The following is a 108498-nucleotide window of genomic DNA, read 5'->3' as shown; positions in this document are numbered from 1 at the left end:
ATGCATTTTCAAATTCTGAAAAAGTTACTTCAATTTTATCTAATTTAGAAATTAATGGAAAAGCGTAATCATTTATTGGATTAATCATATTGGGAATATTTTTAGCTAAATTTGGTGCAACAGATACAAAAAACTTATTTAGCTCGTTTGCTATTTGTTTAGGTTCATGTGAAAATACGCCATCTATTTTTATAGTGTAAGGTATAGAGCACGTTTTTAATTTGTGTTTACCAGTAATATGACTTATAACTTGCCACGTACGCTTTAAACTTGATTTATGCTTTTCTAGTAAATCGCAATAATATGTTTTTTTTGCCCTTCTTCTTGGCTTTCAAATAGTTTAGTGTAACTTTTATAAACTAATTTATTTTCAGGTGTTTTTTAAAGCATTTTAAATATAGTTTTTGCTTTTTTTTTGAGGATTTCTTAAAATCTGTATTGACCCAAGGTGACTTTAAACTTTTATCGGCTTTTATTAATTGACGTTTTGGAAAATTTAAATCGTAATTTTCATAAATGGTTTGAAAGAATCTGTGATACATTATATTTGCTTCAAATGAACTGTTTACATGCTTCCAATTTATTAGAGAGAGAGCTAATCTTTAAATAATGCCATATTTTAATCATTGAAAAACGCGCTTGTAAAATGACGTCTAATTTTATCATTGAGCGCTTGTAAAACACTTTTTGTTGCTTTTTTATTATTTTTTCTCAATGTTAATGGAGAAAAAAAAAGGGGAAATAATACGAAACGTCATTTTTAATTTTATATATATATATATATATATATATATATATATATATATATATATATATATATATATATATATATATATATATATATATATATATATATATATATATAGATATATATAGATATATATATAGATATATATATGGTAATGTAGGTCCCTCTCTTACTTCTAATATTGTGCAACCATATATAAAATTTGATAATTTTTTGATAGAAAAACCCAACACTTGTATAAATAATGAAAAGATAACTAGACTTGGATTTGATAAAGCAATTATTGAACTTAAACGCAACAAGTCATATGGATATAATGGTATTTCTAGTAATGTAGCTATTTATGTTATGGACAGCAATTCCCCAACAAACTCAAATTAGCCAAAATTATTCCGATTCTCAAAAAAGGTGATTGCATTAATGTTTCTAACTACCTACCAGTATTTTCAAAAGTATTTGAGAGAGTAATTTGTTTGAGAGAGTAATTTATAATAGAGTATATAATTACTTTATCTTAAACAATTTATTATACAAAAATCAGTTTGGATCTCAAAGCAATTGCTCTACTGAACATGCTATTATTAAAATTGCTGACAAAATATATAAGTTATTTGATAGTGATGAACTGGTATTTGGAGTTTTTATTGATCTTTCCAAGGCCTTTGATACAGTTGATCACAGTATTTTACTTTCCAAACTAAAATATTACGGTATAATAGGCTCATCATTTAGGTGGATTCAAAGCTATTTGTCTAACAAAAAGCAATTTGTATTATTAAAAAATTCACGAGCCCTCGATATTACGTGTGGAGTTCCTCAGGGTTCAATCCTAGGCCATTATTGTTTTTAATATATATTAACAATATGAGTAAAGCTTCCTCCAAAAACATCTACAATTATGTATCCTGACGATACAAATTTATTTTTTAATCATCCTGATGCAAAGACTTTGTTTAAAACTAAGAATATTGAACTCGAAAATTTCAACCTCTGGGTGCGGATTCAAAACTTTTGCGTAACTCTTGCGTAGCTTAGCAAAAACTTACGGAAAAACTTACCCAAAATTTAAGGCAAATATTTCATAACTATTTGTATGAAGGAAGTAGTTATTATTACTAATTCTTTTTTTATTAAGACACACGGAACAATGTGACCAAACAGTGAATGTTTCTTTTTTAAAGACAGGGCTTAAATTTACTTACAATTATTTTTTTTTCGTTGTTGCTATTTTTAAAAATGTAGCAAAACCATATAGGGGCTATTTAAATAATGCGTGACATTCTTACATAGGTGGAGGTGTTTGAAAGTGTCTCCAAATATCAAATGGGAGAGGGGATGGGTAGCCACAGTGTGACATGACAAAATTTTTAAAATTTAAATTCTAATTACAGCGGAATAGTAAACCTTTAGCATAAAAGTACAAACCCAAAGATATATTTGTTTAAAAATAATGTCACGTCACAAATAGGGCGGGGAGAGATTGTTTAAAGTGTTACATATACAAAAAAGGGAGTCTAAAAACAGCAAAAAAGTGTTTCGTAATTTTTGAATAGCCCCATATAGCATATACGTGCAATAACTTTTAAAAGTAATAGCATATATATCATAAACATTCTTTCAATCTATTTTGAGTATCTATTAGCAAAATAATTAAGATAATTAATAATTGGATTAAAAATGGAACAAATAAGAGTTGGTTGGTTTTTTAAATGAGATATCAATTATTAACAAAATGCTACACATCTGTTATTTTATATATAAACATTACAAGCACTCATTAAGAATTAATTCGGGCATATTTATTTAAATCCAAATGGGTAATATAAATTGTATTTTCCTTGGCTTATATAAGATAATTATTCGGCTTCCTGTATGATCCCATCAGTGAATGCCCATTGATTTTATATAACCCAAACTCTAAACCTGCCGCCAACCTTTTTGTAAACATTACTGGCTAAATAAACTAGCTAAAATATACAAAAAACTAGCATTTGAAAGAACTTTGTTTTCTATTTTTAATATAGAAAGAAAAAGAAAAACAACATGAAATTAATATTTTCAGGCATTATTTTGGCGCCCATACCGATCCTATAGTACCAAAAAAGGTCTGGGTTCACCCCTGATCAGATCATGCAACTTGTCTTGCATTGCTTCAGGAAGTTAAAACAAACTACTTTAGTTTAGCAAAAATTTCACGTTCATAAAATAATGGAAGTGCTAAACTAAAGTGTTTTTTTTAACTTCTTGTTTTCATTCTTACTTCTCATACCCTAGGGTATAAGAAAAAATCATGATAATTGTTAAATTTTATTTTCAGTGGTCTTGTTTTATCATATAAATGACTTGAATCAAAAACACTTTTATTCTCAATAGAGAATGACAGTTTCATTAAACAAAGAAATTGCTTCAATAAATTCAAGAAATACATTTGATTGCATTCTAGTTTATTTGAAATTATTTATAAAAAAAATTTCTATTGTGTAAAATGTTTCCGGAACATTTTGAAAACATAAGCAAAAGGTCAACAACTTTTCCATAACATATTATTGTATTTTTCATGATATGCTATGGAAAATGTTTCATTTGTATTAATTATTAAAAGTTAAGTTTAAATTAAAACATACTTGTTTTTTGTAAGTTTTTTTTCAGTGATGTTTCAGATTAGAAATTATGGTACCATATTTGCACGAATAAAAACATGACTTTTATATTTAATGGATAGCGTAAAGTTAATTCTGTGAATCAAGTACGTGCAGTATTAAAAAGTTTGACTCTTTGACAGAGCAAGTATTGATTAAATCACAACAACAAGTATTGTAGTAGGTTTTCAAGACAAATACAGCACAATCTAATAGCTACAACCAGTGTGAACAATTTGCTGCCATCTCAAGAGTAGTAATACTATTTTCAACAGCAACAGATAATAATTCTACTGAATTGTGAAAAGCGCTATCACTCCATTTGAACTAACCGGTGGATCAAGGAACTTTTTATGGAATTTCTGCTCTTTGCAATAACAAACTACAACAATGAGATTTCATATAGAAATACAAAAAAAAGATCTACCAAAACAATTTAAACTATTACAGAATATGTTTATTATTTGCAAATAACAATATTATTTACCAAGAAATTAGGCTTTAAAAACCAATGCTCTTTTTTTTAATAATTTAAATTATCCATAGATATTAATAATATCTCCTGATAATTGAAATAATTAAAAACAGAGCATTATTATTCAAAATAATCTTAATATTGTTAATACCTTTGAACAACTGAAATTCATAGCATCATTATTCAAAGTAAGTTTAATATTTAGGTTATAATACATTTTTACTTCAACAGCCTGATTACTCAGAGATAATTTTAGCATTATTATATTTTGAAATAGTCTTGTTCACATTTATAAATAAAAGAAAAATAGATATTTGAAAAACTAATAAATTGATTACATATTTTTATGAATATTGTATCTATATTAGCACAAATATTTTCTCTCACACACAGAGAGAGTGAGAGAGAGACTCTCTCTCTCTCTTTATGCTAATTGTCCAAGTTAAAGTATATACTTCAATAATATTATTGTATATATTTTTGTATAATATAGTATAGATAGTATAGTATAAATTTGTACCATAAGTTAATATAGTATGGATACATCATATAGTTTTGATGTATTAAGTTAACTTAACTTACTTAATAAGTTATTGGCATACAACAAAACTATATGATACATCCGTACTATGGTCGCTCTTCTTGTTTTAGCTAGGCTATGAGAGAGTGAACCATCCATTATATAGATTGTGTGTTTATTTTTTTAACTTTAAATTTAAGGTGAAAACAAGTTTTATAAAACAAATTTATGTAGTGCATCTAAATTTTTGGTACAATTTTTGGTTATATACTGCTATTACATTAATAGCAGTATATTTTTAAATATTATCAGATGATTAGTTTTTGCTAAAGTTCAAATTTACGCCAAAATTAAGTCAGAAAATAGCAGACGTATATAAATAGCAGACAAAAACAGATAACCCTAGACGACCATCAAATAATACCAAATGAAAAACTTAATCATCTAGGCTTTATTTGGGATACACAAAAATCTATTTTTGCCTCACTCAACAGAACAAATATTAACAATAGGGTATCAAATTTCCAAACAATAGTGCAAACTCTGATTCAATCTGGTATCCGGTTTGTACATCCATCTTCAATTATTCAGTTATATACATCTTTAGCAGTTCCGATGCTAACGCATGGTCTGGAACTCTGTGAAAATAGAGAGTCAACAATGCAAAGACTTAATAAACTTAGAAGAAATGCAGTTAAGTCATTTTTTAATATCTCTAAGTATAGCAAAAACTATATGAACTCTCTAATTAAAGCTCGGGAGATACATACAACCAAATAAAATAAACCTATTTATCTGTCTATTAAATAATAAAGTAACTTTTGAAATCATCAATTCTCAGCTTAACTATTGTTCATTAAAATATTCATTTTTAGATGATGTAAAGGAATTATGTAAGATCCATAAAATAAAAATGAAAAACTTAATTCAGGATAAGAAGAAAGTGAAAATTATTATTTCAGAAAATATAATTCATGAAGATACTTATCAAATTTTAGTACAGGCAATTCAATGTTGGAATGCAAAGCAACAGCGAACAATTTTCAAAAATACTCTTGAAGAAAACATTATCAAGTGATATACTTTATTCTCTCTTTATATATCTTAAACTATTTTTATGTATTTTTACCTTGTAAACACATTTACAGAGGGTGTTTAATAAAATAATAATAATAATAATAATAAGACGTAACTTTTCTTGCGTAAAGTTTGCTGAGCACTTTTCAGGAAAATGTTGTGAATAACCGTTTTTTAGACTTTTAGATTCATAACAAATAAATTATCTCTAAATAAAAATAAATTGTGAAAAAAATAGCTTTACTCTTTTCAATTAAAAAAAACATACAATTATTCTTTCGTTAAAGCTGCCTAAACTGCTTGTTAATAAAAATAAAATTAAACGTGAAAAATATATTTTTGGGAGTACTTTTTGATGAAAATTTGTCTTGAAAAAGCCATATTGGTCTTCTTGAAAAAAAAGTGTCCTCGCAATAGGTGTTTTGTATAAGTCGAGACCTTTTCTCGATAGTAAATCTCGCAATATGCTTTGCTTTAGTCTTGTACATGGTCCGCTTTTGTACGCAAATATTGTATGGACTAGCACCCATAAAACAAAATTGCTAAAAATGCAAAGCCTAAAAAACAATGCATGCAAAGCAATTAATTATTTAAATAGGTTAGTAAACCCGAAATTGAGAAAGTTAACACATTTCAGAAATTAATTTTTTTCAGATATTTTCTTTATATCATTTTCTGATAAATATGATCTGAGTTCAAATACCAGGTACAGCTATCACCTAAGGAAATTTAAATCACAGCAGTCAAGTTTTCTAATTACAAACTGTGGTCCATCAATATGGAATCAAAAAGATTAAAAACGCTTTTATCATGTTTACGATGTTATTTATTTTTTTACATGATTATATAAAAAAATAGTAATATTGTTTAACCAGCAAAATAAAAGTTAACAATAATAATATTTAAAATTTAGATAAAAGTAAAAATAATTTTTATCGAATTTTTATACTTACAATTTTTATAAAAAAAAAATTTATCGAGAGTACCCGCCTGTTCATTCAAAACAAAGGATCCGTGGTTCAAACCGAACCTCTGAGTAAGTTTTGCGACATCGGTTAGGAAGGAGGCGCGAACTTCCAATTAAATGCTCATTTGCGGTGCTCTGTGATAAGACCCTGGGGACTTCTTGGAGTACCTAAATAAAATTAAAAAAATAAATAAATAAATCAATCTTATTGCATGTTTCTGATGTATATATGAAAAATCTAATTTAGAAATTTATTTATGCGTATTTCCCCATGCAATAATAGCGTATGTTTGATAACTTTGAATATACAAGATAATTTTTAGTTTTTCTTAAAAAAGTAAAAATAACTTTATAGAGAACTAAGGTAAGTTTTTTAGTTAGGTTAGGTAACTTACCTTAAAGTTTAGGTTAGGTAAGGTAAGTTTCAAACCATTTAAGAGCTGCATTTGTTATCCCGTATTTTTTTTAGTCAGATATCATAATTAATCATCTTATACGCTTTGGATAGGACTATAAAAGTTTCTTATACAAATTGCTTTTTTTTAAGGAAAAAAAAAAGTAATTTTGCTATAAACTATATTTAAAGTTGCATGTTTAGTTGAGTGTTTTGATTAAAAACGGTTTTATGAATTAGAAATTTATATAATCTATTTTAGATTATAGGTTTGTGTATCACAGTTTGCTTATTTTGGCCTTTACCCTCAAATTTAAGACCAAAAAAATGACTATATGTCCAGTAAACTAGAAACACTCAGGGTAAATTTAAAATAAAATTTAAAATCTGGTTACACTGTTTGAGAGAGAAAACTGAGCTTGAAGTTAGACAGTCTCTGCCACGTTTTTAACAAAAATAATATGCCAAGATTTTGTGACCTTCTACAAGTGCTTAAAAATATTCTAGTAGCTTGGTTTGTATGAAATCTAACCTACTTAGTAGAATTCATCAGAACTTTCTTCTAGTTTATATGATTTAGTAAAAGTTTCCAAACTTCTTCTAAAAAGGTAATCAAATGTTTTAATTAATTTACTTAATAGGACAATTAGCATTGTAGTAAAATTTTAATGTAATAAGCTTTTTGAATTTTTTATATTGATTGATTTTTGCAGTTTTGCAAGTTGCGCCAAAAAATTATTCAAAGGAATTTTAAGCAATGGCAAGTTTTAAATGGGTTACCGTTATGTTGTAAATACTTGCTTTATGCAAAAATAATATCCAGATTATCGGATATTAAATAAAAATTATACGGTTTAAAAAAAAAAAATTTTTTAATTTCGCTTTTATAAAAATTTTACAGTACAATTAAATGCCGTATATATGGTGTTACAATTTAAAAAAATTCCAATATCTGCATTATTAAAATAAGAAAAACACTCATATATATAAATATAAGCACATAAATATATACACTAACAAATGTATAGATTCGCACATATATAAACTGCTAACAGTTAAACATAAGCTAGGATCTGAAAGAAGATCACAAGAACTTGTCGTCAGAACCTTATAAAATACAAGTAAGAAAAATAAAGACAAGTACATACAATAACATACAATATGTAATAAAATAAAATATAAAATGTATAACATACAATAAAATAAAGTAAAAATGAAAATAAAAAGTAATAAAATCCAAGTTAAATAACAATTTTCAAAATATTAGAAGAATCTGAGTAATTATCAAGTAAAAAAATACATTGTTTTAGATTGAGCTTGAAAAGATAAAAAGAAGTTGGTTGATCTAAATTCCGCAGAACAATATTATTCCATAAGTGGGTCCACGATAAGCAATGCAAAATTTGCAATGCAAAAGTAAGCAATGCAAAACTTTGTGTGACAAAACGGCTCATTTAAAAAATTTATGTTTCTCATAGATAGTATTTGATGTTAGGTTTGATTTAAAAAATATTGTTAAAGGCGGTAATATGGGATAACGGGTGATGAAGTTATCGGACAAATCTTAATTTCATTATTTGAGCATAATAATTAGTTTTAGTGGTTTTATGCGTAGGCATAAACGTTCTATAAAATATAAACTTTATCATTTGAAACACAATTATTTAGAATGAGGTTAAGTGCAGCTGAACGAGAATCTTTTCGAAAGCGACTAAAAATGTTTTTTGTAAATAAACATAATATATAAAAAAAAATAATCGTAAATCATTTTGAAAAGGAAGGATTTGCTCAAAGTACAATATATGATAACCTAAAAAGACTTGAAACTTCAATCAATCGTTTTCTGATAGAAAGCACCCTAAATATAGAAAACGTGAAAAGACTCCAAAATACACTATAGAACAACAAATAAAGGCAAAGAAAAGGAGCAGGAAACTAGTTAACCAACTCTATAACACAAAATCGCTTCTAGTCATCGATGACGAAAAATACTTTTGTTTTGCAGGGGACAACATGCCTGGAAATTCCGTATATTACACAAACAGCAAAAAGACATGCCCAGAAAGTGTTCGTTTTATAGGAAAAGAGAAATTTTCAAAAAAATTATTAATGTGGATAGCCATATCTGACCGTGGTATGTCCGAGCCATTATTTTGCACTTCCAAGGCTGTAGCAATCGATTCATCAATCTATATTAATGAATGTTTAGAAAAACGACTTCTTCCATTTATTCACAAGTATCATGGAGACTTTAACTATTTATTTTGGCCAGATTTAGCAAGTTCTCATTATTCTAAAGATTCTCGAAATTGGATGGACCAATATGTCTAATACGTTGATAAAGAATCCAATCGCCCAAATGTGCCTCAAGCACGACCAATTGAAAATTTTTGGGGACATTTAGCACAGAAGGTTTACAAGGGAGATTGGCAAGCTTCAACAGAGCAAGTTTTGATTGATCGCATTAAACTAAATATTACAAGAAATTGATTCAAACTTTTTACAGTCGCATATGAAAGGCGTCAGAGAAAAATTGAGATCAATTGCAGATGGTGGTGTTTTTTCATATAAAAAATGATATATTTTTATTAAAAGATAAATGCTTTATTTAAAAAAATATAATAGTAGTTTGTTTTTTTATTTATATATAAGTTATTGACGTTTTTATTTAGTCCGATAACTTCCGCATCACCCGTTAAATTATTTCTCCATAAATATACAAAACATAAAACTTTAAATACATTGAGTTCAAATAAATTTAATAATCTCATTTCAGTAACAATAGGTTTTGTATGTGTAAAACGATCAGCATAGTTAATTGTGGGACGCATGTTTTTGACGACGATAAAGAAGTTTTGACTTTTTACAGTACAACCCCAAGCAGTGTTAGCATAATTTATGTAACTGTGAATAAAAGAGTAATAAAGTTGGCTTAAGCAATTTTTATTAAGGTAGTTACAAGCTTTGTATAGAATCCCAAAGTTTTTTGAAACTATAGTAGATACATAATTAATGTATTGATTCCAGTAGATGTTTTCATCAAGATAAACACCTAAGAATTTTGTAACGGTATTTTGTAAATTATTTTTTATTTCCTTTTTGTCTATATAAAGTTGTGGCAAGTTTGTCGGTAAAAATTGCTCTTTTGCATACAAATGGAATAGGGTAGGATGGGGTAATCTGAGCCTATTTTTACCTATTTCTGACTTTGAGTAAAAAAAAAAACAATGTTTAGGTATAGGCTTTCTGACAAAAGATGTCTTAAAATCATGATTATACATCCTACTTAACAAATTTAACACAAAACTATTACTTAAAATACTATCAATAGGATTGGGAGCCTTTATTTGGAGATGCCTATATAGACCCACATTACCCCACAGTGGGGTAATGTGGGTCTGCATAAAATGTTGGTAGTTCTGGTTTAAATTGCTGCTGCTTATGAAAAATCTGACATACATTCTATAAGCACGTACCTTTTTTATAGTATATATACAAGGTTTTAATTTAAAAAGTAGTCTTAAGATATTTTTATTGAAAAAGAAAGTGCATACATACATAGCACAACAATAAAAGTTAAAAACTCGGAGAAATAAAAGTAAAAAAATGGAGATCTAAAACAGAAATAATAATGTTTAAACCACGTGTTTTATAAAAAACAACTATTTTTTTGATCACTGCACTTTAATGGTGATACTTCAGTAGAGGGAATAGTTTTTTTTGTTTATTTTAATTTAACTTGGTTTTTTCCCTCTCTAACTTTTTGTTCCTCAAGTAACCGTTGTTTGACTCTCTCATTTGTAAGGAGTTCTCCACATTTTGCGTGTACTCTCCTCTTTTTTTGTTTTTGTTGCTCCATTATTGCTGCTGTTTCTGCAGATACATCAGGACATAAGATTTACCTTAAAGCTTCTCGCATAGCTAATCTTGGTGTTTGTAATCTTGGAGATTTAGGGCAATAACGTTCAGGTGATTGATTGAGAATGTCAACACCTGTTATTCTTCTTTCCATCTTGTCTTTACTTAATGGTGAGATACCTGTACCACGAAATCTTGCTACAGCATTTGCTGGAGAGAGTCTCTGACTCAATTGTTTTAATAATTCTGTAAAAGCTGTCTTATCAATATTTTTGTGTTGTGTTTCTCTTTCAAACTACTTTAAAATTTTTATCCACTCATTCTTTATTGGTCCGAAGACAGCCACATTTAACGGTTGTAATGCTTGTGAGCAATTTGGCGGAAAACAAACAATTTGGGATATGGTTGTCCTTGGCCGCTTATATGGTACCATATGTTAAATGACTGCCATGACCATCAAAAAGCAAGAGTATTGGTTTTTGATCTTGTTTAACAAACGGTATAAAGTGCTCGACAAACATAAACTAATAATGTATTTACTTCTATTGAATCATTTGTACCGTCTTTAAGAACAACAAAGGCTATTACAAAGGCTAATGTAAATACATTAATAAAAAAAAGGAACGAAAAAAAAAAGTTGAAAGAAAAAAATGAAAATTTTAAAGTTCAAGTAAAATACCAGTTTTCTAATAGAAAGTCTTGCTGTTGCCCTAAAAGCAAACCGTGGTGGTTCATTTTCTATCCATTTAAAACACAGATAGCCTTCTCATTTAAAAACAACAAAGTAGTAAAAAATTTATCTACAACTTAACGTGTTAAACTTTTAGCTTGAAAATGTAAGTATTTTAGGCTTACCTTATCGAAGTTTATCAACATGACTTTTCTTAAAAGAAATTATCCAAATTTTCCAGGAATTCCATTTTTAAAAGGAGTTTTCATCCTCATCCTTGTGCGAAATTGAGCAACTAAATTACAAATTTCAAGAGAATCTAATGGAAGACCAACTCTTTGACAATACTGCGCTGCAGTTACAATCATATTTTTATCACTATCACTCAGCACACTTTTTTGACCTTTGCGTTTGCTTGCATTAAATTCTTGTTGTTTTATTCTTTAGCTCAATGTTTCTTAAGAAACAGAACATTCTTTAGCAGCATGATAAATAGTCTTTTTTTCCTCACATACTGACATAATTGCTCTTTCCAAACTATCAGCATGTTACTTGTGTTTTATTTCTTTATTGTAACATCTTGGGATGTTTTAAATGCTTTCTAAAGTAATATTTATGAAAAATCTGTTAAACTTTTAGTGAAATAAATTGGCATAAATCATAACATATCACAAAAAAAAAAATATTTTAACACCAAATAGGTCTTATATAATATTTTATTTGACCTTGGTGAACGTGTTGTTTCATACAAATAAATACACATGTTTCTTATTATAAACGTCAAAGATATAAACTTCAAACATAAGAGTTTAATAGTTCTAAAGAATTATTAACACGAAAATAGTTAGGTCTGATGAAACTAATAGGTTTATAATGTTACTAACAACAACTTCGATATCTAATTACATACCATAATATTTTACATACATAGACCCACTTTACCCCACCTGATTATATTTCAAACTTTAAACAAACCATGTGCGTTAGTGTCTTGAGGGTATACTATCCTAAAAATATAGTCATTTAACTTTCAAAATAACTATTTTTCATACGCTAATGCCTTATTTGAATATATTTTCTCTGAAGTTTAAAAACGGAGAGAAAAATGACTTTGTTGATGTATCTAGCATTTTAGCTAAAAAGGTGTCGTTTCTAACAGCATAGCTAGGTTATATTATAAAATTAATTAGCCTAATATGTTATAACTAAGTGGTAAAAATTACAACTTTATACCTAAAGCCATTATCTATATAACAGATAAATATGAACTAGACCCAGATTACCCATAGACCCACATTACCCTACCCTACCCTAGAGTCCATTTGGTTTTATTAATATTTAAAGTTATCTCATTACATTTAAACCAGTTTTATATATTTTTTAATTCTTTATTCATAGATTATTCATAGGAATAGATTGGTATCATCTGCGTACATGATACTTATAAGGTTAGAAGCTTTATTCAAATCATTTATATATATCAAGAAAAGACAGGGTTAGGGCTAGGGTCAGGGTTAGAGTAGGTAAGGGTCCAAGAATTGAACCTTGAGGAACACCGCATACGATATCAAGATAACTATTTTGATAATCGTCGTTACTAATTACAAATTGTTTTCTTTTTGTTAAGTAGCTTCTAAACCATTTTAAAGCAGTACCTTTAATACCATTTAATACCATATTTATGTTTTTATAGTAAAATATAATGATTTACTGTGTCGAAAGCTTTTGATAAGTCAATGAAGATACCTAGCAAATACTGTGATTTTTCAAAAGATTTTGAGATTTCATGCACAAACTGGATAATTGCATGCTCTATTGAGTTACCTTTTTTAAAGCCGAATTGTTTTTTATATAGTAAATTATTTTTGTTAAGATGTTTGTATATTCGATTAGACATTATTCTTTCTAAAATTTTTGAAAATACCGAAAGAACAGAGATGGGACGATAGTTCCTAATATTTGATCTGTCACCCTCTTTAAAGATAGGAGTAACTTTAGCAACTTTTAATTGATCTGTGAATATTCCTTGATTAATAGAAGCTCTAAAAACTTTAAAAAGAACATGTTTTAATATATCGAAACAATCTATAATTACATTTCCATTAAATTCATTTGCTCCTGTTGCTTTGTTTCTTTTCAAAGAATTCAAAGCTACTTCAAATTCCTCAAAAGATAATTCTGTGGTTATCAGAACTTATCAGAACAAATGCAATTGTCCATAGGTACAAGAAAATCATTAAAGGAAGCCATCGTATTTGGAATCTTATTTGATAGGGAAGGACTTATCCCAATAAAAAATTTATTAAATTCATGGGATATGGCTATTGGTTCATATAAACTTATATTATCCACTTTAATCATCTGCGGTAGAAAACTTAAGCATGATTTTTGTTTACCAGTAATTTCTTTTAATAATTTGCCATGGGCGTTTCAAGTCGTTTAATAATTTGTCATAGGCGTTTCAAGTCGTTTTTACATTTATTAATTAGTTCTGAGTAGTAGTTTCTTTTTTTACGTATTTTTTCAAATAGATATTTTGTAATTTTCATATATATTTTTTCGCTACCAGGTGTTTTTGTTTTTAGATATTTAATATATAACTTCTGTTTAACTTTTGAGGAATTTTTTAATCCCTTTGTAATTCAGGGACTTTTTAAGCTTTTGTTTATTTTTATAACTTTTTTAACAATTGCAAAATTAACGTCGTAAACAGAAATGTTTTATAAAATGTTTCGTAGATGTTATTTGCATTGTCATTAAAATCAATATGATTCCAATGAAGTAAAGATAGCTGACTTTTAAATAGCTCAAGATTTTTTTGTTTAAAAATACGTTTTTTTACAACTATTGGGGTGTTAAAATTTTTTTCTAAATTTGAGCCTAAAATCAGGAATATAGGAAAATGATCGGATATATCAGTTTTTATGATACCTTTTTGAATATCTTTATCAAAATTGTCTGTTGTAATAATATTATCTATAAGGGAAGCCGAGTTTACTGTTACCCTAGTGGGGCGATTAATTAAGGGTATAGATCCTGTTTCAAAAGTTGTCATAAAAATTTTTAAATTTTTGGTCATCGTTATAAAGAAAACAATTCATATTAAAGTTCCCAATTACAAAACTTTTTTTTTTTCCTGCATCAATTGTTTTTGTGATATGTTGTAAAAACAGGTAAGCTCTCTTATCAAAACTTTATTCCGACGGTATCCTTTAATTCCGCAAACATGAAAAAGATTAATCTTTCAGTTCAAGACAACCTGCCCAAATTTAAACCCTCAGTTGATGTATACACACTCACTGTGCCTACAGATATATAAATCAGTTGATGTATGTACACCACGATGTGCATATCCCTATATATCCCAATTTGCCTTTCCCCTGAAATCCCGGTTTCGGACGTCAAGGATACTCAACGTCGGAATAGAGGTTAAAAGAGAGAAAAACGTAAAAACATGCTTAGGTTTTCGCTCGTGCCGTCAGGTGGTCGATAACAACAGCTTAGAATATTGTCTTTTGTTTTTTCAAGTAAAAGTTCAATTGTTAAAACTTCTTTATCGCCATCGGAGACGCTTAAATCATTTCTCATGTTATAAAAGATATTTTCATTAACTCCTCGGATAATCTGATTGGAAACTCAGCTGTTGCTGATCAGCAACATCCATGTCTTAGAAGTCTAGATACTTGAGTTTCAATGGCCTACTGTTCATTTTTAATAGGCTTGATTGTTTTAACAGTTAAAAAAGTACTCCAGCAAAAATATTGCAATTATGGAAGCGTTTAAAAGTTTAGTTTTTGAAAAGTTTTCATTTAACGAGTTAGCAATGAAACGCTATTTAAACTATTTAAATTTCCTTTTAGGCAATGATGAACATCATTATAATAACTATGTCACTATAACAAATTTAAAATCTCTAAACTTTTTCATAAAAAGTTATAAAAACTTTCACTTTGTTTATTTAATTACTTAGTAATTTTTCACGTCAACTGAAAATATAGGTCAAAAAATGCCATTTCTTATTAGAAACTGATCAGAAGTCTTAAAGTTGCCTGGTTCTCACAGCAAGCATTTAAGTGGTATGCTTCTATAGCTAGAGGCATGTTTTGCAATTCAGTTTTAAATACCTTTTGTTGTAGTTCTGATTGAGTTGCAAATCATTTTAAAGACTAAAAGTAATATGGTAGTTTAAAGTTAATTTGTTAACATATCCAGATATAGGTTAAATAAATGATTCATTTAATTGAAATATTAAGTAAAATACATGCACTGCGTTTATATGTAAACGTTCAAAACATGAAACATTAACCCTTTGAGCGCTCGATAAAGTTCAAACGCCGTTCAGAAAAATTCAATTAAAAAAAAAATTGGCAAAAAACATAACAAAAAAACAAACAAGAAAACAGCTATTTTTGAGCTTTATTTTTTTGTAGGTTATATAAGATTAAAAGCAGTTTAATGATTTGAATGCATAACTTTTGTGTGATAATTAGATAAACAGGCTGGACACAGTCCAACACCACATAACTGACACTGCCTACTTGTGCGCACTCGAGTTTGGTGCCCAGCTACACATTTTTTTTTTCCTGCACTAACTTTCACAAGATTGTGACCATAAAATGGATTGTTGTTTGCAGTATGTTGGGGAAGTGGGTATGAGACAATTGTACTTCTAGCCATTTCAATCTCTCTTGATGTTCGTCTTTTAGAAATTACTTTTACTGGAAAATAATCTCCGACTAAAGTTTCCACTATAGCCATCATAAAATCTATTCTTGACATTGGCTTATGTTCATTTGTATTGAGCTTATACAATAATTAGCTATTTAAAATTGCCCTACCAAATAGAGAAAAAGCAACTTTAGTTGTCCACTTTATTGTTTTACGCTCAGACAAGTATACATAGAGTTGTGCATCACCCAAATCTACACCACCCATGGTTTTATTGTAAAGGGCAACAGCATTTGGTTTCATAACTATATTTCCTCTTCTGTTACGCATTTCAGTAAAACCTGCTTTGGCAACAGTAGATAGTAATATAGGCTTTTTTTTACCATCTTGGTATGCCATACACAACAAAGAACCTTTTCTACATTGACAAACCTACTTGTTTTTTAATTTTGGTTTGATGCAGATTTCTAGTAGGACTTTCCTATTGACTCTCACTGTGCCTGTTATAGTGGTCTGATGAGCATATAGATCTAACAGTTGAGGAGAAGTATAATAATTGTCAATACTTAAGTGATGACTTTGTTGGAGGAAATTAGTTTGGTGCAAAAGACGAAAAACTAAACAATAAGTCATACCAAAGGCAATTGCTGCTACATCAGGGTCTTTTCCTCCTTTGTAATTTCAAATTGACACAAAAAACCATTGGTGCTGTCTGAAACACACCATAACTTAATCCCAAATCTAAAATGACGTTTGTTTGGCATATATTGACGCAGATGTGGTGTCTTTCCTTAGTAGCCAACCATACTCTCATCTATAAAAATGTCTCTTTGTGGATAATAATAATAAAGAAACTTGTTGTTAAAATGTTCAACTAAAAAGTGAATTTTATAAATTTTATTGAGTGATTGTTGATTTGGCACATGGATGTCTGTGAAATGAAGAAATTTAAGCAAAAGTTGAAGCCGGTCACGATTGAAGTGGGTAACAAACCAGGGAGGAGATGCACAAGGATGACTTATATCCCAGTAAAGTTTAAGGTTAGCTTTTTTGACGAGACCCATGTTAATAACGACTCCAAGGAAAGCTCTTATTTCTAAAAGATTGGTCTTTCCCTGTTTAATCCATTTATGACCTCTTGATGTTGGATGGGACCTCAAACGTTGTTGATTATTTTGAATCCATGTATCAGCATAACTATTAGTAAAATTTACTATATTTTGCAAAAATTCATGAGTAAAAAACAAGTCAAGATATTCAATAGGATTAGACTCAGGTGAAATTGAGTGCTTGGGTCCTGATTCACCAGTGAAATGAACAACATCAGGACCATGGTCATCTCCTAGAACAAATACCCAATCATCTAAATCATTACCATCAACATCGTCATCGCCATCAGAACTAAAGTTTACATAAAAATTAAAATAAAAACTCCAAATTATCATACTAGTTGATATATTTGTATTAAATAATATTGTATACAATTTTTAAATTAAAGTTATCGTGCCTTCATCAAACTGACATCGCTGGTACAACTTTCATCATCCATACAACTTTCTTCAGTCGCTCATTTTTTATGCCAAGTATATAAAGACAATATACCAAAGATAGAAAAAAATGCGCTCTATTCACACTAGTCAATTCTAGGTCGTTTAGGTTGAAAATTTGATTACTTAAAAAAATTTGATTACAAGATGTTCAGGACTATTATACAGACAATATTATGAAAAGAACAAATTATTTGGTGTACGTCCTAATGAGAAAATCAATTTTTAAAGGGGATCAGGGCAACCTTTTCCCCCGCCCCTTGCCCCCTTTTATTTATTTAAAAAAAAAATTAATCCATCTTAAAAAAAATCAAACTTCAGATACATAATCAAAAATTCAATAAAAAATATCTTGGTTTTCAAAAGATATGACTATTTAAAGAAAAACTAAAAAAAAATTAAGTTCATATTACATTAAAATATAGTGTAATATTCATGATATAAAAAAACCTAATCTGCAATATTATTGTATAACATTGTATAACATAATTTTAAATATATAATTATATTTTATGGCATAATATAAAATCATCTGTTGTATATATATATATATATATATATATATATATATATATATATATATATATATATATATATATATATATATATATATATATATATATAATTTATGTATATATATATATATATATATATATATAATATAGATAGTTATAATTTATGTAATCAATAGCAAAGAAAGAATCTAAATTCTATGACTTGAATATTCAACTATTGCCTTTCTAAGAAGCTCTGCATGGTTCTCTCTGAACTCTGAAGTCGAGAATCTGCTCAGTGTTTTCAACATATTATGATAAACAGATTCGGAACATTGCTCAGAAAATACTCCTAATGGCAGCTTAGTTCTATTTAAAAACATGACAAGATGGTGTTCAATTATATGACCTTTCCATCCCATAGAAAGATTGTGGTTGAATGTAGTCTTCACATACTCTTGGTTTTCCTAAATTAATATTTTTAAAAAATGCCACTTAATACACACAAAAATTAAAACTTTATTTTTAAATGTATGAGTTGTTTATACATAACTTTTACCTTCAACTTCCTTATATATGCTGCAATGGCATCAGCATAACCGTCATGGAGTTTCATTCCGAAACACATGTTTACTACTAAATGTAAATTTTAGTTTCATTTGTGAGAAATTGCTTTTGATTCAATAAATATTTATTTTTTAGTTATAATATACCTTTAATATATAAATACTTTGTAAAAATAAGTAAATTTAAAATTTACCTGTAGAAAAAGACTTTAACAGTTCAACAACTGGATGGTAAGAAGTAAAATTATCTAAGATAAATTTTTCCAAATTTGGCAAAAGCCTCCGTATTTTGTTTGCATTTCTACCATCTAGTCCACCTCCATTATACCCATGCCAAATAACTCCATGTTTTTTTAACCAGAGAGCAACATCAGGTTCTTTACACAAGACATTTGAAATCTCTGTTATAATCTTCATCAGTAAATGAAGTTCTGAAGGAGGGATTAAATCAAGCACATACATCTCTCCAGACTCAACCAGGAGACATGGATATATAACATTTTTGTAGAGTTGCATAGAGCTTTTTTTAAATCCACTTTCAGCAAAGTTTTTATACATGTTTTTTAGCATATTAAAGGTTCTCAGTTCTCCAAGATTTATTTTATCACCATCACAAAATAAACATGAATATTTTCCGCCATGTCCTGACAAACCCAAAACTATGTTGAGTAATTTAAGATCTGCAGCAAGGTAAAACTTTAAATCATTTAGCTTTGTTTTTTCTATAAGAATTTGAAGATTTGTGTGGCTTTCGCAAACATTTTTGGCAAAAGCCAATACTATAACTTTGTTCACTCCAGTATTCTTGGTTTCTTAGGAGTCATAATTTACTTCTCTGTTAAAAACATTCATAATAACTTTTAAAGATCCTTGGCCACTGTCTATTCCTACACAAATAATAATATTATCGATTTCTAGTCCCCTAGCAGTGCAAATATGATTAACTAGAGATATTGGATCTTTGACGTACACTAGATCTTTAATGACAGTTTAAATAGTTTTAATTTCTTTAACTTTATTATTGGATAAAAATTCCACTTTTTCCACTGAGTAATAGTTATCTAGAGCATGTGACAAAATACCTAACTTTTTTGGAAGAATTAGATTCCACACCTAATCTACCAAAATCTTTTCTTAATTCCATTGCTATTGAATCAATAGTACAGTCTGACATATTATACTTTCTTTTGATATTATAGAAAGTCTGGGTAGAGTTGGTTTTTTCCCAATCTGCAGACTTAAAGGAGTTCCTCCAGTCGACAATGTAACAGTGTTGTCTAACTCAATATTTTTAAATTGTTGAACTTCTTTCAGAGATTTGCTAAGTACTTGCTCAAATGTTTTTAAACCTAAAAATTTGTAAATATGTTTTAGGATTACATAGTTTAGGTTTAGAAAAAGTTATAATTAAGCTCTTACCTGTTGACATTAGCAGTATTTTTAGGTTCTGTACAATGTCTCTTTTACTACAGGGATGTCGAATTCCAGATCCAATTCTCTGATAACAAGTACAACAAATTTTATCTATAACCTCCTTTGGTATACCAGGTTCATTAATATACATGTTTAATACATCCTAATTAAAAAAAACTATACTTATTTAAAATATATTTATTTAAACTATTATAAAAATTATAATTTTATAAATGTTTTAAGCGTAAATAACTGAACTACATATATGACTTCTTTATAAATTACCTGAAGGTTTATAGATTTGGATTTATCTTTTGACATGATACAGAGCGGGCAATTACATGTAGACACTGTATCACCTATATTTATTTATATAAAAAAATGTTTATTCATGTTACCTATAGCTTTTATTATATTAGGTACGTGAGTAAAAAATTTCAAATTGTTTGAATACTATAATGTTATATATCATTAGAAAGAGGATTATTACAGTATTTTAAAGGTGAAAAAATTATCAAAATCGAACAATTGGTTCAAAAGTTATGACGGTTTAAGTAGCGATTTTTTCTATATATGGATTTGTTGAAGAAACTGTGGTCAAAATAATGTTTTTCTTCACTTAAATGGTCATAACTTTGCCAATTCTTATCGAAATACAAATATCTTGGTGTCAAAAGATAGGTGTAAGAGTGGGTTACAACTTTATGTTAAACTCTAACCACCGGGTGTATCGGATGGACAGAGGGGGCACCAAACCACCACCTCGCCCGTATAAAACTGGATACTTTTTTCAGAAATTTTTTTTTTTAAAAATTACATAAGCAATATAAATACACAAAAAAGTTATTAAACCACCAAAATATACGAGAGGTGAATGTTAGCAATAGAGGTGGGTGTGGTGGCGATTGGTGTATCACACCTTAGGATCAAAAACGACTTGATTTTATAAATATTTATATCTTTACTATAATGAGTAAAATTAGTACACAATATAAAATTATGTTATACAATCTTACGTATAAAAGTGGTGTTTCTATTACAAAGGGGCGTATGCCCACCACCTGCCTACCCCCCCCCCCCCCACCTCTCCACCCAACCTAAAAAAAAAAATTTTTTTTTTCAAAATTTGAACAATAAATTTAAAAAATAAATTAAAAAATTGGAAATAAATTAAAAAATAAATTCATACCAGACAACCACCAAATACGGGAGGTTAATGTAAAACTCACAGTAGATATGTTGATGATGTTTTAGTACTATAATATCAAAAAATGTTTCAATTCTTGAAATACCTGATTGAATATTTAAAGTACAACAACAAAGAAGTAAAAAACATATTCCACTAGATTAAAAGATACATTAGTGGTGCATCCATGGTCATAAGAGAGTGGAGTTTAAAAGAGGGCGTATCCAAATATGTCATAAGAAAGAGGCATTCTAATGCCCTTTCCACTTCTTACCAAAAATTATTATTTAATTGGATATATATTACAAAAAAAATTATACAACTACTAATGTGGGGCTATAAGTCAATTGGCTGTAAAAAACATGTCATCTTTCTAACCAAGTATAGCAAAAACCTACAATAAAGTCTTTCATGTGATTATTACATTAACAGAAGTAAGGACCATACAGTATAGTTAACGAGCTAGCCATTTTATTTGGTTAACAAACAAATTTTCTGTTTCAAAATAAAAAATAAATAAAATATTAAAAAATAATAATAATAATATAAAACTATTTTAAAGAAAATACAATATATTTTTGTCTTGGCTTTTAGTGAATGATTAAAATAATTAATTCCAAAAATGAAACTGTTTTAACCATTTTTAACGATAGACACCACGTGAAGGTAAGCCAGAGCCGTCTATCAAAAAATTTAACACTTGCTGTATTATTTAGGCAAGTCACAACACTTGCTGTATTATTTAGGCAAGTCACAACACTTGCTATATAATTTATGCAAGTACAACACTTGCTGTATTATTTATGCAAGTCACAACATTTGCAATACATTTTTGGCAAGTCACAACACTTGCAGTGTTATTAAATTAATTAAATTGTAACTCACCGGAAACAACATCAGCAGCAAGCTGGATCTTTTTCATGCAATAGTCAACAGCTTCATTATCAGTTTCATCATCTTTCCAATAAGAAATGGTGTAAATGAAGTCATTTTTTCTTTTATTAACTTTTTTTACTCTGCCGCGATATAAAACACTTTTGCATGTCTTTGGATCGTACCATTCATGTTGTAGTTTCTTCCCAACAATTCTATCTGACATGACATCTTCTAAATCAAATAGTTGGTCATTGGATAAGTGCTTATATGAATTAATAATCTCTTCAAAATTTAATTTAGATAGGTCACGCTCTAACTTTCTTTTTTCTTTTTCATCCATTTTTTGGCACTTGATTTTTTGTCTTTTGCAAATCTCATCTCCTACTTTGCATCGATAGAGTAGGAGATGAGATTTGCAAAAGACAAAAAAGTAGGAGATTTTAGTTAAAAAACGTCCCTTGTGTTTCTACGTGCTACATTAATTGACCATTTAACAATCTTTTCTCTTAAACTTAAATCTAGAGTGTCTAGATAGTCGACAGTCCTATTCTTTTTTGATCTAAGAACTGTATTTGATAAAGAACTGTATTTGATAACTAATAGTAAATGACTAAATACTAAATTAATTCATATAATAGGAATATAACTGACTGATCCTCTGTAAAGCAAGTTCATCTAAACAAATTAAATTAACTTTATTTTTACAAAGTAATATAAAAATTTGCATATAGTAAGTCATTTGTATATATATATATATATATATATATATATATATATATATATATATATATATATATATATATATATATATATATATATATATATATATATATATATATATATATATATATATATATATATATATATATATATATATATATATATGTAAATGTACTCTTCCTGATGATCCAGCAATGGTGAAACTTCAAGTCGAAGATAAAAGTTAGATAAGTGTTTTTTACTAATATATATATATATATATATATATATATATATATATATATATATATATATATATAATAAAAATAACTACCGAGCTATTGAAAAAAGAAAGTAACTAACTGATGTTGTTGGCTGACGCCATTTCACAACTTAGAGCATCTAAAACAGCGAAAGAAATAATAAAGTTATACATAAAGGTTTAGATAGTGGCCAAATAATAATTTAAAATTAATTTAATAAATTTATATAAAAATAACTTATTTATTAGTTATAAATTATAATCTAAAGGCTTTCCTTGTTAAATAAAGACAACGTTCAAACTTCAAATTAGATATGATTCATAACTAATTTGATTCATATATAAACTATATTATGAATATGATACAAAATACTATGTGAAACCTTTATTTTCTTTCTCCATTTTGTTTCTAAATAAAATATAAAATTTAAGTCTTATTTTATTATTTACTAAAAATCCTTTTAATAAAACAATTTTGTTTAAAATTACATATTTTTAAATCATATTTTCACTATAAAGTATCTAGGTTTATAATATCAATTTATGAAATAAGTTAAATATTGCTAATAATATTATTAATATGAATGTTATATATAAAAAAAAATATATATATATACAAATAATCAATGGACCCCTCTGTCTCCCGCGCTAACAACAGGGAAAATGTAAACTAGGTAACAAAAGTGCAGCAAGAAATAGGGTCACTGCTACATAATATTTTTCAACGAAATTTGGCAGGTGCATAGATAATTGAATAACTTAAAAATAAAAATTGAATAGTTAAAATATAGACTATATCTGGACATTAATTTCACCACAGAAGTACAACTAAAACTTTGACATCAATAAACTCGGTAATATATCAATTGAGTATAATTAAAACCAAATTAATAATAAGCTTCAACTATTCTTCTTTCTAAAAATACTCTATGTTGATAACGAATACTAAAAAGTTATTTCAAAAAGCCTTCCTCAAGCACGCTAACTTTGAAGAGACTGCGAAAATCGTGGCACAAAATTTTAGCACAAAATTCGGTTCCGTAAAACGCAATTGTCACGTACCTAATTATATGCATAAGTAAGTACAAGTATTACCTTTAAATCTTGGGAGTAATTTTATTCTCTCTGATGTGAGCAACCACCTCTCTAAAGTAACCAGTGATAAAGATTCTCCTTTTTTAGCAGAGTACAAGTAAATCTTACAGCTTGGACATAACCCAATAGGGTTGGAAAGCAGTGTCGGAGTATAGTTTGTGTTGGCATACAGTTGAATCAAAATTAGTAAAGGATTTCCAGTTACAAGTTCAGTACATTTTAAGTTCTTATCACCACAACAAACACAAATAAGTTTTCTTGAAGAGAAATGATCCCTTGGTTTGTTTAGCATGTTAACTATATTAATTATGCTAGTTTGAATGCAAATAAATAATAAATATGTTAGATTTTTAACTAAAGCATATACATACATACATATTAAATTTAGCAACACTTTGACTATTTTTACTTTATATGGTCATATCTTTTGAACGCCAAGATATTTTTTATTGAATTTTTGAATACGTATCTTAAATTTGATTTTTTTTTTAATAGTATAATTTTTTTTTTTATAAATAAAAGGGGGCAAGGGGAAGGGAAAGAGTTGCCCTGATCCCCTTTAAAAATTGACTTTCTCATTAGGACGTACACCAAATAATTTGTTCTTTTCATAATACTGTCTGTATAATAGTCCTAAACATCTTGTAATAAAAATTTTTTAAGTAATCAAATTTTCAACCTAAACGACCTAAAATTGACTAGTGTTCAATGCTATCATTTTTAATGAACGAACAGCGGTATTTTGCTGTAAAAAGTCATAGTTTCAAAGACCACTTTTAAAGCCACGATCGTGGCACTTCGCGCTCTGACGGTATAGCCACAATCGCGCTCAAAGGGTTGACTGCAAATGTCAAATGTAATAGCATATTTACTTGATTAGAAGGCTACGTTGCGTTTTTTTTAAAAGAACGCAACGCAGTCTCAGTTAATTTTAAAAAACCTTTAACTACGTTATTTACATTAATGGAAAACACAACAATATCAAGTTAAATACAACATAAGTTAATATTAACAATAACAAGTACGACATAAAGACAATATTCAGAACTTTTTATGAGATGTAAGTTATGTTTATGAGGAAAGACAACATGCTTGTCATTTTGTACCACCCTGAAAAAATTTACAAAACGATTCAAAATAGTCTTTAAACATGTTATTATAGATTAAATCTATTTGTATGAATTTCATACTAAACTTAAGTAAAAAACAAAAAACACCTTCTAACTTTCAGCTCTCAAAATAATAACTCAAGTCAAACAAGATTTATTTTTTTGTCAATATTGATAAACTTTTCGAAAGTTTAATCTTTGATATAACTAATGATAAAATTAGCAAATTTAGTTAATTTACTAATTACTTATAACTTTAGTCAGTTTTTAATTCAGCTTCGTTTACGGGTATTGACGTAATAAATTATTAAAAAAAAATTTTTTTAATAAATATAAACGCACAAGTAGTTGCTTGAAAAAAAAATTATATTGTTTCTCATTGCTTTTGATTTTTTTTTTCATCTTCACTTGAAATCGATGAATTTACGCTGTTTTTTAAAGTCGTCTTAATGAACTTGGGATATCTACCATTCAAGCTTATTTAAAGTACAATTATATATAGGATTTATTTATAAAAAACCTTTCTACTAATATATTACCAATTATCATTTTATACATAATTGATACTCTTAATAAAAAGCATCCCTATCAGTCTTTCTTAAATATTGTTTAAATTAAATCATCGCATTTAAAAATGAATTTATATAATTTGAGTACTTTGCCGAAACGTCGGAAAACTCTTCTAAATTCCAAAACATTAGCAAGCGTGACACATCATTATGCTTGGTTGCTGTAACAAAAAGAATTCAGTTAATATAAAAATTCCTCCTTGTCAAAGGAAGGGTCGCAACTCTTTTTAAATTTACTCAATTCTAAGTGTTAATATCGTCACGTAATAACAACGTTTGATCATTTGATTCAAAATCATTATCATATTCACTCAATGAAACATTTCTTTCATTGTGGTTTAGTAATACAGAAGTTTTATTAATGTTGTTTAATTTGCCATCAGGAAGAAATAATGCAGTAAGAAGAGAAAGAAATACTAAACAAGCACCAAACAAAAACGGTGGACCAGGAATATAGGGATTCTAAAAAAAAAAATTTCATTAATTACAATTTTTTCAAAAGTCTATACAAAGAATGTATAATCAATGCAAAATCAAAAAAACAAGCTAGCAACAAAATAACACTTTTTAAATAAATAACATTCTTACTGTTTTAAAGGTATCTGAAGGAGCTGTCGAATTATGTGAGATATTAGGTTTTGGTTCATCTATATTAATATTAAATATAAAAAAAATCCAACCATAAATTGCTGGCCCAATACCGTTGCATAAACCACGAATACCAGTAACTATTCCTTGAACAACACCTATATACAAATGTTCCATAAAACTATTAATTTGAAACCGTATCATAAAGTTTGTAATAAAAAAAGTAACTTAAAAAACCTTGCTTATCAGCATCTGCGTTGCATGATATTAAAGCACTAATTGCTGGGTAACTGAGACTGGACATAGCGGCCAATGTACCAGCTGCCCACATCATCCTAGAGTTATATTAAATAAAACATGAATCAGTTATGTTTAATATTCAGTTTCTTTACTGTTCTATTAGAAGTAATTGAAAAACTAAAAACTATCAAACAGAGTTGACTATCAAACTACCAGTTATGAGTTATAATATAACACAACAAAAAACAAACCAATATTGAGTTCCAAATGCATAACACAACAACTGAGTAACTTGAAAAATCAGTGATAACACTATTGTATTTTTTAGACCTAAAGACTTCATAAAAAGTGACAATACCAGCGTCTGTAAAACAAAACAAGAAATATTAATAAACAAAAAAAGGACGATACTATAAAAACAACTTATAAAATAGAAATATAAAATCAGGGCAGGAACTTAAAATAGGCACACAAAAAAAAAGAAAGTAGTATAATACATTCTACCAAAACATATAAACTAAAAATACCAAAACATATGAACTAAAAATAATTAGAAATGAAAAAGGTTATTAAATATCTCAATAACTGAAAGGTCTCTATATAATTATTATCTATATAATTATTGATTTGAAATCTTTGAACTTTTTTATATACTAAAACATCAGTAGTTAAACATCAATAACCACCAATAACCATCAGTAGTTAACCATCAATAATCACCAACAACCACCAGTACTTAACCATAAATAACCATCAGTAGTAAATAACCACAAAACAACATAGTTAATAAACACAAATAACCATCAGCAGTTAACCACCAATAACTTTCAGCAGTTAACCGTCAATAAACATCAGTAGTTAATTATTAATAACCACCAATAACCAATTTAGATTGCAAAATGTAATGCCTTATTAAAATGTAACGAAGATTTTATGAAGCTCTCAAAGAAATTTAACTAGCAACGATCCATCTTGGGCAATAATTTGGTGTTTTTGATCAAAAATGATAAAAGATTAAGGTTCATCACAAAAAAAATACTATAAAATTAATATTTAAAAAAAAAAAAAAACTTTATTGATTTTATTTGCAATCAAACTATTATTTATATTAAATAATTAAAAAAATATTTTCAAATTTAAAAACTTTGTTCAATGTTTTTTGCATAATCAAACTCAAGAAAACCTTGCTCATTTTGCAAAAAATTAAACAAACTTATCTATACTGTACTAGATAATAAGATAAAATTAGTTTTTGATTAATTTTTGTGAATATTTTGTATCAAAGAAATTTTGATACAAAATATTCACGAAAAAAAATTAAAATCAAAGAAATTTTTTTCCAAATGAAATGGAGGAAATATTAGGCCATTTGAACCCTCGAGCGCACAGTAACATGTACATTTTAATTTAATACAATTATATAGCCCATTATGCACAAAATAATATATATGCTACATGTTTATAAACAAGTTTCAAAAGATTTTTCTTCAAAAATGTTTACAAGTTTTTTCATTTTAACTATAATTTGATACAACTAGGGATGTAATAATTTTTATTTTAGTTTATTTTATGGTGTGAGCTTTCCATCATAAACTTTGTAGCAGTACTGCTGTATAAATAATTTATGTTTTAGTGGAGGAAAATGTTACAAAAATGAAACCTGACTATTTTTAAAGATGCTGAATAATGAATGAAATTAAGATGAAAAAGAAAGGTGTTGAATCCAAAGATTTTCAAAGATGCTGAATAATGAATAAAATGAAGAATAAAGAGAAAGATGCTGAATCCAAATAGAAAGAGAAAAAAATCATTTAAGTTATAAATAAAATAAATCAAAAGTAAAATATTTTGATTTATATTATTTATAAATTAAATATAAAAATAAAAATTAAATATTTCTTTATTCGATTTTAAATCTAACTTTTTTTTCTGACCATTTAAACTAGTGAACGGAAACTTTCGGCTTCGGCCGAAACCGAAATTTCTGTTTAAACAATTTTTTTACTTTTCCTGTTTCGGCCGAAATTTCGGTTCAAACCGCAACCGAAATGAACCGAAACTTTTATAAGATTTTTTTTTAAGTTTTAATTTAGAGTGGGATCATGACTGTTTCCTAACTGTAATTGTTTGTTAGTAAATTAATTTTTAATTAGAACAATTGTAGAAATTTTAATTGAAATCACATTACATAATAGTTTTAAGCTACTATTCTTAAATCATTCTTAAAATGAATTAACATTTAAGTAAAGCAACCCAAACCAATAGTTTCATCAAAAGTTTCTCAGTGCTAAATTTTACAATGGAAAATAATCGATAAAAAACTGGTTTATGGAATCATTTTACCGTGACAGCTAGTGATTTTAAATACGGAACTTGCAATACCTGCAATTTGAAAATATCTCGTGGATCGCACAATCCAAAAATCTCCTAACTGAAAAAGCAATATTCAATAATCAAGACATTTTTTCATATGAAAGAAACAGACTTTTGCCAAAAAACATGAAAAAAAAGTATTCCGCAGAGAAAATATTTCAATTATTACCTTTAATTATTGAAATGTCTTGACATATTATATTTTATCAAACTATGTTTCATGGTGATTGCTTAGATATATGTAAAATAGTTTTTTTTGCTTTAATTCGGTGATCATAAAAGGCTCAGGGATTTTAAACATTCTTTCTCAAATTTCGGCCGAAATTTCGGTTTCGGTTTTGGCTACGGCTTCACTGAACCGAAATTTCGGTACTTTCGGTTTCGGCTCAAATTTCGGTTTAGGTCGATCACTAATTTAAACTACAGGAATTAGTGAAAGCGTAGCCCATGGTAACGAACAACATCTGCTACACTTTCACTAGTTTCTGAAGTTGAAAAACCCTAACATTAAATGAAGAATAAAGTTAAATGTTTAAAAACTTTTTATTAAAACATTGCTAAATATATTTACATGACATCAAGTCATAAGTCTAAATATAGTTACATGACATCATTTGTTATGTATAAAGCCTAAAAACTTTTTTATATTAGATTTCAAGACAATTTTGAAAATTTTAAAATTCTGTCATTCATTTAACAACTGAAACTACACAAAACTAAAAAAGGTATTTTAAAAAGTATTTAGCAGTGACATTTTATCTATAACTATTAACAATTATATTAATTAGATAAATGCAGCCACATTTTTAAATCAATTTTAAATTATATCATATTATAGTTTCAACTGATTCTGGGTTATTTGACTTAAAACTAATTAAAAGACACATATTATACACCCATACACTTGATATATATATATATATATTTTTTTTATTTAACCTCCACAAGACCCAGAAGGCCACTACAGATGAGGAGGCTACTCAGTTGTGGTTATAACTCTCTCTCAACTCTATAAATCCGAAACACGAACCTTGATGAACAAGGCCGCAGCGCGGAGAAACAAGTTGAGCGCGGTACTACCAGGGACAAGGTGGGGATCGAACTCGGAACTTCTTGCTTATGAAGCAAGTGCTCTACTACTACACCACTACCGCATATATGTGTGTGTGTGTGTGTGTGTGTGTGTGTGTGTGTGTGTGTGTGTGTGTGTGTGTGTGTGTATATATATATATATATACTGCTGGTTTAGGTGAGCAGTCTTTATATCTTATACTGCTGGTTTAGGTGAGAAGTCTGATGTCATACTGAAATAACCTACTGCTAAGGGCTTCAGTACATACATCGACTGACAAATAGCCTGACTCGTATTGGAGTACTGCTACATTGACTGAGGGTTTGGCATGGGGCAGCAATCTTTTTTTTTCATTGTTCTTCATTTTTTTTCTTCTTTTTCTGAAAACTCATGTTTAATTAATGTAAAAAAAAATTTGGTAACAATTTATTACATAAATATGCTATAGTAGATATATATATCAACCCACGGAATCAGTGTTGTCATTCAGCAATACAAACGTAACTGCCGACCTGGAAGCATTTGAGGTTGGCAAAAAATTGCCGACCTTGTTCTATGTTATATAGTCAAACCTTTGATTTACATTTTTTTTTTCTAATTCCGAGGGCTGATATATATATAAATCTAATAGGTATTATAAATAATAAAGAAATGGGTAGAACTGGATTTATTGAGCTTTTGGTAACAATAAATATTTTTAAAAAAATAAAGTTAAAGAAGTGAAGTAGAAGTGAAAAAAACTGAAGTGAGCATAGTGAAGATCTTAGACTGGCTTTGACACATAACCATGGAGAGCTAAATAACATGAATATTATAAGAAGTCAGCTGAAATTTTTTGTGACTTGTTTAAGTTGTAATGAAATGTATAAATTGGGATATAAGTAAGAAACTTTATTTAAAATAAATTTTTCACAGTACTTTTTAAAACATTCCAAATATCACAGTGAGATCAGATTTAAAATCAGCTGCCTGTACTAAACAATCAAAACGAGAAGACTTTTTGTCAAGACATAAAGTCAAGAGTATAAAGTCAAGTCATCAGCAAATAGAGCCACTTTAGATGTAAGATTGTAAGAAGGATCATTAATGTAGATAAGAAACAAAACAGGACGAAAGATAGAACCTTGAGGTACCCCAGAAACTGGAAATGTAGAAAAGTGTTGACCTTTAAGGATGACTTTAATAAAGCGGTTTGAAAGAAATAATTTGATAACCTCAAAGACTTTCCCAGATACACCATTAAAAGCAAGCTTAAAGAAAAGAACAGCATGCCGAACTTTGTCAAAATCTTTAGATATGTCAAATGCAACTTATATCTTCTTGAGTACAAATTACTAACATTTTAAAAACACATGCTATTTCATTATCTTATAAAAATCTTTTAAAGTAAGCAATAATTAACTCATATATGCTTAAAAAAATCCAAGAAAGTTTATTTTTGATCCTCCAGAACAACACGTTTATAAACATTTATATTGTGACTAAGGTTTACATTTTTCTGGACTAAGCAAATAACCTTTAAAAAAAACAGTAATGTGGCATAATGACGACATATTAAACTGTGTAAATGATTTAAAACACACACATATATATATATAAAAACAGTAATGTGGTATAAAGATGACATATTAAACTGTGTAAAATATTTTAGGATTCTAAACATTTAAATATTATTTATATTATATTTTATCGAATCTGCCAAACATCTAAAAATTTACTAAGATGTGTTAGGCAAAACATAATCATTTGGTTGTATATCATTAAATACCACTTTCTAAAATTTTACCGATGGAAGTAAATCTCAGAAGCTGCCCATAAAAAAATACAAAAATAAAAACAAAGAAAATGCTGTGAAATTGAAAATGCTATGAAATTGAAAACAATATGTTGAAGCAGAGATTAGAAATTACAAGTTAAATTTTAATAAAGTAACTTCAATCAACATCTGCATTAAACTACTAAGTTGATTTCGAACACACTATGTAACTGTGTGGAAAATATCATAAATTTATACTTATTTGCACCATAGTAGATCATAGGTTTCTGTGATTTTTCAAATGTAAGATATAATTCATATATAAGTACATATTTACTGGATTTAAAAAAATAATTTTTGATCTAAGAATGCTTAAAACTTTGTTTTAAGCACTTTTAGATCAAAAGCATTCGTTTTTAGGTCAAAAGTATTTATTACATGTAGGTTCTAAAAATATATTCTGAAATATCTTTAAAAAATTAAGCCTAAAATTTTTAGAACCAACAGTGTGACAAATAACAAAAACGCAATAAAGCATAAAATACTAAGATGTTAAGTCTAATGTAGTTTAAACATGTCTCCCATGCCTCAAATAGTATAAATTCATTACATACTACAATTTTATATTGTTTGTAAAAATTTATACAAACTATTTAAAAAACTGCCCCTCTCTCCCTTGGTCCCTAGAATTATGTCTAGTATGGTCATATTATTCTTCCTCCTTCATTTTGTGTTGTTTTAAAAATGTTCCTATTTGTCATGACCCCACCCATGGTTATTTATCAACTAAAAGTACAATGGTCAACATCCATATTTTATTAACTAATATTATTTACCCATTAATTTTTTTAATTATATAATTGATAAAAAAATTATTCATACTTAGATTGTTTGACTTAAAAATTTTTAATAAATAAAACAATGTTCAATACAAAAATAATACCTGAACAATAACAGATAAAAAACCAACAATTGCAATATACACTGCCACTTCTTCGCGGTTAAATTTAATAACCTAAAATTTAAGTATGTTAATGTATAAACTTTAAAAGCACAATAATCTGGAACCATAGTTAAGTTTCTCATTTTTGCTTAGGATAGTGTAGTAGAAATACATATATATATATGTATTTCAACTGCAATAGAAATACATAATGTATTTCTAATAATATATGTATATATAATAAACTCCATTCTAAAAATAAACTCAGAGTAACCACAAGTAACCCAGCTAGTACACTTTTAAAACCAGAATATTTAAATACTAACATGCTGAAGGTAGATAAAAATTGAAGAATATTGACCGGCTTCTGGTAAATACGATAAAAATATAGTAACACACAGTAGCAACACCATAGGATCATGGCCAACTTTACGAAGTGACTAAAATTATAATTAAAATAATTAAGTAAAACACATTTTAAATTAATAAAAATATAAGCATATATTAATGAAAAGCACTAAAAGACATACACTGAAAGGATCAACTTTTTCCCATGGAATTTTTGCACCCCATGAAACCGGTCGCATTCTTTCAGGCAATGACTCAGGGACACATACCAAGATAAAAAGAACATCTAACAGAGAAATAGCTGTCGCAAGTGCAACAACAACAGAATCATTATATGTGTTACCAAGGTAAGCTCCTAGAGCTGGGCTAGTAATTAAACTTGCAGCAAATGTAGCCGAAACCTAAAAGAAATTTTAGATTTAAATAGATAATTGATATAAGTTAAATATTCAAATTGAAAATTGTTGACAAATATAGCCACAACTATGATAACTTATATTTGTCAACAGAGACACAGAATACACCTTTGTCACTACTACAGTACCTAATTATTATTATTATTATTATTCTAAAAAACAAATTTTACCACTCCATAAGCATGACTTCTTTCATCCTTTTCTGTGCAATCAGCAACATATGCAAACACAATCGAAAATGTTACAGAAAAAGCACCAGATATAGATAAACATGAAAAGAACCACCTAATATGAAAAAATTAAATTTTGTTAGACTTATCTTCTACTGAAAATTTTTATAGTTATATAGTTAATTAAGATAAAATTTTATAGTTATATATTTTTGCATTTGATCTTAATTATCTAAAAAAATTTTTTTTACTTTCAATTTGAAATTTTTATTTTATAACATTAAGTCTACCATGATGACATTTTATTAAACTTTGCTCTGCTTAAATAGTCAAATAGACAGGAGTTACAATTTTTTTTTGCAGTTAGAGGAGTTAACAGATTTTTGTTTGTTAGGTTGTTTATATAGACATATCTGTAGTTAAATATAGAAAGATTTTTATGCAATGTGACAACTTTTAGAAACTTAGGAAATGAGTTTTTATTTTCAACAACTTTGACAAGGTACCTTGCTTTACTAATTAGAATTTGACAACATTACAATTAAAATGATGTATCGAATAAATTTAATTTTATATTTAATCATTTATAACAAAACTCCTTCAGTATATTTTTGAAAAGTGACATCAATCTTGTTTATTTACTGAAAGTCACCTTAGTTATAATAAAGTGAAATGTAAGATTCTCTTGCATGGTTCAGATTTTTTTTACCTCACCTAATGACAAAGCTGATAAGTTTGCTAAGAACTTTTCATCAATCTTATCTCTTGATTCCACTAATCACATCCAAACTAATATAGCCGACAAACAGGTTGATCCATTACTTGACATTTATATCACTCCAACTTCTGTATTTAAAGTGATTTCCGGCTTAGATTCTTTTACAGCTTGTGGTCCGGAAAAAATACCCAAGCCTTTGCAGGGAGTGCGTGTGGTGGCACACCTTATTTTTCCATGCCTAAAGTAATATTTTTAAACAACTTGACCTGGTTTTTATATTGTATGTGTTTTAAGAACTTGCAGCAAAATAAAGCTATAAGAAACAAGAGAGAATAAAACAACAATACTTGAAGAAAGGAAACAAAGACTATATGAAATAGAAAATCTAAATATAATAAGCTAAAAAAAAATTGAATATTAAAAAAAATGTTGTTGAAAAATTAATATACCTAAATATTTTAATGTTTTTGTTTTCTTATTTTTAGGGTGTTTAATAATTTCTACTACCAAAATTAATACAAGTAAAGGAGAAAAGCAGATAAGAATATAATGAAAATAAAACATTTTTTAAAGTGAAAAGACATCAAAACAAATAAACCTAAGCTAAAAAATTAACAAAATTTCTCATAGTTGTAGCGTACATAGCAAATTAGCTTCTAAATTATACGGACTCATAAAAATTGTGAATAAATTGCATATCAAAACTTTCAATTGTTGTTAAATTTTTATAAAAGATGTCTTTTTTATCAACTTGTATTAAATTCTATAGCTAAAAACAACAGCCACTCTATAAAAAAGAGTAAAAAAGTTGTATAAAATTTTATAGAAATTTTTTTTTTTATAATAAATATTTATAATTTTCTTTTTTTAATTATTAAGCTTTCTAGTTTATTTAATTAAAACTTACAATTTTGTTTCCTTTTTTAAATATTGTTTTTTTTTCTCAATAGATAAATTTTTGCCGCAGATTATTGAAACCCTTTATAAGTTAAAAAATGTGTCTTAAAATTACTTTAATCGTAGACGAAGGCGTGCGACCACATGCGCTTCCGGGGTAGGCTTGCATACCTGTTATAGTCTTGAAGAAGCGATCTCCAGATTTATAAAGTGTTTATCAGATCAACATCAGATCAGTGTCAGAGTGCTTATCATAATCATTTGAATTTAAATAATTACATAAGATAATTACATGAAACTGGTTTATAAAATAGTGCATAACGTCCTCACCTTAATAAATAATTACATGAGACTGGTTTATAAGGTAGTGCATAACATCCTCACCTTAATAAATAATTACATGAGACTGGTTTATAAGGTAGTGCATAACGCCCTCAACTTAATAAACAAAAATTACTTTCTTAGATATTATATATAAATTGTTATGGAAAAATCTAAAAAAATCAAATAAAAGAACTTACCAAGGATTAAAACGCAATAATGGAATAGGTAGACAAGTACAGAATACAGTTGCTAACAAAAATGGTTTCCTTCCCCAAACATCTGATAAAGCTCCAATTAATGGAGCAGATAAAAATGATAAAAAACCCTGAAAATTATTTAAAATATAATTGAAAACATTGAAAACCATGAAACAATAAACTTTAACAAAGTAAATCCAAACCTTAATTCCCTGAATAATACCATTCATTAAAAAAATGTGATGAGGAAATGTATCTGAAAGAACCTAAAAACAGAAAAATTATTAAACTGAAACAATTGATAGTAAGAAAATTATTTCTTAACTACTTTTTATTATTGTAATGTTTTGTTATTATGGTGCTACAAGAAAACCTATTGGTCTTATCACAGAGCACTGTGGAAGAACATTTAAATGGAGGCTCACGCCCGCTTGCTAACCAATGCTGCTTATTGAGCTAATGTCGCCGGCATCCATGAAGCTCTTGGTTTACTTTAACTCTTTCTGATCATCGATATGGATTTCGATCTTTTCATTCTACAGCTGATTTGCTAACAGTAATAACTGATAGGTTTTATCATGCATTAGATAAAGGTGGAGAGGTTAAGGCCATCACTTTTGACATTTCTAAAGCTTTTGATAAAGTTTAGAATGCTGGTCTTCTCCATAAGTTTTTTTCTTATTGTCTGGAAACATCTTTAAGATTATTTAATCCTTCCTTTCCAATCGTAGTATAAAATTTGTCCTCGATGGACAGCACTCTTCTTCTTATTCTGTAACTTCAGGGGTTCCTCAAGGTTCTATCCTTGGCCCTATCCTCTTTTTAATTTACATTAACGATCTTCCAGATATTCTCACATCTAAGATGGCATTGTTTGCTGACGATACTACCATTTATTCTTGTCGTGATAAGAAACCAACACTCTCTGATTGCTTGGGGGCATTTGAGCTTGAAAAGGATTTCACTTCTGCTACAGCATGGGGCTCACAGTGGCTGGTAAACTTTATTTCAGATAAAACTCAATTTTTATCAGCCAATCGTTATCGCAATAATTTAGATCTTCCTATATTCATGAACGGTAATATACTCGATAAGTCATCTACCCTTTATCTTCTAGGATTAACTCTTACTTCTGATCTTTCTTGGAAACCATATATCAAATCCGTTGCAAAATTAACATCTGCTAAGGTTGCATCTCTTTATCTAACTCGACACTTTCTTACTCTGGATTCTCTATCTCTATAAATCTCAAATCCGGCCTTGTATGGAATACTGTTGCCATATTTAGGGCGGATCTTCTAATGATGCCCTTTCTCTTTTAGAAAAGTTGCAAAAATGCATTGTAAACATTGTTAGACATGCTCTTGCAGCCAACCTCCAAACATTATCACATTGTCATAATGTTGCTTCTCTTAACTTCTTCTCAGTAACTTCCAACTCTAATTAGTGGTTGCTTGCAGCCTTGTTGGAAGCAAAGATGTTTTAAAAAGGAATAAACCTTTTTTTAGTTTTAAAAACTTGTTATTTGATTCTAAAAATTTTGAAAAGTTTTCAAATTTGCACAAATACAACTTCAGTATAGATTTAAGAACATGTGCTTAAAAACTTGTATAAAAAAAGGCTTGCTTTGCAAAGTTCTATACTAGCAACATATATTATTGCTAGGATAGCACTTTGAACAGTAATCTTTTTGATGTTGTTAGTAAGGTGATGAACTCTAGCAACAACAAAAAAATGTTTAAAATCTCCACTCTTTAATTACTTCTAAGAATCCAAATCTTGCACGCTTATCTATTTTATTTGATTTATTGCGTAATAAATAAAATATCTGTTGTTGGTGACAATGCAAGTTAAAAACTTGCAACAGGATAACACACACTTTCTGTTTTAAGTTTACAAAGCAGATAGATAAAAAAAACAGAGCAGTTAAGAAGTAAATCTTGATCTTGATTTGATTAAAAATTAAAGATAAATGTCTTATGAATAAAGTAGATAGAAAAAGATGTTGTAAGAGGAAAATCGTCACTAATTTAAAACACTTTTTCAACTCCTTCAACTCATCGAATTAAAGTTTACTTTGGCCTCCGACCTTTAACTATCATCCTTGGATTATCTGTAAGTACTTTTTTTTAATTTTTATTTAGAAGTGTCTAAATTAATAGTTCAAATGTAATTAATTTAATATAAAAGCAATTAATACTTTAGAGTTAATAATTTTTACTTGTTTTCATTTTTCTATTTAGCATACCATTTTATCAGTACTGTCTTGCCTAAAGTTTTAATTGTTCATCAAATTCAGGAATTCTTCTTTAATTACCTCATATTAAGTTAAAAATAAAAAAATAAAAATACAGTAAAAATTATTTTAAGAAACATTTTTTTATTAAAATACAGTAACAATATAAGTAACAGAAAGTATATTTTTTTGTTTTTGTTTTTAGAAGTCAAAATGTTTTTGAGATAAGAACGATTTTTTAATTTTTTCCTTAAAGTTTAGAAAAATATTACATTTGGTACTACTTAACAAGCAAAAATTAGCTAATTAAATATTCAAGTAATATATAAAGTTAATTAAAGTTGATCTTTAGTTATTGACTAGGTAAAAAAAAAAAAATTAAAAATATTTGTCTTTTGTTAACCTAAAATAAAAATACTTGTATTTGTATTTGTAAAATGCAGATTTATTAATATTTGTATTTCAATTTACATTTGGGAATCTAGAAGTAATGTATTTGAATTTGTATTTGTATTTGATAAAATGTATATGACCTTAAACCAGTCAATTAGACAACACATTTGAAAAAAAAAGTTCTTTCGACTTCCTAACTTCTTATTTATCATTTGCATCAGCCTTTTTTTTTTTTTTTTACCTAGTTTTTTCTCATTGCTTATTTTGAAAAATAAATTTCTTATATATTTCTTTTCTTTGTTTTTTTTGTTGTTTTTTTAAATCTATTAACCTAATAATGTTAACATGATAATTTTACCTAAAAGTAAGTACCAGTTGTTTTAGTATTTCTCCATTTAATTAATTTTTTTAAATTGTTAAACTTTAAATTGTTTAAAATTAAGTTATAGAATTTTTTAGAATCAAATAACAAGTTTTTAAAACTAAAAAAAGGTTTATTCCTGTTCTTTGTGGAACTAAACAAAAAATATTAAAACAAAAAGCTCTTGAATAAAAAAAGAAGCCAAGGTGGCTTCACCATTAAAATATTGATTAATGTTTCACCGTTTATGCTTGCAAATAACAACAGCGTCTGTTTTAATATGAGTGATGAAAGCAGACAATCTTATGACCTGATATTTTAGCAATATATATTTATTTTATTTTTCTAAATTTGAAAAAGCAATTTATATTTTAACTATTTTATTAAATTCTAAAAAAGTTAAGTGCTTGGAACTAGACAAATTATGTTTAAAAACAAGTAAAATATCCCTTGTAGTGTATATAAAATGTTTTTACATCCACTAAAGTTTCTATAGAAAACAATAACATCTACCTTTTTTTCCATAAACAGAAACTTAGGTGTGTACAAGCATGAGTACTTAAAAATAGATGACATTGAAGAAAAAAAAGTATTAACCACATATTTAAATTGTAAATAGTAATACACTGAGAGTTGAAAACTTCTTTTATTTTAATGTAAGCTTGTTTACAAAAAATCATTGAAAACAAATAACACCATTGAAAAAAATAATACTTCAACCCCATGCTATCTCATGGGGTTAAGGTATTACTTTTTATAGTTAAATTGAAATTAAATGACCTAACAACAAATAATAACTATATTGAAAAAAATTTTAAAAAAATTGTATATATATATATATAAATAAATTTTTAAAAACATACTGTTATAGTTGGAGAGGTAAGCAGCCCCCAAGCAAAGAACTCCAAAAAAATAACAACAGTGGCATGATAAACGCTGGGTTTGTCAAGACAATCGCTCTTTTTAAAATTAAAATAAAAACATTAATTCAATTTCAATTAAAAAAATATATATATATAATAAATGTTTGAAATATATATATATAAACTTGATAAATTAGTAAAAAAATAATTTATATTATTAATATTATTATTGTTGATCAGTTATGAGATTTTATTGCGTAACGAAAACCCTTAACACTAATAAATGTAACTTTTACACAACTTTGATTTATATCGTTAAAAGTTAAATTGTGTCATTAGCGTATTTTAAAGTGTGTTGTAATTAAATTGATTTTAAACCGTGTTAAAAATAATTTAAACCAATTTAACAAAAAGTGTTGATAAAGTCTAAATTCTGTATTTGAAAAAGATTATATTTCCTTATAATTTTTTTTTTTAAACAAACTTATACTTAACGTTTGTTTATCATTATTTATTTATTTTAATTTTTATGCATTTAATGTAGTATTTTAAATAAAGATTATAAACAATTTATAATATATTTTACCAGTTACCATACCGTTACATATTTTACCAGTTACCAGATATTCTTAAAGGTATTTTAATAAAATTTTAATTTAAGATTAACAAGAAACAAAAAAAATTCTAATTAATTTGTGAAAACTGTAAATATAAAATTATTATTATTATTAATATTATATTTATACTTAACTAAACAACAAGATTTTTATTTAATATAACAAATTGCTTTTATATTTTTATCAGTAATTTTAAATAACTTATAATCCTAAATATATTATAAATATAAAACAAACTAATAACAATTTAAAAAGAATCTTTCAATATAAATCATACATTTTCACCTTCCTTAGGAGGTCTCCAATTTCGACCAGTTGTTTTATCAGCTGAGTACGAAATCATTTTCTTGATGGTTTTTAAACCTTTTTTAGCTCCAGACATTTTTAAAATATTCTAAAAATAAATATATACATATATATATATATATACATATATACACTTTATATGAACAAACATACAATTATTTTTTTTGACAACTTGACAAAGGTTTTTGCACATATTGAATATTTGCATTTTTTTTAAATGTGCTGAAAAAACCAAATTAATTGAAAGAGAAAATTAAAAATAAAAAAACCATAAATATAAGATAAACCAGAGAAAATAAAAGCATAAAACTAATATACTTTTCAATTTAGAAGCCTCTAAATTAATAGTTCAAACTTAATTTAATTTACAAACATTTAATTTATAGTTTAAAGCTAACAATTTTTCTTGTAATGCAACGTTGATGTAGTGCATACTCAAAGTAGTTAAGGCAAATAAAATCTAAATCGGAAATGTTTATAAAAACCTCATATTTGACAATCTATAATTTAGGTTTTAAATGAAATGAAATAAATAAAGATTTAGGTTTTAAATGGAATGAAATAAATAAAGATTTAGGTTTTAAATGAAATAAAATAAATAAAAATTTATTTTTGTTTAATAAAACTAATTGTTTTTTTTGCTTTTAAAAAAAATATCTGAAAGATTTTTTTTTGTTTTTTGTTTATACAGAACTTAAGACTATTATAAAATCTCTTTTTAAACTTTTTTAGGACTTTGCTCAGTCGGTTTGCTTCAATTTTTTTAAATAAATTAAAAAAACATCCTTAATTTGGACATGATTATAGTTCAAAAGAGTTGGAAGGTTTACAAAGTTTTTAAATTAGGGTTCATTTTCGAAAACACAACTTTCAAATAAAACATTGATAAAAAAATTTCAAAATATTATTCAAATAGCTAAAACAATTTCGAAATCTTAAATTTAATTTTGAAGTCATATTTATTTCCAAAAAAGAAAAATGAGTTTTGAAAAGTTAAATTAGTTTCGGAAAAAAAAAAAGCCATTTTGATTAGCTAAATTATTTTCGAAAAAAAAAAGGTTTTTTATTAAATGAATTTTTTTTGGAAAAAAAAACAGAGTTTTGAAAAATGGAATGTCTATTAGCGCATTCACACCTACACCTACTACACCCGACACCTACAAAGTGAAAAGTACATGCAACGTTTTACTGTTGGGAAGTAAATGCAGGGAGCTGTCTCAAATCCAACTAACTTTTAGAACTGTCTTTTTCTTTACCCTCAAAATTTATTTTAATTCTAAAATTAGTTTTTTCCTACAACAGCTAGTACACTTGGTTTAACAAAACTATGGGCTCACGTTAAATTAGAAATAGAATTTCTACTTTGAAGTAAAAAAGTAACTTATTTTTAAATGTAAAAACTTAAATTTATTTACAATATTAAATATTAAGTGAATTTTAAAAATGCATAGTGAATGTAATTGATTTTTACAAATAAAAGTAATTAACATATGTAATTAACATTAAAGTTACTTATAAATGAGAATTACTTGCCAAAGTAAGTTATAAAAAAAGTTATTTAGATGTTACTTATAAATAAATTTTATTTTTTTAACTTTAATACATCTATTATCGTTATTTTTTCATATGATTTTGTTACTGCTGGTGTAACCCTGTGATTGTTAAATGATTTAGTTTTTAAAATATTTGTTATCACTGGAAAAGCTTTATCATTACAATTTTGATATATCTAAAGAAAAACATCACAAGCATGTCCATATTTTGAATTTGTAAAATTTCTTCACAGCTTATGAAGAATTATTACAATTATTAAAAAACAAAAAAAAATTGCAAATAGAATTATAGAGAGAATTATAAAAATGTCATTATATATTCCTTTTGCAAATTAAAATTTGCAAAACGAATATATAACTTTGTTTTAAGGGGCTGTTCATATGCATAAAAAACATTCTGCCGGTAAGAGAAAAATAACAATAATTTAGCTTGATGTTGTTTGTTTCCCAGATGTATTTGACTTTTTATATCTAGAAAAGTTGACAGAACACAAACCAGGTAAAAAAGATTTCTCACCTTGCATGTGTCGGATGCATCTTAATAGTGAAATTATATAATACAGTGAACTTCCGATATCTCGAACCTCCAAGGGACCTAGAAAATAGTTCGAATTAGCAAATGTTCGAGTTATCAGGATATTCTATTACACAAACTTGTGCTGATAAGTAAAGAGTTATCAAAACAATACATTATGAATTTTTAAATGTTCTAATGTCTCTATCTAATGTAAATGAGACTGCATTGAGCTTTTGTTGAAAATCTTAACCCGTAAGACTGAAGGGCATATAGTCATACAACACTTGCAGTGCCTCGGGAATATCACTTACTTTTGGACAAACTGGATTGATTGCATTATCATCATCATTATCTTCCTCACCATTAGCATCATGTTCATTTGCTGCATTTTTAATTTCTTCTATCAACTGTTCATCTGTAAGTAAAGGTACTGTGCTAATTAAGTATTCATCTGCAAAAATAACATTTTCAGCTGTTGTAACTGGCGGGTAAAAATCAAGATTTTCTATCTGATGTTAAACCTCTTTAAAGAGGTCGTCGTCTTCATTCGAATGGGCATTTCTGCTGATCTTCGGGAAAAAAATGAGTTCAATATATTTTAGATTATAAACCATTGGGTGTGCTGGGCAGTTATCTATTTTGAACACTACTTTATTTTTTTATTTTGTAAACTTTGTATCCATTACCATCCAGGTAAGTGCTTAACTCCTTTGAAGCAGCCAGGTGATTTGATTTTCCAATTACAAACATAGAAATTTTATCACCCGCTGCACTTGCTGCACCATCCTTGTAAGACAAATTTTACTGTGCTCTCCCTCTATACACGTCTCAGATTAAAGATTTAGTAACTTATTAGGTTATTGGTGATTGAACTTGGAACCTATCGCTTATAAAGCGAGCACTCAACCACTACCGCATATATATATATATTTGGAAAATAATGCAGGCAGTTTTTGGCAATAAAAAACTTATTTTTACTGCAAGCGGAGTCAAAATGAACTTTTGAAGCAAAATAAATTTTGTGAAGAAATGAAATGTAGAAACTTACCTTCAATCTTGCAAATGAAATGTTAATAACAATATAAGACGTATAAAAAGCAGAGTTAAAACACTTATAGCATTTTTGCAATATAAATGAGGTTGATACTAAAAATTCTTACAAAACAAAACTGAAACCTATATGAAACCCACACACACACAAAAAAGGTCTCTAGTTTGCCAATTTGCTGATGTGTGATAAATATCTAAGTTCTATTTGAACCAAATGAACCTATCTAAATAAGGTCCCAATTTACCGACTGATTCATTTAATGGGGGTATGTCACCGTTATACCCTCCTCCCACACAAACTCTTCATATGCCAGCCTGTCCAATCTTTATTTTGTAGAATTTAGAAATTAAATTCTACAAAGTAAATATTGGACAGGAATGGCATGTGATCGAACACTATTGCTGACCAGGCAAATAATTTTTGTTTACAACTTCAACGTGATGTTTTAGTTGTTTAGATGATTTAAGCATCTCAGAAATGCTCTGAAAAAAGAAACGTTAAGCTTAACTTTAATTAGAAAAAAAATTAAAAAACTAAAGAATAAGCAAAACAATTTTTTTTAAAAAACATCTTCGCTTCCAACAAGGCTGCAAGCAACCATTAATTAAAGTTGGAAGTTACTGGAAGAGAAAAGATGAATATTGCAGAGCAAGATAACAATTGACGGACGACTTAAAGGATTGCAAATTATATAAAAGCAAGATGAAGGAAGCAAATTCCAAAGAACTGATGTTTGAGGAAAAAAACTAGAGGAACAGTCATTTTGTCTGGGACTTTATAAAAAATAAAATTGAGCCCTGCCTTAATAAAAAATGACGAAAAATAAAATAAAAATAACTTAACTGAAACCAAAATGAAAAAAAAATTAACTAAAATAAATAATAAATTATAACAATAAGATTATCTAAATTACATTTGGAATAAATAACTTTGAATCATTTATCTTTACTCATGTTTATATAATATAATATTATGTGAAACCCTTTTTAAATAAAGTAACATTTTACATCTAACAATTGTTTAATAAATGCGCACATTTAAAAGTTGAAAAAATATTTTTCGTAAACATTAATGCATTAATGAAAACAAAAGAAAAAATAATTAAATCGTTTATTTCAAAAGTTGATATTACTTGGTTTTTATTTAAAGACATTTATAATAAAAAATATATACTTACACAAATACAAAAATATATATATATATATATTATTCATTAACATTTTTATAAAAAGTCATTAATAGCAATGAATTACTTTATTTAAAAGCGTTTAATAATATAAAAACATAAGTAAAGATTAAAGCTATTTAATTCAAACAATTTTAAGCCAAGCTTTTTTCTTTTCAACAAAATCTTTCTACTTTTTGAATGAATTAACTTTAATGATTCTTATATAAAGTTTAATAAAGACCGTCGCTGTTTAAACTTGTAGCTTATAAAACAAAAAAATTTTTTTTAATAAATTTTACTTATAAAAAAATCTTATATAATTAAATTATATAAACAAAAATTTATACAGCACTCAATGATACTTTAATTAAAATCATTAGCTACTTTAGTGTTTTACTATCAGATGTTTACATTAGTGTTTTGTTATCAGGTGGAGAGGGAAAAATCCGGTCAACTTTAAATTGAAATTTCTCTGAATCTACAAAAGCTTTTTAAAAGGTAAAGTTGATTCTTAGTTTAATAGTATGAAATCCAAGCCAGACACAGCGAGATCTAGCAAGAAAATTCAAGGCTTCACATTCTTATATCAAAAAAGTTCTTAAAAATGCTGGAATTAAAGCACTTTAAAAATACACTAGAGAGTAGCTGAAATGGTGAAATAAAAAAAATTTGACGTTCAAAGAAGTTGGTTTAAATAATGCTGGATAAAAGTATGCATAATTGAAGACAACAAAACATATTGCAATGCGGATTTTTCACAACTTTCTGGTCAACAATTTTACTATGAAAACAAAGATAAACCTGATCTATTTAAATATATGCAACGAAAATAAATTTTGTATCCAAGTTTCTTATGTTGCAAGCAATTTGTAGCTTTGGTATGCAGGTTCACTTGTTTTATCACTAAAAAGACCTTGAGTGACTTTTGCCATTAATGAAAAAATGCAAAAAGACTTGCCATTAATAAAAAAACACAAATACTGATGTCTTTTTTGGCCAGATATTGCTGCTTCTCACTGTTCTACAGTGGTGCAAAGATAATGTGAAAATTGTTCCTAAAGATGCATATCCTCTAAATTGTCATGAGAAGACAGATTGAAGATTTTGGCCAATAGTTAAAGGAATACTTCGTAAGACAGGTGGAGTAACAAAAAATAAAAAAGACTTCAAAAAAAAAAGGACTAATGCCACCAATAAGGTGTAAAAAGAAAAAATCTGCAAAATGATAGCATCAACTATAAAATTTGATCTCTTGGCAAACAGCCTATCATGCCCCTTTTAGTTTTTTTTTTAATTTAGTTTAAAGCCCTAACTAATGTAAACACATTTAATATTAAAAAATTGAAATAAAAAGCATTTACGACTTTACAGAAATCTCAAATTAAAGTTGACTGGATTTTTCCGTGTCCACCCAATAACATAAAAACATTAGTAAAGATAAAAGTTATTTATTTTCAAAGTAATAAAATACCAATTTTTTCAGCACATTTGTTAAAAACCGAGGTTAAATTATCAAAACAAAGTATTACTTGCGTTGTCATATAAAGAATTGAAATTGCTCGCTTTCCTGGGCAAGCTTGTTGCAGCACTTTGTATTCTAATGCCTTGAAAAATTAAAATTAAAAGCAAAAGTTAGGATTCCATATACCGCAAATTATATAACATATAAAGTCTTGATTGGCATATTACATTTAGTCCACAGTGAGTCCACAGTATCTTTAGTGTTATCTTTTTAAAGTATCTAATTATTTATCTTGCAGACTAGATATTTTACGGAAATATCATTGTTTAACTAATAACCGACTGATGACAATTTCTTGAAAACTATCTTAACTACATTGAGTAGGTTGATTAATTGGGTGATTAATGAGGAGTGAATGTTATATTGGCATTGGATAGAAAGTTCAAATTCTATCAAAATTTTTTTATGCTTTTAGGGTTCAAATTAAGCATATTGTAATTGCTTTTCGCAGTTTCAAGATTTGTTTTTTTTGTTTTTTAATATTTATGCTGTTTTTTTTGTTGTTGTTTTTCTTTTCTTTTTTAATTTAGCTTTTTTTTTTGGTCGTGCTTAAAAGTATAGAATGTTTTTGTATAAGGTTTTTATTAGGGCTCATAAAGTACGCCATGCTAAATTTAACTTAAAAAATAGAAGTATGATCATTTGCTTTCTTGTGCAGATATTTTCAATCAACATAAAACACTTTTGAATTTTGATTACTTTAAATTTCTGCATGGAAGCCAATAATATCCTTCAATTTTAAAGTTAAATTTCGTATGGCGTACTTTATGACCCTATAAAAAGATTTGTTTCTATTTATCTTTATATTCATATTTTTCATATCTTATATGTTGTTAAGACTCAAACTTTTAACTAATAATTATTTGAACAAGAAATTATATATATATATATATATATATATATATATATATATATATATATATATATATATATATATATATATATATATATATATATATGAAAACCACACGAGTAAAACCACAAATGTCACATTTTTCTCATTTTGAGAAAAATGAAATTTTGTGTTTAGAGACATCAGATATCAGTTCATTGATAATCTATTCATTCTAAAGTATTTTTTTATGACATTATAGTCTAAACACAATATATAAATGCAGTCTTTTTGCTAATTACAAATAATATTTGTTCACAGTGTCCATTCGAAGTCAAGTCACTCAATTTGGACATCTGAGATTTTTCTGTTGTAAATTCAGCAGCTTGTAAACTACATTAACTTGTAACCTTTTAGAGCACTTATTTTGTTAAAAGTAGATAGTAGTAGATAATACAAATCAAATAACTCGTCAAATTTTTACAAACTTTATAAAAAGTACCCATGCAACAAATTGTTTCCAAAACCCCATTTATCTACCATACTGTCTGTAATCCATCACTTTGCATTAAAATTCTATAACCCAGACAAACACCTTGTTGTAAAAAAACCCTTAATAATAATAAATGTTATTTTTATTTTCAACAAAATATTTCTAAAAATATATAGATATACGTTTTCTAAATAGTTATTATTATTTACATTTTCTTACTCTGAGTCAGAGATTTGCTCTGGTTCTGATTCCTGGATAAGTAGGTTATCAACTGGCAACTGATCATAGAAAGACTTATTTTGTTCACTTACAAATTTTTTTAGCTTCAATAAGTCTTTGAATTTTTTGCAAGAAAGTGGCAAAGAGGCTTTGTATGTTTGTTTTGGTTTATCAGGCACTTCAAAGACATGTTTAGATCGGGTCAATATTCTCCCTCTCACTGAACCAGAACATGATCTAGACCTATGGGATGTAACACGCACAGAACTAAATATACCACTCCAGTTTTCCCAATACATAATAAAGTCAGAATTAGCCTTTGATATTTCAACTTCTCTGAGTGAACATGTCTTAAATGGACAAACAACTAAAAAGCTAGGCTTTAAAAACACTGTAACTTCAGAAACTTTTCTTGTATCAGGTTTATAATGTTGAATGGCTCTGGTTTTTTGCGAAATGCCTGGAAAACACTCCTCCAATCTTCTGGTGTTTCTGCTGGAAACTTTTGATTAATAATAGCCATATCTCTGTCACATTTCATGTGGGAATGACCTCTAATAGGAAAACGCAAAACTGTCTAGTTTTCATTTTGTCGTGCACAGGAATCGCAAAACAATTTGATATGCTTTACATTTTCAGGAAAATGACAATTAAAAAAATCATGAAGCATAGAACATACATCATCCGAGCCTTTGTTGCCTACGGTTTCATCATAGCAATGAAAATATACTTTTTGAGTAGAAAGTATGTGAATGTTGAAAGAGTAAAATGACAGTTGCCTGGAGTAGTATACACTTTGAGTTAAAATGTTTGGGCATTTCAGATTTTTTTGAAAATCAAAGCAGATTGCTGCACATTCTAAAGTTTGCTGAGCTTGTAAATGTGCAATTCATTTTCTTTGGTAAAACATTTCAGCTTTTCTCTGATGAAGTTCAAGAGATCCATACAAAGTATTTTTGTTTCTTAACAAATCATTAGCAGCAACAGAGTCAATAGGTACTTGACAATCTATTGCAGCTATTTTTTTCTTTGTTAAATCACAAAATGAGCAGGTATCCCTTCTAGGATATCCAAATGAAATGGTAAACTTTGAATTAAAATTTTTTCATAAAATTTTGACTTTAAGTACTCATTTAAGTCAAAATATTTAAGTCTTCTGGAAGGTAAAGTCTGGTAGATTTTGTTCTAGCATAATGAGAAGATCATCCTCGAAATGACTTGATATGCTGCACTATCGTATCAATGTTTTAAACAGAAAAAGCATGCTTTTTGTTTTTATGACGTCCTCTTATGTCTTTACAAGGTAGACCTAATGATTTAAAAGAAAATAATAGATAAAAATTAATTGAAAATGATTGGAAAAAAAATAATTGAAAATAATAAACATGACAACACATAGTTTGTGTCATTATAAAAAAAATTCTAAATAAAAACATCTTATTATTTTAATATATAAAGATGCTTATCTTTTGTTTTCAAGTTGTTGAAATATGATATAAGTTTTATTCTGTCATCTGTTGTAACTTCAAAACACTTCAGACTAACACACACTTCAGACTAACACTTCAGACTAACACACCACAGACTAACACACCACCACACTTCAGACTAACACACCACAAACTAACACACCACCACACTTCAGACTAACACACCACAGACTAACACACCATCAAACTTCAAACTAACAAACCACAGACTAACACACCACCACACTTCAGACTAACACACCACAGACTAACACAAAACACTTCAGACTAACACTAAACACTTCAGACTAACACTTCAGACTAACACTAATACATGGTATTCCTATAACATGACTTTTTAATCTCAGATCTCTAGTAAACTCTCTTTTTCTTCCATTGACTGTCTTTTTTTTTAGGTTTTTCTGTGGCTGATGGGTTGTTTAGAATAGCGGCCATATTTTTTTAATGATAAATGTCGGTCACATGACTTATTATTTTATTATCATTGGTTTAGTTATTAACAACTTAGACAACTTCATTTTTTACCAAGTAAACATTGGACAACAGTGGTTGTTTCTAAGTTGCCCTTTTTTTAGAATGACCATAGAACTTTATAATATAGTTTTTTTATTATGAATTTTCAATTTAAAATAGCTTGGTACTATAATATCATAAAAATATCTCAAACTCAAAATTTTCAAAAAGTGGACGTTTGTGGTTTTACCTGTGTGGTCTTCATGTAAATATATATATATATATATATATATATATATATATATATATATATATATATATATATATATATATATATATATATATATATATTTATATAAGAGTAAACATTGTACATATATAACATATATAACTCTTATATGTTGTCAGAAAGTTTTTTCCATATTTTGTTGACAAAAAGTAAAAAGTAAAACGCAAGACCAGAATTTTTTTATTTATTAATTGATAGACTGCCTGCCCCAACCCTGACAGGCTATTTGTCAGTCGATAAAGCAGCACTCCGTTGCGAGTCAGGCTATTTGTCAGTCGATGTAGCAGCACTTTGTTGCGAGTCAGGCTATAAGATAGTCGATGTAGCAACACTCTGCGCATGATTTACAGTAAAAAAAAATAAAACTAAAAACATTTTATTAAAAAAATTAAAAATAAAAACATTTTATTAAAAAAAATAAAAACATTGTTTATATTGTTAAAAACATTCAGAAAATTTTAAAAACATTCAAAATGTTTTTAAAAACATTCTGGTCAATTCATTCAAAATGTTTTTAAAAACATTCTGGTGTTTTTAAAAACTTTCTGACAACACGCCAATGTTGGACCAAAGTCAAAAGTAATTAAAAGTGACCTATGTGTTGGCGTAAGAATCACTTTTTCCCTTCCGCTCTTCCCAAATGTAACAAACTATAGAACTATATATATATATATATATATATATATAAAAATATATATATATATTATAAGTATATATGTATTATTATATATGTATATATGTATTATTATATGTGTGTATATATATATATATATATATATATATATATATATATATATATATATATATATATATATATATATATATATATATATATATACACATATAATATTTCTATAGACTATAATGATATCAAGATTAAATATTTTCTGAAAATAACCAAGTTGTTTTTAGATATTTATTTTAAAAAGAAATCTATATGAACAAGAGAATTTTAGTCTTCTAAAATTCTTTTATTCATTTAAATTTAAAATTAAAAAAAAAAGTTTGAAAAATTTAAAAGATCTTCAACGATGGCTGACAATAATAACAAATCAAAACTGAATGATTTAACAAACATTGCAGCAATGTAATACCGTGTCATAACTAGGATCATTCCTGAAAGTCAAACATAGATCTAGCTAAAGTAACAATATTTATAAGATAGTGCAAGTAAGGAAGAAAGTTTTATTTAAATGGTAAATATTTTTATTTCTTGAAAATAGTTTAAATATTAGAAATAATCTATTATATATATTTAACGAGTGACACTAGCTCTTTCGAGCAGTGCCGATTATAGTATTTGTAGAAAAGAGAAAGAGAAGCAACATTACGACAATGTGATAATGGTTGGAGGTTGGCTGCAACAGCAAGTGCAAGTATGTTTACAATGCATTTTTGCATCTAGTCTCAAAAGAGAAAGGGCATCATTAGAAGATCCGCCCCAGATATGGCAACAGTCACTACAAGAAAAAACAGTCTATACAAGGCCGGATTTGAGATTTATAGAGATAGAGAATAGAATCCAAAGTAAGAAAGCTTCAAGCTCGATAAAAAGATGCAACCTTAGCAGATGCTAATTTCGCAACTAATTTGATAAATGATTTCCTAGAAAGATCGGAAGTAAGAGTTAATCCTAGATGATGAAGGGTAGATGACTCATCGAGTACATTACCGTTCATGAATATAGGAAGATCTAAATTATTGCAATAATGATTGGCTGAAAAAATTGAATTTTATCTGTATTGAAGTTCACCAGTCACTGTGAGCCCCATGCTGCAGCAGAAGTGAGATCCTTTTCAAGCTCAAATGCCCCCTCCAAGCAATCAGAGAGTGTTGCTTTTTATCACGACCAGAATAAATGATAGTAACATCAGCAAACAATGCCACCTTAGATGTGAGAATATCTGGAAGATCGTTAATATAAATTAAAAAGATAAAATCTATCAGTTATTACTCTTAGCAAATCAGCTGTAGAACGAGAAGATCGAAATCCATATTGATGGTCAGAAAGTAAGTTATTAGATTTAAGATGAAAAATTAAGTGTTTGTTAATTAAAGATTCAAAAACCTTGCTTATGATAGGAAGAAGACTAATGGGACGGTAGTTAGACCAATCAGATCGCTCTCCAGAATTTTTGATGATAGGGATAACAGATGCCACTTTCCAGCAGGCTGGAAAACAACACTCTAATAAGCACTTGTTGAATAGTTTCGAGAGTATAGACAACATCTTTGGAGACAATAACAAGTATGTTGTCTGGACCACAAGCTATAGAAGAGTCTAAGTAGGAAATCACTTTAGATACAGAAGCTGGAGTGATACGAATGTTAAGCAATGGATCAACCTGTTTGTTGGCAATATCAGGTAGAATGCAACTAGTGGAATCAAGAGCTGATATTGATGAAAAGTTTTTAGCAAACAATTCAGCTTTGTCTTTAGGTGAGGAGACAAAGTCTGAACCAGCGATGAAAACCATGGAGGAGAGTAAGGCTTGACCTGGAATCGTCAAAAGGGAACAACAGATTCCATGCCAGCCTGAATCCACTTCTGTTCAAAATATTTTTTTCCAAAAAAAAATTTAAGCACTTACTTAAACTTATGAAAATATAATTCAACTTATTAAACCAAACTTCTTTCTCTTGCTTTATTTTATTGCAAAACAACTGGAACAAATAAAAATTGAAAGAAAACATCGCTAACTTAAAACATGCAAGGAGCCATAGCTAAGTTGTCACAAGAAAATATTATGTGTGGTCATATGCACGCGTCTCCTGAGAAGGCTTGATATATATATATATATATATATATATATATATATATATATATATATATATATATATATATATATATACATACATATATATATATATATATATATATATATATATATATATATATATATATATATATATATATATATATATATATATATACATGCATAAAAATATATAGAAATAATAATAGAACCAAATATAAGAATAAAAACTTTGCTGAGATGTTTTTATTTATTTATTATTTCTTGAATATTGAAAATATATATATATTTTAACTCATATAGTTTTAGCCATTTTTATAGGAAAAAACTATTACAACAAATTGTTTTTACAGTGATGTCATCTAATAACTATACTAGAAAAACCTGTAAAGCAGTTTAAGTAACCAACTAGAATATTATTACATTAAAAATAGGAGTATAAACAGAAATGATAGCAATATAGTGAAAGTTTATAAAGAAGACAAGTATGCCAAACTTTATTGAAAATTTTTGATATATTATGAGTAATTGACTCACCAATACCATCTAAAGCAAGAATATTTTTTTACGGCAACAAGTCAGGAGTAAAATGAGAAAAACAAAATATGCATTGATTGTCAGTGAGTTGTCAAACTCAAGAAGTGATATTAGAAGCTTGTTAATTAATGACTCACAAAATGTCTTTAAAAAAAGCAAGAAGATTGATTAAGCCATAATTAGAGAAGTCAGACACTTCACAGATCTCTAAAATATTAGAAAATAGGATGTTTCCACAAATGTTATTTTTTCAATATGCAAAATAACATTTGTAGAAATATGAAACAAGATTCAGTTAACTCATTAAATAGTTTAGAGAGTAATGATTAGAAATCTGAAGGATTTTTTTTTTGTATGTTTGAGACAGGAATGTCTAAACCACAACTTGTAAAAAGGTTTAGATAAGAAATAGCTTCAGCAACAGAGAACAGGGTGATTTTGACAAAATGGAATATACAATCTAACAATGAATTAACATGTTTCTCTTGGGTGATAGAAAGAGGTTGATCATTAGATTCAAGAGATAAACCAGAACAGTTTTTTGCAAATAGTTTTGCCTTTTACTTAAAGGAGATAATAAGATCAGCTTCATGTTTAGAGACAAAATGTATGACTTAACTTTCTTAACTGCAATTTCAAAAAAATTTTATAAGCAACTAGTACCTAGTCTTTTTGAGATATAATTTGAGATTAAGTAAACTAAAAATATGAACCATAGAAACAATGATTTCTTACAATGATAAAAAAATGTTTGTTATCAAAAGAGTTGCTCTTGTGAAGATTAAACAAATTACTTCAATTAGGGATAATAGCTGCATAAGAAAAAGAAAACTATGAAGAAGAGTGAGACTTGACTTTAAACCAAGTAATCAGTTAGTCACTACTTTTACGTTGATTCTAGGGGTGGGTTGATGTAGAAGAAATACAAGATAAATTTTGTGATCATAAAAAAAGTGTGATCATAAAATAAAATGAAATAAATAAACATAGAGAAGGATATAAGAAAATGAGCAGTGAAACAATAGTATAGACAAAAAAGTCAGCAATACTCACAAAAACATAGCAAACAAAAACAGTAAAAAAAGCCAGTATTATGCAAACAAATTATTACATAATTTTGTGCGTAATACTGCACCTACAATTATATAATAATACAACATATTCTCATTGTGAATAATTTCATATTCATATTAACTAATATAACATTATACACACTAATATAATAGTATGTACATAGTGTTCTCTTAAAACAATTTTTATGCAACAAAAAAAAAATTATACAATTTATATAATGTGTTTGTATAAAACTGACTTTATTGAGGAAATTGATTACAAAAATGGATTTTCATTTATTTTATAACTACTTTTTTTATTTTTACATTAAAATAATATTATATATTATCAACATAAATTAATAAAAGAAACTAATTAACAAATGGTTGCATAACTAATACCTTTTTCCTTAAATAACTTTTTAATAATTTTTATTTTGAATTCCTTCGAAGTAAAACATTTTTAGAAAATTAAGCGACAAATATTAACAAAGTTTCTTCGAGCACAAATTGTTTTTTTTTCGGAAGCTTTGTCGTGATTTTATTATTTTGCTGATTGTGAAAAACAAAATCTCCTATAGGCATGAAAGCGCTGCAAACGGAACAGAACTTGGTATAATTTTAATTTTTCATACATTGTTTTCATACAAATAAATTGTTAGAATAAAAGATTTATTAACAGAATAAAAAAATTTTCCTTGCAATAAATAGGGTTGTTTTTGAACAAAGGTATTGTAGATCATGCCGGTGGTATTTTAGATTACACTGATGAAAAAAGATATAAAACATGATGTAAAAAAAAAATTGATATTATAAGTAACATAAAAATGATATAAAAACATGATTTTAAAAAATACAAAATACAAACAAATTAAAAAATGAGATAGAAAAAGGAAGGCAAACATTATATGTACGATTTTATGTACATTTATTATCTTTAATCCCTATATGTCAGTCGATATAGACCAAGAGTATCCGGAAAAAAGTATTTTGTTTAAAAAAACAACAACAACAAAATTTTAAAAAATATTCGATTAAATTTAAATAAACTGTAACTTTAACTTGGACGACAATAAATATTTGTTGCGCATTTAAAAAAAGGATTTCTAAATAATTAAAAATTTTAAAGAACGGTTTAAAAATAGCGAATATTTGCTTTGATTTGAAATAAGAGTAGTTTCCTCAAATTTTTAGACTTTTGTTTTTATATGATTCTGGATCAGTAAAAGTCCACGGTCATAACCAATCAAAAAATCAGGTGGGAAAAAAAGCTAAGTAGCGTCTATTAGGACTGTCATTTTTACAACGGAAAGTTGTAAAAATGCCAGCCCGGGTACCCTTCGAACGGGCGAATACCCGGGTATTCGTTAAAAAAACAACTTTTTCTTAAAAAGTTTAGAAATAGTAGCATGTCCGTTGTTTCTGGTGCCAAAAATGCACGCGATTGATTGACCAAATGTCTAGCAATCGAAAAAGCGCAACTTATATATATATATATATATATATATATATATATATATATATATATATATATATATATATATATATATATATATATATATATATATATATATATATATATATATATATATATATACACGTTAAAAAGACGCTTTTTTTTTTTGGTCCTGGGTAACTACGGTAGCTATTGATATATGATAATAATATCGCTAGCTACAAAGCTGCAATATGCAGCTATTGATTAGCAACAGATTTGTTGTTATGTTGTAGCTAGCTACATCGTTACGATACGTAGCTAGCAATATATTGTAGTCATACAAAATAGCTACAAAACTGTGATATTCAGGTAGCAACATGCTGTAGTAAAATTTTAGTTTTGTAAAAATTAGATCCAACACTAAAAATTAAGTTTTATGATGTAAAAGACAAAATAATACAATAATGAAACTAAAAAAAATTACTTAAAAGTCGCTAATATATTTTATTATATTAGCTTACATTTCCAAGACACTATGTAAAAAAAAGTTCAGCCATGCAACAAAAGAAATAACTACATTAACATTATAAACATATTAAAAACTATTATTGCTAACGCAAAAAAAATGAAATAGCAGCACAAAATAGCATTATCATAATTATTATGCAAAATACCATTAATATAATTAAAAACTAGTTAAGTAATGTTACTGGTAAATAATGTTATTCTTACAATAACAGTGTAGGCCTCCTCATTATTGATGTTCTCAATTAAATCTAATCTCATTTGGGTAGAATTCTTCCTAATTGTTGGGTAATGAATATTAAAGTAAATTTTAAATTATAAAGTTTGTGTTACTAAAACCATGTTTCAACAGTAGGTTAACCTAAGTTAACCAAAATAAAAAAACTAAGTTAAAAATAATAACAATAAAGAGTATAAAACGTCATGTTACAGGCCCGTAGCAACTGGGGGTCAGCAGCAAAAATTATTGGAGGAGGGGGCATTTGCCCCCCCCCCCCCACCTAATAATTTTTAAATTAATAATTTTGATAAAAATTGACTGAAAAAATGACTATATAAAAAAAGGTCCTTAAAACTATTTCGGGGACCCTTAATCCAGCACTGCCCCCCTAATACAACTTTTGTTCCGACGGGCCTATCCGTTATTTGCAATGAATTAAAACAACGCAAATTATTAGACTGGAAATATTCAGAATGTTTTTAGTTTTTTAAAAAAAAAAAAAAACATTGTGAATGTTCTATTTTTATTCTTCTTCTGTTTACGTATATTGGCTGATAAATAAGTAGAATATGCGAGGAGTGCTGCTACATCGACTGACAAATAGGTAGAGCACGCGAGGAGTGCTGCTACATCGACTTACAAATAGGTAGACATGCAAGGAGTGTTGCTACATCGACTAAAAACTATGTAGAACATACAAGGTGCGCTGCTAAATTGACTGAGGGTTCTCTTTTTCATGCACAGGCATGGCCTGCGAAATTTGATCTAGCTTATATTATAAATTGCTATAGCGACCTCTATATAATTTTATAATTATGTTGATAATTTATATTAGTTACATTTAGATATGTTTATTTTTAATATTAGTTTTTTATTCCTAATAAAAAAAGTAAAACTGATTTTATCATTATTAGATAATAATGATAAAGCTTATTAAGAAATGGGGGTCACATCCCTAAACCAAAACCTAACTTTTTTTATATATGTATATGCAGATCTACATATTGTAGCGTTGGTTTGATAAGGTTTTAACTAATTTTTCAAAAGTTAAGATTATGACTTTATTGGACTATATTTGTATTATGACAAATAAAATAAACTTAAATTTACTGCGATCTAGCGTAAAATAAGCGAACGCTATCATTAGGTATTTTTTATAAATCTTTTTATAACGTTACATTGCACAACAAAAAGTTTTGGTTTCTATTAGCGTTGAAATAACAAGAATAAATAAATGTCTTTTGTAAAGATTGGTTTCCATATATCTAAAATGATCGTGTCACAATTATGCAACAGCCGCGCGACCATATGGAAACATAAGTTGTGCGACAAGTTTTGACTTGCAAGACTGTTTTATGGTCGTGTCATAGGTGTCGCAGAGATAAAAAAAAATTCTATCTCAACGACAATTATTGCGCGATCCTAAAATATGATTGGTTGACTATTTCGAAAACGGAATATTAAAAAAGAAGTAGATTTTCACGCACCAACATAAATAGACCACAGGCTATCGTTCAGTTTCGTAGTGCAGTCGTAAGTTCTAACCGTTTTATAAATTATTAAGTATTTTGATACTCAAGTAATGGTTAAAATTTATCAGCTTGTAAATGCGCAGTTTTTAAGATTTAGCTGTTTTAAATTTTCAATCCTATCGTGTATTTCGATTCCTTTACGCCATTCTAATTTCAAGTAGATTTAATTTTTGTGTATTTTACAGAAGACAACAAAAAGACAAATTCTGAAGTTTTATAAAAATTATATTCCATAAAATACACATCAACAATGTTTTTAAATTCCATAAACAAAATGTCAGCAAAATGTCAAACTTTGTACCGTCCCGAATCATTTACCTTTTCTACTCCACTTATTTCTTGTTTCTGATCCTAGTCAGTGCTCAGTTTCTCCACATTCACCATTAGATGCTTCTGATCACAGTTTGATCTCTCTAAAACAAATATCTCATTCTTCTTCATCACCTGAATCCCGTTATTATCGTACCTCTTACAACTACAGTAAAGCTGACAATGATTCTTTCCGTGATTTTCTTCGTGATGGCCCTTGGGTAGAAACCTTTTATCTTCCTGTCGACAAATGTGCTTCTTATATAACTTCGTGGATTCAGGCTGGCATGGGATCTTTTGTTCCCTGTCGACGATTCCAGGTCAAGCCTCACTCTTTTCAATGGTTTTCCTGTGCTGCTGCGATTGCGAATCGAAACCTTTACTTCCATATCTATCAGCAAAATAATTCTCCAGAAAACAGACGTCTGCTTATTATTGCCAGAAACCATTTTAAAAAGGTTTTGTCTAACGCGAAAGCCCGCTATTCTCAGGTCATGAAATCTCATATCTCATCTCAAAAATTAGGCTCTCGTGACTTCATAGTATAAAATTTGTCCTCGATGGACAGCACTCTTCTTCTTATTCTGTAACTTCAGGGGTTCCTCGAGGTTCTATCCTTGGCCCTATACCCTTTTTAATTTACATTAACGATCTTCCAGATATTCTCACATCTAAGGTGGCATTGTTTGCTGACGATACTACCATTTATTCTCGTCGTGATAAGAAACCAAAAGTGTCTCATTTTTTTTTCAACCCATCGTTATCGCAATAATTTAGATCTTGGTAACGGTAATGTACTCGATGAGTCATCTACTCTTCATCTTCTAGAATTAACTCTTACTTTCAATCTTTCTTGGAAACCATATATCAAATCAGTTGCAAAATTAGCATCTGCAAAGGTTACATCTCTTTATCGAGCTTGAAACTTTCTTACTCCGGATTCTATTCTCTATCTCTATAAATCTCAAATCCAACCTTGTATGGAATACTGTTGCCACATACGGGGCGGATCTTGTAATGATGCCCTTTCTTTTTTAGACAAGGTGCAAAAACGCATTGTAAACATAGCTGGATGCCAACCTCCAACCATTATCACATCGTCGTAATGTTGCTTCTCTTTCTCTTTTCTACAAATACTATAATGGGCACTGCTCTAAAGAGCTAGTGTCTCTTGTGCCATCTACTAAAACTCATTCTCGTGTTACTCACCATTCAATTAAGTCTCATCCTTCTTCTGTGACTGTTCCTTAGTGCTCCTAAAACGCTTATTTGTCTAGTTTTTTTTCCTTGAACATCAGCTCTTTGGAATTCGCTTCCTTTATCTCGCTTTCCTAATGCATATAATTTGCAAACCGTTAAGTCGTCCGTCAATCGTTATCTTGCTCTACAATTTTCATCTTTTGTCTTCCAGTAACTTCCAAATTTAATTAGTGGTTGCTTGCAGCCTTGTTGGAAGCAAAGATGTTTAAAAAAACAAAAAAATAAAAAAATTGAAGTGGAATTATTGCTTTATTTTTTTTTTTTTTTTTTTTGTCAATTCACCTTCTCAAGGCTGAGAGTGACATATATATATATATATATATATATATATATATATATATATATATATATATATATATATATATATATATATATATATATATATATTCTATTACATAAAATCGTATATAAATACAAAGTTGTAATTCCCATGACAATTATAAAACTACAATAGTCATTAAAATAATAATCATAAATGAATGCGAGACTTTCATCACGTTCATCTACGTGACTTTTACCACGTATACGTAATAACTTTAATTCGCCAAGAACAGATTATCCATTTACAGGGTTTATGCGAAATATAAAACATTTATACAATATCAAAAAATTATAATTTTTTGAAAGTATAATTTAAGAAAATATAAAACATTTTTTAAGAAAATATAAAACATTTTTTAAGAAAATATAAAACATTTTTTAAGAAAATATAAAACATTTTTTAAGAAAATATAAAACATTTTTTAAGAAAATATAAAACATTTTTTAAGAAAATATAAAACATTTAATTACGTAATTACTCCATAACACTTTGGAATTAGTGAGGTTTATTCATGACAGAGAAGTGAACTGTAAAAAATAAAAAAAGGACGGCGCTAGTATATTAGTTGTTAGTTGTAAGTGCCTAAAAAGTATAATTTTTTGAGTCTATTATCAAACTTTTTATCATACTTTAAAGTTTGGAATCAGAAATTTAAGTATGGAATAAAAGTTTTATATTTATAAGATGTAAAACTTTTATTCCAAACTTAAAAGATTTAGTATGGTGAGTTATGTTCGTTATAGTTTTAAGTTTATATTAAGTACAATGGAAAATAAAAAAATTACTATATCCATATTAAACAAATGTTTTTTTTTTAACCAGGAAAACTTTTTAAATGTGATACATATGCAATCATGCCTTACTATGCTTATAATTAAAACATATTATTCAAGCTTTATTTTGTTGTTTTAATTGATAAATGGTTAATGAGAGAGAAAGGAAAAAAAGAACACTTATTACAAAGGATATTGTAAGAACCATAAGAAAGTCAATGCTAAAAGGAATGAAGTTAAAAGAAATAGCGAAAGAAGTTGAAATATCAGTTTCTGCAACACGTTCTATTTCTGCTAAAATCAGTAAAGGACTTAGTGATGATAAAATCACATCAGTAAAAAAAGGAAGGCGCAGCTCCTATGACGAGACACTTAAATCTGAAATTCGGTTGCTAATTGAGCATGATCCATCTCATACTCTAGCATCATTAAGAAACAATCTTATTGAAAGGAATATTAATGCATCTATACCAACAATATCTAAGTATTTGAAGTCGATGGAGTTCACTAGAAAACGATTTACATTATTACCAAAAAAAAGGAACTCACCGCAAAACGTTGATTTAAGACAAAGTTTTTGCAGGACTATCAATTCGATTCCTGACAGTAACTTAGTATTTCTAGATGAAACAGGCTTTAACTTACATACTTCTAAGCAATATGGCTATTCTATAAAGAATTTTGTTACAGTGCACAGTGGGTCAGAATGCACTTTTACTGGACAAAATTCATTACTAATTTAATATTAGAGCTATATTCACTAAAATTAGTATGAGTACTAATATGATGTCTGCGCTTTTTATGAAGGTAATATTTTTTTATTTCGTTGCTATGGATCCTTTATTTTGCTTAGCAACAACCTACTTTTGTTATCTGCAGATATTTTATAAGTGCTATATTCACTAAATTTGGCATGAGTACCAATATGAGATCACACTTCTTACAAAAGTGATAATTTTTTAAATTTAGTTGTTATGGATACTTATATTGCTTAGTTACCGGATACTTTCCTTAGTTACAAAGTGGTAAATTGATATTTGAATATCTTATCGGATTTTTGACCCACCTATATTGAATAAAAATTGAGTATTTAGGTAAATAATGTTTTAGGAATAGTAAAAGCAAAAAATAGTGCAAGAAAACGTTATCAATTTTAAATTACATCAAAAAATTATAAAACAATAATATCGTTTGAAGATTGTTTAAGTAATTGTAAAACATCTGAAGGAAATGCTTTATGATTTGTTTGGTGTGATGTTGATTTACGCAATGATGAAATAACAGGATCACTGGAAACTAGGAGTCTATTGATAAGATCAGTATTTGTTGCTTTTCTGGATGTTTTTCGGCTGAAATTTTCGCGATAAGATTTAAAGTCTTTATTTCTAGCCTCTTGAGCTTCCTCTGATATAAGTCCGATGGGTAATGTAAGGCTTTTAATTATGTCATGTCCATGTATCAATACTTTGTGAACTGATTGAGCCATATAATACCATGGATAAAGGGACACATATAGTCTAAAAGTGTCAAAACAATAATCCTTGAACTTTAAGCAGTCTATTTCATATCCTGAAGAGAGCGTTACCAAGATAATGTAAAATCTGAATATAAGGTTTTGGTCAATACCCAGAATTTCAGCTGTTTGTTCATATGCTGCAAAAGCACGCCTTGAGGTATTGCCATCATTACTTGTTCCAGAACCACCACTTTTAGGGAAATCAACAACAAGTCCCATTTTGTTCATAAAATCAGTCTGAATCTTTTGTTTAGCTACAGATGCCTTTTCTTTGTGTTCTTTAGATCTTGCTTGCCACTTTCTTGTTTCTTTTTTATATGCAACGTGCAATAACATCTCAAAAAATCGAATCCATGCATGAAGACTGGAAAGACCATATTTGAACTCTCTGTTAGTATAATCTATATTAAGGATATCAAGACTATTCCTTTTTTTTTGGAGAGACACCAGCATTGGTATGAGTTATTTTTTTCAGATAATATTGTTTGAACCTTCCCATCAATCATTGTAAGTTCAATAATACAATTCACTTCAATAGAAGATCCGCAAACCTCTAATAAAATCATACCCAAGCTTTCTATCTCACTTTTAATGTACTGATCTTCTTCAATCACAGATTCCTTGGATTCCATTTTGTATGCAAATCTTATGGGTCTACAATAGGCTGTGGAGGACGACTTTTGATTTCTCCAAATAGGCACCTTTTCGTTGCTGTTGTTAAATCCAGTCAAATCCAATGGGACAAGACAAGTAATAAATAATGATTCTTCACGCTTTAAATCTCTGTTAATGTCGGGTTCTGATAAAACTTGTTTATAAATGCTTTGGCCAGTAGCACCATCAAAACCAGCCTTACACGTTAGTGTCATTGTTTTTATTGCTTTGTCGTTCAATATCAAGTGCCTTAGCACAGGTTCCTGAACTGCACAGATTCTTTGCAAAGTTTGAGTCATTAAATCTTTTAAAGGAACTGAAGCTGAATAGTCCTCCACTGTTATGTTTGCAGGATAACATTTTAATTTTGCATCTCTGACATCATTGTAAGCGGGGTAGATGTTATATTCTTTCTCCAAGGCTCCGCTTCTAATCAATTGATAGGAAGCTTTTGTCAGACTTGCATCAATTATTAAAGCCAGTGCTTCGTCTGCTGAATATTTAGTTGCTTTATCTGTATTTGATATATTTAAAACATTCTTGGCAGCAATAACAACAGATTCATCTCTAAATTTTTTATTAGCAGCAAAAAATAATTCATTGGATGAATGAGATTCAATTAAACAAGATACACGCCGTTTTTTAGTTTTATTACAACTATTATCAAATGCAACTGGTTTTCGACCACGTCTACTTGCAGTTGGTTCATTGTCTTTTTTTCTGACAATTAAATATTCATTAAGCCAGTTCACAAACTTCTTTTCAAAATTTTTCACAGTATAGTTTGCAGATTTCCACTTTTTTTTATACAAGTAAACAAATCGTTGAACAGCATGTCTAAAATCAACGTCTTTAAAATCAGCAAATTTTGGCTGAATAAATTTTAATATATCTTCAGTAATATTTTGTTTTGAAATACTAAGATTGTTTTTTTGGAGAAAATTATGAATGTCTAAGTTTAACAAAACCATATCTAAATAATTATTGTAACAAGTATTTTGTATTTAAAAGTAAAATGTTATAATATATATGCCGCCTGGACTACTAATACTTGTTAGTAATTAAGTTACTACAAGTGTTAGTAATTAAAATTAAAAGTAATTAAATTACTGTCAGTGTTAGTAATTAAATTACTAACAACTACCGAAAATATGTTGTTGCTATGTTATGCAAAGTAAGGTATCCATAGTAACCAAAAAAAGTTAACCTCATAAGAATTCTGAATCTCATTTTAATACATACCCCCAATATTGTGTATTTAGCGCAAGCAAAATACTGTTAAAACAACGTTAATGTAAAAATGAGTTGTTGCTATGCAAAATTTAGTACCATAGCAACCAAGTTAAAACATACATAAAATCTGAACGGGGATTTAAGGGGACGAGCAATCAATTAAAACTCGATTGAAGCATCATATAGCTCAAATAAATATAAGACAACACATGGCAAATTGTGGTAATTATTAGTTATTGTGCGGCAAAAAATAAGTTTCTTAAGAAATTTTTTTTTTTAATCTGTGATTTTCAAAGTATAACTGAGATAACATGCTATGACAAATTTATTTCACACATTGGTTTTTCTTATCTCTAAATACTCTAGAATAACATGTACTAATTTTTTGTTTCAAAAACGTAGATGTAATTGAAATATAACACAACGTTGATGTCACCGTTAATTACTTATTTATAATTTTTTTATTTTTTTATTTTATCTCAATATTCAAATGCTTAGAGTCCTGGTAACTAAGGGATTTAATATAAATAAATTATCAATAGATTTCTCCTAATATATGTAGATACTAAAATTAAATAGGTTTTCAAGATTAGACAACTAAAATTTTTCCCATTTTGTCCACCTACTGGCCCACTGTGCAGTGCCAGCAAAGCGTGGAAAGAATGTAAATCTAATGATCGCTATAACAGTTAATGGTATTCTAAGCTTTAAGATAGTGGATGGTGCCTATAATGGCGATATTTTTTGTGATTTTATAACCAACAATTTAAGACCGTATTTCCAAACGAATCCTCATTCTGTACTAGTATTGGATAATTGTGCATTTCATCGTCAAAGAGATGTAATCGATTTGCTGGGCTAATCCAATGTTTCAGTTTACTTTTTGCCACCTTAATCACTGCAATTGTCCCGATCGAGGAATACTTTAGTTGCCTTAAAGCTAATCATACTTCTATTAGGCCGTTTCCAAAAACTAGCAATGAAGTTAAGGCTACTTTAAAATCGCTTATACCGACAATTGGCATTGATTTTTGTGGTTGGTATTGTTATATGAGAAGATGGGTTTTGAAAGACATAGCAAGGCAAGAATTTTATTAAAGTGGATACTTTTTTTATTTATATTATATCTTTAAATATAATGAGTTATAGTTATATTAAAAAAATACTCTTTATTCTTTAGAAATTTATGAATAACTTTATACATCATAAATGCACTCTTAAATAACTAAAATGTTTTATATTTTCTTTAAAACTGTTCTATATATATATTTTTAATATTTTATAATTTTATAAATTTGTTTTTTATTTTCTTAAAATTTGTTTTGTATTTTCTAAAAAAATGTTTTATAAATTCTTAAAAAATGTTTTATATTTTCTTTAAAAATATTTTATATTTCGCATAAAACCTGTAAAATGTAATCAAAAACTTATTGAAAAAGAATCTAGTAATCTGACGCCAATAATAAAAGAAGATCTAGTTCTTAAACAACACTTAACACCAGAGCTAGAAAGTTCTTTAAAAAAGCAACAGTTAACAATATTTCCAATTGCAACAGTAATATTTATAAAAAAAACCACACATGTTATCAGAAATGTGATTAATTTATAAAAAGGCAGATAAATTCTTGAACAAAATTTTACATAATACTTGAAGTAAATGAACAAGATAAAATTATCTCATGTTTAAATATATATATATATATATATATATATATATATATATATATATATATATATATATATATATATATATATATATATATATATATATATATATATATATATACATATATATATATACATATATATATATATATATATATATATATATATATATATATATATATATATATATATATATATATATATATATATATATATATATATATATATCTACATATATATATATATATATATATATATATATATATATATATATATATATATATATATATATATATATATATATATATATATATATATATATATATATATATATATAATATATGTTATATATGTTATATATAATTTTGTGTATGCATATAAATTTATTCTTATGTCCAGAACTCCTCAAGATGGCAATTGTTTATTTTCTGCTGTCTCCATTGCTTTAATCGGAAAAAATACACTAGCACCAACTCTTAGGAAACTTTGTGCAATTGAATTATACAAGAACGCAAATATTTTTTGATTTGCATCCTGTTTTTTGTCTCGGGCATTCATGTGGTGTTTTTCGATCAGAAAGATCCGTTTTTTTGTTAGGTATCTCCAATGTCGCATCTACTGCATTTGAGGCTAAGAAGTCTAAAGTTGATGCTATTTTGGCTGAAGCATTAAATATTTCTCAATCTGGTGTTTGGTCATCTTTAGTTTGTGTGATGTCTATCTTAAATATTTTAAAAGTATATTCTTATTTGTATAATATGAATATTATTGTGTATATATTTATTTTCTATTTTAGATTCTTTTAAAAAATTTTTATCCTACTACAGGAGATGCATGTCTAGAATATCTCTTTAGAAGTACATTGTACCCACAGTCTTTTAAGAAATTCAATAAACCCAATCAGCTAGTTTACTTGATGCTGTACAATGTTGACACAAAAAAAGAAATTCCAAGCAACCTTACACATATGGGAAAAATGCATTTTTCAAACCTAATCACTATGTGCCTCTGGTATCTTTTAAAAGCACTCAGCCAGAATTTCAAAATATTTTAATTTGTACTCAAACAAGTTTTAATTCTGCAAAAAATATTGTAGTAACAGGAGAAAAACGCACTTCAAACACCCAACTTGTTCAAATACCCCACTGTTTTGCCATTCAAAAAAGTAATTTGACCAAATCCTCATCGTGTATTAAGAATTTTTTTTCTGTGAACAATAAACCATTATCTATGTCTGATTTATCTTTGGATTTAAATAATAAATTAAAAAAATCAATATCAGGTGTCACAATTCTGAAACTGCATGTAAATTATGAAAAGACAACAACAGAAGATGAATGTAACAAATTTAATATTGGATTGTTTGTAGACAAAGTGGAAAAATTATCAAAGCATGAGAAGTATAATCTTCTAATGAACGTATGGGTGCCACCTTCTGACTATATATTTCCTAAAACTAATGGTCGTAAATGTAACCCTGTTTGGTTCAAAAAATTTTCATGGTTGTGTTATTCAAAATACTATGATGGGTTGTTCTGTATCTCTTGTGTTCTGTTTGAAAAAGCCTCTTTAATTACTCAATTATTTTATAAATTTCCATATCGGCTTTAGTCAGTTAGAAATGTAAGAATATTATCACATAATAACACTTCTCCAATGCATAAAACCTCAATACAGATAATGCTTGATTTTCAAGAAGCAATGAGTAATAAAGCTATTCCAATTAATTTGCAACTCAATAAGTTTCTATCTGATAATATTTCTAGAAATCGACAAATTTTGTTTTTAATATCACGTGCTATTCTTTTTTGTTGTAGGCAGAATATACCGCTTAGAGGACACAGAGATGATGCCAAACATCTTGTTGAGCAATGTAATAATGCTGGTATTTTTCAATGCTTATTAGATCTGATGGCATTATGCGGTGACAAGATCTTGAGTGACCATTTTAAAAATGGTCCTAAAAATGCAACCATTTTTAAAAATTGATCAAAGACAGTGCAGAATGAGTTGGTTGATATTTGTGCAGGTGTTGTTTGATCGCTATTGACAGGCAGAATAAGAAAAGCAAAGTTTTTTTCTAACTTAGATGATGAAGCTTCAGATGTTAGCCAAACAGAACAAATGGCTGTAATTGTTCAAAATGTGGATAAATTTTGTAATGTAATGGAAGATTTTCTAAAATTTGTTTCTTGCAATACTGGCTTAAGTGGAGTTTCTTTATCAACCAAGATCAAGAAAAGTATACATAAACTTGGTCTGGAAATGTCTTATTGTCGTGGGCAAGGTTACAATGGGGCTGGTAACATGGCAGGACGTCTTTGTGGTGTAGCAGCATTAATTTTGAAAAATTTTACTAAAGCTCCATACGTCCACTGCTTTTCCCATCAACTTAATCTATGTGTTGCCAAAGCATGTGCAATTCCTTCCATTCGAGATGTGATGGATCATGTTTGAATTGTCTCTGATTTTTTTAATAATTCTCCAAAAAGGTTAGAAGATCTATCTACAAAAACTAGCGAGCTATGTCCGACATCATCTTTTTAAAAGACAATCAATGTTTGTAGAACCAGGTGGATTGAAAGAATTGATGGTCTTGAAGCCTTTATTGAATTATATCCAGCGATAGTTGCATCTCTTATTTGTATCGAAGAAGGTGTGACATGGAACTACGAATCCAGAGGTGATGCTTCTGCATATGTGGCAATATGTTGTTCTTTTAAGTTTATCATCACCTTAATTATAGTTAGGAAGTTATTAAGCTATACAAGACCACTGACAAAAACTTTGCAAAAAGTTGATCAAGATTTCTCAAAAGCTCGTAAAGATGTGGAAAATTTAAAGAGTACTCTTAAATCTCTTTGGAGCTCTATTTATATTTCACGCACAGAATGGTATAAAGAAGTTGTTAGCATAGCTGCAACTACTAATACAATGCCATCTAAACCAAGAACATGTGGTCAACAAACACAACGTGATAACCATGAAGCAGATGATATAAGTGAATATTATCGAATAACTCATCAATTCAATTCCTTTTCTTGATCACATTCTAATACAGCTAGATTATTTATTTTCTTTAGAAAATTTAGTATTGCTAGATAGTTTCTCCATTATACCATCAAATTTAATTTCTGACAGGATTGGAGGAAAAAAGTTAAAGAATTTGTTTGTACATACCAAAACGATTTACCAGAACCAAGATATTTTTATGCTGAATTGGATATGTGCGAAGTTTACTGGAAAAATCACTCTGATAGTGCTCCTAAAACCATTTCAGATTCACTACAAAAATGTGATGACCATACGTTTCCCAATATTTCCACTATACTTTGAATCCTTTGCACATTACCAGTCACAACATGTACATGCGAAAGATCATTATCAGCTCTAAAAAGAATTAAAACTTCCTTGCGCAATACTATGGGGGATGGTCGTTTAAATGGTGTTGCCATGTTGCACATTCATCGAGATATTGAAATTGATTTGAATATTGTTGTAGATAAATTTGCGACTGCATTTCCATGAAAAATGGAATTTAAAAATATATTGAACTCCGATGAATAGATACATTTGCTAATAAGTTATATGGATTTTATATATATATATATATATATATTTATAAAGAGAGAGAGAATATATGTAGAATATTTTTATTTATTACTGATAGAATATTTACAGAATATTTTTATTTATTACTGGTAGAATATTTACAGAAAATTTTTTTGATATTTATCTTATAAGGTTTTGTTAAAAAATTTTATAGGTTTTTTTATTTTTTATGAAATGTATTTTTCTTTATATTTATTGAGTTCTATCTTTACCATTATTTTGTTTTAGTTTTCTACTGTTGAAATATGGTTTGAATTTAGTAAATTTTCATGATTTGAACTTTACTTTATTAATCATTAGCCAACAGTTTAGGATGTTGAATACAATTAAGGTAAGGATAAATTTGTTTACTAGTAACCTTACAAAACAGGTTTTAGCGGTTAAAGTATTGCAGTGCGTTTTTTCTTCTCCAACGCACCAAACGCTATTCCTTCACCTTTTAAAAAAACTTAAAAGTGTTAATTTTGTCGTAATTTTTTGTGATATACTAATGATGATTTCCAACACCTTTTTTTTAGAAAAAAAGCACTGCTATATTGTTTATATCATTATTAATAATAATTACTTTGCAATGAACGTGTATTAAATCACATACTTTTCATCAGTTCTTCTTTTTTAGAATAGCTCTGATGTTATTTTTCATACTATTAAACTTTGATTACAATACCCGCTAGATTAATGTTGAAAGCTATCAAAAAAAAATTTGTCATTGTTAAAAAAAAAAAAAGGTCCTCTATTGCTGGGGTTATCTGGTTTTACTTTTGCTACAGTCAATATTATTCCTGGATCCGCCCCTGTAGTTCTATAGTTTATTATACATATATATATATATATATATATATATATATATATATATATATATATATATATATATATATATATATATATATACATATAGTTCTATAGTTTATTTTATATATATACATATATATATAGTTCTATAATTTATATATATATATATATATATATATATAAACTATAGAACTATATATATATGTATATATATAAAATAAACTATAGAACTATATGTATATATATATATATATATATATATATATATATATATATATATATATATATATATATATATATATATATATTATTTTCATAAATACATTTAGTTCAAAACACTTTTTTAAAGAGAAGCAGGTTGTAGGCTATTAGTATATTGTTTAAATGGAATGTAAATTAATAAAGTCAATTATTTTACACGATAACACAAATTTAATACAAAATAACTTTCCACTCTTTCAATAAGGAATTTGTTGGTAAACTTTTGGGAACATTTTGAATAATAAAATGGAGAGTAAGTGCTTCCTATAAGTCCGTAACAAGAAGATCCTTAAAAAAAACATCTTTTCCAACGAAATTGAAAGAATTCTCCGCAATATTTTTCTCTTCCTCTGCAAGAGAAAGCCGTTTTTTTAAAACATATTCAACACACCAATGATTCCACTTACATGAACAATACAAATTGGTTTGTTGCCCTTGGCTGACATTTAGTTTATGAATAATCAAAAATATTATTGATTTTGTATATTGTTGTGTAATTTGTAGAATATAATTTTAGAGTTTTTTTTAGATTTTATGGTTCTTTTTTAGAGTTTATGTTCTGAAAAATTAACAAACATTAAAACGATTTGAATGAATATGGTTTAGAGGAATCGAAACATGCATAATAAGAATGAAAATTGCAAATCGAAAAGAGATATATCTTTAAAACTGAGCATTTTCAACCTGAAGAAATTTAACCATTAATTTATTATAACGCATAAAAGTTTAAAAAATGGTTAGATCTGATTACTGCACTACAAACCTAAAAGATACAATAAGATGGCCTGTGGTCTAATATGTAATGCTTGTAAAATTCAATATTAACAGTTTAATATTTGTTACGACTCATATTGAAAAGAAATACAATATAAATCACGAGTTACGACTCGTATTGAAAAGAAATACTATATAAATCACGAGTTGCTCAAAGAAGTACTTTTAATAACAGTTTAAAAGCTTTTAATTTGCAAAATAACCGTGAATAACACGATTAAATATTCTTTGATAAGTTGTCCAATAACAATGCAATTTTAATTGTTATTTTGTTTAAAATAAGCAAATGAAATTAGGTAATTTCTCTATTATATGTTCGACAATTTAAAAGTAGTTTTGCAATATTTACATTGGTTCTCGTACACACCCATACCTTATGGATAAATTATTTATGTTAACAACAGTAAACTATTTTATGTTAACAACAGCGAGAATACAACGTATCTAGTTTTAGTTTCATAGTTTCTGGTTGCAAATCCATATTTGGTATGCTTACAGTTTTAAAATACGGTATTTTGTGGAGACCCATACAGAATACCCAGCAGGCTAACCCATACGAGCCTAAGATATAAACCACTGTCAAAATTAGACAGCAACCCGGATGGGTTTGAGTTAACGACCCAAACGGTACCTATATCATTGATGGCTGGGTAATATTTTATTTATACTTTAAGAAGCCATAAAACTGTTTATGTTACCAAGCGTTTTTTTTTAGAAGGTTTGTTTTATGTAAGTATAGTGTTTCTATAATAAAGAGAAAGTTTGATCAAAATTTAAACTTAGTTTTGAATGTTTTGTGCTACCATATGAAATGACAGGCGAGTTATTAGGTAGTTGAGATAAAAATTAGTAACTTGGAATATGGGCGGTACATAACATAGCTACATTATTTGTTTATTATTATTCATTAATAATATACTGTTTTGAAGTAAATAATAAAAGACTTCTTTAAGATGCTATTCTTTTATTATTATTATTATTATTATTATTATTATTATTATTATTATTATATATTTCGTCGTTAATAGTATTTACAATAACAATGTTCATGAATAAAAACAATATATGACCGGGGCAAAAAGAAGACTATAGTTGCCTTATCACTAAGCCTCGTAATAAATATACCGTAAATTACAATGCTAATAAAAACCGTAAAAGTTACATATGCTATAAATTATTTTTTTTATTAACGCTTAAGTTTACTTTACTTACTAAAAAGACCAACAATAAAGAAGAAAAAACAAACAATAAAAAAAAAAAGACAAAAAAAATAAATAAAAATAAACAGAAACAAGACTAGAGACAAGATTATTTATCATATTTATGTATTTGAATAGACAATCTTAGTAATAAACAATTATTAATACTAAATTATTAATAATAGTACTCTCATTTTAAACGCTTCAGAAGAAATTTAGTTCATTGTCGTTTAGTAAAAGATTTTGCTTAAGTTTAGTTTTAAATTGATTAAGCGAAGAAAGTGTTTTAAGATCATTATTTAAAAGTGTATTCCAGAGTTTAGGTCCTCGGTTTGTGATTGAGTATTTAGTGGCAGAATAGTAGGTTTTGGATTGAGTATAGTTATTATTTGAAAATCTTGTGCTGTATATATGATTTATTTTTATAAATAAAGAGTTGAATAAATATGGTGCCATTTTCTTATCAAGTTTAAACATAAATATAAGAACATGATAGAGATTTAATTTATAAACATTTAGAATATTAAGTTTAATAAAAAGTATTTTTGAATGAGAGAAGCGATTTTCATTTGTAGTAATCCTAATGGCGTGTTTTTGTTTACATAGAAGTTTACTTAGCTTTGTAACATTGGTACCAAGCAATGTTAGCATAGTTTTGGTAACAGTGTATAAATGAAAAGTATATGTATTTAAGACAAGATTGGTTTAAGAACTGTTTAGCTTTATACAATATACCAATATTTTTAGAAACCTTATTCTCAATAACACTTATATGTTCTCTCCATGTAACATTTTCATCGAGTATTACGCCCAAAAACTTTAACGATATTTCGCTTTTTATTATATTTTTATCAATAAAAAGATTTGGAAGTTTAAGTGGAATATTTTCTTTTTCATGACCACGATCGAATAATGTGTATTTAGTTTTAGTAATGTTTAAAGATAATTTATTGGCTTTAAACCATTGGGTTAGGTTATCAAGTTCTTTGTTAACTGTTAAAAATAAAATATTAATGTCTTCATGAGAATAAAACAAATTTGTATCATCGGCGAATAAAGTTGTGTTTAAAATAAACGAATAAAGTTGTGTTTAAAAATTTATATAAGTCATTGACATAAATTAGAAACAAAAGGGGCCCTAGAATTGATCCCTGGGGAACACCACATGTAATAATCATATTATCCGTTTTACCACCATCGTAAGAAATATATTGCTTCCTATTAGACAAGTAACTTTTAAACCAAGCCAAGTTAGAATTTTTGATGCCATAGAACTCGAGTTTGGACAAAAGAATTAAATGATCGACAGTATCAAAGGCTTTACTTAGATCTATGAAAACACCTAAAGTATATTTTTTTTCATTGAAACCTTTAAATATATCGTGGACAAGATGTAAAATTGCGTGATCAGTAGAATGACCAGATTTAAAACCAAATTGTTTATTGTACAAAATATTATTTTGGATTAAGAAAGAATAGAGTCTATTATACATAATTCGTTCAAGAACTTTTGAAATACATGTTAGAACAGAGATCGGCCTATAATTAGTAACGTCACTAGGATCGCTTGATTTGAAAATAGGGATCACCCTAGCAATTTTTATTTTTTCTGGAAAAACTCCCTCTTTTAAAGATAAGTTGAAGATACACAAAAGCGGGATTGTAATCAGTTTTTTGAATTTATAATGATGTTACCACTTATATTGTCGACACCTATACTTTTTTTGGGCTTAATCAAAGAAACTGCGCATAGTAATTCTTCTTCAGTTAGATTATCATTAGGCATAATATTAGTTTTATTAGAGACTAAGTATGCATCAAAGTTGATCTTAGAGGATTCAATTTTTGATGCTAAAGACGGACCAATATTATTAAAAAATTTATTAAGTGCTTCAGCCACTAATTCTTTTTCTATAACATAGTTGTCTTTGAATTTAAGAATTTTCGGAAAATTATTTCTCTCTAGATTATTTTTACCAATAACTTCGTTAATTATGCGCCAAGTACTTTGAGGATCATTTGAATGCTTTTTTAATTGATCTGAATAGTAGTTTTTTTTTTATCTTTTTATAATTGACTCAAAGAGTCGTTTGTAGTTTTTATAATTGCTTTCATTACGTAGGATTTTTTTTTAAGAAATTTATTATATAATCTTTGTTTTATTTTAGAAGATTTAAGGATACCCTTAGTTATCCAAGGATTTGATAACGTTTTTGATTTAACTAATTTTGTAATTTCAGGAAATGCTTTGTTATAATATTTATAATATTCTGATATAAATATATCGTAGGCTTTATCAGCGTTTAGATTCAATAACAAGTCATCCCTTTTAACACTTGATAAAAGGTCATGAAAACGGTTAACTGAAGAATCGTTTATTATTCTTGTTTTTATTTTTTTGGCAATCACTTTTATTATATTTTTGAACAACGATGAATACGGGAAAATGATCAGAAATATCTGTTTTAAATATCCCTGTTTTTATCTTTATATTTATGAAGTCATTGGTGATAATTTGATCTATCGAAGTTTCACTTTTGTTGGTTATGCGAGTAGGTTTGTTGATGACAGGAATGTAGCTATTTTAAAAAATGACGTTAAAAAATTGTTTAATGTTTTTATTTGAGTCATAATCCAAAATATTTAGGTTCAGGTCACCAACCATGTAAACAGTTTTTTTTTTAATATAATTATTTTTAATGACGTTTCTAATGTGGTCTTCAAACACTTTAATAGAACCTGAAGGTGGTCTGTATAAAGCATGGATTATTATATTTTTGGAGGTTTTATTAACGAATTCAATGCACAATGACTCATAATCATTAGTGGTTGAACTTAAATCTGACTTAACTTCGTACAATAGTGAGTTTTTAATAAAAATACACAAACCCCCGCCTACCTTGCCCGAGGTCCTAATTTGGTAAATCACTTTATAATTTGGTAAATGGAAATTATAATTATTCTCGATATTTTTATCATCACACCATGTCTCGCTGAGATAAATGATTTAAAAATTCATATTAACTTTATACAAAAATTGTTTTAATGAATCAAATTTTTTTTATAGACTTCTAATATTAACATGAAGAATAGAGAACGAGTCGTTCTCCATTCCTTCAATTATATTTTTTGAATTTACGTTATAATATAATGGGTTAATATTTTTTATTAAATCGTTGTTAAAAAAATTAATATCCGGATCAGAATGTTTTTTTAAAAGTATTTATTTTTTAGTTAGTAATGAATTAAGTTCAAAGTTTTTTAAAGGAGGATCGTCAGCCATTTTAAATAAGAGGAATATTAAAATATAGAATATAGTTGTTAATAGCTGGGTTGCTTATTTTTAAATTCTTTAACAATAAGTTTGTCATAAATAATAATTGAATATTTACCATTCTTTCGGTGTAACTTTATTTCGTCCACTAATTTTTTTTTTATTTCATTTGTTTCAAAAGAGAAATCTTCATTGATGTACGTTCCGGAACCTTTAAGCTTATTAGCAGCATGCAACACTTTAACTTTGTCCTTATAATGAAGTAATTTAACGACTATTGTCCTTGATTTGTTACCATCCTTTTTATCAGTTCTATGAGGTCTTTCTATATTTATATTACTTAGAGAAAGATTGTTTTCAAATAAACTTATTACTTTTTTTTCAGTGTCGTCCTAATTTTCATTTTCGTTTTCGGTAATTCCATCAATTCGCAGATTGTTTCTCCTAAGCCTGTCCTCCAATTGCCTTAACTTTATATTTTCACCTCCACTAAGGCTATTTTTATTATTAATTTTTTTTCCAGCTCAATTACTTTTTTTTCTTGAATGTCCTGTGTGACTGTTAAACTTTCTTCTATATCTTTATTTACATTATCCAAGATTTTTATTCGTTCACATAATATTTTAAATTCGGCTTTTAACTTTCCATTTTCCTTTTCTAACAAATCGCATTTTTCTTTTGAATTATTTGCTTCTTTTAATAATATGTCAATTCTGTCATTTGTTAACTTTAGGTTTCCAGATATAATTTTTAAAATGTCATTTTGTTGTTTTATAAACATTTCTTGAAAGATTTTACGAACCATATTTATTGATATAACGAATTCATCTGTTTCGATATTAGAGTCGTTATTTTTCTTAAAATCACTATTATTTTTCTTATCCATTGTAATAGATTATTATTAATAGATAAATATATATTATAATATATATATAAATAACTTACTTTTTGAATGAAAACTTTTGATGCGGATAATGAGAAATGTTAAAATTTAATACTAAAAACTTAAAAATACTAAGTAGTTTTTTCGTTTAAATTTTACGTTGCAAAACACGTCTGTTCATGAAGAAATTATGACGATCAAATTATGACGAATCATGAAAAACTATAGACGTCGATGTTGCACTGACCATTGTAGTCAGTGCCTTATCTACGTCTGGCAGAAAACAAAAGATGCATGATTACTTCACTGAGCTGCTGAGCAAGGAAATGATGAACGATATGCGTAATTTAGGTTAATTAGTGAAGCAGAAATCGTTGAATGGTTTAAGAATCTTGCGCCAACCCTGACTAGCGCTAGAAAGTGTACTGAACTTCGTAAAGTGTAATTATACAATTTGTTGTGAAACTAAATGCTGCTTGTAAATAAATTTACTTTTATGTGACTGAACAAAGTGAAAGAACACTGATTCTGCTGCTGACGACGATGTTTACGATGATTGTGTTGATGATTATGACAAATACGAAGAAAGGCTTATTAAAAGTATTTGTATTGCAGTAAATCAAGTTCTTTAACTAATAACTTTTTAGATTTAACATTTTTAAATAAATAAAAACACTTTTTTAAAGAAAATCAAGTTGTAAAAACTTGTTTTACTGTCTAAATCGATAAAGTCGATATATTTTACACGATAGCAACACGTTAATGCGATACCATAGTAACTGTGTTAAAAAAAAACTTTTTTTGTCTTTAAACCATTAGAAATTTAAAATCCAATTACATTATCGAGAAAAATTTTTTTTTCTTCATAGTAAATACAAATAATCGAAAAAAAAAAATCGATAGATCGTTTAGATGGTTTTTCGAAGCTCGATAAGTCAAGAATTGCGGGGTTTGGAATTGATGAATTTTTATTTTTGAATTTTCCCAATTTAAAACGTTCATTTACATTGGAATTTTCTAGATCTCACGACTGCACCACGAAAGATAACTTTAAAGCATCTTTTTATACTATGGCCCGTGGTCTACATATGGAACTTGAACAAGAAAGATTTATAAAAGAAAGCTTTTGCAGGAAGTGCAGAAGTATTATGTGCTATACAACAAATTTGATACTGAATTGCAGAACAATACTTTTTTAAAAAATTCTTGAGCAACTATTTGTGTTTTTATGGTTTAACTGACCAAAAATGTGAATCAAAATACAAAAATATAAAATCGGCTTATGGTTGCTTTTTAAAGAAAAAAAAAGTAGTAGAGCCTTCTGACTCAGGGCGAATTGTTATCAGTAAAGAGTACAATTTTTGGCAGTGGTTAAATGTTTACATTGGCCATAGAGATACAACATAATGTTGGAGATAAAGCAATAACAACAGAATCACAACAGAATCACCTATTTCTTGTATAAGTTATGATACTATGAACTATGACGAAAAAGTTAGTCATCAGGCAGAAGTGGAAAATGAAAATTTAAGTGAAAACACAAGTGTATTGAATTTTTCTTCTAATACACGCAAATTATATTCAGTAATCAACAAAAATCGTTAAATGAAATAAAATATCCTATATATTTTAGAAAAAAAAAGTTTAAAAGATCTCTATCAGATAAAAATACAAAAATTCAAGATGCAATACTTACTACTATGAACAGTATTAATGCAACATCAGGAATTAGTGCACATAAAGAAAGCGACAATATTACACATTTTTTTCAATCTATTTGTGCTACAATCAAAAGACTACCTCCTAAAACTCAAACAGTTGCCAAAATAAATATATTTAGCTGCTCTGGAATTATTTCAATATATATTAATAATACAAGCAAAATATTTTTTTTTTTCATTGTTCCAAAAAAATTATAGTTCCTGATTCTAGATCTTGCTAGATCATGCCCACAGCTAGTTACATAGTTTTGTTGCCATGACAAGGATCCACTTAGATGATTAAAATACTCTGTTTGCGTCAATCTTACAATATTAGCATCTGTTGTGTATTGATTGCTTATTCATCGAAGTAAAATATGTAAAGAACTACCTTCAAGTGTTATTTTATTCCAGTCTCCAGGAACAACTTCACCAGAATTTGCTTCCAAATCAACAAATCCATATGGTACATAGTTAATGCCGCCATTAATCCTTAAATAATTATATATTCAAATTGCAGCTTTTATAATGTTTTCATTATTTTCTGGGGTTGCTTTTATTGGATGTCTTTATACTCTCCATTTAGCTACCATAATTCCAATTGTGTTTTCAATTGTTCGTCTAGTCCTAGATAATAGATAGTTAAAAATACATTCTTTGGTTGTAAAATTTTCACCAGAAAAAGGCTTCATTAACCATGATTTCAATGCAAAAATATCATTACCAACTATTACCGGTGGTACTTGTTGTCAGTTTTTAGGAAGTTTGAATAAGTTCTTGAAAGCTTTACCTATTTTACTTTTATTGATATATAGAAGCATCGTTATCTCTGTGTAGCTACCTATATATATCAAAGTAAAGCAATATTTTACATCACATATGGCTACCGAAACCATATTAGGATAGTTTTTGTAGTTGTATTATGCTGATCCACTCAAACTAGAAGCTTCTATATATACATGTCTACCATCTATGGCCCTAATACAATTAGGAAAGTTCCATTTATTTTCAATTTCATTTACCAATTTTTCCCACTTATTTGATATACTTGGTGCCTTTAGATGAAGAACATGGTTGTAACACATCCTAAATAGCCTTTGTTGTTTCATTTTTAATGTTGCACACAGTTGTTCTGTCTAGTCTAAAAAAAAAAGCTTTTGTTTATAGCCAAGTATCTCAGTATCACAGTCAATCGTTCTAAGGGTGATGTAGTTTGACGACTTTGACATGACTTTTTTGTCATGCTAGGTGCAATTATTGACAACAAGTGTTCATACCTTTCTGGCGACATTCTGTAAAAACGATGATAAAATTCTCTGTCATGAAGTCCTAGCTTAGGAATATGTTTGTTAAATGCTCCTTTTTCACAACGGTTTTTCTAACAATGAGCGAATCCGAAATTTGTGCTTTCTTTTTTTTTTACTCTGCAATGTTCTAAGAGCTAGTAATGTATTGCAAAATGCGAGCTGGCAGTTCAAGAGATAACATATTTTATTATTTTGCCATTGTTCTAAAAATCAATTGGTTCATATAATCAATTCTTTTTTTTGTAGTATTACTTTATTTTAGTGATTGACCGAAACCGAAATTTGAGCCGAAACCGAAAGTACCGAAATTTCGGTTCAGTGAAGCCGTAGCCGAATACAAAACCGAAATTTTGGCCGAAACCGAAACCGAAATTTCGGCCGAAATTTGAAAAAGAAAGTTCAAAATCCCTGAACCTTTTATGATCACCGAATTAAAGCAAAAAAAACTATTTTACATATATCTAAGCAATCACCATGAAACATATTTTGATAAAAACTATAATTTCAATAATTAAAGGTAATAATTGAAGTATTTTCTCTGCGAAATACATTTTTTTTTCATGTTTTCTGGCAAAAGTCTGTTTCTTTCATTTGAAAGAATGTCTCCAGCAATTAAAAACTTGGTCGAGGTTGTAGGAATCTCTTTGCTACTTTTTCCAAACCAAACTTTGCTTTTAATGTTGTTTTTTAATATAAATCTATGAAACTTCAGACCTTCTTTGGAGTTTGAATCAATTTTTGAGATTTTGTCAACCCAACCAGGCATTGCAAATTGCAACATTTCAGCCCTCTGTTGTTTTGTTCTGGTGTCAAATAAGGGTATTGTTCTTTTTTTAATTGTAATAGGCTCAACTTGATCTGAAGTTGGTATATTTTCAGGACTGCTGGTAGTTGTGAGTATTGCTTTTTCAGTTAGGAGATTTTTTAGAGTAAATGACTTCTTAAATGTGATGAAAGTCCGCTAAGTGATTGAAGTTTTAGATTGTGCGATCCACGAGATACTTTCAAATTGCAGATATTGCAAGTTCCGTGTTTAAAATCACTACATGTCACGGTAAAATGATTCTATAAACCAGTTTTTTATCGATTATTTTCCATTGTAAAATTTAGCACTGAGAAACTTTTGATGAAACTATTGGTTTGGGTTGCTTTACTTAAATGTTAATTCATTTTAAGAATGATTTTGAGAATAGTAATTTAAAACTATTATGTAACGTGATTTCAATTAAAATTTCTAGAATTGTTATAATTAAAAATTGATTTACTAACAAACGATTACAATTAGGAAACCGTCATTATCTCACTCTAAATTAAAACTTAAAAAAAATTTTATAAAAGTTTCGGCTCATTTCGGTTGCGGTTTGAACCGAAATTTCGGCCAAAACAGGAAAAGTAAAAAAATTATTGAAGCAGAAATTTCGGTTTCGGTTTCGGCCGAAGCCGAAAGTTTCCGTTCACTACTTTATTTATTACTAGAACTTGTTATTTGAAATTTCTTAATAAGAAAAAGTAAAAAAAAAAAAATTCACCAATTGTATTAAAGCAGATGATCAAAATCTATTATTTTTTTGGCCCGAAATAAGTGTTGTTGGGAATCTGGATAACTATTTTTTTACAAAAATTAGTTGAACAAAAGTTTTATGTAGATAATTTTAATGTGGTGTTTTGAAATAAATTTATTTGACTTGCTTGTGGTTGTCGTTGAAAATATGTATTAATATATTAAAACAGTACTATGTAGTTGTAAGGAAACTTGCAAAAGCCTAGTCTTTTCATCGAGAACCTTTAAAATACAAAATAAACTAAAAATTTAAAAAGTAAATTTATAAAACACACATTAACTTTTTGAGGTTTACTGTTGAGTAATATTTTACTGTTGAGTAATATTTTACTCAACAGTAAAATTTTTTATATTTTACTATAGTTGCTAACTATATTTATTCTTTTTTTTTTTAAATGTTTTTATTTCTTTTTTTTTTATTTTTTTATTTTTACTTTAGTTCATATCGATAAAATCTAATAATCCATCTGGTATTGACTGGAGTCCATTTATAATTCGCCACCAACGAGCTGCTCCAATTTATAGTTTGATAAATAAAAAGAAAAGGCTGCTATCAAGCTTTATGTAAAAAACGACAGTCTTTATCAATACTACCATCTATCCAACCTAATAACATTGAGCTTGATAATTATTCTGCAATGAAGCAGGTTGAATAGATTTTATGCTATTTTTCCAAGCACATAGAGTACTTTTTGGAGATAAATTTTCATTAAACTTTAAATATGAAGCTGCTTCTAATTTAAATAATAATGCTGCAAGATGGCTACATGCTGAGCCTAATCCAGCCATACATGAGCAATTAGCAAATAGTACCCAGCCATGTTCTTTCTCAAGACAAACTCATACACCATAAATACTTTTGCTGTTCTGTCATTGATTTGGCAAAACCTATTATTAAAAAAAATACTTTTAATTATTTTCATTTAACTTTTAAAAAAGTTTATTTTTCAAAATAAAAATTTTGATAATAAACTTGGATTTAATAAAATAGAATTTGCCATCATTTGATATTTTATTATAAAAACATTCTTGTACGTGGCCACAAGTAATCGTATGCTTCTAAGGATTCAAATTCTCTAATTGATTTTTTTGTGTACATGCTAGATGTATCAATTAAATATTAAGTAACATCTTGCCATGTTATGTTTGGCAAACGATTGATATCGTTGCTCCATTCTATTCGTTCGATTTTAAATGAATACGGTAAAACCTGCCCGTTTTTAAGAGTTAACTTCTTTCTATATTTTGGTGCATCTTCTATTTTTAAACTGTTAAATATTTACTCATGATACTGTTAACTAATTTCAAAAATTTTGAGTTATTGTAACAAAAACTTCCAAATTGCAATTAAAACAAAATGAGGTTAAAAACCATAAAAGAGTTTAGTTTTATAGTTCTATTCCAAAAGAATTTAAAATTTGCAAATTAGGAAGCTTAAAAAGAAGTTCTTAAAAAGAAAAGTTTTTTAAAATAATAAAAACGTTTATTATTGCCATTTATTTTTAGTAAATGAAATTTAATTTTAGTTAATAGGTTTATAAGTTTATTTAAGGATACACAAGAAATGTAAAAAAACTCTAATTTGAATTACAACAAATCAAAATCGGAACAGGTTTGCGCGCGCTTGATGTGTTACAAAAAATAATAAAAAAATTTAATTGCGGCTGACACTTTAGATACTAACTTACCATCATGCTGATGCTTATAGCAAACAGTTTTTTTAGTGTTTATAACTTTTTTTTGTCAATTATTTTTAAAAGTTAAACAGAAGTAAAAAAACTAAAAAGTAGAATTTAAAAACTGTATTTTACTATCTTACATATTAAATAATTTTCAAAAGTGTTTACAAAGTTTATGTAAGAAAAATTATTAAGCTTTAATTTTAAGAAATGATCCATTTTAATCTATTGAAATCAGGCAGAAATTTCAACCTTTTTGTTAAAATAGTTTTTACATTTTGCTTTTTATTTTTTTTATAACCTTATTTGGATTCTTATTAAAACATAGTCCCCTGTCATACTAGCTAGCAATTCTTCTAGCTAAATAGATTGGTTTATTGTGGAGTTATTAAAGTAAGTAGCTAGCGATCCGCGTTGCCAAATCGCTGTCTTTATTGTTACGAGTTTTTGCTATCTTATATGGCTAGCAATCCTAGAAGCCAAAGAGCTGCATTTATAGCTAGGAGCTATTGTAAGCAAATTGCTAGTTTATTTGAAAGGCGATCCTCGTGGGTAAACCGTGTTCTTTATTGTTACGAGTTGTCTCTAGCTAGTCGTAAGTTTATAAAGCTAGGTAGTCGTTAGCTTATACAGTTAGCTAGTTGTTAATTTATATAGCTAGATATTTGCTAGCTTGTATAATGAGCAAGTTGCTAGCTTATCTGGCCAGCGATCCTTATGGCCAAATTGCAGTCTTTAATGCTATGAATGTCATTAGCCGATTTTCCACCGGGTATCTAGAACTGTTATAGTGCGAACATTTACATAATATTAATCATAATTCAACAAAAAATTTTGATTCAATCTATTATTTAGGATGGTTTTCTTGTCTTTTTTGTTATTTAACATTTATTTCTCATACATCATAAAAACCGCAAAGAGAATGATTAAGCACAAAGTCATACAGGAGCTTCTTGAAAATTAGTTTTTAATTTTCATTGTTTAGTTTGTCAACATTATTTGTTTTACCACCAATAATTGACGGTAAAACAAATATTATTTCTATAAGTATAATAAATTGTATATCAATTATCTATATTATCTATAATATTTAACAAATACTAAATACAAATAACAAATACTATTACCTATATTATCTCTAACTAATTACCTATATTATCTCTAACCTCTAGTTGATAATATAGTTATTATATTACTACATCAAGATCTTTTTTTACCTTTTTCTTTATTTACAGCTGTAATTCAAAATGCATGAAACTTACATCTAAGTATGATATGAAAAGTTCTGCAGAGTTTCTTAACAAATTGTGGCATAAATTATTGAAAGAAAGTACAGAAAAAATGGTCAAGATCTGAAGAAACTAAGAAAAATTAGTTTAACTTTATTTATCGAAATTAAGATAAACGGTGTTAGAAAAAAAGTATGCAAGAAAGCGTTATATGCATGGTATTTTTATGGGGCAAGGTTGACGTTTTTTGTTTTCTTAAAAAAAAGAGAAGCCCATAGATCACAGAGATTAATTTGAGAGATTGCAGTACAACGCATAACCTGGTGATATATTATTCTAAGTGCATGAGCATATTTAGCCATTACCTGTTCAATAGATGCACGACTATAATCTAGATGCAATAATTGTGCATACTTTATTCAAACAAAAATATCCAGGTCATCCAGTTAAATATACACGTTTTATTTAAAATATTCCTTCGAATATTTTGGCTATTATTTGGTAGAAATCAATTATGAAATGTGTAAAGAGTTAAAAATTAAACTAAAAAATCCAAAACTTAATGACAATTCAAAAAAATTTATCGAGCAGATATTGAGATTTACAAAAGTCAAGCAAACATATTTTACATAAAAACACAGGAAATCAAAACTGCAAGTGTAAGAATGATAAAAATGAGTATGTAAATTGTATTTGATTTTATGCAAAATTTGTTTCTTCCGTGTATCTCTGTCTGGGAGATTTTTTTTATCTACGTTAACTATTGCAATATGAGTTTTGCATATATGATCTTAAAAATGGTAACTATTTTGTTCTTCTTGAGAAGGAGTTGCTGACAAAAGTCTTTATGAAGTAATTTGCTTTTGTCCTAATTATGTTAAAAAGATATATTAGCAACTATGTCAAAGATCTGTTTTTTTTGAGTTTATAATGAGTTTCTGCTTTTTTTGAGTTACATAATACATAAGTCGTAATACAATTGATACATAAACATAAGTCGTAATACAATTACGTAACTGATACAATTCAACGTAATAACAATATAAAACTAGGATTCCGAAAGAAGATCATAAGGATCTTATCATCAGAACCTTAAAAAATAAAAATATTTATTTATAAATGCAAATGCAAAGATACAACACATTTATATACAGTATTGGACAAAACGAGTGCAACCAAATAATGGTAATTTAGTTTCTTTATATAAAAGTGCTGCATTTTTTCAATTTAGAGAAGTAACTATGTAACTGTTTAGAGACAAAGTTCTTCAAGTTTTATTCATCACAAAGTTCATTATTTGTACACGAAAATTAATAAATTAATCAAAAGTATTTAAAAAAAGTTGATTTCCTTCTGGACAAAACAAGTGCAACTCGACAAAATGTTGATCAAGCTGTATTTCGCTATCAATGTTTCGTGGTGAATCCTTTATTGTCGATCACAGCCTTGCATCTTCGAGGCATAGATTCAATCAGGTGATCAATGAAACTTTGTGGAATTGCTGCCCAGGCCTTTTGGATTTGTTCAAACAGTTGATCCTTATTACGAACACCTTCACGATTAATTCTGCGGTTGACAATCTCCCACAGGTTCTCGATAGGGTTGAGATCCGGAGATTGAGGCGGCCAATCCATCACCGATAGGTGGTTGTCTTGAAACCACTGCTTGACTACTTTTGCAGTGTGTTTCGGATCGTTGTCTTGCTGAAAAACCCATATTATTGGCATATTCCATTCAGCATGAGGTAACATAACATCTTTCAGGATATTTTTATACATGAAACGGTCCATTATTTCATTGTTTCGATGTATTGGACCTAGATCGGTAGCAGAAAAACACCCACATACCATTACATTTCCTCCACCATGCTTCACAGTCTTATTGCAGTAACGTAAATCGAGGCGTTTTCCGGCCGGTCGACGTATACGGCAAATGCCATCGCTCTCAATGATGTTGAACTTCGATTCGTCACTGAACAGGACAGTTCGCCGTTTCTGCACATTCCAGTCAATATGAGATGTAGCAAACAGGAGTCTTTTCTTCTGGTTTTTTAGTGAAATCAGCGGTTTCTTTGCAAGGCGTCGAGAAAACAATCCGGCTTCAACAGCACGTCGTCTGATTGTTCGGTCCGATACATGCAGCTCTAATTGCTTTTGTATCTCGACTGATGATATCCAGGGACAAATACTTTTTTGTGACATTCCACTTACGTAATCGCCAATAATTTTCTTTCATAGTTCCAATCCAAGACTGCCGGGAGCCATTTTTGCACTTGAAGTCATAAAAATAATAAAAATAAATAATCACGCTTCTCAAGGCTTACCGTGTGGGACACAACTTCTCAAGGCTTACCTGTGGAACACAATGTCTTGGTTGGATGTGGACTGTATTGATGTAATGAAACACTTGTTGTAATTCACTTCTTGTATTGATGTTCTTCGATAAAACACTTTGATAAAACTCACTTCGATAAACTGTCTTGATAATACTGACTGATTGACTTCCATATACTGACTGAATTACATGAACCTGTGTGAATTTGTTCTGGAAGATTCTAGATGCTTCTTTTCGATGCTTCTGGAAGCTTCTGGATGCGTCTGGATGCTTCTGAATGTTTCTGGATATTTCTGGATGCTACTGGATGCTTCCAGATGCTTCTTCTGGAAACTTCTGGAAGCTTCAGCATGCTTCTGGAAACTTCTGGAAACTTCTGGATACTTCCTTTAATTATTAAAAAACTTCCGTGATGTTGACACGGACCAGACTAAAGAAAATGAAACAAACCAAGAAAGTTGTAATTATTTTGTCCGCTGCAAAATGGCACTTGTCAACGAAATTCTGCCTGTGTGCTGTCACCTGTCAGCTGATTGCTCATGTCATGGCATGCTATGACTCCAGACTCCTGAACTGTTTGCTGTGGTAGTATAGTTCGTTTCGTTTTTAAGACATGTAAAATTAGGAACACTTTTTAGCATTGTTCGATGTTGGTTGCAAATGCTTTGTCCAATACTGTATATAATATGCTGAAGATTTAACAAATACATTTTACATACATTTTTACTAGAATTTTAGAATGTTGACCATAGAGAGAATGAATTTTTTAACTTAATTTTAAAAACAGGAAAAGTAGTGGAAGGATCAAAATTTGGTAATATTATATTATTCCAAAGATGGGGTGCACGGTATGAAATACAAAATTGATTGAACTTGGTTTTACAAAAAGGTTTATTTAAAAAACTATTATTTCTTAATGTGTATTTATTTATTGGTTTTAAAGAAAAAAGGTCGTTTAAAACAAATAAAGATAAATCGTTTTTCCGTATAAAACTAAAACATAAGACAATAAATATGTTAAGTTTATAAACATCTAGTACCTTCATATAATCAAAGGGTTTTAAAAGGTACTTTACTTGCGATTAAAAAATTTCATGGTATTAATACATATTTTAAAAATATTTTTTCATATTCTCATTACCCTTGTCTTCAAATTTAATAAGTTTTCTTTTTAAAAATCCCACAAAAATAAAAGATGTGAACATTAAAGCTGTTCGGAATTAGGGAAATCTACGGTATATGATCATAACAGAGCTGAAAACACCGGGGGGCTTTTTTTAAGAAAAATCTAGATATGGAGAACTTTTCTTACAAATTGATGATTGTGTCCCCCCCCACCCCTCCACTTCGAAACCCGTGTCGTCGGCCCTGCATACTGGTTCATGAACTAGTTTACTTGAACATTTTTAGTTTTCAAAACAACTACCGTAAAATTGCTTAAGTTCGGTCACTTAAGCTTTAAACATTTATTTATCACGCATAAATAAAAAGTTTTCAATTTTTTTTTTCCTGAAACATACAGGCAACTATATGAATACTTGATATTGTAAAAATAAAAAAATAAAAAATAAAAACTAGTACTCAATATTTAATTTGAAACGAGAACATCTATTTTGACCGAACTTTCAACACCATATCACAAGTTCGGTCGCTATATAAATCGTAAAAACGCATACGTCACGAATAATGAAAAATAATTTTTAAATGTTGTTTTATAGTTCGTTTTTTTGTTTTGTTTTATTTTTTAATTTTTATTTTAGGTGCCCCAAGAAGTCCTTACGGTCTTATCACAGAGCACCGCGGAAGAGCATTTGTAAGGAAGTTCACGCCTCCTTCCTTACTGATGTTATAAAACTTTCCCAGAAGTGATGCTGAACCACGGACCTTCTGAGGCAAGCACGCTAACCACTGCGCTATGGCTGCTCTAATGATGACATTATTGATTTATTATTACTTTGGTCTTTATCACTTTTTTTAAATAAAAATAAAAAGACATTTAAAAAAATATATATATTTTTTTCAATTAAGTTAAAAAGAGTTTTTTAACAAAAAAAAAAAAACTAGTTTGTTTAAATAAACTTTGTATGTTTATTAGCAATTCTAGCACATATCGTCGACCAAAGTAGAACAGCAAGATTCACACAACTAATTGTGACAGGATTTGCAATGCATCCATAATTGTTGTTGAGCTGTAATTTGATCTCCAAAATGTCACGAACTTGACATTTTTTTGAATTTAAAGAACCATCAGATTTATAATTTTGATATATGGAAGTTGCTTCGGATTTTGATATAGTCGGAATTTTGGATGCCTCCACTAGTTGTCGTTTCCGTTGTTTAATAGTAGGTTTGTTAAACAAACTAGCTTCCTTTCCCAAACGTTTTCGAGTCTTAATTGAATTAGCCTCCTGTTTTGTTTTTCCACGCAAAACTTTTCTGGCTTTTATTTCGTTCTTCTTATTTTTTGCCATTATTTGCTTATTTGTAAGTTCTATCAAAGCTTCTTCGGAAGTCATAATGTGACTTTTCGTGGGACGCATGTTATTATTAGAAACATTTAGTTTTGATTCTGATGCGGAAGCTTTGAGCAGGCTGACATGTAAAGCATTTAAAATTGATGTCTTTAAATGCTCACAAGCAGTTGTGCAGCATGTTACTTCACGTATTTGTTTTAATGAGCTAGAAGAAATTTGTGTGCTTGAAATTCTATGCTTTAGTATACATGAAGGGATTTCTGGAATTGCGGTGACAGGTATAGGCAGTGTTGGTAAGGCTTGAGTACTTTGAGCAAAAATATCGATCTAATAGCTAATTTTTCAATATTTATTTTTTCCCGACACAAAGGAAAAATACCTGTTGTTTTGAAGCCGGAACGCACATTGTTGTTAAAGAAGCTTTGATCAATAAGCAGTTTGAGCAACCCAGGGTAGCTAGGTTTTGTGAGATTTTTGAAACCCTTTTTAATGAAATGTATATTTAGAATTCTGCGCCATTTAATTTTTACTGTCTGAAATACGCCTACATTAAGTGGTTGTAGCACGTAAGATGTATGAGTCGGTAGCTTAAAAATAATAATATTCTCCTCTTTCACTAAGTGAATTAGCTTCAGCGTTACATGCGAGACATGGAAAAAAAAAAAACTTTAGATCCTTTAAGCTTGCGACTATGTGGGACAAATGTCTTTTCAAACCATCCAGGAAAAGCAGGTTCTTCCATCAAGCCAAACTACGTGACACCATAAGTAGCACTGTTTGGCCCGTCCTTAGTTAGAAGCCATTTTAACATCAACCTAAAAATTCAAATAATTAAATAGTAGTTTTTAATGCGGAGTTTTCCGGATTCTTCTCACATCTGTTTTAAATGCTTCTTAAAATAAATACCCAAATTCATCATAAATACCTTTGGCCTTGGAATATAACATGAACAAGCAAGAATGTCCCAAAAGCATCTCAACAAACTTTTGATCTTTCATAGTTTTGTTTCTTGTGAAAGTTTGCGTTACCTAATTTATGGACGATCCCTTTTTAATATGCTATAAATTAAGCAGTTTATAAAAAAGGGACAATTTGTAAACATTACAATCAAATTGAAATTTACCTTTTTGCAAAAAAATTGCAAAAATGAGTTATACCAGGCAAGTGTAACTTCGCCGCCATTAAAACACATTTAATTTGAATTAACCAAGTAGTTATTAACAACACACAGTATTTCAAACCTAGTCAAATTAAAACCAATAGATATTATAACCACTATATATATATTATAACATTTATTATGCAATAAATATTATAACAATAAATATAATAACCACTCATAAATATTAAAGTTTTTACTAAAATGTCCTCAATGTTTTCGCTCAACTACTTTTAAGATGCTTGCCGTTACTTATGTCGATGAAAGTAGATCTTTTAAAGCCAAATGTTATATCTGCTTTCCTTTTACTCATACCTTTACTACAGCCTTCAAAACCACGAGCCATTCCAGCTATGTCACGTAAATCCATAGATGACGTAGATGTATTAAACTGAAAAATAACTATTTCAGTGCGTTGCAATATATATTATTGTTTCGTAATTAGTTCATATTTAGATTTAAATTTACCAGTAAATAGACCGGTAAATTTTATTTTGAAGCAGATTAATTTTTAAATTACAAACAAACTCTTTATTCAAATAAGATACCATGGTTAGTATCCACTATAAATGTCAAAACTTACTAGTAAAGTTACTTGTAAATTTATGCAATCGCAACACAAGTTCATATTTACAAAGTCGCATTTTAACATATCAACATTTTACAACATTCCTGCTAATTGTCTCAATCGTTGTTTATCCATGAATGACCGAAGTTAGAATATTTTAAAATTTCACAAGTTTTCAAAAAAAATGATAGTTATTGAAAAACTATTAATTTTTTTTGTAAATATAATTATTTTGGTGATTCTTTATAAAATTCAAGTTAAACTTGATCATTTATTTTAATACTTTACTTGTTTTAGATTTTAATAGTATACCTTCTTTCTAATTGTTATTTTGCTAAAGATTTATTTCAGCAGGTCGCAAATAAGCATTAACATTTTTTTTATAGATTCATATTAACGAAGTAATAGCAAATATTATTAAAGAAAAGAAGGTTTATAAGTTTTGAGTATTGCATGCTTTTTTTATATTTTTTCTATAATGACCGAAGTTAACGGTTGACAACTAAAAAACGAAACTGGATTTAAAGACACATATCTCTTTAAAGGAATAAGATTTTAAAAATAGGAAAACTGTTTTAATCTATTTTTTAATATTTTATGTGTTTTTATTTTTTATAGAAAAATGAATAAAAACATAAATTCAAAACAAGAAGAGATTAGAAAACGTGTGTATGAATTTTATTTAAATCACAAAAATGCTGGTAAAAAGTTCACTTATGACCACTTTAAAGTTGAGATTATACCTAAAATAACTATCTACAAGATAATTAAACGTGCTGAAAGTGAATCTGGGTACCAAAGAATTCAAGGAAGTGGAGTAAAAGCTAAAAAAATGACCAGGACAAACATTGAAAGGCTCAAACTCATGTTTGACCATGAAGACGGAGTTTCTCAACGACAGACAGCTAAAAAGTTCAACTGCACTCAGCAACACATTAGTAAAAAATTAAAAAAGGAACAAATATTAAATCAAGAAAAAAAATGACGATTCCGAAACGGTCTGACCAGCAAAAAGCAGCAGCTAGAACTAAGTGCAGTCGATTGCGTCAGAAATTCAAAAATCGTAAACCAATCATTGACGATGAGTCTTATTTCACGTTAAATCACTCCAGTATCAATGGAAATGATATATTTTATACTAGTGATGTAAAATCTACCATATCTACAGTTAAATACCAAACAAAACAAAAGTTTCAAAAAAAATTACTTCTATGGATTGCTCTTTCTGAAAATGGAATTTTTCAACCTTATTTTGTACCAAGTGGACTGGCTGTAATTCAAAAAATCTATTTAAACAAATGTATTAAGAAGAGACTTATTCCATTCATCAATAAGTATCATTCAGATGGTGCATATGTATTCTGGCCAGATTTAGCATCATCTCACTATGCAAAAACAGTAGGGAAAGGGGGCTAAATAGTACCCCGTAAGGAAAAAAATTAATAAAAATAAAACTAAATGTAGGAAAAAGTTTATTTTTAGATAGAAACAAGCATTAATGAAACTAAAACAAATAATCATGATTTCAAGATGTAAATATTGAAATAAAAAGCACACTAATAAAAACTAAAAATAAACAAGGCGGTACTAATTACCCACAAGAAGGTAAAAATAGTACCACTAGTGAGGCTAATAAGTACCAAAGGGTATGAAGAAAAAAAAGCTCAGCACTAATAATAAGTAATAAATAAAACAATTACTGGTTCATTCTACACTTGTAAAATTTATTTATTGACATAATTCACATATATAACTATCATGTGACCCATTTTGAGACTCAGATGATGAGCATGCAACGTGTACCCATGCTCCACACATTAAACACTGGATCACATCCTCCTCAATGTCCTCATCACACATGAAGCTGTACCAACGCTGCCCTTTGTTATCTTTAGAGGTTGGCAATTCTGTTTTTGCTGCCCCTTCAACCTACTTGTACTAGTGATACATTTATTTTTCTTGACATTTTTCTTATTTATATTTTGACTTGATTTCTTTTTGTCAGTTGTTCTCTTAGTTTTGGGGATATTGTTAAATAAATCCTCCCCAACCCTGGTAAACATAAGGATAACTGGTGATGAGGATGGATATTCCTCCATACCAAACTTGAGTACAGCACTGTGTTTGGGCTTGCGAACAATTATTGCTCTTTGAATAAGTTTGCTGGTAGCAATAAGTTCCAGCTCTCCAGGCATGGTTGTTGCGTTATATATGTCCTCGACTCTCTCAAAAAGTTTTTATACCGTTTATGGGGTGGCATATCAGCGAAGAGAGTTCCTTGGTCAAGTTTCTTATAGTCACTGAGATTGTGGCACATGTAGTTTATCACTTGTGCCCTTAACAGATCAGCTAAAGACTTCTCTTGGATCATTTGTTGGAAGTCCTTGATTATTCCAATTTCATCCCTGTCAACTTTTTGAAGTGATTCATTAAGACTAATGGAAACACTTCTAAAAAAGCATCGATCATAAGTTGAATGGTCTGCGATGTAGCTGGTTGAATGTTTGGTGATGTTTCAAGTTGAAAGGCTTGCGATGTATCTGTATTAACAGGGCATGAGATACCATTTGAAAAAGGAATCGTGACAAGGATTTCATCACGGATGGCCAATGCTGCGAATTCATGGTCTCCAAAAGCATCACGGTTGAAAGGCCAAATACCAGGGGTACCAAATCCATTTATTGCATTGCACATTGAGGCAACCTTGGGAAAAGCAAGTCCCATGAGGTTACACACCTGAAACGTGGTTATTCCTCTTCCAGGGTTAAGTCGCAGCCTCTTTTCAACCTCTTGCTCATAATATGTCTGCAATGGCTTGAAAACAGAGATGTCAAGAGGCTGCATGCGATGTGTAGTATGTGGTGGAAGGCTCAGCATTATTACGCCAGATTCTGATGCTTTCAAAATAGCATTTAAGTTTTTTGTGTGGGTTGCATGACCATCTAATATTAATAGAATAGGGTGGTCCTTTGATGGTTTCACATAAGTTATGAAGTGGTCAATTCACTTTTCAAACAGTTCTGTGTCCATCCATCCACTATCATTACATGCAAAAACTGATCCAGAGAGTGCACCATCTTTTAGCTCATCTTTCATCCTTTTACGTTTAAAAAATTACCATCGGTGGAAGAAAATTGACAGCAGCATTCATACAAAATACACCAGTGGTTGTAACACCCTTCTCAGAACTGGAAAGAGAACCGACCTGACGTTTTCCTTTTGTTGCTATAATTTTGTGTCTAATCTTAGGAACTGTTGACAAATTAGTTTTGTCCATATTGTAAATATCCTTGGCCTGAAGTGAATGCTTATCCAGGATATATTGAAGTTTGTCATAAAAGCCACCAAGAGCTGCACGGTTGAAGCTTGAGGCTCTGGCAATTAATGTAGGCTCTGGCTGCTGCAAACTCAGTATAGGGTGCCTTTTCATAAAAGAGTTGTACCAATCTTTGCCAGCAATTCTTTTAGCATTATTAAAGTTATGTGGCAAGTTGTTAGCCTCTGCTAACTGAAAAGCTAACCGCATTAGGTCCTTTCTAGTGATGCCAAACATCATTCCTTCAAGCAGCAGAATGTGCTTGACCAGATCTTCTACGACTTCAGGTGGAAGATTTGTTGACCTGCCCCTCACTTTTAATCCATCTCTTGCAAACTTGTTTTTGTTCAGCAAATGACGTCTTAAAGTGGGTTTAGAAATGCCATACAATCTTGCATACTCATTAAGCCCACAAAACCAATCTTTGTAAGCAAGCAGTGCTTTTTTTAGATCTTCTTCAGTCCATGTAGCTGCCTGTCTTCTGAAAACAAAAATGCAAAAACCTTCTGTTAATATAGGAAAATGTGTGTGTAAAACTAAAAAAAGTTCTGCAAAATGTAACATAGTGAAAAGAAAAAAAATAATTAGAAAAAGCAAATAGGCTTAGATAGATCTAGATCAGAAAATGTGGGTAGGGAAGTTTTTAAAAACAAGCCAATAATACTAATTAATAATCAAATAGGTCTACTAATTCCCATTTAAGAGAAAAACAACGAGGGAAGGATGAGAAAGACTCAGTAGAGAAAATAAAAAAGAAAAAAAATAAGCTAACATGAAAGCTAAAAATATTAATATAACCTATACATAAGTATAAAAACTCTTTTAAAAAAAGGCATGATACTGATACTAGTGATAGTGATAGATTATATCATAAGTTTTACAATTTATCTACTAGATCTAGATAAATCTAGGCTAAAAAATGCAGCTAAATCTAATAATCTAATTGATTTCAATTTTAAGTCTATGTACTATATTTAATTTAGAAATGTGAATAAAATATAATAACAGGTAGTCTGTAACAAGTTGACAACGTATAAGTATGTTTGCAGCGCCTAAAAAGTACCACAGGTCGGGTAATTAGTACCACATGTGCGATTTACCCCATCATCACAGGTACAATTTACTCGACTATGACTAAACGTAGTTTTCTACTTCAGTGTTTTAATGGGCAAAGTGAATCGGAAAAAAACGTATTTATTAATGAAGAAGAATGGATGGGCTAACACCATAAAAAAATATAAATAAGTTACGTATATCCACGCCTGCAAGGTACGACTAGTAGGACAGTGTAATTATTACATCAAATAGTGTAAAAAAAGGGAAACAGACTTACCACCCTTCTTTAACGTTTGATTCCGCCATTTTTTGGTCTGTATACATATTTCATCTGATGGCTTGATTTTATCGTGTTTCCGCCAATTTCAACGAATCAGAAAAAGAACAATGACGCTGGTAGGAATTGCACAGCGGTACTAATTACCCCCCTTTCCCCTAATCATGTACCTAAACAAGGAAAACTTGCATTATGTTGAGAAAGCGGATAACCCTGCAAACTTGCCAGAATGTCGTCCTATCGAAAATTTTTGGAGTATTTTGAAAGGCCTTGTCTACAAGAATAATTGGCATGCAAAAAATCTTAAAAAATTACGTTCTAGAATCAAGTATTGTCTTAATAAAATTGATATTGAGCTCATACGGAGCCTAGCGTAGTCTATACCATATGTTATTTATATGTTATTAAAAAACAAATTTTATAATAAATTTTTTCTGATGTTACTATTTTATTTTATTAGTATTCGACTGTATGCGTGTGTGTAAAAAAACAAAAATAATTTAGTAAGAGGCGAGTTTCGAAGCTCACACGTTCCGTTTACGAAGTCAACGCCTTATCCATATAACCAAACAATGCGTATATTAGTGAACAAGTAATATACTTATTTAAAAAAATTTTTTTTTTTTTTGTATAAAAAATAAACTTAGTTCAAACTAACTAAATTAATTTACTTATTGCTAAACTAATTATTGAATATTCTATTGTCATCAAGCAAGATATGCAAAATTTGAAGAAAATCTATCATCAGAATGTGACTCAAAAATTGATTACAAGATTTGATGCTCACAGACAGACACGACGAGTTTATAAAAGTATTGGGAAAAAAAGATCGTTTGTTTCACGCGGTAAACTTAACTTTCTAATTACTTTGTTGAGATTTTTCAAATCACGAATAAGATTTTTTATAAAAAAGAACTTGTGGTTTTATTTTTTTTATAATATCTTAAAACAGTCGCGTTATAACGTGCAAGTTGCGATACTGTATACTATACTATAACGCGATACTGATTTACTGCGCTGTCACGCTCTCAATTTATGCAAGAGCCCAAAAAATAAAAAAAAATTCTATCTTAAAAAGTTTAGTACAAAAGTATGATACAGTTAAATGTTTTCAATATAACTAATGCTACAATGCTCAATACTAATATAAAAAAATGGACCTAACATGATTACTGATCGCATTTAAAAAATTTTTATGCTTAACAAACGATAATTTGAAAAATGACAAATTAAAGACCAGGGAAAAGTGTTTTACAGTGTAATGGAAAAATGAAATTAATAAACCATTCAGCAAAAAAAAAAAAAAAAAATAGCAGAAAAGTTTTTTAAAACAAAAATTAAGATACAGTTTATCATTTGCTGTAGTGAATTTGAATAAAAATATATGGGTAACGCCTTTCATGGTAGCTAATTGTTCAAAGAAACCATCTCCATTTCAGATGCATTTAAGCAAATTTGAACGCCAACATCGCATTCTTCATTTGTTCCCCCATTTTTTCGACACTCCTTTCCTTCGTCCAAGCATTCCTAAAAAATTAAATGAAAAAAAAAATATAAATATTTAGATAAAAATATATAAAACAATAATTAATGATTAATTAAATGTTTACGTTTGAGCTTCTATCACCAGTCACATTTAAAATTCCAATAACTAACACAAATATCAAAACAAACTTCATTTTTATAAAACTCATGAAAAGTTTAAAGAAAAAAAAATTGCAATCGAAAAGTCTTATAAAACCTGAAAATAAAAAACTGTGGGAAAGTTTATCTTTGACGAACAAGTGTCTAAAAATGATTTCACATATCATCCCTTAAAGCTTGCATAAATACAACAAACCATTACAGGTGTGTACATACTTAAATAAATATAAGATATTTAATATATGAAGTAAACTTTATATTCTACATATAAAATATATTTTATATACTTCATTTATTGTTTATAAAGTATAAAATAAACATGTTCTATGTTTTATATATAGCATATGAAGTATATTTGATCTTATACTTGTTTTTTGATAAAATTAAATATGTTTTATTATTATGAAACATTCTCAATTTTATCAAAGTCTTTTTACTGATTTACATGTGAAACATAGACATAAACATAAACATCGTTTTCAATGATTTACTTTATTAATATTATTTTTATAAGTTAACATTAAACATTTATTGTTTTACTTAAAAGCAAATGTCTGAAAATCTAGACAAAGTCTGAATGTGATAAATTTAAATATTCTTTTTTTTTTCAGATTCTTTGTAGAAAAAATGTAAGTCGGCCACTGGTAATTTTTTTCCTAAAAATTGGTATTTATTTCGGTGAGATTAGTTCTCAATATTCGCTCCAATTGGTGAAAAGTTGCGCATGGAGCGCAGCAACTACTTTGAGGAGCAATTTAAGCAACAAAAATATAATAGACATTTCATTTTAGGTTTTTCTAAATAGGTTTCTAAAAAAAAAAAGTAAAAAATCATGATTACATTTTTGGTACTGTCCAAAACCATTAAATTTCATAAATTTTACCTAATTTTTAGATAATTATCTCGTTAAGGGTTAGAACAACGGTTTAATAAAAATAAAGTTATTTAAAAAAAAAAAAATAACGGACGCTACTTCGGATTAGTCTTAATGACTATTTGTGGATGTTCCAATGCTAAGCCAACAATATCTTCGAATATAACATTGTATAGCAAAATATAGCATGAAAATTTAAATAAATAAAAAAAAAAAACCTAGATTATTTGCACATGGTTTTCTTATGTGTTTTTGAAAGATACTAAGACATAAATTGGTTGTACAGAAGTAAAAAGCATGAGCATGCCAGGGCTTAGGATGTTGGGTTAAGACAGGTAATTTCGGCAGGGAGATTTGGCACTTTTTCGACACCTAAAAGTATTTAATATTTAAGATGTTTCAACTATATTTGGGTATTGTAGTAAAATAAACATTTCTGTAATAATTTAGGATTAATTTTCTTTTTTTACATTATATTAATTTTAATTTATGATAATTCGCTTTTTCTTAATATATTTACATTTTTGCAAATGTAGGATAAATGATTTTTTCTTTTTAAATTTTAGTAAATATATTTAATTTTTAGTGTTCAGGGCCGACGGTACGGGTTTCGAAGTGGAGGGGCACAATTCTAACTTTTTTTAAAAAGGCTTCTATATCTAGAATTTTCTTTCTATTTTTTTTCTATTTTATTTTAGATTTCGGGTCTAAACCGCCTATTTCCGTTTTAACTTTTTAAACTGTTTTTACTTTTTACTGTAAAAAAAATACAAATACATATACACCGAAAACCAACTAAAAAGTATTGCAAATCAAATTAGGAAAAGAACAATAGAATTTAATCCGAGAACAATGCTCTCCCAACAGTATCATTACCGTTGATACCTTCACTATCACCAAAGTAAAGGAAAATATTTAGAAAATTCGGATATAGAATAGTTTTTAAATCAAATCCTAATTTAAGAACAATACTAACATGTAAAAATAAATCTAGATTACCCCAAAATAGCCAACCTGGAACATATTTAGTTGAATGCAATTGCTCAAAAAAACATGTAGGAGAAACAAAGTTGCAAATTAGAACAAGAACTCAACGACACCAAAAAAGTTTAAACGATGGCAAACATTATCAATCAGCAATTGCCACACGTAGCAAGTTTTGCTCTGAAAAAATAAATTGGGAGAAAACTAAAACTCTTAGAGTTGAAATAAAAAAATTCGACCGTAAAGTATGTGAAGCACTCGAAATACAGAGGCACCAATGTTTCCCATCGAATGGCGGAATAAATCTCGATAATGGGCAATTTGTCAAAACTAAATTTTGGACTCCGTTTTTTATACTTACGTAAAAAAAAAAGAAGCCATTCAACTGCTGACGCCAGTTAAAAAATTTATTAAACTGTTTTTTTAACGTTCAAAAAATTGTGTAATATTTTACGAGCTGATGATGCTGGTGTCCATAACCCTGTGAAAATTTCTCAAAATAAATTATTATTTGTATTAAGAGAATTCGTATTGTTTGATGTTTTCTTATTAATACAAATATATATATATATATATATATATATATATATATATATATATATATATATATATATATATATATATATATATATATATATATATATATATATATATATATTAGGGATATGACTTTTTTGCAACCTACTAGGCCTGCATTGTAATTCAATGAACTTTTATGTAAAAAGAACGAATAGATGTTTCATTTTGACATATTTTGAAAAAAGGTCAAAAACCAAAAAATCGAATTTTCAATAGGTACACTTTTGTACAGTAAATGAATATTAAAGGCTGAAGATGTTGTAAGAGTCATACTCCTGTTGTTATTTTATTTATTTATGCAACATGTACTGTGATATAACAAAAAACATTATGTGATATATAATTATACAAGTATTACAAAATTAACAGTATCAAAGCGTCTAGTACAACAATATACATAACTGTCTGTGTCTATAGGCCTACTGTGTTTAGTACATGGGTCACATGATGCTCACGTCTCATAAAGAGTCTAGCGCTTATTACTTAGAATGAATCGAAGTTGCAGTTTGTCTTTCTTTCTGCAGGAAGCATACAGGTCTTGCATCACCTTGATTGCACGTTCAGCTATCTGATTACTTCGTGGTATGTCGATGACGGATGGCTCTTTCTTCCAGTGATTTTTGAATGACTGCAATGCCTTTTTGTAAGGCTTCAATACATCAGATAAATTCTTGAAGTCATTGTCATTGTACTTTTGACTACTAAACCAATGTTCTGCCCACTCATATGAAATGAACCTGCAAACCTTCTCCAAATTCTTTCTCGCTTCAGGCATAAGAATGAACGCCAGAATGGCGAGAATGGCTCTTGAGTTCCATCTGGCATTGCTCATATTAGGAATGTTCTGAAAGTGAATCAGAGGGAAGTTTCTTTGTTCTTCATAGAACCTAAACACTCTTGTTAAATGGTACAAAAACTTCATATCGTCTCTCCACCCTGATTTATCAAGAATTTCTACAGTTCCATTCACAAACTTATCCTTCAGTTCATCATACTTATTCAACAGTTCAGACACAAATGGGTATTCAATGTTTGGAGATTTGGTATCACCCCCAAGTTCTTCGTCCATCACCAGACGGAGAATCCTGTCTAGTACGTGATGCTGACAACCGATAAATTGTGGTATTGTGACACCCTTTAATTTAAACATACGTTGCAACTTCACAACAACTCCATTTCTCTTCCCAGTATTGACGTTTGTTGTATCAGTAATGATCATCTTAATTGAATTCCACAAATTGTATTCATCAATAAGTTTGGCAATTTTTTCAGCAACAGTTTCAGCTTTGCCATCTTTTAAACGCAGTGCATCAAGTTTCACGTCAGTTCTTTCATTCTGAAGTACAACTACCTGATATTCCTTATCATCTATTCGTTTGCCGTTATAGTGTAAGGACCACTGTTCCATTTTAAGTTGTTGTATCATTTCTTTTTTTAATTTACCTGCCTCTTTGAATATGGACTTGTAAATTGCTGATTGACTTGGAGTTGGAATATCAATACCTTGTTGTGATAATACATTGCATATTTTAGCAGCTTTCTTTGTGGAAACTCCACTTGATGTAACCATACTTACAGCAAATTTACTTTTGTAGTGCTTTCTAGTTTTTTTCTGAGTGTCCTCATCATCGTCTTTATCACCGTCGTCGTCTTCATCATCTTCACTCTTACTTTTGCAGTTTTCAGATTCAGTACCACTGTCTGTGGTAGACAGGACTTGTGATGTGGAAGGTATTGCTGTTCCAGACTGGACTTTCCTTCTCTTGGAAGGGTGAATGGTTTCTTTACTTGCCACTTGTCCTGTTGAGTACCCCACCTGTCCTTTACTTTCTTTTTGTAGGTGGTATAGACGTTTATCTTCCGAGGATAACCACTGGCCATTCACTTTCGTGATGTCAAATAATGCATTGAGAACATCATATTTTCCACGCTTGACACATTCATCATAGACCTTCAGCACCTTCATAAGCTTTGCTCTTATCACTTGATCAGACACACGTGGAAAATTCAGTTTATTGTCCCACAATTTTGTAATTTCCTTAGAAATTTGGTCTATTCGTTCTTTTCTTCCTTTAACATATGCTCCGAGAAACTGGTATCTTCCTACGATCTGCAATTGAAGTGGTATTCTGGATTTTTCATCGAGTGAATGTTCTTCTACAGCCACGCTTCCTCTTCTTCTGTGTGACTCTTGAAATCTCACCAAATTTTTAGTCCAAGTCTTCTTGTTCTTTGTTACTGTGGTATGACTTTTCTTGTGAGACATCATATAATATTGTTACGACTTTACGGATAGCTGAGCGTAAATATCCGTTTAATAAAGTCGTTTAATTAATAAAATACTTTAACTGTATAGTAATCCAATTATAGTTCGATAATCCAGTCAATGTTGATAACAGTTCGATAATCCAGTCCGTATCCTAACGATAATGCTACAACTACTTATACTTCGTACACTTACAGCGTCTTTAGTTCGCTACAGTAGTTCCTTATTAGCTCAGTTACACGCAGAGTACTTCATAGAACTATTCACATTATCAACACTGAGCTCTGACAGCAGCTCGCTTATATAATTATTTAGAGCTTCCAGAATGTTCTACTAAGTTCTATAATCTTCTACAGTCTGTTACAGTCGTCTATATCACCGTGGTAACACAATGACGTCATCACATAACAATTCCAAGTATTTGCCGGCACACGGCCGTTTCGTTGCCATGGTAACGTGTGGCGTTATATTTATAAATTCATAACAAAATAATGAAATAAATAGAATTAAGCTGAGAATTAAGCTTAAGATTAAAACATCGGTCAAAAATGAATGTATAAAAATGGTAAATCAAATTTTTATTTTGGGGGTGACCTTTTTTTGTTGCAGAAAGCTATTTGGGCCTTTTTTCATGATTTTAGGTAAAAGTTCATCGATTTATGATACAGGAAACATTTTATTTGAAAAAAAATTAAAAAGTCATATCCCTAATATATATATATATTATTCTTAGACAAAATGAACAGCTATATATTATTATTTCATTTATTTAAGATCATTTATTTTTTTTATTGTATTTTACAAGGTAAAAAGAAAAATAAGGAAGTTATTTTTGGTGATTTTCACTTAAGAATTTTTTCTTCTAGAACTTATTTAAAAATTCCTCTTTGCTCTTATGCATTTCAGCACTCTATTGCATTCTTCAAAGTTTATTCAACTTCGGAGGGAATTTAACTTTTAGAAAGTGCTGTTTTTATTTTCTTCTTTTTTTTTTGAATTAAGTTTTGAAAATTTAAATTTTGAAAACAAACGAATGTTGAAATAAAGAGTGTTTCAGTTGTGAAAAGATAATGTACGCAGTTAATTTATTATTAAGACAACGAAGGAACAAATTTAATTAATTTTGTTAAAAGCTTTTTGAAATTTCCTGGATTTTAAATATCAAATTCGTATAGTTTTTACAGTGTTTCGAAACATTTTAGAGCACTCCTTCCAATTATATCTAGCTTTTTCATCAAAGCAGAATTATTTTCACATACCTCTATACCATAAGTTAAGATAGGGACTGTCAATGATTTATATATATAGGAAATAGAACTTGGGTGGTCAAACCGGATTCCAGATTAAAAAAGAGTTTGAACAACAGCTCTAAAGTTTGAGATTTTTCCATCAAAATTTGTATAACTAAGTGAAGCAAAAATTGAATTTTTAGTACCCCATGTGAATCCCAGATGTCTAAGTTTATTCTGTTATTCAGAATAAACTTAGACATCTGGGATTCACATAGGGTACTAAGTTGTTCTGAAGATTTTTTTATTACCAAAAAATGTTATCGTATTAGTTTGTATTTGTGCTTTACCTGAAACCAAGAACTCAGTTTTTTCGGCATTTAGTTTAATACAATTTGGATTACTTTATATATTGCATGTTTTTATAAGGTTATGAGACCAAAAAGGGTAGAACTTAAAAGAATGATATCATACGCATATGCTACCACACCAGTAAAGTTACCGTATGATGTGCCAACAATACCTTGGCTTTTAATAGTTTCAGGAAGACTTTCAGTGTAAATGTTATAGACATGAGGCAAAAGAATCGATCTTTGTCTGGTCCTTGCTTTAGAAGAAAAGAGTTTGATATACAACCTTGATATAAGACTGTTGCACTACTATTGTTATATAACGAAGAGAAATTGTTACCTATACAAAGTGGTAATTTTTTATCAAAATAAAATTTATCAAATAGGGTATCCCAGTTACAACTATCAAAAGATTTTTCTGCATTTAAAGGACATAGGTACACATTATAAATTTAGCATGTAGCGTTGAACAGTTTGCATTGAATCCAAATTGTAGGGGCTGAGCATCTCTAATATTTGAACATATATTGAGGATTAGTTATTCTAGAGCCTTTGTAAAAACTGGTGTAATGCTAATACTGCGATAGTTGCTCGAGCTATTTGAAGATTTTTTGTACGATTTAACAAGGGGCACAATAATTGACGTTGACATTGATATTGATGTCCATCCATCATTAATTGAGTAATTAATAAATTTGATGAGTCATTTTGTTAAAGTCTGTAAAATTTTGTTAAATCACAATTTGCGTATTTCAAATACTCTGTTAAGATACCAAAAAAGTTGGTAGATCTTTTTAATTTTAGGTTCGATTTAGCTCTAGTTATATTTTCTTCAGTTATTGTAACATCATCATGTTTTGTACATGGCGGAATTGTCCGATTTTCATTACGATGTGTTATTTTTGGAGTATTCAGTACTCTTTCGGAGCGGTTTGCAAATTCTGAAGTAATAAATTTTTTGTTTGTTTTTATTGTTTATGGTTAATAATCTAGAATTTATGTCTTTGTTTAAACATTCCAAAGTTTTTTAGCCAAATATTTTTTAACTTTTCAATTTTAACATACTTTGTGCAAATTTTATTATTTTGAGCTAATTAGACGGCTTTGAAAAAGATTTTACAAGCCATTAGGTAACGATTGAAAGTTAAAGATCTTAAATCTTTTAATAAACCGGACTCTCTCCATTTTTTTAAACGAATTGAAAGAATAGTTTTAGAGCGACTAGGTGTCCATCAAGATTTTGAATACAAACATTACTTTTTATTTTTTAAAGTTTCTATAAAAGCTATTTGAGCGCTGCCAGCAATTATTTTATAGATTTGAACAAGGTCGTATACATAAGCATCAGTAAAATTAGGATTGTTAAAGCGATTGGTTAAATGATCATTATATGAATTTATAAAGTTAGAATCGTACCAAGCGTTGCTAAGAATATTAGTATCTTCTGCTATTTCAAAGGTGTTGTATTTAGTGTGCTTACCTCTAGCTTCAACTGATATTGATAGCGATAGGCGATTGCTCAAATTATTTGATTACTCAGGATTAACAATGAATTTAAGTTTAAAAAAACTTGAATATTTTGATACGGCAACGTGATCAATATATGACAAGCTCGTCTCTGGTGTAGACATATTTAAGTAAGGCCAGAACCTTTAATTACATCTACAAATTCTAATTGATTTGTTTTTAAAAATTCAGATAAGTGCACAAAATAATTATTTCTTTTGGAATTCTATCTTTCATACAAATCGTATATTAGGTGTGGAAAAGATTAGAAGTCACCGGCTATAATTATATTGCCGTTACCTTCGTAACTATTTAATTAGATCTTTGACGATATCTAATTGACTTTTGTATTCTTCCAGTGATAAGAGACTGTTTCGCGATGAGAAGTCCAATGACTATGAGGATGAGGAGAGACTGTTCCGTGATGAGAAGAAGTCCAATAACTCCATGAGAATGAGGAGAGACTGTTCTGCGGTAAGGATAAGTATGCTCCAATAACTATAATATCAAGTTCATTTTTTCTAAAATTTATTGCTAAAATATGTTCGTCCTCGTAAATTACTCTAATATTATGGAGTTGATTTCTTCGTATAAAGAACACATTTCCGCCATGTGGTCGACCTTTTTCAAGTTTATCAGACTGATGGAAATCATTGGAGTGTGTATTATCAGACATATCTCTTATGATGGAATATTTAAGTTTAGACATCATAAGATTATATTAGTGACTTCGTAAATTCAATGTTTAGACAGTTAAAAATACATATATAGAAAGTTGTAGTAGATTTTTTCTTTTTCTTTTATACTGCTTGGATCCATTTTCAATTAAATTTTTTATCCTAGTTCCTGTTAAATACCATATTTTATTCACTGTCTTTGAAAAAGCGTTTCGTCCTAAAAGGTTTTACAGTTATACTATTGTGCCATAATTCAGGGTTGAATATATTTTTATTTTTTCCGAAATGTTTATTACAACTCGAAACGATCTATTCTCGTTTTCTCGTTTATTATACTCGTTTATTTTTTTTTTACCACAACTAACAATGACGTAATGCCAATTTTACTTATGTTATTTTTAAGATCTTCTTCAGTAATTTGATTGCGTATGCCTGCTACAAAGACATCAAATTTACGTAAAACTTTTTCTTCTGCAATGCTTTTATAATCAGTAGTTTTAGTTCCAAAAATAGGCTTGACCTTATGGTACTTTTTTTCGAAAGATGAGTTTTGTTGGTGTGCGACAGGGCGCACGGGTTTATTATTCTTACAAATTAAAATAAAGTTGTCATTTTTATTCCGTTCAATACCGTTCATTTCCTTTTTTTTGTCTTTTATTACGTCAAAAATTTTCTCAGAAGTTATTGCGGTTGATTGCGTTTGTGCCACAACGTTGGCAAATGTTTTTGAAAAATGTTGTTTGTGCATATTTTCAATTTCAATATTTTTTGGATTTGAGGAAGGACAATTTATCGATTTCGAAACAATGGATTTTATATTTTTTTGCGATTTATGAGGTTTACAATTACTTGTTAGATTGTGACGCACATTGATTTTTTACGATTTCGCTATTCGTTTTTTGTAGTTCTTGTATTCTTCCTGTAATAAATGCATTCTGCCATAATTTTTTTATTTTCTGAATTTAACTCTTTTAATCGATCAATAATTTCTTTTAAAGCCATATTTATATCTGATGGTTGATACATTTGTTGATTAACTTGTTTGTAGTTGGAAAGCAATTTATTTAAGTCCTCATGAAGTTGATTCTCTGCTAAAGTAATCGACAGCAGATATATATCATCAAGACATTTTACTATCTTATACCGCTTCCTCATATTTCTTTTCACTGGATCATTAACGTCTATATACTAGAACAAAGTTTAGGAGCGAAAACGTCAATGATATGTCAAAATGTTCCAATGTTTCTGAAAATATAATTTTAAAACTTCCGCTTCTTTAAATTGCGAAAGCCCATTGATGATGATATACTATTAGATGGGAGTATATTTCCTCTACATTTATTACGTAAATCTCTAAAATGTTATTACTCGAATGTATTGTTAAAAACAGCTCACTAATTTCTCTTGGCGCCATATAACATAAAGTTTAAATACGTCTTAGTAAAAGCTAGCCTTTTTTTCTCTAAAATCTCTTCGGAAAAAAAACACGTCTGTTCGCCGCAAAATCGCGAACATCGTGTTAAAATCAACGTCATATATGATGAATTGTTTTAAGAATTCGCGACAAAATAAAGCTAAACAAAAATACCCATAGAAAAATTTTTAGAAATACTAAAAAAAGAAACCAAAATGTTTACTGTGTCTGTAATAGAATATTCAAATGAATTAAAAAGTTGAAATTAAAAAATGTTTTTCAAAATATATATATATATATATAAATAAATGTGTTACTATTTTTGTTTTCTTTTTTTTAAGGTTGTGACGCAACTTTTTTCTTTTTTTTTAAGTTTCAAATCTAAAAAATCTTTTCTATTGGTTAAAAGAGTGCCTAGCCTAAAACACAAACCCTCAGTTGATAAACACTCGACTGCGGCTATTCCAAGTTAACTGACCTAAATCTTACTTAAAACTAACTTTTTAAATTAACTTAATTTTTACTGGAATTGACTTAATATAAATTGACTTTTACTCGTTGAACTAAAAAATAATAATCTAGAGATGGTGTCTCGATAACAAAACTCATCTTGGGCAAACGTTAAATGCATCCGGCAACTATCTTGTAAATGGTCTTCTAGGGGGACTTAATGGGTAAACAGGTTCTATCTGTTGACCAGCTTCTTACCCCTTCTTCATCTATTAAGCTAGCGTAGATATATTTATTATATATTTTGCATGGTTCTGATTTTGTTTACTCGCCTTAAAACAAAGCTGATTTTTTTGCCAAGAACTTTTAATTAATCTCATCTCTTGATTCCACTAATTACATCATACCTGATATAGCCGACAAACAGGTTGATCCATTGCTTGACATTTGTATCACTCTAGCTTCTCTATCTAAAGTGATTTCCTGCTTAGACTCTTCTACAGATTGTAGTCCAGACAACATACCTGTTACAGTCTTCCAGAAATGTTCTCCGGAGCTGTCGTCTATACTTTCAAAACTATTTAACAACTGCTTATCAGAGTCTTGTTTTCAAGCCTGCTGGAAAGCGGCATCTGTTATCCCTATCTTCAAAAATTCTGGAGAGCGATCTGATTCGTCTAACTACTGTCCCATTAGCCTTCCTACTATCATAAGCAAGGTTTTTGAGTCTTAACAAACACCTGATCTCTCATCTTGAATCTGAAAAAATTACTATCTGATCATCAATATGGATTTCGATCTTCTCGTTATACTGCAAATTTTAACGATAGTCTCCGATAGGTTTTATTGTGCATTGAATAAATTTGCAGAGGCTAGGACTATAGTTTTTGACATTTCTAAAGTCTTTGATAAAATTTAGCATGTTGGTCTTTTCCATAAGCTCTCTTTTTACGGTGTATTAGGTAACATTTTTAGGATTATTGAATTAAATCATTATTGCAAAAATCTAGGTCCTTTATTTTGGAGCCGCAATGCACTCGA

General features: G+C 28.4%; 3 protein-coding genes and 1 long non-coding RNA gene across 8 annotated transcripts; all 4 read right to left on the bottom strand.

The window, feature by feature from the left end:
- Window positions 1-18217: 18217 nt before the first annotated feature.
- Window positions 18218-24124, bottom strand: LOC136082438 (uncharacterized). Of its 4 annotated transcripts, none has more exons than XM_065801757.1 (9): window positions 23443-24124; window positions 23161-23199; window positions 22108-22329; window positions 21226-21292; window positions 20322-20395; window positions 20043-20199; window positions 18818-19972; window positions 18617-18693; window positions 18218-18524 (listed from the first exon to the last, which is right to left on the bottom strand). In XM_065801757.1, exons 1-5 carry the CDS (start codon window positions 23459-23461, stop codon window positions 20392-20394), a joined length of 351 nt encoding a protein of 116 aa, XP_065657829.1. In that variant the 5' UTR covers window positions 23462-24124; the 3' UTR covers window positions 18218-18524; window positions 18617-18693; window positions 18818-19972; window positions 20043-20199; window positions 20322-20391. The 4 variants fall into 4 exon arrangements, with proteins under 4 accessions (XP_065657829.1, XP_065657828.1, XP_065657826.1 ...); XM_065801756.1 differs by having other exon boundaries at window positions 18219-18524; window positions 23443-24107; XM_065801754.1 differs by lacking the exon at window positions 23443-24124 and having other exon boundaries at window positions 18219-18524; window positions 22108-22773; window positions 23161-23431.
- Window positions 24125-25767: 1643 nt separating this feature from the next.
- On the bottom strand, window positions 25768-55140 carry LOC100206394 (hippocampus abundant transcript 1 protein). Of its 2 annotated transcripts, XM_065801753.1 has the most exons (14): window positions 54985-55140; window positions 42721-42798; window positions 40622-40738; window positions 39728-39823; window positions 36078-36140; window positions 35875-36002; window positions 33739-33853; window positions 33335-33553; window positions 33131-33244; window positions 32805-32876; window positions 26912-27024; window positions 26658-26755; window positions 26421-26578; window positions 25768-26294 (listed from the first exon to the last, which is right to left on the bottom strand). In XM_065801753.1, the coding sequence occupies exons 3-14, from the start codon at window positions 40724-40726 to the stop codon at window positions 26076-26078; spliced, it is 1500 nt and encodes a 499-aa protein (XP_065657825.1). In that variant the 5' UTR covers window positions 40727-40738; window positions 42721-42798; window positions 54985-55140; the 3' UTR covers window positions 25768-26075. The 2 variants fall into 2 exon arrangements, with proteins under 2 accessions (XP_065657825.1, XP_065657824.1); XM_065801752.1 differs by lacking the exon at window positions 42721-42798 and having other exon boundaries at window positions 54985-55125.
- Window positions 55141-93941: 38801 nt separating this feature from the next.
- LOC136082720 (uncharacterized) lies at window positions 93942-94715 on the bottom strand. The gene has a single exon (XM_065802142.1). The coding sequence runs from the start codon at window positions 94713-94715 to the stop codon at window positions 93942-93944; it is 774 nt and encodes a 257-aa protein (XP_065658214.1).
- Window positions 94716-96794: 2079 nt separating this feature from the next.
- Window positions 96795-97341, bottom strand: LOC124806763 (transposon TX1 uncharacterized 149 kDa protein-like). The gene is made up of 2 exons (XR_010639461.1): window positions 97095-97341; window positions 96795-97011 (listed from the first exon to the last, which is right to left on the bottom strand). It is a non-coding gene; the product is annotated as a transposon TX1 uncharacterized 149 kDa protein-like (long non-coding RNA).
- Window positions 97342-108498: the final 11157 nt, after the last annotated feature.

This window comes from Hydra vulgaris, chromosome 07 (genome assembly GCF_038396675.1).
Source record: "Hydra vulgaris chromosome 07, alternate assembly HydraT2T_AEP".
NCBI classification, from domain to species: Eukaryota; Metazoa; Cnidaria; class Hydrozoa; order Anthoathecata; family Hydridae; genus Hydra; species Hydra vulgaris.
Note: the sequence above shows the minus strand (reverse complement) of the source record. Positions and strands in the feature narration are given on the sequence as shown.

What these genes read in the sequence shown, in the direction of transcription:
- LOC136082438 (XM_065801756.1), bottom strand. Translation starts at nt 19,193, where the DNA reads ATGCTAAAAAACATGTATAAAAACTTTGCTGAAAGTGGATTTAAAAAA. An exon ending in GTTAAAGTCTTTTTCTACAG is followed by an intron (nt 18,694 to 18,817) that starts GTAAATTTTAAA and finishes ATTTACATTTAG; the next exon opens with TAGTAAACATGTGTTTCGGA. An exon ending in CATATATAAGGAAGTTGAAG is followed by an intron (nt 18,525 to 18,616) that starts GTAAAAGTTATG and finishes ATATTAATTTAG; the next exon opens with GAAAACCAAGAGTATGTGAA.
- LOC100206394 (XM_065801753.1), bottom strand. Translation starts at nt 40,726, where the DNA reads ATGTCTGGAGCTAAAAAAGGTTTAAAAACCATCAAGAAAATGATTTCG. An exon ending in GTATTATTCAGGGAATTAAG is followed by an intron (nt 36,003 to 36,077) that starts GTTTGGATTTAC and finishes AATAATTTTCAG; the next exon opens with GGTTTTTTATCATTTTTATC. An exon ending in TTTTATCTGTTATTGTTCAG is followed by an intron (nt 27,025 to 32,804) that starts GTATTATTTTTG and finishes TTTGTTTTACAG; the next exon opens with ACGCTGGTATTGTCACTTTT.
- LOC136082720 (XM_065802142.1), bottom strand. Translation starts at nt 94,715, where the DNA reads ATGTTACATTTTGCAGAACTTTTTTTAGTTTTACACACACATTTTCCT.